Source organism: Lissotriton vulgaris, chromosome 11 (genome assembly GCF_964263255.1).
Source record: "Lissotriton vulgaris chromosome 11, aLisVul1.2, whole genome shotgun sequence".
Taxonomy (NCBI): Eukaryota; Metazoa; Chordata; class Amphibia; order Caudata; family Salamandridae; genus Lissotriton; species Lissotriton vulgaris.
This window is the reverse complement of record NC_141699.1, coordinates 998,554,420-998,698,598: the sequence shown is the minus strand read 5'-3', so window position 1 is coordinate 998,698,598 and position 144,179 is coordinate 998,554,420.

Here is a 144,179-nt window from a genome sequence, read left to right as displayed (position 1 = left end):
TCTGAGAGACACCACCACCATATTAGAGCTTTTCTGCCGTGGTTGTAAGCCAACCGCGGCCGAAAAGGAGCGGACTGAAACCAGGACCCACCAGCCATCCTAATGTGGCGGTGGGTCTTTGGTGGGTCCGCAGCGGATTTTCCGCATCCTCCGGGCCGGCGGTGGCTTCCGCTGGCCCAGAGGATGCGGAAAATCCGCAATCCTAATGAGCCCCTATGTCTTTTAAATGTTCTTTCATTAACGCAAGATCAATGGTTAAAAATAGGCATGAAATGGCGCCGCATATTTATGCATGCACTATTCATATAGTTTTTAATACCGAAATATGGGCACATGAAGTCTCCGGCCCAGACCTTCTGGAAGCCATACCCTCCGGATACAAAATGGTGAATGAGGATAGGAAATCTAAGAGAGGAGGTGGTTTAGCTATAATCACCAGAGACAGCATTAATATAAAGTTTACTGCAGGAGTGAATATTGCTAGCTATGAAAGTATCCTCTTTCAATTACAGGTGACAAAAAATTATTCACTAAATGGGATGCTTCTATATTGCCCTCCCGGTCATAAAGAATCATTTCTCACTAATCTGAATAGCTTAATTGAGGACTCTGTCACAAGATAAGATTACCTAGTTTTAGGGGATTTCAACTTTCACCTAGAAAACGAAAATGACCTGATATGGTCCATCTAGCAGAACGTATGAAGACCATAGCCCTTGATCCAAAAATTGAAGCCACTATTCATTCAGCAGGCCACACATTGGATGGGATTTTTTCAGAAATTCCCTTCCAACTTATCACTGATATTCTTCCCCCAACATGGTCTGATCACAAGGCTATATTCTTTTCTATCAGCCCACCCCAATCACATATTGTGGCTACAGTGTCACCAGCAGAGATCCCTAATTCCAGAACTTGGAGTAAGATAAATTCACAGGACCTGTTTTCTATTCTGTTAGACAATCGTCCCTTAACGAATACTGGGGATAACGATGTTGACATTGCCGCTCATAAATGCAATATCTGGATAAAGGAGGCCATGGACCTCCTAGCCCCTGAGAAAAAGCAGTAATTCTGGCGTAGTACCCTGTCTGAACCCTGGTCCTCGAAGACATTAAGGTCTCAGAAACAAACCTTTAGGAGACTAGAACGTAAGTGGAGAACTAATTACAACTGGAGTGACAGAGAGACCCACACAAAAGCCATTATGGAGTACAAATCTCTGAGACACAGGTAGAAAACTAAATACTTTACTGAAAAGATCATGCTGGCTGAAAATTCGGCCAAAGAACTTTTTAAAACAATAACAATATTATCAAAAATGGCAACAAAAAAAGTCAGCACGTCGAATCACACTCTCTGTGACATCCTCGCTAGTTTTTTCCAAGATAAATTCGCAGAGGTTTTTGAAGTATCCACCGTCTCAGTGAACAACTCTCCAATAATTCTGGATAGGCTCTCCCCCCTTGACAGAGAGCAAGTTATGAAACTTATCATAGCTTGCAAAGCAGGATCCCCATTAAACCCCTGTCCCCCTAAAATTATTCATCTAGCCCCCAAGATGTTCATGGAACAACTCACACTAATTTTAAATAAAGTGCTCAACACATTACACATTCATACTGATTGGAAAATGACGTCTATTCTCCCCATATTGAAAAAAAGTAACTTGGATCCACTGGAACCCAGTAGTTACAGACCCATCTCGAGGCTCCCTTTTCCCACCAAAATGCTTGAAAAGGCACTAAATGCGGAATTAATGACCTGTATTGATAATATTAATCTCCTGGATTCTTCACATTGCGGTTTTATAAAGGCGCATAGCACAGAAACGGCCTGCTTGCCGCCTCCGAAGAGAACAGCTGGACATTGGATAAAGGTGATCAAGCCGTCCTGGTATTACTCGATCTCTCTGCGGCATTTGATACGGTTAACCATGCTATATTGACTAACCGTCAAAGGACCATGGGAATTAGAGGAGTTGCCTTGACCTTACTACAAGATTTCTTAACAAACAGAAGAAACCATGTTGCACTGGGCAATTGCACATCTGAGCAATTTAGTTTGCCATGTGAGGTGCCACAGGGCTTTTCATTGAGCCCCACCCTTTTTAATTAGTATTTTGCTGCCCTGGTGAAACAGATAAAGTCCCTGGGGTTCTCGGTAGTATCTTACGCCGACGACATACAAATTATGGTGTCCATACCTAAAGACTCTACAGAGGCGGGCCTCAGGTTCAGCTCATGTATGATGCAAGTTGATCATTGGATGAAAGCTAACTGCCTAAAGCTAAATTCGGGCAAAACGGAAGTGTTAGTTTTCGGTAACAATAGATCTGTCTGGTCTCCTAGCTGGTGGCCCCCAGAATATGGGACCCTCATCTATTCCAGCTCAGAAAGGAAGAAATTTGGGAGTAAGTTTTGATGATAATCTCCTTTTTGATCACCAAGTAAAAGCCTTATCTTCCTCAGTATTCTACACGCTAAAACTGATAAGGAAAATCTGACCGCTCACCCCAAATGAACTTCAAATACTGGTCGTCACCTCTCTTGTCCTGACCAAGCTGGATTATGGAAATTTGCTATTTATTGGTATCCGCAAGAAGTCTCTACAGAAACTACAAATATTATAAAATGCGGCAGCGAGACTTATCGCTGAAATTCCTAAACATAAGTCAGCGGCCCAAACCTTGAGCAACTTACACTGGCTACCTATGGCAAACGCCTAGAGTTTAAAACACTATGCATAACCTTCAAGGCACTGCATAACTGGACCTACTTATTTTTGTAGTAAATTAACCTGGTACTCGTCGAGCAGAAATCTCAGATCCTCGGAAGCAGGGCTACTATCTATCCCTAGATTAAAACTCATGGCCTGGGTGGCCGGAGCTTCCTTTTGAAGGCAATCTTTCTTTGGAACACTCTACCCTTAGCCATCAAATACTGTTCTGATTTCCTGACTTTTCGGATGCAAGTCAAAACCTGGCTGTTCTCTCAGTGATAATTAAGAATCACTCCGTCCAGGCCTCACACCGCCCCCTGTCTGCTTCAGCGCCAAGACGCCCCTGAGCATTCAAGCGCTATATAAACCTAAAATCAAATCAAAATCTTTATAGCACCAGGTACATTAAGTAGCCTGGACTATCACATGGTTGTAGTCACTGATTTCACAGGCAGATATTTGAATGATAAATGTGTACATTGTTCAGACCTGGCAAGCTGATGTTTGGCATTCAGCATGTTTATACTTCCAAAAAGGCATTGAAATCTGAAATTGTAATGAATAATTCATGCTGAATTTGGGGCATCATTTGCTGCTTTTGGGTCCTTGATGCCAGAGAGGTCACTTGCTGCTTTGACTGTTATTCAATGACATTTGACTTCTGTAGTGTTATCACAACTGCTGTCTAAGGCCTGAGTTTGTGAAATCGGTATATGTCCCTTTATAACCTTATATGGTCTCTGTATCCCAAGTGCTAGCTCTGCTGAAGGAGCCTATAGGATCTGTACATTTCTTCTGTCTGAGGCCTGCAATGGTGAGGTCTGTGGACCTTTCAATTTTTTTAGCTTGTGTCTTCCACGTAGATTCTTAGTCATTTGCTATGACTAACAATCTATTTTGAAAGAGGAGAAAGGCAAAACACAAGGAAGTGAAGAAAGATATAATGTACTTTTTTTTTTAACTCATGGCCTGATTAAGATGTTTCATGGGTTACCCTCCAGAACCTGAGGCTTTTTAGTAAATATATGGGAAATGTGTTATTCTAATGTGCTATTTTTCCCCAATTTCACTTGTTTCTTCAATTGAGAATCCCCTACAAAACCCTAGGAGGATATCAGGCTTTGGCTGTTTTGCTCGCTGACTTGGTGATATTCCAGTCTGGCATTTACACCATACCAGCTTTTAAGTTCACCAGCAGCTACCGAGAAGGTTGCAAATTTTGGGCTTCTATTTTAAAAAACTACATCACATTTTAGTGATTGTTTCTGTGCATTTTCTATGAATGTGTCTCTTTACACCACAGCGTTAAATGCGCCCCAGTTAAATTCAGGTTCTGAAGACAAACATTATACTTCAGTCCTAGACTACAAGACACGCAAGGCCCGTTTGACAATAGTTTTTCGAATGTAAATTAAGGGGCAGATTTACAAGCCCCTTGCGCCACCCCTACGTCACTTTTAAATAAGCCCCTAAGTGTGCAAAGTACATATCGGACCTGAAACGCCACATTTGTTGCAGTGGAATTCTACTAGTTGGGCAACTTGCACTAAGAAGAGGAGAACATCCACTATCTAACATAAAATTTGGAGCTGAGAAATGGGCATTACAGTAGAAATGGTAATACAAAATGCAGTCAATCTGGAATTAATGGTTTTATATCACAATATATAGGACAGAAATATAGTCTGGCAAAAATATTGTCCACTACTGTAACATCAAGGAAAACATGTAAATATAGGTGTAGATTTATTATGTTTAAATTCTGATCTGCAAAATTACCGCTTTAGGCAGAAAGGAACCCTTATTTCAAATATTGAGTAAGTCACCCCTAAGTAAGTCTTGTAGTCTACAAGGTCTGATGTTCAGTTTCTAAAAGTAAAACATGCTATAATTTAAGGTTGTCATGTTCCTACAGTGACTAGCCTCTAAAATCGATTTTCACTGTTCCATTGAGAAAAACTAAAGTATAATAAAAATGTTTTTTATAACTTTCGTTTAGAATACACTACAGACTCCATTCAACATTCTTTTAAAATTATTTCTGAAAAGCTAATAAAAGTGAACCTGGAAGCGATTTTTATAAAGCTCCAGTTGGCTAGTTATCGCCAATCTGCATGCAGCTGCACACTCATAATTGAAAAAGTAAATTGAGACCTGGAGAAGAGAGGCCTTTTGTTCTCAGGATACATTGAGGCTATCATGGCTTCATCTGAGTGGGAGGGGAAGCTCATCCCACAACCACTTAGGTGGGGTTGAGATGGAGGAGATTTCTCATTTGTCTAGACACAGCCGTAGGTGGGGCACTTGCCTCCACCAGGGGTAGAAAGGTTCTGTTATGTTATGTTACTTGGAGTGGTGCACTGTGGGATACTTTTCAGTAAGGCAAAGAGGGTACAATATGGCCTTGAGAAATTTTGCCCACTGGTTTGAGAGTTTCCGGAAATCACCACACCCAGTAGCTAGTGAAATGTACAAAAGTAGCAGCTCACCTTTAACTCCTCCGAACACATCTGGGCCTGTGGAATATGAGAAGAAGATGAGGCCTGCTTTCTGTGAGCTGTGTGGAGACCTGCAGGGCTGCACCTGTTCCCACTTGTACCCGTGACTTAGAAGTGGGCTCCAAGGATGAGTTGGATGACCTCCTATGTGACTACAGGGACATCAACAACTGCAAGATGCCTTTTTCCTGGAGTGACCAGTTGCCAAGCGGCAAGAGTACTAGGACTGGGATATGCTAGTTGCCTCAACTGCAGTGCATTGTGACTTAGAGTCTCTGGTGAGGTCCTTGGAGCCTTAAGGGTGACTCGGAGGAGCTACTCAAGAAAGCTGGAAACAGCTGGGCCATCTTATATTATATCTTTATCCATTATTACAATATTTTCATCCTTGATGGTTGGTTTAATTTCGTTTGATGTATGTCCTGTTAAGCCATTATATAAGCTGATGCATCTCAGCACTCTCCTGGTCTATTGTGTTGAATCCTCATGAGTCACAGATCTGTTTTAGTCACAACACAAAAGTCTGTGTTGTGACAAAAAGTCATATCCTTTATTATTTGCGAGCATTCGTTCATAAAAACTGTGTGATGCTTAGTAGCCAATGTGTTTTGCTCCGATGACCTTCTTCAGGGGAAGAACCAAACATGTGATAGAATTGGAGTCAGGATTTGTCGACTGTCACACAAATTCAGGGGCCACTGAGCAATTAGTGCTCTACAAAAAGGAGTTGCAGTGGAATGTAGAGTTTCTTCAGTTCTTCAGGTTAACAAACAGTTAAGATTTTGCTCAATGGAGGTGGTTAGGTGCTGGTCAATAGTCAGAAAGATAAAACAATAGTGGGTGCCGGGATAAAGGGAACACTTAGAATACATGAGCAACTTCTCCCAGCATGAGGGCAGTCTCTTTCACACAGCACTCGTGACTGCGAGGAATTTCATACTTTGTCATTGGCGCTCACCCCTTCCACCCACACACGAGGAATGACTGGCGGCCATGTACCTGACAGCCTTGTTTGAGCAGGTCATCTATAATCTGCAGGATAAGGCAAACCTCTTTCTCCACATCTGTGTGCCCTTCATCAGGGTCAATGAGAGCCCATGCAGACTTCTTGCCAACCGGCAGACTGGCCCTGGCTGCACTGCGCTACAGCGATCCAACCCCCAGCCTGGTGTCTCTTCCTGCACAAAAACAGTTCTGCTTACAACGCAGGCACCCTTGCATAGTGCAAGGATGCCTGAATTGGCACTAGGCAGTACATTGTACATCAGCGCAGCAAATAGACAGTAATGCACCATATAATGTTAACCCCTTTGGCGCTGCGCACATTTCGCCCTGTGCAGAGGATTTAAATAGTGGGCGGGATTCGGACGGCCCCCAGCCGTCCTCCGCACATGCCCACCTTGATGCATGACTTTCCCTATCACACAGTGCAGAGCAGTAAGGTGGCTTGCTGCTCCTTTTCTTTTTTTTATAATATACCCCTAAAGGGACCTCATGATTATATATTTATTGTAGCTATTTTTGGATGGTCTAATAAACCACGAATTCGAAGGAATTTACTACTGTCAAATCACCCAGAAGTTTTGTTTATTGCCATCTCTTTTCTTATTTGTGGATGAAGGGTTTGTTGTCAGAGACATTTAGATACATCATAAAGTGGAGGGTTGTCTCTCTGTGGGAGGGTTCAAAGTCAAAATGACCATTGACTTTCATGTTGTCCTTGTAGAAGTCTAGAAATTCATTTATGTTTCATGAAGAGTTGAGTGGTGCTAGAAAAGGTGAGTATATTTTGCTTGAGCATGTCAGTGGGTGAGTCCTTGAAGGAGAGGTAGTGTTTCTTAACTTGCCTTGGTTGGAAGGGGAGGCTTATAGGTGTGTTGTGGATGGATAAAAGGATAGCAAAGTGGCCTCTACTATCCAGCTATGCTGATGGATGGAGGTTGTCTACCTGTTCAGCAGTTTTCAATTTGTTGAGCGATGAATCTCCTGAGAAGTTCAAGTCCCTGATGCAAATCCTTTTGAAGAACTTGCTGAATGATTATCTGCTGATCAGATAAGATTAAAGATAGTTGTTGGGAAGATATGCAAGTGACAGGTGAGGAGTTCTGTGCAGGTGAGGGTTGAGCCGGGGGAGTTAAGGATGACTGTGAGTGTTTGTCTGCGTTAGTACTTTCAATCAATGTGTTGAATGTTGTAGCCTTTGGGCAAACAGACATCCATGATATATTTGGATGTGGGATTAAATCATGTTTCAGTGATGAAATGTGCATCAAGTGTGTAGATTGTATCAGCTATGGTAAGTGTATGACAGACTACGAAATAAATGTTGATGAGCATGAGGTGTAGTAGCTGTTCTGCTGACAGTTTGTGTGTTGCCTTGAATGGGCTCTGGTCACTGGCTTTAGCACGGAATGCAACATAGAGTTTATTCAAGTAGAGTGAGAGTTAAGATTGTGTTGAAATTATGGGGATGAGCGACATGGTGGTGACCTACCTGGAGTGAGAGCAGTAAGAGTTATGGAACTTTCCATAGCATGATAGAACTATATCAGAGTGGCTCTTGTCCTCATCCACCCCTTACTCAAATCATCTAAGCAAGGACACCCAGTGGGTAATTTCCATGGGAAGGGCATTAAGACAGGCCAGAGCTTCAGGGCTCCAATTGGCTGGCTGTTGTGGTGTCAGTGGTCAAGTGACCAGCCACTCAGTGGATGGCTGTAAAAATTCTGACCTGTATCGTGAGGATTCAGAAAAAGGACAACGGTGGAGGATTCCCAACAGAACAGCACCTGGTCAAATATTCTCACAGTATTAGTTTAGACACACACTATAATATATGGGACAATATGTGTGCACACTTCAAAGACACCCACCGTTACAATGTTGGTTCAAGACATGAACTATGGTATACTTTAAACAAGGTCAAGGTGCACCACTTTAGAAATTGTAGAAACTGATAACTTTGATGAGGTTAACAGCAATAATCACATTAGTTTGTTACTTGTGTTCTTTAAGAGTTCTTTATTGAGTTCAGTTGAGAGTAAAAAAACACACACAGGAGCTACAGCCGACGCGTTTCGTCCTCTTGGGACTTCTTCAGGGCACAATAAAGGATGAGATAATGTCCTTGTATCCTCTCCCGCAGTTATTGGGATTCGTGGAATTGTCTGTGACGTTTAACTGTGCTCAAATAGGCATCCTGTTCAATAAAATAGTTTTCTGTGGAGGAATCTGATCTGTCCGCGCCGTTCTTGATCTTAGGCGAAATGTATCTGTTTGTAGTCTCGTTCTGCAAAAGCTCTTTTATAGGGGTATTTCAATATTGTACATATAATTCTCATCAAAATATGGATGATAGTCGAAATAGAGCTGGAACCAGGGTAAAAGGCATGGGATGTAGGTTCTGTCTGACTATCTATAATTGTTAACTTGTTGTAGAGGGATTGTTTATTGGTCCTCCTGCTTGGACACTCTTGATAAAGTGAGCTAAAACATCCCCTGGTTCCTAGAGCAGCATGCAATATAACGTCCTCCTCCGTGACGGAGGAGGACGTTATATTGCATCGTTACATCGTCATGGCCCTGCTCACTGAGGCTCTCACCCGCTGCAAATTCCTGCATGCAAACTGCGGTCTTGTGCTGTGACATGGAAGCGTAACGGCTCAACGCGTTTGAACCATGCGCTTCCCATTGCTAACTTCACCTTTAAAGTAAGAAATACATTTCTTTACTGTATCAGACCAATTCAAATAGTTGGTATCACTAAAAAAACAAAAGTACCTTACTCCTTTCACTGAATTTGTACGCAAAATTATACCAAAATGTAACTAAAATATATGTTATTTTACACACAATTTTTTTTTATATATTAGATTCAGCAAACAAACACACAAATACCCATAAATTGGGTAATATCCCTCAGATTCAAACAAACCTTGGCACACCATTTATCCAAAAAACGTATATGTATTCTATATACTTATCTGCTCAGAAGCAGCAACCAAAAGAGCAAGAAGATGGAGGACACACAGTTTATATGGGACGGAATGTTCTATTTTCTCATTGTGGTGTTTTAAGTTCTATTCTTGGTCACTTTTAATGGTTTGTTGCTCAGAAGGATTGAATATAAGTGTATTCATAATACCAGCCTCTTGTTTTGACATAACATTTGTATCGGCTGTGGAGAATTAATCAAATAGATGTTTGGCAAGAATTGTGTGCAGTGAGGGACAAAACAATTTGTTCTTGTTGAGACAATACCTGGAGTTTTTATTCATGGATATGTAATGGTATTTCAAAATGGCTTTAACAATTACACCTCAACCTACATGTATAAATCCATGCATATTCATTAGAGCACCAAACACAATGAATGTACTAAGTGACTATTCTCTTGTTCCATAATTTAAGTGTACTTTTATTTGTGCTCTAAATTAAAATGCAGAACCACTTTTTGTTTGGAAGCTGATAAACATTGTACTTTCTTTCAGCTCCTAAACATTACTCATGGTGTATATAGTCTATGCTGCAACTGTATTTTGACAGTCAACATCTCTGCGTGATAGAGAACAAAATAGCTGCCATGTTTTGGAAAGGGAAGCTCACAATTTAATTTATTCTGATGGAAAAATGGTTCAGTTAGATGGCTAGTTCTAGTAGATCAAGATGGGAGAGGAAATAGGGTGCATTGGTAATGGTCAGATAGTGGTGTCTCAGAAACAATTATCTGACAAAACAGCACAATGATGCATGGATACCTTAAACAATGTGTACATGAGGTTGCAAAACAATAGTACATACCATATTGATTTGGAATTTGGAAGGGATACCCAAAAGACTCCCCTTCCAACTACCGAATCGTGAATGCAAATTGCGATTCAGTAATTTGAATGTCGTTTATCATTTTGTACATCAGAAAAAGCATTTTTCCAGTTGCGACAGGAAAATGCTTTGTGTATCATTTTAAGACCCTGTTGTAAGTTTCCCGATTCATGCCCTTATATAGGTATAAATCACCATATCCTTATTTAGGCATAGAAATCATAACCATATTAGGCTTAGCTCATGCAGTCCAAATACGGCAGGGCTACTTCCACTAGTTCAGAAAATCCACAAATATTTCTAAGAAAAACCTGCCTTCAGCAGTCAGGGACTTCCCCTTGCTTGATTATTGATTTATCCAAGAACTCATGGAGTTTTCAAAGAACTGAGACTCTTTGATGACGTTATTATGTCCAACTGTACGTCAAACTTGGCACCTTCAAGGTATAAATATGCCCACACTCGCCAAAGCAGACACACAGTGGTTTGAAGCAGTTCGACGATCTACTTGCCCGACGCGCCCTGCTACAGCAAGTGCCGAAGGAAGCCGACCCTCCAGCAGATGCACTAAGAGAGACGCTGTCTTTTCTCCTGCCGAGAATTCCAGCTCCAGTGTTTCCAAGCTACCCTTGCAGGTTGTTGGGAAATTGAGTCCCGTGACCGGCCTTCTCCATTCTAAACTAAGGTACGGAGCTGATTAGACCCTCCGAGAACTCTTGGGCAGATTCTTGGCATAAGAATACTAACTTTATGCTACAACTAACTTACTTCCTCCCTCGTACTAAGCTTAGACTAGGTACACCCGGGTAGGTGTATTTTAGAAGCACCAGTTGAGTACTTTTTAGCCTCTGTTATTTATGTATGTATTTTTTATATGGTTAGGAACCATACAATGCTCTTACAGTATTATTTTATTCTACTATTTATACTGTATGCATTATATTTTACAACCATGGTTACGATTGTACCAGTGCATTTCTTATGCTTGAGAAAGAAGACTGTTCAATAAATCCTTTTATTGAAAAGGCCCGTCTATCTATTTCTCTGCACCTCTGGTGAAACGAAGCATGCACGATTGACTGAGTGAAATATCTATCTATTGTTTCCACAACTCTGAAGATATGTTTTAACTTGGGAAAACAAAGTTATCATGTTTATGCGGTTGTCCGAGACTAATCCCTTCTTGTGAATTCGAGAAAGTTTCTAGTGCCCTTTGAGCTACCTGGCACACACAATTAAGTCTTGCAATTTGCTCCCCTTTATGCTGCTGTAATATTTTTAGCCTAGATTCTACTGCATATTCCTGCCCTCACTGCAATTTTTTTCTTCCTGTGGTATCTAAAGCACCGCCACTATCCTCATTTGTCAATGATCAGCTACCTACCATCTTAAAGGCCGCATTAGTCAACTGCAGATCTCTTCCAGCCCACGCCCATGATATCTGGTTATCGCTTGACACCCACAATTGGGATTTATTATTTCTTACCGAAACTTGGATAAAAGACTCTTCCAAACCGGACATCACTTTAGCGACTCCCCCTGGTTATCATTTTACTGGCATCAATCGAGACAACTCCAAGACCGGAGGGGGTCTTGCTATAATTGCTAAATCCCATCTCAAATTAAACCTCACGAAAATTCCCAATCTGGGCCTCATTGAGGCTGCTTACTTTACAATTATGGACTCCGCTAGTGCCATCTGTGCAGGCATACTGATCTATAACCCCCCTGCCGTTACCTCTTCCTCCCTCACTACTTTGATGCATTCTATCGCTGATTTTTCTCTCAAACACCCCCATTTTACTGTGTTAGGAGATTTTAATATTCACATTGATAACCCTTCCTGTTCTCTAGCCTCCGCTCTGTTAGAAACTTTACAAGGTCTCACCCTGTCCCAATTAGTGACAGGCCCTACTCATATAGCAGGCCATACACTTGACCTTATTTTTTCTAATCATTCTACCCTCTTCGCCCTCCCCCCCACTCCTTTGACGTGGACCGATCACTTTCTCATTCCTTTTTCTTTCTCGGCCCCTACCCCTCCTCCCCCTATCCCCCTTAATCGAGTTAGTGGGCGTAAATGGTCCAAAGTTACTTGTGATTCCTTGGAAGCTCATCTTCATTTTTATCTTAACCAGCAAAAAGATCTCAATTCAGAAACTTTGAGATTTAATTCATCTCTCTCCGATGCGCTTGACTCTGTTTCCCCACTTGCTCCTCTTACTTCCTTCAGATCTCGCCCCTCTGCCCCTTGGTTTTCACCTCTGCTGCGTGAGGAAAAGAGCAAGTGTAAGCAGCTGGAACGCAAATGGAGATTGAACTATGAGCCTTCAGCCAAATCGGCTTACAAATCTGCCCTGAATAAATTTCACAAACTTAAACGCTCTTCAATGAGAGCTTACTTTTCCAATCTTATTTTACAGGCGCAGAATTCCTCTAAAACTCTTTTCTCCATTGTGAAAGACTTTGCTAACCCCCCTGCATCGATATCCCTTTGTTCCCCCACTCAAGACCTCTGCAATGGATTGTCTGACTACTTTCAAGAGAAGATAGTTAAACTCTCCTCCTCCTTTGCTGCGACGACTCCTGATCACCCTGAAGATTGCCCCTGCCCCCTTTCCTGCTCTTTCAATTCCTTTAGCGAGCTAACTCCAGACCTTGCGTTAGTTTTGCTACGCAAAGTTAAGTCTGGTTCCCCCCTGGATCCAGTCCCGGCCAAAGTCATGGGCACTCTTGCCCCCATTCTAGTGAACCCGTTTCTTTCCATCTGGAATGCCTCTTTGTCGCGTGGCCAATTCCCCTCAGTGTGGAAACAGGCCAGGCTTGTCCCCATACTGAAAAAACCCGGTGCCGACCCTTTACTATTCAGCAACTATCGACCTATTTCGCTCCTGCCTAAACCTGCCAAGATTCTGGAGAAGGTGGTTCAGAAAGAGTTGGCACTGTACCTAGAGTCAAACCAGCTGCTACACGACTCCCAGTCCGGCTTTAGAACCGGCTATAGCACTGAGACAGCGCTGCTTGAAGTCTCAGAAATCATCAGGGAATCAGTGGATAGGGGCGAGGAGGCCATGCTGGTCCTCCTCGACCTATCCGCTGCTTTTGATACTGTTTCCCATAAAATACTTACCACCCGCTTACAACAGCTAGGGGTCGGTGGGACAGTGCTGGCCTGGATCACCTCTTTCCTGTTTAGTCGTTTTCAAAGGGTTACGATGCACCCTTTCGAATCCGAGGACAAACCCCTCCTCTGCGGAGTGCCCCAGGGCTCTGCTCTGAGCCCTTTATTGTTTAATGCTTATGTGGCTCCTCTGGCCAAGGTAGTTGAGTCCTGGGGTGTCAGGGTGGTCTCCTATGCTGACGATACTCAGCTTATCTTTTCCTTTCGAGACCACTCTGACTCCCTCTTTTCCAACTTTAGAAACTGCCTTGGCAACATCTGTACCTGGATGTCAGCCAATCATCTTGCCCTTAACACCGACAAAACGGAGGTTCTTTTTTTCAGTAAGAAATCCCCTCCCCCTGCAATCCTTTGGTGGCCTACCATCCTGAATCCTCCACCCATTCCCGTTCAGGCAGCCCGCAACCTTGGCTTCACTTTTGACAATTCTTTATCTGGAAGTGTTCAAGTCAATAAAGTGGTAGGGGCCTGTTTCTCCAAATTACGTATGATTAGGAAAATCTTCCCTTTTCTCCCTCAATCTTCACGTAAAACAGTGGTCCAAGCGCTCATCACCACCCATCTAGACTATGCTAACAGTCTATATGCAGGTGCCCCCCTTTACCTTATCGACCGTCTGCAAATAGTTCTAAACGCGGCAGCCCGGCTTATTGGTAATATCCCTGCCCGTTCTTCAGTCAAAGCCTACCGAAAAGAGCTTCACTGGCTTCCTATTTTACGACGTATCGATTTCAAAATTCTGATCCTGACATTTCGGGCTATTCATGGAATTGGCCCGCTTTACCTGAGAAAGCGTCTCAAAATCTCTGTTTCAGTTAGACATTTGAGATCCAACAGCCTTCGTCTTCTGATGGTACCAAGATTCAAGCTTTCTCGGAGTGGCGGCAGATCTTTCGCCGTCACTGCCGCCAAGCTCTGGAACAGCCTCCCCCTTGATCTCAGGTTTTGCGAATCTGAGCCAGCCTTTCGACGCAAACTCAAGACTTGGTTGTTCACTAAGTGCTAGGGCTTGGCTTTGTCAGATCTTCGCATCCTCCTAGTCCCTCTGTGGGATTTGATTCTGGCCACTCTTTATGGGGACAATTATGTAATCCTAGCGCCGGGACACCTCCGCTGGAGGTAGCTGTGCGCTCTATAAGCTTCATAAATAAAAAATAATAATATATTCGATAGAGACCTAGTCGACCTCAGTCCTACGTCTAATCTATAGGATATACTATTCCAATGCGCAGAGCCGATTGGGAATATAGGAACTACACTACAGTACATCTGGCCCTAAGTTCCTCATTCTACTTCTTTACTTTTTCTTCTTTTTCCCCACCCCTTTCTCCATTTATCTTCTTCTGTACTTTCACTTTCCATTAACTGTTTGTCCCCTTTTCTCTTTCGTCTTCCTCTCCTTCCTTTACCTTTCTTCACCTTTCCATACTCTCCATGACCCACTCCTCTTTTTCTTTCCCTTTTTCCACTCTCCCCCACTTTCTTCATCTCTATTATCAGTATCCTGCCTGTTTCCCTTTAATTTTGCTGTCTTCTGTAGCCTCTTCCTCCCCTTCACTTCTCTGAGACTTACTCTCTTCCGCTAAATATTGTCTTATCTTATCTTCTCTCCTCTTACCTTCTTGCAGCCTTTCCTTCACTTCCACCCTATCCCCCTTCTCTTTTCTGCTCCTCCTTTTGTCTGTCCACTGCTACCTTCCTCATATTGACCCCGAATCACAGAACTAACTTAAGACAAAATCATAAACTTACTACCATTTTGGTATTTTTTTTTACAAGGAGGGGAACCTTAGGTGGACAATTTTTAACGGGGTCCAGTGTGCGTGTCCGAATCACTAGCAACAAAAGAGAATCACAAAGTTCCCCGGGAGGACTGGGTGGAAAGGATGTGTGTTTGGTGTAGAATGATTTAACCAAGGAAGGAGGAAGGGGGAATTCCCTCTTGGGAACTAGAACCCTCACACACCCAGCAAGCTAGGTGTCATGCTTCATCATATGGGTCCTGCTCCTCGTCAGACTGGCGCTGCAATGTCTGACGGGCACCCGCGAAGGGGCTCTTTAGCGGAGATCTTTTGTTCCAGCCATATGGTACATGTGTGTGAGAGGGCAGGTGAATGTGTAGTCATGGATAAGTGGTGGTGAATTAAAAAAGGTGGGTTAGTCCACAAGGAACTTTAATGGTGTGGCTAACTCCCTTGGTTAAAATAGTGGGAGGGGAGATAGACGCCACGAATATATGCGGCGAAAATATCTGCAACCCTCTGTTTAGGTCGACATGTTTCTTGCTAATCTAGCAATTCCTCAGGACCTCAGTGCGCAGTACTACACAGTGAATTAAAAACTTAGTTATACAACCTTGAATTTTAAGGTCTGTGACGGGACAGGCCAACTGGTCCTGCCTTGAGTAATGCAACCTAGGAAGAAGGAGAACACATAAGGAGGATTGTCAGTATAGCCCTCCTTTTGAATCTAGGTGCATATTTCTACACATAACAAAAGACACACATTAAGAGAAATTATTAAAAAAGGCTCAAGGGAGCCAACTCGAGAGAAGATGGACAAGGAACGCTTACCCTAAGCGAATACCTAAGGTGCCTCGCATTCTGCTCTGTGGGACCTGAACAAAAGAGTCAGGGACCTAAGATAAGAAGGGAGAAGGGGAAAGGACAATTTGTATCCTCAAACGTGAGCCGGTAACACGTCGTGGTCAAGACCACTAGCAACCGGTCTAGAACAACCCATATCACTGCTGGTGTCCATTGCTCTCACTATAGAACGCAAACAGTGGCAAAGTTAGGCAGCCCGAGTAGATTTAAGAAGGGCAGCCATTACTGTATTGGTGGTGAATGACAGGGTAAAGCATCGGGCCTCATCAAGCCCCTCGAGTCTAAAGCGTCAGCAGGAGCTGAGGACACGAGAACTCGAGGGGAGACTGTTTCCATGCTTGTCTGTCAGCGTATCATACACCAACAAGCAATGTAACTGGGACCCCCGTGTCCCGTTTATGCCATTATGCCCCTAGTAAGTCGGTCATAGCATATGCAAGAGATCCCAGCGTACCAAGGCATAACTAGCCTCGACTGTTATCATGGTTCAGAACCCGTGATGAGCCGACGCAAATCTGGCGACACTTACCCAGGCGGTGTGCGGTCTCTGCCTGCAAACCTACCCCCACGCGTTATCCGTACGGGATCTGGAGCGACTGGCGAAAAAGTCGCGGAAGGCGAAAAGCTCTTGTACCCTGTGCTGCCATAATCCCACGAGTGCAGCGGGGGGCGTGGTCACGCGGTCAGTATCCGCGCATGCACAAAGGTAGGCAAATGGAGATGGTGCCGGTCTGATTGAGCGGACGGCAAAAGGAGGTTTCCGCCGTCGGCCATGTTGGAGGTGGAAGATATATGGAAATAGAAAGCGGATTGTTAGGTAAATATACATATCCACGAAGCTTAAAATTATTAGTTCCAAACCGGTCAGTATGTTCAGAATTAAGCAAATCGTGTAGTCTAGTCACAATCCTTAAATTAGTGGGGCTTAACGTGAAGAATGGGGAGTTTGATCAAGATGGGAGCACCAAGTCTCAGTTGGTCGTATCATACGACAGGAGGGAGTCTTGGTAAAGACAGGGGAGAGATGGTTCATGGACAATAAATGTCAGTCACTATAATGGTCTAGTACTGAAAGGAGGACTAAGGTATGGCATCGTTGAGGCCCACTATGTCCAGTCTCAAACGATGAACCCATCTCTGTTCAATCCTGACCAGACCCTGATTGGTGATTCCAGGGTGGCATTCAAAAACCAACCAGCGGATGCTGTCAGCTGTGTGTCCCTTTTGGTTGTAGTGTTGGTACAGTTTAGTGTGTGTCTTAAGGCATCTTATATTGCTTTTGTGCTCTTGGATGCGCAATTTTACTTGTCTCATCGTCATCCCTATGTAATGTTGATCACAGGGGCAGGTGAGGAGGTAGATACATTTGGCGCTGTTGCAATTAGTATGTCTTCGCAGCCGCTAGACAAAGGTATTGGTTAGTTGGATCTCTTTGGTTACACTAGTTTGTGGGCACACTGCACAACCCCCACAGGGAAAGTGACCCTGTACTGGTGGGAGGTCCCATAATGTACTCTGGTTACTTGTGTTCAGTTTTTTGGGTCTTGTATGGACCAGTGCGTCCTTTAGATTGGGAGTGCGTTTAAACGCAAAATATTTGGGCGTGGAAAGTTCAGACCCGCAGAATTGATAATGCCCCAATGTCTATTGATAGTTTTCTTTATGAAAGGTGAGTTCTTTGTAAATGTAGTCACGCAAGTGATCACATCGTCAGGCTCTTTCACTCTGGCCTCCAATAAGGCTTCCCTGGGATTATTAGCCGCCCTTTTGTAGGAGTTTCTAATCAATCTGGTAGGGTAACCCCTGTCTTGCAATTTATGCTGTAGGGCAGTGGCTTCCTGTTTAAAGTGAGCATTAGTCGTACAATTCCTGCGGACTCTGAGGAATTGTCCTTAAGGGAGGTTATCCCTTAGGGCTTTTGGATGGTGACTTTCATATGAAATTTCTGTAAAGTAACGCACCCAGGCAGACAAACAAAGTATTGGCACACATTAAATGGCAAAAACAAACCAGAAATAATAAAAAATTAACAACTGTTTTAGCACATAAAGTACATTTTAATTTGATAAGAACAAAGTACATGATAAAATCATTAAATCAGTGATATAACTTTGTAAAAACCATTCTGCATTATTTCATATATATTCATTGATAAAAGAAATGCGAGAATATTCTATAAATCATGGATGGTTTCCTGTCAACGCGTTTCGACACGAGGACCGTGTCTTCATCAGGACTTTACCATCATGCTGTAAAATAATATAGACAAGTTTTACTAAATAGTCTGTCTAAGCTAAAACAGTTGAGAATGATAAGTACAAATTGCCAAAAATTCTGTGGCCAAACATTGATACATAGAACACATGATATACCGCTTAGATATCAGTTCAACCTGACAATAATATCATCAAGACATTTCAGTTTTAATATTACATCTCCTGTATACACATTCCTTTAGTTGAACAACATAACTCTGGTTAAACATTAAAATAACATCCAATACCGTGGGTAACTAACATGTCATTTTTTCTACAGTTTTTGTGCCATAAAACATTTAGGGTATTTTGATAAGTGTTTCTCTGAAAGGAAAAGGTAATAAAAGGTTTGAAAAAAACAGTCATGGATGACAGAAATACAAAAAAAGGAGAGAGGGGAAACAATGGATTTGTCTATTTACTATTTGTTCTAATGCTATATTTTAAAGATTGGGAAAAAGAGAGGGGGAGAGGTTTTGGAAGAGACAGGGATGGGGGCAGGGGTGGGTTTATTTCGGCAAAACATTATATTTTCATGTCTGTCACCCTCGCTTAACTGACTAAGAAGATTCAGATATGTATTCTGTTTATATTTCTTAGAAAAATTCTGAATATTCTTTTATATATAATTGCGTGAAGTCTGTGCGCGATCTCTGCTATATTCGATCAAGATGAATGACCGTCTGCATAGTACATAGGTAAATATGGTAAATATGGATACTAGCCTTATTCTATGGACGCATCGTAAAGTCAGAAATCTCGATGAATCTTACCTATTCTATTTCACTTGGTGTAATGATGAGTGGATTCTGAATATTCCTACTAAGATTACCGGCTCTCTAAAACATAAAGGCAACCTTCGATTAATGCCAATGTAGAAAGATGTTAATAAAACTAATCCAACCATAGTGGCTGTTGCTACATCGCTCACCTGTTCAGAACATTTAAGGAAAGCTTCAAAATGGCACGGGTATCCAAGGCTTGGACAGTGCTGACTTTTTTTCTAGTATACCGACTTCCTGTAATATAATAGTAATTTTCTGTAATTTTACCCGCATTTTTAGAAGAAGTTATATTTTGGGTTACTTTAGTCAAACTAGACATGCACTAATTCAAAGATTGGCGCGGACAACAGATGCCCTGAACCGTGTCGATTAAAACCTTCAGAGAAAAACAGCAACGTAGTGGGTTGTTTACGTTTGGGCCGTTTTTCAGCGAATACCTACAAATCATGCATTAATTTAAAGTTTGTCGAGGAAGATGGACCCCTTGAACCGTGTCGACTAAAGCCGTCAGAAAGAAAAACAACGTGATGGGTTGTTTAGGTTTAGGCCGTTTTTCAGTAAATGATTACATGCACAGGTGCTCCTGATTATTACTTGGAGTGTTCCCTCGTGCACATTCTACACCGTGATGTCTTGGTCATTATTAAGTAGTATATCCTTTTCGAATAAGCGAGTTGCCTACAAATAAACAATAAAGTCTAAGTTCTGTCATGTTGTTATCGTGGTAGCAATTATTCCACTAAATAAGATTTAATCATAACTCACCGCTTGTTAAGTGTGGATATGATGCATAAAGAAGACGCTTTCTCACGTTCGGATATTCCGCTAGTAAAGTTTCAATTTACCTACGATAATATAGAGACCACGCATTATTTACTAGTCTCCGTTAAAACATGAACTTGTGCTACTCTAACACCGCCCACGGTTTCACTTACCGATAAAAAAAGTTCGAACGGCGTGCCGGATAAACAGCTTCTGGCGTCTCGGTCTGCAGCAAAAAGCATTGCTAGATCGTTTACGATTGGTATATATAACCCTGCTAATCATTGGATGAATTGGGAATTTTGCCCCTTAAAGGTATATGCCGTTAGACATGACAAATCTTTTTTTTAAAGAAATATACTGCAATGTTAATACTGAACGAGCACATTGGGTACTTTCTAAACGGACGACCAGCATTTATTTTCACTTAAAGGTGTATATCAACAGAACGATAACCCGATACTAGTACACGATAGAGTCTACACTAATTAATAGGATGGTTATTCATTCCGGTGGGCAGCCAGAACTAACATTATGTTTTAAAAATGAAATTATAACGTTTATTCCTCCATTGTTCTATCTAAATTACACCAAATTTAGTCTTTTCGGGCATGAGCTACATTGGTGAATATACTTAGTGTATCTAGTTCAGTTTATTATAAACGTCAAACATTGAAATAGGCCTGTCTGTATCAGGAGTAAACTAAATATTATGTATTTATCTCAATGTAGTTTTACAACAATTTAAACCTGTCAATATCAAGATCAAAGCAAGCTTCAAGATCAAAGCAAGCTTTCTATTGTTTTTTTTTTAAATTCTATTATGAATTGCCATTATATTTTTATACACCTATGTAGTCAAGCCCGGTCCATAAATATATTCTGCATGTTTTAGGCTTCTCTACAGTATTGCATTTTCCCAGGCAGTTCGTTATTCAACCCGTGAGAGAAAGTCCCTAAAGAAAAGATCCAGAACACTTCTTTCTTTTTTCTTATTTTGTGACCCCCGTTGTTATTGGGTGTGTGGATCTTCTCCAAAATTCGCCATCTAATATCAGAGGGTGAATGTTGAAATTCAGAGAAATGGCTTACAAGAGGAGCTGATGTTTTGCCCGTTCTAATGGCAGATCTGTGCTCTGTAAGGCGAGTTTTTATGGATCGAGAAGTTTCACCTACATAGCCCATATTTCACGGGCATAAGATAAGATATACTATGTTACATGTATTGCATGTCCATAGTTCCTGTGCTTGTATTTTAAACTGATTGAAGGTGAATGTTTCTCCTGGTATAATACCTTCACAGGATTGACAAGAGCCACATCTAGATGTCCCTTTCACTGCAGTAGCTCCATCTATCGATTTTTGTACAAAGGGCTTATTTACAGTCGTTCCAATAAAGCGTGACCTTACAACTAAGTCTTTTATATTTTTGTTCCGACTTTCATATGGAAGCAAGCTGTTTCTGTCTGTGTTTTTACGATAGAGTGTTGTGCTCAGACCCTCAGCCTCCAGATTGATCCTCAGATCTAGGAAGGGGATGGATGTCTCGGAGATAGTTCCTGTGAATTTAAGATAAGGATTGTGTCCATTAATCCAGGTACAGAAAGTTTCGCATGACAAACGATCTCCCTTCCAGAAAATGAGGATGTCGTCAATAAAGCGACGCCAGAGTGTTATATTGTTCTGGAAAGGGTTCTGTGGAGTTCTGATGGCTCTCTCCTCAAACGTAACCATGTAAATGCAGGCCAGGCTGGGAGCAAATGTTGAACCTATAGAAGTTCCCTGGATTTGATGGTATAATTGTGTGCCATATTGAAAAAAGTTCTCAGTGAGGGCTATGGTGGCACATGCCATGATGAAAGAGATTGGCGTCGGGGAGGACCACTCTTCTTGCTCAAGAGCGGCCTCTACAGCTTCAAGTGTAGCCTGTTGTGGAATATTTGTATAAAGTGCTTCCATGTCCAGTGTCAGGAGCAGGTCAACACCCTCTCTCCCTTCAATGTTGTCTATAAGACGGAGCACATCCCTGGTATCTTGGAGAAATGAAGGGATTTTCTTGACAAATGGTTGTAGGAAGGAATCACAAAATTTGAAAAGGGGTTCAAGTAGTGAATCTATTTCCGAGACAATGGGTCTCCCCGGGACCGGTGTCGTACCCTTGTGTATTTTGGGGAGGGTATAGAAGTAGGGTGTTACAGGTTCGGTAGTAAGTAGAAAGGCTGCCTCATTCTTTGTGATCCATTCATTGGTTTCGCCCTCCAGGATTAGACTGGTGATGGTTGTTGTTAGTCTTTTAGTAGGGTCTACAGTGAGAGGGTGGTAGTGAGAGTTTTTTGCCAATTGGCCTTTGCACTCTGCATCGTAGTCTTTGCTATTCTGAATAACAGTGGCACCCCCCTTGTCTGCCTGTTTAATGACCGATCGAGGTGTCATTTGCTAGTGATTGAACAGCTTGTCTTTCCATTGTGGTCAGGTTGTTGAAGCAACGTGTCTCGGGTCTATTTTCAAGGCTCTTAAGGACAGCCCTCTCGAATGCCAACACTACCGGTGAGACCATGCTGTCTGTGGGCGTAAAAGTGGAGGGGTTTCGTAAGCCGGTGTCTGTTCTTTCAATGTCTGGTCTGTCTTGGAAGAAGGAATGAAGTCGGACCTTCCTGAACAGTTTGTCTGACCTCAACCATTTCTTTGAAGGTGTCAGGTATAGGGGTAGGGACATAACCGAGACCTTTCTCTAGAATGCTAGTCTCAGTGGGAGTGAGTGTCCTCTCGCAGAGATTTACAATCAAACTCTCCTTCCCCGGGTCGTGCTCCTGGTTTCCACCGACGATGATGTGGCTGTTTGGTCTTGCCATTGTACACCCTTTTGTGGCCCTCGCTTGCGCCCTCTTCCTCTGCCCCAACCTCTGTCGTGAAAAGGGGGGTTCAAGGGGTAGAATTGGGGAAGTCCCTGTTGGTAGAAAGGGTAATGCCAGGGTTCTTGAATGCCACCCTGGAATCACCAATCAGGGTCTGTTCAGGATTGAACAGAGATGGGTTCATCGTTTGAGACTGGACATAGTGGGCCTCAACGATGCCGTACCTTGGTCCTCCTTTCAGTACTAGACCATTAGAGTGACCGACATTTATTGTCCATGAACCATCTCTCCCCTGTCATTACCAAGACTCCCTCCTGTCGTATGATACGACCAACTGAGACACGGATGCTCCCATTTTGATCAAACTCCCCATTCTTCACGTTAAGCCCCACTAACTTAAGGATTGTGACTAGACTACACGATTTGCTTAATTCTGGCAATACTGACCGGTTTGGAACTAATCATGTTAAGCTTCATGGATATGTATATTTACCTAACAGTCCACTTTCTATTTCCATATATCTTCCACCTCTAACATGGCCGACGGCCGAAACCTCCTTTTGCCGTCCGCTCAATCAGACCGGCACCATCTCCATTTGCCTACCTTTGCGCATGCGCCGATACTGACCGCGTGACCACGCCCCCCGCTGCTCTCGTGGGATTATGGCAGCACAGGGTACAAGAGCTCTTCTCCTTCCGCAACTTTTTCACCAGTCGCTCCAGATCCTGTACGGATAACGCATGGGGGTAAGTTTGCAGGCAGAGACCGCACACCGCCTGGGTAAGTGTCGCCAGATTTGCGTCGGCTCATTACGGGTTCTGAACCATGATAACAGTCGAGGCTAGTTATGCCTTGGCACGCTGGGATCTCTTGCATATGCTATGACCGACTTACTAGGGGCATAATGGCATAAACGGGACACAGGGGTCCCAGTTACATTGCTTGTTGGTGTATGGTACGCTGACAGACAAGCATGGGAACAGTCTCCCCTTAAGTTCTCGCGTCCTCAGCTCCTGCTGACGCTGTAGACTCGAGGGGCTTGATGAGGCCCGATGCTTTACCCTGTCAGCCACCACCAATACAGTAATGGCTGCCCTTCTTGAATCTACTTGGGCTGCCTAACTTTGCCACTGTTTGCGTTCTATTTATTTATTTATGTTTTACATTTCTAGAGCGCTCTGTTACCCGGAGGTGTCCTGGCGCTAACAGAATAAACTGGTGTGTGTGGGTAGGTGCTTTAATGGGTGAAGAGCCAAGTCTTCAGCGCTCTTCTGAAGGATAAGAGATCAGGCAATTGTCTTAATGTGGAGAGGAAGCTTGTTCCAGGCTACTGCAGCTCCTAAGGAAAAGCTCCTGCCTCCCCATCTTGCTTTCTTGACTCTGGGGACTGATACTAATGCCTGCTGACCATTTCTGAGAGATCTTGCCGGCTTGTACCAGAAGAATAGTTCTTTCATGCATCTAGGGCCCAGGTCGTGCAGTGCTTTGAAGACCACACAGAGTGCCTTGAAAGTGATTCGCTTCCGCACTGGCAACCAGTGAAGTTTTGCCAGGTCCTGAGCCACCGATGCGAACTTAGGTGTATCTGTTATCAGGTGTGCGGCAGCATTCTGTAAGGTCTGAAGTTTATTTAGTATGCCAACTTGAGCGTTTAGCATAAGACTGTTACAGTAGTCTATCCAGGATAGGATTAGACTGGTGACCACTGTTTTTCTATGCTCTTGCTCCAAAAATGGTAGCACTTTCCTAATTGTTTTGAGGACAAAATGGGTGGTGAGACCAGGGCGTTGATCTGAGGTTTAAAAGATAGTGAGTCATCCACCAGAATGCCGAGATTTTTCACCTTCGTCACTGGGGCGGGTAGAGTTCCCATTTCTTCAGGCCACCATCTCGGGGACCAGAAGTTGTCTTTGGAGCCAAAGAGTAGCACTTCAGTCTTCGAGGAATTTAACTTAAGACAGTTTTGAGCCATCCAAACCCCTACTTCTCGCATGCAGCCTTTGAACCTATCCGCAGTGCTGTCTATGTCCCCCGGCCTCAGAGACACCACTATCTGCGTGTCATCCGCATAAGCTGTAAGGTAGAAACCGAAGGTTTGAATTATCGGAGCTAGAGAGGAAATATAGACAATAAAAAGGGTCGGGCTCAGGGAGGAGCCCTGGGGCACTCCGCAAGGAAGCGAAAAAGGGCAAGATTCAAAATCCCCCAGAGCCACCGTCTGAGTCCTGCTGGAGAGGAAGGCCTGCAAGATCTTCAGCGCCTTACCTTGAACTCCGCAGGCCCTCAACCGGTCCACCAACAACTTGTGATGGACCGTGTCGAAGGCCGCGTAAAGGTCCAGCAGGATCAGGGCTGCTCTACCTCCTCCATCCAACACTCTACTGATGTCTTCCACTGATTTGATGAAGGCGGATTCTGTGCTATGTTCTGCACGGAAACCATGTTGGCAAGGGTCTAGATGTTCTCCTGTTCTCAAGAAGGTGCTTAACTGCGTGTTTAGAAAGCCTTCTACAATTTTAGCTGGAAGGGGCAATCTTGCAATAGGCCGGTAATTATTTAGGTCGGCTATGTCCAAATTGGCTTTTTTTAGGAGAAGCTTGTTTCCATTTTGCAGGGAATTCCCCCCTATCCAGCATAAGATTGAGGAGGGGGGTGAGTCCAGCGGCAATAATGACTGGCGCCAATTTAGCGATGGCGCCGGGCAGGGATCATGAGGGGAGCCTGATTTTATCTTCTGAAGTCGGCTCATTACATCTTCCTCACTGATTTGGGAGAAAACTAGAGGTTTTTCTCGGCCGTTGTCTGATTCTGCATTATTAGTGGGAAGTTGCGTCAGCACTTTTATTTGACTGTCTAAGGGAGAGAAGATTTTTTCAACTTTTTCGCGAAAAAAGGTAGCCAGCTTCTCACAAAGAAGCAGGCTAGGGGGCACCTCTATAGTCTTGGGGACTGCCAGCGCAGACAGCGTTCGAAAAAGCTCCTTCGGGGCATTGCTAGCTTCTTTGACCTTCTTCGTAAAGAAAGCTTGCTTAGCTTGCTGGATCTTCTCTTTATATGCTCTTTGCTCAGTGTTCAGAATTTTTTTATCTGACTCGCTAAAGGTTGTCCGCCAGATTTTTTCATTTTTTTGCACTCAATTTTATGGTCCCTGATCTCTTCGGAAAACCAGGGGGCGGAAGGAGTGGACCGTGTGGGGAGAAAGGTTTTAGGGGGAGCCAGTTGTAAACATGCATCCTCAAGCCATCTCGTGTAGGCCTGGGTTGCTTGTTCCGAATTTCCTGAGAACGGCTCCAAGGTTGACTTCAATACATATTCTAGCTCATCTTGTTTTATATCATTCCATTTCCTGATCTGACGTGGGGCGAGTCTGGTTCTAGATAATCTCCCCGGGGGGGGCTAAGACAAAAGTAAAATAGACTGCTGAGTGGTCTGACCAGGATATGGGCTGGATTGATAGTACATTAAGGCTCGGGTGATTTGAGAAGATACCATCCAGGGTGTGCCCTGCCTTGTGGGTGGGACCGCTGACCAGTTGCCTCAGATCCAAACCCTGTAAAAGGTCAGTAAGATCGCATGTGTCCGGATCTGAGCCACACTCTAGGTGAAAGTTAAAATCACCTAGTAATGTGAACGTTCTATAGTGAGAGCAATGGACACCAGCAGTGATATGGGTTGTTCTAGCCCGGTTGCTAGTGGTCTTGACCAGGACCTGTTACCGGCTCACGTTTGAGGATACAAATTGTCCTTTCCCCTTCTCCCTTCTTATCTTAGGTCCCTGACTCTTTTGTGCAGGTCCCACAGAGCAGACTGCGAGGCACCTTAGGTATTCGCTTAGGGTAAGCGTTCCTGGTCCATCTTCTCTCGAGTTGGCTCCCTTGAGCCTATTTTAATAATTTCTCTTAATGTGTGTCTTTTGTTATGTGTAGAAATATGCACCTAGATTCAAAAGGAGGGCTATACTGACAATCCTCCTTATGTGTTCTCCTTCTTCCTAGGTTGCATTACTCAAGGCAGGACCAGTTGGCCTGTCCCGTCACAGACCATAAGATTCAAGGTTGTATAACTAAGGTTTTAATTCACTGTGTAGTACTGAGCACTGAGGTCCTGAGGAATTGCTAGATTAGCAAGAAACATGTTGACCTAAACAGAGGGTTGCAGATATTTTCGCCGCATATATTTGTGGCGTCTATTTCCCCTCCCACTATTTTAACCAAGGGAGTTAGCCATTCCATTAAAGTTCCTTGTGGACTAACCCACCTTTTTTAATTCACCACCACTTATCCACGACTACACATTCACCTGCCCTCTCACACACATGCACCATATTGCTGGAACAAAAGATCTCCGCTAAAGAGCCCCTTCGTGGGTGCCCGTCAGACATTGCAGCGCCAGTCTGACGAGGAGCAGGACCCATATGATGAAGCATGACACCTAGCTTGCTGGGTGTGTGAGGGTTCTAGTTCCCAAGAGGGAATTCCCCCTTCCTCCTTCCCTCTTGGTTAAATCATTCTACACCACACACACACATCCTTTCCACCCAGTCCTCCCGGGGAACTTTTTGATTCTCTTTTGTTGCTACCATTTTGGTATTCACAGAAGGCACTTACTCATTGACGAGTAAGTGCCTTCTGTGAATACCAAAATTAGGAAGTGCCTTCTGTGAATACCAAAATGGGTAAATGGTAGAAAGTTTAGGATTTTGTCTTAAGTTAGTTCTGTGAATCGGGCCAATTGAGGATTATCTGTACAGCTTATCATGGATGAGTTTACCAGTGCCTGCCTGAGGTCGGTCTCGCTTTGTGGCGCTTACTCTTCCCCCAGCTCACTGAGCAAGAGTTAACACATGCAGGCTCCAGGAAGAACTCACTAGAAACTATTCAGAGTTGGCAAGCTTGTAAGTAAGCTGCAGCTGGTGTAGAGAAATCTGAGGACTCTTCACAGCTCTAACCACGGTGCGACTGGACTGGCTACACCACCAAGAGATGCACCCCTGGAAATGGTTCAATCCCCCTACATGTATTTCTTAATGATGGTAACAAATCTTCCAAAATTGAATAATAATTTGCAGATAATAAAAATCAACAATTTATATGGATTTTTGTAAAATGTCAAATCTTTTATAATTGAAATAACAATGTAAAGATAATTAAAATCAATAAGTCAGAAAGAAAGCAGACCGACAGATTACATCAAAATCAGCATTCGGCAAAGAGGAAATCTATCAAGAGATCATTTTGAACAAAACATACTTTCATCTCTGTGGAGTGGTCTGACAGCTGCCAATGTAGAGCAGGCCTTTTTTCCATCAGGATTTGGCTTTCATTATTCTTTGTTCCATTTTTAGAAAGACCATAGTGCAAGGTTCTGTAAGCTGTCATATTTATAACACATTATTAGCTTTCTTCCCCAAGGGAGGCATAAACAATTGATCTTCTGAGCTAGAAAAAATGTTTTCAGGGCAGATTGCAAGTTCAATACCAGGAAACAAATCCCTAATTGGCCAAAACTCTCTCATTTGACTCACTGAGGGAGATAATGAGTTCAGTGTGCAAAGTTATCTTACATTTTGAAGGTATTGTTAAGTGTTAGAAGTGGTATACAGAAGTCAAACACAAAAAAATTATGATTATTTTAGACACATGATTCTATTCCACCTAAGTGTCTGCAATAAGATCATATTATTCAACAGCTAATTCATAGCACTGGGAAACCCTAAAACATGAGACACCTGTCTAGAAAATACCATGCACCGTATTTATGAAAAGTCTTGCATCGTTGCGGTAAAACAGCGATGCAACACTTTTCAGTGCGCCCTCCTTGCAAAACCATGGATGCACTGTATTTACTATACGGTGCTCCATGTTGCTAGGAATTACAGATATGTCAGGAATCCTGACGTATTTATCGGTGCAAAACCCGCACAATGCTGGAGTTGTGTCTTAAGCATGACGCAATTCCAGAAATGAATGGGGAGGCCTATATCTATTGCCCTGTGTCACCCTAACACATGCTGTGAGGCAGGCTTAAGATTTTCATAGAGTGGTGTCCTAGAATTGGCACAGTGAAATCTGATAGATTTTGCCGAGCCACTTCTATGAGGCTTTCTTGAGGGGGAACTCTCACCATGCATACATTATACCTGACGCAGGTATAATGTAGCACAGGGCTTTACAAATTGACACATCTGCCTAGATGCGTCACTTTATAAGTATTGCAAACAAAACAGGTGATGGACCGAATGTGGATCAATGTCACACATTCACCCCAGTCAAAAGATCTGGGCCCAAATCCATCGTTTTTTTTGCACTCCACACCACCCTGGGTTAGACAATGGCGATATGCAAATCAGCTCTGACCCTGTGCCCCATGGGAACAGTCCAGTCCGAACTACAAAAGCCATGTCCTTCCCAGAACGGAATCAAGCATCCGAGGACCGGACCGGTTTCGAGGTAACACCTCTCATCAGCCCGGCTAGCTTGACTCCAGTGGTGTGGAGTGCCTGGGACCCACGTCTGAGCATCCCCAGCGCACTTATGGCGGTATTGCAAACAAAACAGGTGATGGACCGAATGTGGATCAATGTCACACATTCACCCCAGTCAAAAGATCTGGGCCCAAATCCATCGTTTTTTTGCACTCCACACCACCCTGGGTTAGACAATAGCGATATGCAAATCAGCTCTGACCCTGTGCCCCATGGGAACAGTCCAGTCCGAACTACAAAAGCAATGTCCTTCCCAGAACGGAATCAAGCATCCGAGGACCGGACTGGTTTCGAGGTAACACCTCTCATCAGCCCGGCTAGCTTGACTCCAGTGGTGTGGAGTGCCTGGGACCCACGTCTGAGCATCCCCAGCGCACTTATGGCGGTATTGCAAACAAAACAGGTGATGGACCGAATGTGGATCAATGTCACACATTCACCCCAGTCAAAAGATCTGGGCCCAAATCCATCGTTTTTTTGCACTCCACACCACCCTGGGTTAGACAATGGCGATATGCAAATCAGCTCTGACCCTGTGCCCCATGGGAACAGTCCAGTCCGAACTACAAAAGCCATGTCCTTCCCAGAACGGAATCAAGCATCCGAGGACCGGACCGGTTTCGAGGTAACACCTCTCATCAGCCCGGCTAGCTTGACTCCAGTGGTGTGGAGTGCAAAAAAACGATGGATTTGGGCCCAGATCTTTGGACTGGGGTGAGTGTGTGACATTGATCCACATTCTGTCCATCACCTGTTTTGTTTGCAAATTCCGCCCTAAGTGCGCTGGGGATGCCCAGACGTGGGTCCCAGGCACTCCACACCACTGGAGTCAAGCTAGCCGGGCTGATGAGAGGTGTTACCTCGAAACCGGTCCGGTCCTCGGATGCTTGATTCCGTTCTGGGAAGGACATGGCTTTTGTAGTTCGGACTGGACTGTTCCCATGGGGCACAGGGTCAGAGCTGATTTGCATATCGCCATTGTCTAACCCAGGGTGGTGTGGAGTGCAAAAAAACGATGGATTTGGGCCCAGATCTTTGGACTGGGGTGAGTGTGTGACATTGATCCACATTCTGTCCATCACCTGTTTTGTTTGCACTTTATAAGTATGGCACAATGTGACCCATTATTTAGGCTGCCAGTGCATCAACAATGTGACAGGTTAGGGGCATAAAGGTGCTGCAAGGGGCTCATAGATATGCCCCCAAACAGGAGCGCAACAAAGGAAGTCATGCAGCTGAATTGCGCAGCAGGTGCAGTGGCACTGACCTTCAGGGACTTAAAAGGGCAGCTGCAGCCAACTGCAGCAGTTTTGCACTTCCTAACCATTTGATCGGGTGGAGGGACCCGTTTTACTTCCTTGCTGGAGGCCTATGGCCCCCTTGCTATGCCACTTAGAGAAACTGCACCACCTTCAGGAGTGGAATCCTCGAATAATTAGAATAAACGTAATATTAGTTGATAAAAATATGACAGTGAACCATATCTACCATTTTCCAAGATATTTTGTTTTTTTAAACTACCTATATCATACATATATACTGAAGCTTTGAACATGCAGCCAGTCATCAAAGCATATCTACTTAAATAACATCTTTTTCTCTGGGACATTTGGAGACCAGAATCTCACACTGCTGGTACGGAAAAGGATGCCATGTGATTTTTGTACAGCTGATAAGTGTTTTTTTCTGATATCGACCTAACCAGGTATGAATTTGTTTCAAAATGCACATGTCATTCTTAGTCACTTGACCCAGAAATGCAGTCTGGCTTCATCCTTACTCTGTTTTTCTCACAGAGTTAACTTTGAGTCTCAGAAACTGGATGAATGCAGCTGCTGCTCAGCTTTCTAGGCTATAGAAGCCACCTTCGGGGTGGCAGTGGACACCAACATCAGATTTAATGGCAGTGCTTTCAAAACTTTAATATGAAATATTAAGCAGGGGTTCCCCAGGTCTCATTTCTACCATGTCTTAACCTGTCATAAAATTAATTGTAATCATGAAACATTAAATTGAGACCTTTTTGTGAGCTAATCAGTTGTATTCTTATACGCCTGTGGGTAATGCCAGTGGCGGCTGCCTGCGAGGGAGAGTGGTGAGCAACAGTAAACTAGATTAACTTCATGCTGACATGCATTACATTATCATTTGAAGTTAAAATGATTAACTTTAAAACAGTGTTGTGATGCATGTCGGTGATTTAGGGATATATGAAGACATAAAATATATATATTTTTTAATTGGGAATAAAACTTATTTAGCTCAGTCCTCACTCCAGTCCTGGTGTTCTTTCCTTAAGCAAGCCCGAGCCAAGCCCACTAACCAATCCTAGTGCTCCACTCATGCCTGAGAACATAGCCAGGATTGGATGGAGCAAGCTTTCTCTGAGCTCCAAAGAACACTGGAGGCCTTTGGCATTCTCAACCCAGCTGTCCAAGACAGCTGGGTTGAGAGGTTTAAAGTGTGCGTGTCTGACTGGCCATTGCGAGACGGACAGCCAAAGAGACATGCACACTTTAAAGTGCCCAGTCCTTCGATCCTCTCTGCTGCTTCCAGTCAGCAGAGGCCCCGCCCCAGTCCTTTACTCCTCTCTACTGCTTCCAGTCAGCAGCAGCCCCGCCCAAGTCCTGATACTCGGCTTGGAATGGGGGTTTGCAGAGTCAGTGAAAAATAAAATGGTGACAATGTTTATTACCGTTGTAATTTTCACTGGGCACATTTTAACTAGTGGGGCGACGCTCTTCTGCCTTAGCGGAGGAACCGCCCCTGGGTAATGCAAGAATCAGACAGCGCAGTGCCTATAAGTGAAAGTGCTGTGACTTGTACAATATGATAAACATATCCATTCAGGGGTGTCATACACTTGGCTGTGGATCAAAAACAATTCTACTTCTTGGTACCTATTCTGATAACCAGCGCCTTTGAAACTGTCAACATTTTAAATCATCCAATAAATTCCAAGAGTTGCAGGACAAGTACCATTGGTCACTTTGCATCTTCTATGTATTCAATTCTGACCCATGCCGGGACGGCGTACCTATAATTTGAGGCTCTGTATGTCCAACCTACCTTGCAAATATTCACTTGCATACCCTGACCGAAACAAATCAAATTGACAGATTCAGAAATGAGTTTGTGGATGAACTGTAACAATGTATCTACTGCTGGTGCTCATGTCATGATGTTCAACAAATACTGACAATATGAGAAATAATTCTTATTCTGGAGTTGTACCTTTTTATGGGTATTACTCGTTTGGAAGCAATATTGGGTGATCCATTCTGAGGGGATGGAAGCGGCCTTATTAAAAGAAAAGAATGAAGGTCATCTACCCTTAATTTCTGAACCATCAAATCACATTCACATATATTCAATCTTACTCTGTGCTGGATTTAGAAGGGTCCTGGCCATCCCTGTAAAACATATCATACATCTGTGGTATACTTCTCGTTTCACAGCTGTACAACTCAAGTGCTAAATCTTTGCCACATATTTAGTCTATATACTTTGAGATAGTTTAGGTATGTCTGTAAATTCAAATGTATTTATTAATTTATTGCAATTTCATTTAATTAAAGTTTCCAGTCAGTTTCATATGTGTTACCCATCAATTCCAAATTCAAAATCCCATCACGTAACACCCCTTCTCAAATCCTTACACTGGCTCCCTGTCCGTGAACGCGTCCAGTTTAAGCTTGCTTCTATCATCTTTCAAGCACGACTGGGCGCGGCTCCGGCCTTTATTTCATCTGAGATCGTTCCCTACGTTCCAACTCGGGAACTACGCTCATCCACGCAATCCCTGCTGTCAGTCTCCCGTTTCCGGAGGAAGAAGTGGGGAGGATCGAAGTTTGCGACCCTTGCCCCAGTCCTGTGGAATTCCCTGCCTTTAGAGCTTAGATCTCTAACTCTCTACCCTCAATTCCGGAAAAAGCTCAAAGCCCATCTATTTGCTAAATCTTTTAACTAGATCACTTGCTGTTTTTGTCTTCCTTTTATTATCTTCTGTTACTCTTACTCTGGGGATTTGTCTGTTGCAGCGCCATGAAACCGCTGGTGAAAGTGCGCTATATAAATATTTTTAAACTCAAACTCAAACTCAATCTTTTCCCCTCTACAAGATATTTTAGTCTACAAAAGCATCCTCAGGGCCAAAGTCTAAAAGAAAAATAGGTAAAACAATTCTATAACAAAACTGTATGAAAATGTCTTAATAATAATTGAGTGATAATTTGTCAAATCAGAGCTCATTACTCTCTGCTTCAAAACATGCAATTCTGTTATTTACGTTCCGGTATTTATGTTTGCTACTTTTCCTGGTGGGTTCACTCTCATTGTATTCAAAACTAATGTCAAGCGCATTTTCAATTTATGGACTTGAGTGGAATCTGGTAAAAAGAAATCACTGTAATTTAGCCACTTGTTAAGGTATCATATCTCGGATGCAGAAAAACATTCATAGGTTATCCCAGATGTGATGTATCATCTCCTCTCCATTCTAAATAAAAAATCTGCTTTTATAATGTACAAGACCATCATTACAATATAAACATACCCAGCTCAATTCATCCCCCAGTGAGATGCAAACCAAAAAACCTCACTAAAAATTATTATACATAACTTTAATTATATCCACATTCCTTAAATAAAACACAAATAATTGAGTGCCTCATTTAACCCCAGTGGGTTTTCTGCATCCAATTGTTCTCTTCTATTAAGTGGCATTCTGTACTCAGAATAATATGTCTTAAATTGCCAGCTACACATGGAGATTGCATTGACTGGACTATAAAGAATAGTCTTGGTTGGCATTACCTGAGAAAAGGATACTTACTGACAAACAAATAACTGAGATCAAAATTCCCAGGTATAATTCAGATATATATGTATATTATCTGTGTTTTCAATGCAGGAGAGACTTTCTCTCCACCTTCAAGTCACACAAAGCAGTTTGAAGCAGGGCTCCATTCTATGCTGAGAAGCAACATTTCTGTAGAATTTGGAGGAATTTCAAATATTTATTTGTAGTGATCATCTTTTTTTTACATAGGATTTTATGGCTCTAAGGCAGTAGGGCTCATCATGAAAATTACTTATTTAGGGTAAAGAAATATCAAAGGTTTAGATTACTGATCCATCCCACAAATTCACAAGTCAATAATTCAATGTATATCAGTTCAGAAACTGAAGGCTTTTTTAATGCCCTTGCAATCAGCAATGCTTTCATAAAGTACTAAGGGAGGCTTTATACTTTGGCAGTCTGCAAACCAGCTCAGTCGATCCGTTGATGGAAAAGATGCACTGAAAGCAGAGAAGTATGCCCAGCAGGGCCCATGTTTTTGCCCCACTCTGAAAACATTTTTGTTTCATTCTAATCTATTTTCAAAGTGAAAATCTGTTTAACAAAAACAAAAAATCAATGACCTGGTGTCCTGCGCATCAAGGCCATTTAATGATTTCCCTAATCGATTGTACCATGGTGATAACGTAGAAATCTCATGTAATATCTCCTTGGAAATTTAGAAAATGTGGCACCATTACCTTTAATTACCATTACCCTTGTTTCCGCTCAAGATGATGAATCTTTGCCACTGTATTAAGAGCAAAAGAACTCCTTCACAAACATGGGCAAATAATCAAATACTAATAAACATTTTAGTCAATAATGAGAAATGTGAGTAGTTTAAAGGGATTTATTTTCTAATTAAACTTTAAGATTTCCTGACTCTTCATTCATTAGTCAGATATCAATCTAGTTACAGAATTGATATTAGAAAAATGAAGTTAGTACAGACCATAGCATAAATTGCATACAGCGCGTTCCATTATAGAAAAAATCCCTATTTTAAGAAAAAGAGGCACAAATGATGTCAGTCAAAACTCATGAAGAGTTCAAGAGTAGAAGCAAGAGTGAGATTAGCATGGGGAGAACATGGTGGCCGGATAGGAGCTACGCCGTTGTGAGGCGTACAGACTCGTAAAGTGCAAAGCGGCTCTTATGAATGGAACATTTAAGTGATTGCGGGAGTCTTTACAGGCTCGGAGAGGGTTTGACCCTCGGCCTCTTGTCAGCGTGAGGAAGACTCTTGGAACGGATCAGACGGACAAGAGGCCGGGCTCCGTGCTCGCTGTGTTCGGCTCAGCCGACGCAGACGCGGTCGGGTATTGAGGACGCTGACAGAGGCGGGGGTTGAACGAGCCCGAGGCGCCTCGAAGGGGAGCACAGTAGCGGTAGTTTCAACTAGAGCTGCAACAACTGCTAAAAATGAGCAAAAAAAGAAGGGACCAAACTTAAAAATTACCCCATCTCTTCGCTCCTTCTTCAAATTCAAGATAAGAAACCCCTGCTAAATGATGCATTAAAACCAAAGGGGCCCATTGAGAAACCTCCTGCTGAGATTAAAGGTATACCCCCCTTGACTGTACCCCAAATGGAATCACCTAATAGATATAGCGTCCTTATGTCCAAAGATCTTGGGGACGAGGTGGACAAAGCCATGGAGGAGATACAGGCAATCGAGGAAAATGAGGGAGTCCAACACCAGGTTAATGGTAACACGGAGCAACCTCAGCAACCTGAGTCAGGCGACTTGATGGGGGCACTCCTCAGGGAAATGAAACACAGCTTTGCTAAGTCTGAGACGAACCAAGAAAAAAATCAGGTGACTTGTGAAGCCCTAGAGATCAAGTATAATGCCTTAGCTGATAGAGTAGTATCTATTGTGAATACCTTGGTGCAAACTAGAGAAGAGGTGAAATCATGTCAAAGCGAAATTGAGAAAATAAGATCTACTGAAAAAGAATTGAGAGACAAAATCGAGGCCATGGAAAACAACTCTAGAAGGAACTATCTTAGGCTGTTGAACATTACGGAAGGCACAGAGGGACAAGACATCAGGAGTTTTATAGTACAACTATTAAAAGAAGCTGTCCCGGAATTGGATGAACAAAGCCTAAATGAGGACATACAGAGAGTACATTGGGATCCTTTTAGACAGAACAAAAGGAGGAAAAATCCAAGTAGAATTCTTGTCAACTTTAAAACACATACACTGAAGAAAAGGTTCTGAGCATGGCCCTGAAAGTAGGTATTCTCTCAAAAGATGGATACAGTTATAAAATTCGCTCTGATATCTCAAAGGCTACAGCAGATAGGCAATGGGCCTTGGGAAAGTATATTCCAGACTTGAGAAGTGAAGGTGCAACAGTACAAATGAAATTCAAGGCTCTTCTGCGAATAATGTGGGGCAATCACACTTATAATATACGGGAACCGAAAGATATAGAATCACTTTTAGAACGAAGGAAAACTAAAAAGAACCCATGATGGGAAGTTGTAAGAGCCAGCTTCTTTCTTTTTCTTTTTTACACTTAATACCTCACAACGGCAGAACCTCATATAGGGTAATTAATTTGCCCTATGAATGTAGGGAGGGTTCTCCAGGGTGGGGACAGGATTAAGGGGTCATTGCTTTTTGTGCACACTCTTAATACGTTTATTTTCGGTGGGGAGCATTGGGGGAAAAAAAATTAAAAATTGTCCAGTTCATAGGAATTTAGCAAGTCGGATCAAGGTAAAATGTAGAATTGTAACCTAATATACTAGGCGATTTAAAAATCATGTCATGGAACTTTAATGGGCTGAGAACAAGGAAAAGGCGGCAACATTTTTTTGAATATCTCAAGCTTGTAAGGAGTGATATAATTATATTACAAGAAACCACCTTCTTAAGATGGAGTGGCAGGAAAGTATAAAACACGAAAAGTGGATTGGAAACAGTGTCTGCACAAATCAGTCGTGCAACATTAAAGGAGTTGCAATTATTATTAAAAACAACTCGAACATAACTTTAACAGATAGTTGTGAGACACAAAAGGCAGGAGGGCCGTAGCTAAAGTCAGGATAGGTAATACCTCCTTAGCGGTGGTAGGGTACTATGGCCCTAACACGGATGACCCCACACCCTTACAATCCCTATATGCACAATTAATAATAATAACCACTCCGATTATAATAGGTGGGGACTTTAATATAATATTAAATCCCACAAAGGATAGACACCCACCAAATAGAGCTTCAAATCTACCTAAAATGAGAGAGGGGGTAAATAGATTAAGAGAAGGGCTGGTTGATATTTGGGAAACTAAAGGAGACTTAAATAACAGATCTACCTACAGGAACCACAAATATGGTCACGCTTCAAGAATTGATTTCTTTTTAGTTGATAAACGTTTTAGTAAATTAGTTAAAAAGATCGTACACCTCCCCGCTCATCTGTCAGATTATTCGCTAGTTCAATTGGAGGCTCAACTTAATCAAACACAGGGTGAGAAAAGATGGACACTAGATCGTACCCTCCTACTAGACCGGGAAATAGTAGGAAAAATTAAAGCCTCAACCTTGAATTATTTTAAGGAGAACAAAAAGGGGGAAACTCCACCTACCCTAACCTGGGACGCATATAAAGCGGTACTCAGAGGGGTCTTAATCAGCTGAGCAGTAAGTAGCAATAGAGGAAGAACACAGAGAATCTCCCAGTTAGAATCTGAAATATTAAAGCGACAGGGGAAGTTAGACTTAAACATTTTGGAGGCAGAAAAAAGGAAGATTAAGGTGGAATTATTAGAAAAGAAGAATGATCTAGCACTTTTCTTGGAGGAAAGAGTAAGGAAAAAGTGGCAAACTGGTTGCTTTTCACATTATGATTATGGAGAAAACAGTGGAAAACTCCTAGCTTGGAAGCTTAGGACCGACTCCAATAGGGATAAAATTACGGCTATAAAAAAAGGCGTCACGGGAAGTAGAGTAGAGGACGTATCAGATATAGAGGATGCGTTTGTACGTTTTTTCCAGGAACTATATGATGAAGACCTAGTGCCTTCACCTTCAGCTAAAAGGTCTTACCTGAATGATTTACACCTCCCTAAACTAGATAATGACTTATGCAAATCACTAAACGCAGTTATTACAACAGTGGAGGTAGCGGAGGTGATAAAGAAATAAAAAGAGGAAATGCCGCTGGGCCAGACGCCATTCCAAATTAATTCTATTTAGCCTTAAAAGACTCTTTGGCTCCTGAATTGGCTGATCTGTTTAACACTATTTACTTGGAGGGTGCACTACCCCCACCAACATGAAATGAGGCGACTATTGGTTTAATTTTAAAGCCAGGTAAAGATCCTCTTAATTGCGAATCATACAGGCCGATTTCACTCCTTAATACTGACTACAAAATATTCACTCAAATCTTGGCAAGAAGACTTGGCTCATTATCAAATAATCTTATCCATGACAACCAGAAGGGCTTTATGAGGGGAAGACAGTTGCACAACCTCACTCACTAACTAATCAGAGCAATTGACATCACCGTACATGAGAAACTATCTTTGGCGGCCCTTACCTTTGACGCGGCCAAAGCTTTTGACCATGTGAATTGGTCTTTCTTAAAAGAAGATATCCTTTATTATGGTTTAGAGCATAACTTTTTAAGAGCCATTACGAACATCTATTCACGTCCCATGGCAAAAATACTTATTAATGGGAGGTTGTCAAAAAGTTTTTTGATCAAAAGAGGCCCCAGGCAGGGATGCCCACTATCTCCCGCCTTTTTAACTTATATATAGAACCCTTGGCAGAGAAGATAAGGAAGTCCCATGATATCACTCCATTTAATTTTAATGGCTGGAACTTGAAAGTTGCGCTATACGCAGACGATTTAATAATATATACAAGCAACCTTAACGATTCTATTAATAGTATAATAGACATATTATCGGACTTCGGGAGTATATCTGGGTATCAAATTAATCACCAGAAGACCGAGGTGTTACATTGGAACATCATGATACCTGTATTAAAAGCAAATAGCAAAATCAAATACCTGGGTAGAGAAATTTTAGAAAACATTGATTAAATAGCCCAAGCAAATCTGGTGATAAAAGTTAAGGAAATGAGGAAGTTACTAAAGGCATGGAACTGTTTATCCCTCACGTTTATAGGGAGAGCAAACGTTATTAAAATGGCCATTCTGCCAAGATGTACATTTCTTTTTAATGCTATCCCCTTGGAGTTTAAATTACAGACATTAGGAAAGATTCAGAGCGAAATAAACACCTTCATCTGGGCCTCCAAAGGAGTCAGGATAGCATGGAACAAGTTATGTCAAAAGAAAAACCGAGGGGGATAGCTAGTCTGGACCTTATGACATATTGTAAAGCCTTTAACTTTAAAAATATTAGGATACTTTTTAAATCGCAAACCGCCTATACTGCCTATTGGAAAGCTGTAACCAACACTGATTTTTGTCTTTATAAGTTTGGCCATCCCAAGTACTTTAAAAAAATCAAATTAAAGGTCCTAAAGTCAGCATACAAAGTATGGTATGGAATAAGGAAATCATGGCAACTTCCGTACTACAGCAAGCAGGCTCAAATCTGGAACTCCCCGGGCACTCCAGAATGCATGAAAGACTCCCTCACAGATTCCTTAAAAAAACTGGGATACTGAGATGTGGGGAGCTAATAGAACATGGTAACCTAATAAGCTGGGCATCATTACTGGAGAGGACCAACACAACTATTTCAAGGTTTAAATACTATCAGCTGGCAAGTTGGTGTAAGGAACAAGAGAAAATCTCAGTCAATATGGAAGGAATAGAGGAGGAAATACTAAAAGACCCAGCTCCAAAAGAAGTTTCCAAATGGTATTGGTACTTGACCGAAAGGAATGAAGCAGACTTTAACAAATCGGACGATAATTGGATTAAGATCTTCCCGGCTCAAGACTTGCAACAGCAATGGCAAGTATCTTGCACTTTTTTATGGTTTATTACTGTTTCTGCACCACTCAGGAGAAATCTTCTGACTGGAGTCAAGCTATCCAGGCTGAAGAAGGCTGATAGCCAGAAACCGGTCCTTGGATGCTTGATTCCGGTCTAGGAAAGACATGGCTCGGTAGTTCTGGCTGGACTGTCCCCATGAGGCACAGGGTCAAGGCTGATTTGCATATAGCCATTGTCTGACCTAGGGTGGTGTGGAGTGCAAAACAACGATGGATTTAGGCCCAGATCTTTGTACTGGGGTGAATGTAAGACATTGTTCTGCATTATGTCCATCAACTGTGTTTTTTGCAATTTTCACCCCGAGTGGGCTGGGTATGCTCAGACGTGAGTCCCAGGCTCTCCACATCACTGGAGTCAAGCTATCCAGGCTGAAGAAGGCTGATAGCCAGAAACCGGTCCTTGGATGCTTGATTCCGGTCTAGGAAAGACATGGCTCGGTAGTTCTGGCTGGACTGTCCCCATGAGGCACAGGGTCAAGGCTGATTTGCATATAGCCATTGTCTGACCTAGGGTGGTGTGGAGTGCAAAACAACGATGGATTTAGGCCCAGATCTTTGTACTGGGGTGAATGTAAGACATTGTTCTGCATTATGTCCATCAACTGTGTTTTTTGCAATTTTCACCCCGAGTGGGCTGGGTATGCTCAGACGTGAGTGCCAGGCTCTCCACATCACTGGAGTCAAGCTATCCAGGCTGAAGAAGGCTGATAGCCAGAAACCGGTCCTTGGATGCTTGATTCCGGTCTAGGAAAGACATGGCTCGGTAGTTCTGGCTGGACTGTTCCCATGAGGCACAGGGTCAAGGCTGATTTGCATATAGCCATTGTCTGACCTAGGGTGGTGTGGAGTGCAAAACAACGATGGATTTAGGCCCAGATCTTTGTACTGGGGTGAATGTAAGACATTGTTCTGCATTATGTCCATCAACTGTGTTCTTTGCAATTTTCACCCCGAGTGGGCTGGGTATGCTCAGACGTGAGTCCCAGGCTCTCCACATCAGTGGAGTCAAGCTATCCAGGCTGAAGAAGGCTGATAGCCAGAAACCGGTCCTTGGATGCTTGATTCCGGTCTAGGAAAGACATGGCTTGGTAGTTCTGGCTGGACTGTTCCCATGAGGCACAAGGTCAAGGCTGATTTGCATATAGCCAATGTCTGACCTAGGGTGGTGTGGAGTGCAAAACAACGATGGATTTAGGCCCAGATCTTTGTACTGGGGTGAATGTAAGACATTGTTCTGCATTCTGTCCATCAACTGTGTTTTTTTAAATCTTCTCTTTACCCTACACAGATCTTATTGGACGCCAGAGAGGCTATCCAAAATAAATAACAGGTGACGAGAAAATGCCCCAAGTGTGGTGAAATAAAGGCAAATGATATCCACATGTTTCATCAATGTGCACACCTTGACATCTATTGGAAGGAGATTGGTAAGATAACTAATAAAGCACTAAACACTAACATATATAAGCTCTTTTAATGTTATCTTTGGTATCTTAGAGGGTAATGATCATGATGTTGTTCTAAATAAGAATCACAAATACCTTGTATTCACCCTGATGTTATTAGCTAGAGGCAAAATATGTAGAAATTGGATTCTCCCATCTCCTTCCAAGATAGATGACTGGCTTTTTCAGGTCAATAAGTTCAGGAGCTTAGATACACTCAGAGGGCTAAGCAAACATACAAGATATTGAGACTTGTGGGACAAAAATATGGCAAAGGATAGGAAGGACTGTCCAATGATTTTACCAATATGCGATTATGTGACTCCAAAAGGATCCATCAAGTGGCCTCGAGATGTTGGATTCTAAAGAATTCTAAAGAATGCGCTGGCTGTTTTAGACATGGTCTTGCCTCTTCTACCTTGGGTGGTTCACTTTGTCAAGAGGAGACCTGGCTTGCTAAAAACTACAAAGATCGCACAAATGAGGACCAAAAAAAAAAGAGTGAGATTAGCATGGAGCTAAATCAATTATTAATAATTGCAATATCTACCAGACCGAGAAATAAAGTATATAGCAGATAAGCCTTGGCAAACCAGTTAGTCAAAGCATAAAGCTTGGGGATATTAATAAAAGTCAGAATAGAAAAAAACCTGCTTCTAGCCTGCCTTCACCTGCATCTGTGCTGCTCTTCATCAAAGTCTGCCCTCCTTCCCTGCATCTGCAAATCACATCTGCTCTGCTCCCTTCAGTTCTGCACCAAAGTCTGAAACTCCTCTGCAGCCTCCGGTCTCTAAATCGGTCTGGGTCTGTTTCTCTCACAGGTCCCTGCAAGTGTTCTGAAACTATTAAACTAGGAATGTGTTTATATCAAAAGTAATATTACAAAGCAGGTGGCATGTTTTCGTTCAGCATCCAATTGTAATCCAGCATTCTCTTCTCCATCTCTTGGCAGTCTGCATATGTCAGCCATCATACAGGCGAAAATCCTTCTCACGAAATATTCTGCATCTTATTTATAATATAACTTCATTTCCTAACCTTCCTTTAAAGAAACATTTTATTTTTAACTAAACACATACCATTAGCTGCAAAAGAACTATGGGGGTCATTATTATGGCGGAAGGACCGTCCTTCCGTCATCAATGAGCATTTTACCCACTGCCCAATTAGGATGGCGGTGGGCACTGCGGCGGAAGCAATGTCCGTCCGCCCCTTCATCGCCGAAGGCAATCGTCCCCATTGCCTGGCGGAGGGTGCAGGGCACCCAAAATGTTGGCGCTGCCTAGCAGGCACCGTCCACCAAATTAGGATGTGGGTTATGGTAGGCCGCCATGGAAAGGCTGGTGGGGATTGACTTTTGGGGCCTGTTGCGGTCATCCTTGTGGGGTTGTCGTTGCACTGGGGGGTACCCATGGAACCCCCATGCATTTCCATGCACCAAGTGGCAGCCACCAAGTGGTGCCTGCCATGTAGTGCAGGGAAATGCTCAGCACAGCATTTTAGCATTGTGGACGGTGCTGCAGCCAGCAGCCTCATGTTTTCATTTTGCAGCACCAAATGTTTGTGTGTTACTTTTTAAATGCAGTTTTATGCCTGAAGCCCATGGCAGGTTTGCCATTAGTAATGCTCAATTCAGTAGGAAATGTTTACGCTCTTTCAATGGCATGCATGGCACATCTGGACAAAGACAATCAGAGACTGTGGCCAGCTCTAAATAAGGCAGGGTGATGGTCAATGTGAGCTTTAAGTCAAAAGGCAGATAAACCCCAGGCCAAGATTTCTGGTAGTAAAGCTGACCGGGAGCTCAACACGCAGAAACCAGCAGTTTCCCTGTGCTTAAATGGGCCTGGGAACAGTGAGGTTTGGGAAAGGGGAATCAATAATCTTTGGGCTGATTTGCCCCATTCATCAACTTCTAAATGACAGCTTTAGTACTTTTTCTAAATTTAACACTGAAAGAAAATTTCAATTAAAGCCATTTCATACATTCCTTTATTTTACATTGCGGACTATGGGCCTGATATACAAGAGGTTTTACAGTCACAAAGCCTGCAATTTGCAAAATCACTGAGTTTGTGACTGCAAAATCTCTTTCTTTCATCTCCAATATCCATATTTGGAATCAGAAAACTTTTTCTGACCCATAACATGGGTTATGCGACCCATGCTATATCACAATTTGGAAGTCGTATGAAAGGGGCATTTCTTCCAAATTGCGATTCGGTGAGGTATTTTTCAATGGCTTGTGACTGCAGTTCCACTGGTAAACCTTTGAACCATTGAAAAGGTTCCACCTTCTCAGAGGGGGTAACAGAGGTTCGCAAATTGCTACTTGCACTATCAGCGCAACCCCTGCTAATAGTAATTTTGTGGCATGACCAAACAGTGCAAAATGTGGTTTGCTAATTCTGAATCCATTCGCACAAGTCAGGGGGTAACTAGTGACCACTTTCTTAGAATGGAATGTTTATGCATCCACCCCTATTACAACTATCAAACCAATAGTATTCTACTTGCTTGAGGAGGCAGTTAACACTCAATTAAATGACTCAGCTAAACTTGATGATTGCTCCTTGTTAGATGCAGATGTTGGCCCACATGAAGAGATCAAACCTGTTATATAACATAAACCCTGAATATATGAACAGTGGATTATATGTGACTGCAAGCATAACCAAAAACTCTGTCCTTTTCTAGTGATTGTATAATATACAAACACTCTTTTGACTTAGCCTCACTACAGTGTTCTGCCTCAATTTGAAAGACAACCTGGTTTTCCAGCATCCACCATCAACACCCTCTGCATATATACCCACCCTTCTCCTGTCCAAAAAATGAAAAATATTTTAAAGGTGTAAGTAGATCTTGCTTCTAAAAACTGAAAGTGCCACCCGTGATCATCTGGTCGTACCTGACAAGGGGAAATCAGGCCAATCGCCATGGAGAGAGGGCTGAATTCAGGAAACATGTTAACCCTGCTGAAAAAGTTACCTTCTCAGAGTCCAGTGCAAAAAATTCTGTTTGTGGTGGAGAAGGCCACCAGGAACATGTAAAGTGTTGCGGATAGTAGATGATGTAGCACGTAGAATGGTCATTGCTTTAGGGTGAAGATCCTGTCCGGCATCGCAGATGGTCATTGCCTGTCATGGCTGGCGCCCGCTGTAGCACAGAAAGTCAAGTTCACCAGAGCACTCTGGTTAGCTTGAGATGAAGGGACTAGGTCCAGTCATCCATCAAAGACAGCAAGGCAGTCCTCAAGAAGTAGGGCAGTCCTTTGGTAACTGCAGTACAAACCTCTGAGAGACAAGGCAGTCCTTCATCTGTAATGTCCACAGGTCCAGGTGTGTACTGATGAGTGGCTCTGGAGATCCAGTATATATATATATATATATATATATATATATATATATATATATATATATATATATATATATATATATATATATATATATATATATATATATATATATATATATATATATATATATATATATATATATATATATATATATATATATATATATATATATATATATATATATATATATATATATATATATATATATATATATATATATATATATATATATATATTACCTACTGGCGGTTGCCGGTAGGTAGTTATAGTTAGGATTTTTTTCAATGTTAATTCTCAAAATTCTATTTGGAATAACTTTGGCTTCGGTTGACGAATCTGCCTCAAAATTTCCTCAAAATGGCCTCGTGGCGCCCCGGTCCTTCCCTGAAAGTTTGGGGGGGATTTGTCAAGCGGGGGCCGAGATAAAAGGGGGGTCCCAAAACGCGTTTTCCCCATGTTAATTTCCATAGGGCGGTCGATTTCACTTTTAGCTCGAACGGCTGAATGGATTTACACCAAACTTGGCAAAATTGTAGGGACTGGTAGCCTGATGTGCCTTTGCTATGTCTCAAGATATGTGCTCCAGCGGATTTTGAGTAATTTAGGTGCAAAAAAATATATATATCTATAGGCGCTCTCCGGAGCGCTCCAGGCGCGACACGCGACTTGCGCGCAGAAAGCTGATTGGCTCTTGGGTGTCTGTAAACATTCTAAACAGTCTGGAGCGGCCGCCATCTTGTGTCTCGGTAAAATCGAGACACAAGGGGTTTGCAAAAAAAAAGGGGCAAATGACCATAAGGGGGCAGAGTAGACCCCCTCTGACCCCCTAGGTTTGATGTGGGGGCTAAAATAGGGTCCTGCGGGGCATTACATTTTTTTTTTTTTCGATTTGCGCGGGGGAAGCGCCCGGTACGCGCTCCGGGAAGCGCACAGGGGAGCGAAGCACGGGGAAAATCCAGGACCATATTTATGAAGGCCTTGCGCTGCCAGTTTTGCGCCGCCTGTGCGTCACTTTTTGTGACGCACCAGCGGTGTAAAAAAATGCGCCTTGTTACGCTATATTTAAAAAGTGACGCATCTATCTAGATGCGTCACTTTTTAAATATAGCGCAACGAGGCGCATTTTTTTACACTGCTGGTGCGATGCGTCACTTTTCTGTGCGCACTCCTTATGACATTCCAGATGTGTCATATTTAATGTATGACGAATCATGTTGCAAGGAGTTACAGATACGTCAGTATTTCTGACATATCTGTAAACATAAAAGTGACGCGAGGCAGGCGCAAGATTTTGACGCAACAGCATCCTAAAAGTGACGCAGTGAAATCTCATAGATTTCAGTACGTAGTTATTACCAAGCTTTTTGCGGGGGAATGCCCCCTCTGCATACATTATACCTGACGCAGATATAATGTGGCGCAGAGTTTTAAAAAGTGACCCATGTACCTAGATGCGTCACTTTTTAAAAATAGCGCAACGAGGTGCATTTTTTTACACCGCTGGTGCGATGCGTCACTTTTCTGTGCGCACTCCTTACGACATTCCAGATGTGACATATTTAATGTATGACGAATCATGTCGCAAGGAGTTACAGATACGTCAGTATTTCTGACATAAAAGTAAACATAAAAGTGACGCATTGCTGGAGTGCGTCACAAAAGTGACGCAACTCCAGTAATGCGTCCTTTCACAAGGGGAAAGCACCATCGCACCAGCGGTGTAAAAAAATGCGCCTCGTTGCGCTATATTTAAAAAGTGACGCATCTAGGTAGATAGGTCACTTTTTAAAACCCTGCGCCACATTATATCTGCGTCAGGTATAATGTATGCAGAGGGGGCGTTCCCCCGCAAAAAGCTTCGTAATAGCGACGCAGTGAAATCTATGAGATTTCACTGCGTCACTTTTAGGATGCTGTTGCGTCAAAATTTTGCGCCTGCCTCACAGCTGGTGAAAGACTGACGCAAGACCTTTCACATGGTGCTTTCCCCATGTGAAAGGACGCATTACTGGAGTTGCGTCACTTTTGTGACACACTCCAGCAATGCGTCACTTTTGTGTTTACAGATACGTCAGAAATACTGACGTATCTGTAACTCGTTGCGACATGATTCCTCATACATTAAATATGACACATCTGGAATGTCGTAAGGAGTGCGCACAGAAAAGTGACGCATCGCACCAGCGGTGTAAAAAAATGCGCCTCGTTGCGCTATATTAAAAAAGTGACGCATCTAGGTAGATGGGTCACTTTTTAAAATCCTGCGCCACATTATATCTGCGTCAGGTATAATGTATGCAGAGGGGGTGTTCCCCCGCAAAAAGCTTTATAATAGCGACGCAGTGAAATCTATGAGATTTCACTGCGTCACTTTTAGGATGCTGTTGCGTCAAAATCTTGCGCCTGCTTCACAGCAGGTGTAAGACTGACGCAAGACCTTTCACATGGTGCTTTTTCCATGTGAAAGGACACATTACTGGAGTTGCGTCACTTTTGTGACGCACTCCAGCAATGCGTTACTTTTGTGTTTACAGATACGTCAGAAATACTGACATATCTGTAACTCCTTGCGACATGATTCCTCATACATTAAATATGACATATCTGGAATGTCATAAGGAGTGCGCACAGAAAAGTGACGCATCGCACCAGCGGTGTAAAAAAATGCGCCTCGTTGCGCTATATTTAAAAAGTGACGCATCTAGGTAGATGGGTCTCTTTTTAAAATCCTGCGCCACATTATATCTGCGTCAGGTATAATGTATGCAGAGGGGGTGTTCCCCCGCAAAAAGCTTTGTAATAGCGACACAGTGAAATCTATGAGATTTCACTGCGTCACTTTTAGGATGCTGTTGCGTCAAAATCTTGCGCCTGCTTCACAGCAGGTGTAAGACTGACGCAACACCTTTCACATGGTGCTTTTTCCATGTGAAAGGACGCATTACTGGAGTTGCGTCACTTTTGGGACGCACTCCAGCAATGCGTTACTTTTGTGTTTACAGATACGTCAGAAATACTGACATATCTGTAACTCCTTGCGAATTGATTAGTCATAAATTAAATATGACATATCTGGAATGTCATAAGGAGTGTGCCCAGAAAAGTGACGCATCGCTGTTTTCACGTAGCGATGCGTCACTTTTCAGAAATGAGGCCTCCAGTTTATTCACTGTGTCACCTCTACGACCCTTTCTTGCGTCAATACGTCCCTTTTGCATACATTACACCTGACGTAGGAATAATGTGGCACAGGGGTTTACAAAGTGATGTATTTACCAAGAAACGCCACTTTGTAAATATGAATAAATAAGGTGCATTTTTTATTGGAATGTTGTGTCACAAAAAGTGATGCTTTGGTGGCGTTAAAGTGACGCATGGCTTCATAAATGAGGCCTTCTACCTTCAACTCCAGCAATGCATCTTTTCTTACCCTTCCACACCCCTGTTCCTTTTCAACATTTTCTCTGAATATCAACATTCCCCATATTCACTCTTCTTCTCATAACTTTCTTTTCTAACACTCACCTTCTTTCAGTCCTCCTACTTCACTTGTTTTTTCCTCTCATACCTTTCTGTTCTTTCTTACTCATTCTCCTTTCAATTATCAATGCACTCTATTTCACTTACTCTTCATTTTTTTAAGAATATAGCTCTTTGATGAGAATTGGAGGTAGTTCTGAAAAGAACTTTTGGTTTTCTTCTTTTTTTAAAACAGGAACAAAAACAGGGAATGGAAACTGCTCAACAGGAGCAAAATAAAACAAAAAAAATTAGGGGTGGTAAGGGCAGCGATGGTTCTCCAATGCTCGAACCATGAGCTGGACACTTTGCTCCCCATAGGTGAGGAGTTGATTGCAGTATCTGCATCTGAGGACACCATGGTTAAATGCAGGTTGAATGTTTGGCACCTGCTCCTGCGATTGCCCCCTCCCAGAAGAAGTTGCTCCTCCGGTGGATGTAGAGGCCCCATCACTGGGAACCTCTTGTGCCAGAGCCCTGACACTTTCCCGGGCATAATTCTGGGGGTGCCTCCTCTCCACATGCCGGATCATCGTGAAGTTCCCAAATGAGTATTTTTTGGGGGGGTCACCCCGTGACAGGACCTGTTTGCAGATCCTGCACTCCACTTTTGGAGCATTCACCTTCTTCTGGTCAGCAGGAATCTTAAAAAATTTCCAAATAAAATGTTCCTTCACCTTTGGGGTAGGAGGCTCTTCATTGATGAAATCAGGTTCATCCTCACTGCTGGATTCTCTGGCAGCCATGGTAAATCAAGAAAGATCCAGGAGCAAAAAACAGGTCTTTCAGTCACAAAAGTGAAAGAAGAATTGAAGGAAATGGGTGGGGATTTCATTCTTTGTAAAAAAAACTGTTAGCAACCAATGAAAAGTGTTATTTTAGGGTCACATGACCCGACGCGTTTACGCTGCGCGCTGCGGAGCACTTCCGGGTGCGTTTACGCAGCGCGATCGTAGGCGCTTCCGGGGCGCAAACGTGGCGCGAACGTAGGCGCTTCTGGGTGCGTTTACGCGGCGCGAACGTAGGCGCTTCCGAGGGCACTTACGTTGCGCGCCGAAGTGACGTCATCAAACTTTTTCAGAAATGCATAATCATTTTCCTTATAAAAAAAAACTGATTTTATTTGTATGTTACGAAATGTTTTGCATTATTATTAACTTTTCATTCATATTTTTTTTCACGAACGAAAGTAGCGCTCTGGGTGCGCTTTCAGGTGAGCTCACCGGTTATCTTACCGAAAAGCTTACCGGAGAGCTTAGCGGAAAGCTTCCCGGAGCGCGCACCCAGAGCGCAAAAGAAAACAATTATATAAAAAAAAGAATACTTACAAAAAAACAGCAAATTGTAAAAAAAAAAAAAAAGGTTAGAAACTCGATATAGAAAGGAATTAGCATTTAAAAAACCTATGAAATTCACTGAAAAAACCATAGGTTTCACACCAGTTATAGTTAGGAATTAGCATTTAAAAAACCTATCAAATTCACTGAAAAAACCATAGGTTTCACACCAGTTATAGTTACCTGGAAATTTTACTGACATAAAAACAATTGAAATTCCCACGTTATAGTTAGTTGGACTCACTATAACTTGCGCGTGTAATGCACTGCTGATGACATCACATATTACATCACTCATGACATGGTCAGTGACATCACTCATGACATCACTGATGACACCATCCTTGTGACAGAGAGATTGACCTACTTTCACTGTAAAGTAACTCTTAAAACACATTTTGAAAAATAAAAAATAACATTTAAAAAAAAGTGGACATACCTATACCAGATACAACAACCAATTCAGTAATTCCACCATTTATATACACATCCACTCGCTCACCAACACTTCTATATAGTCACTCATACATATACTCACTCATCATATGTAGTGAGACACCTATACATCCGTTAACACACTGACAGTCTTCAAAAAGTTGCTCACACACATACTCAAACATGCAAATAAACTATTGAACATCCATTTATTTGCATATACAGCTATATATACACTACCACCTTACTTCTAAGGAAACTTACACATACTTACTATCTTAAACAATCACTTATAGAAACACATACTTATTAAAACAAGAACTCTTTCAATCTCTCACTCTCACATATACTCAATTATATACACCAATACTCACATATACTACATTAAAACATATGTAGTTACTGATAAAGACACTAGTGAAACAGTCATTCACTTACTAACACATACATATACACACTCATTCACCCTTACAATCCTACACATATGCTGTCTTCAAAACACATACAAACAGTGAGTCAGTCATTGATGCATCTTTGTGCTAAGTAACACCCCCACCAAATCAAACAGACAATTATAAAGATACTAAAAAAAACATCTAATAACCCATATACACACACATGTAGCTACTCACCAACCCTTGCAGCCACTTATACACAAAGTGAAACACTGATACATATATTTAAATATTTACACATTACTCGCTAATATATGTATTCACTAAGATACACTTAATAAGGCAGTTATCCAATCATTTTTTTTTTTAAAACATCCATTAAGACAATAATTTAAACAAATATTCTTCCATCGACCTTAACATACATATATAAAATATATTTATTTATCTGAAAGACACACATTCACTGGATGGTGTCATCAGTGATGTCATGAGTGATGTCACTGACCATGTCATGAGTGATGTAATATGTGATGTCATCAGCAGTGCATTACACGTGCAAGTTATAGTGAGTCCAACTAACTATAACGTGGGAATTTCAATTGTTTTTATGTCAGTAAAATTTCCAGGTAACTATAACTGGTGTGAAACCTATGGTTTTTTCAGTGAATATATATATATATGCATATTTTGTCCACAAAGTCGCTCCTTCTGATTGCCCGGGCCCCACGGGAGTTGGCGCACACGCCGGCGGAGCACGCCAGAAATCCAATCCAGTTTTCAAAAAGTTTCCAATGTCGTGCGCTCTCAAGAATGATAAATCACGCCACAAATCAATTTCAAGGGTGTTTATTCGTTTGTCAAAGGAATAAACACCCTTGAAATTGATTTGTGGCGCCCGACATTGGAAACTTTTTGAAAACCAGATATATATATATATATATATATATATATCCAACACACCGTCACCTTCCTCGCGCTCTGGACCAACTCCAGCCATGGAAAAAGCCAACGGACACGGACCAGTTGAAGTGCTCCAATTTCTATTTAAGGTGCAGTAGAAGCCTCATGACGTTTCGACTCGCAAGAGCCTTGTTCACATGACAATGTTCATTTAGATAAAACACCATTTTATAATGCCAGTGATTGGGTAAAATTTGTCACATGGGAGGGTAGTGTTGTGTTATAGTGAACATAGAAGAAATACTGGCAGGTCTCCAAAGTGTAAATTTTGGAAAACAGATATAAACCAAAGTTTTGAAATAAAGAATTACTGTAAAATACCCGACTTTTACACAAAAAGAATATAAATCACTTTAAATTTAAACAGAGGTCACCTAAGCAAAATACATACATTTCATCATTTCTTTTACTAGCTTAATGGGACTGAGAATATCAATTATTGGTGAAATACCTAAATACCAAATACAGTATTGACTACACGCTCTAATATAATAAAGTGCAAATGCATATTGTTTTTATATGTGCAAAATTCGCAATAGTGCAATTTCTAATGTGCAAAAACTAGCAATGGTGCAAAGACTTGCAATGTGCAATATATTGCATAATAGTGCAAATATTATCAGTTGTCACATGATAGGTAACCTACCCAAATCTAGGATCCTATCATTAAAATACTGTATTCTGTATATCAAATTTATACATATCAATAACCACACATATGGTTAAAATATTTACAAAAATACTTAAATCAACAGTCCTATGTAGATGCTATTGATAGAAAAGTCAAAACAACATACTATGTGTTCTTAGGAGACCTCCGCTTCTACACTATCTCTATTCTATGTCACTATGTTAAGAAATAATAATAATCACCGTGAATAAAGTGCATAAAAGGGCTGAGTATGAATGACTATCAGGGACCAAGGACCCAATTAGTCTGCCATACTCAGCCATACCCATCATGAATGAAATCAGACTTTTAATCAATTGGCAGTAAATACAGGTTAATGTCAGATTCAAAATCAAGAGCTTGAATATTTTGAATATTTTATGCTACACTGTATAATTCCCAGCCGGGCTAAAATTACAACAGTATTTTGGATGACAGTCAATACTGTGTTAGTACAGAATTGGCTACGGTAAACACGTATACAGGTCCTCCGTTACATTAAGCCCCCCCGGGCTCTTGGTGTTAAGTAGAATGATATATTTAGTCTCAAGCCTCCTCAGTTTATTCTCTCTGTCTCCACCCCTTCTACTGGCTAGTATGGAATCAATTACCCAGTATTTGAGCAAACTGTTATTGCTCTGGTGGATTTCCCTGAAATGTCGGGCCACTGGGTAAGTATTGTCACCATTGGCAATAGCACATAGATGTTGCAAAATGCGCTTATGTACAGCATGCTTCGTGCTACCCACATATCTTAGTGGGCAAGGGCATTGGAGAACATAAACCGCAAATTCGGTTTTACAGGTTAAAACCTGTGTTATAGGGTGAGGATGGTCAGTGAAACCGTCCATGTATGTTCTAGTGTTTTCTCCATGGACACACGCCTTGCAAGTTTTACAGCAGTAGAATCCTTTGTTCTGTTGCCACCAAGATGTTTTATTGAACGGCTCTGGACTAGTGTCAACAATGTTATCCCTAAGGGAAGGTGCTTTACTGAAAGTAAGTGAGATCTTGTTGGGAAGAGTGGCTCCAATGATGGAATCTCGGGTAACAAGAGGCCAATGTTTGTCTATGATTTTATATAATTCTTTATGTTGTCTGCTGTACCCTGTTATCATGCGGAACTTATTGTCCTCTGAACACACTCTGTTATCAGATTCCCCAGTCTCAAGTAGTGATTGCTTCATAGTTCTAGTCAGGAGTTCCTCCCTAGTTGACAACATGGATTTTTCTATGGCTTTGTGAATTACATGTTTAGAATATCCACGTTCCAAAAACCGTTTTTTACTGTCTTCCTGAGCTACCTTCAGGTCTGTGGGGTTGCTACATACTCGGCGTAAACAAAGCATTTCCCCGTAGGGGATGCTTGAGATTAAATGCGCCGGGTGAGCACTAGCGGCATGAAGTATACTATTTCCAGCAGTTATTTTTCGGAAAATTTTACTCTCAAGATGTCCATCATAAATATATAGTTCAGTGTCCAAGAAAGTGATAGACTCTTGACTAAGGGTGGCAGTGAACTTGAGGTTGAGGTTATTGTTGTTTAAACTCTCAATAAAACTCAAAGCTTCCTCCTTACTACCTCTCCATATAATCATCAAATCGTCTATGAAACAATACATCTAATCAGGTTATTGTTAACAATGTTGTGGTAGTTAGGCCTGAGGACCAACTCCTCCCAAGCTCCCATATATATATATATATATATATATATATATATATATATATATATATATACACACACTTGGTGCCATCCTCCGAAGTGGGAGATTTCCTATACTACCCCCACATTAAGTTCTGGAAAGTTCTTCTCTTCTCCTGTCTAGGCTCCTAGAATTCTGAGGGTGACAGAAGTCTAGTGTCAGGATAATTTGTGTATGCTAGAGGCAAGGCCTTTGAAGTGTAAGTCCTACTTTTTACATACAATTCTCCATGCCCTATGAGCCTTTAGGACCTATCTTAGAGGTTTGTTATTTGTATTAAAAAGGAAGATTTAGGCCTGGCGGAAGGTTTCTTTTGCCAGGCTGAAATGGCAGTTTAAAACAGCACTACAGGCCTCAATGGCAAGCCTGAGACATATCTTAAGTGGGTATAACAAGAAATGCTGCAGACCCACTTGTTGCATTTCTTTCACAGGCCATCGGTACATGTAGTAGTGGAGTCTTACAAGTAAATTAAATGAAATTGATTTGTGGCGCCCGACATTGGAAACTTTTTGAAAACCAGATATATATATATATATATATATATATATCCAACACACCGTCACCTTCCTCGCGCTCTGGACCAACTCCAGCCATGGAAAAAGCCAACGGACACGGACCAGTTGAAGTGCTCCAATTTCTATTTAAGGTGCAGTAGAAGCCTCATGACGTTTCGACTCGCAAGAGCCTTGTTCACATGACAATGTTCATTTAGATAAAACACCATTTTATAATGCCAGTGATTGGGTAAAATTTGTCACATGGGAGGGTAGTGTTGTGTTATAGTGAACATAGAAGAAATACTGGCAGGTCTCCAAAGTGTAAATTTTGGAAAACAGATATAAACCAAAGTTTTGAAATAAAGAATTACTGTAAAATACCCGACTTTTACACAAAAAGAATATAAATCACTTTAAATTTAAACAGAGGTCACCTAAGCAAAATACATACATTTCATCATTTCTTTTACTAGCTTAATGGGACTGAGAATATCAATTATTGGTGAAATACCTAAATACCAAATACAGTATTGACTACACGCTCTAATATAATAAAGTGCAAATGCATATTGTTTTTATATGTGCAAAATTCGCAATAGTGCAATTTCTAATGTGCAAAAACTAGCAATGGTGCAAAGACTTGCAATGTGCAATATATTGCATAATAGTGCAAATATTATCAGTTGTCACATGATAGGTAACCTACCCAAATCTAGGATCCTATCATTAAAATACTGTATTCTGTATATCAAATTTATACATATCAATAACCACACATATGGTTAAAATATTTACAAAAATACTTAAATCAACAGTCCTATGTAGATGCTATTGATAGAAAAGTCAAAACAACATACTATGTGTTCTTAGGAGACCTCCGCTTCTACACTATCTCTATTCTATGTCACTATGTTAAGAAATAATAATAATCACCGTGAATAAAGTGCATAAAAGGGCTGAGTATGAATGACTATCAGGGACCAAGGACCCAATTAGTCTGCCATACTCAGCCATACCCATCATGAATGAAATCAGACTTTTAATCAATTGGCAGTAAATACAGGTTAATGTCAGATTCAAAATCAAGAGCTTGAATATTTTGAATATTTTATGCTACACTGTATAATTCCCAGCCGGGCTAAAATTACAACAGTATTTTGGATGACAGTCAATACTGTGTTAGTACAGAATTGGCTACGGTAAACACGTATACAGGTCCTCCGTTACATTAAGCCCCCCCGGGCTCTTGGTGTTAAGTAGAATGATATATTTAGTCTCAAGCCTCCTCAGTTTATTCTCTCTGTCTCCACCCCTTCTACTGGCTAGTATGGAATCAATTACCCAGTATTTGAGCAAACTGTTATTGCTCTGGTGGATTTCCCTGAAATGTCGGGCCACTGGGTAAGTATTGTCACCATTGGCAATAGCACATAGATGTTGCAAAATGCGCTTATGTACAGCATGCTTCGTGCTACCCACATATCTTAGTGGGCAAGGGCATTGGAGAACATAAACCGCAAATTCGGTTTTACAGGTTAAAACCTGTGTTATAGGGTGAGGATGGTCAGTGAAACCGTCCATGTATGTTCTAGTGTTTTCTCCATGGACACACGCCTTGCAAGTTTTACAGCAGTAGAATCCTTTGTTCTGTTGCCACCAAGATGTTTTATTGAACGGCTCTGGACTAGTGTCAACAATGTTATCCCTAAGGGAAGGTGCTTTACTGAAAGTAAGTGAGATCTTGTTGGGAAGAGTGGCTCCAATGATGGAATCTCGGGTAACAAGAGGCCAATGTTTGTCTATGATTTTATATAATTCTTTATGTTGTCTGCTGTACCCTGTTATCATGCGGAACTTATTGTCCTCTGAACACACTCTGTTATCAGATTCCCCAGTCTCAAGTAGTGATTGCTTCATAGTTCTAGTCAGGAGTTCCTCCCTAGTTGACAACATGGATTTTTCTATGGCTTTGTGAATTACATGTTTAGAATATCCACGTTCCAAAAACCGTTTTTTACTGTCTTCCTGAGCTACCTTCAGGTCTGTGGGGTTGCTACATACTCGGCGTAAACAAAGCATTTCCCCGTAGGGGATGCTTGAGATTAAATGCGCCGGGTGAGCACTAGCGGCATGAAGTATACTATTTCCAGCAGTTATTTTTCGGAAAATTTTACTCTCAAGATGTCCATCATAAATATATAGTTCAGTGTCCAAGAAAGTGATAGACTCTTGACTAAGGGTGGCAGTGAACTTGAGGTTGAGGTTATTGTTGTTTAAACTCTCAATAAAACTCAAAGCTTCCTCCTTACTACCTCTCCATATAATCATCAAATCGTCTATGAAACAATACATCTAATCAGGTTATTGTTAACAATGTTGTGGTAGTTAGGCCTGAGGACCAACTCCTCCCAAGCTCCCATATATATATATATATATATATATATATATATATATATACACACACTTGGTGCCATCCTCCGAAGTGGGAGATTTCCTATACTACCCCCACATTAAGTTCTGGAAAGTTCTTCTCTTCTCCTGTCTAGGCTCCTAGAATTCTGAGGGTGACAGAAGTCTAGTGTCAGGATAATTTGTGTATGCTAGAGGCAAGGCCTTTGAAGTGTAAGTCCTACTTTTTACATACAATTCTCCATGCCCTATGAGCCTTTAGGACCTATCTTAGAGGTTTGTTATTTGTATTAAAAAGGAAGATTTAGGCCTGGCGGAAGGTTTCTTTTGCCAGGCTGAAATGGCAGTTTAAAACAGCACTACAGGCCTCAATGGCAAGCCTGAGACATATCTTAAGTGGGTATAACAAGAAATGCTGCAGACCCACTTGTTGCATTTCTTTCACAGGCCATCGGTACATGTAGTAGTGGAGTCTTACAAGTAAATTAAATGTGCCACTCAGAGGTAAGCCATCAGTAAAATGACAAGCAATAAGGCCCCAGGCCCTGATGGCGTACCAGCCGATCTTTTTAAATCCAATATAGCAATATGGTCCAAAGTCTTATCTAATGTATTTAATAGAATTTGCAAATTTGGCATCCCAACGACCTGGTCGCAATCGGTCATTGTACCTATTTTTAAAAAGGTAACAGAGGTGACCCGGGTAATTACCACCCAATTTCCCTTATAGATTCTGCAGTGAAGGTCCTAGGCAGAGTGGTTCTGTGTAAATTAATTGATTGGCTTGAGGAAACGAACTCTCTGTCAGCATTACAGTATGGGTTCAGAAAGGGGCGCAGCACGATAGATCAAAGCCTCAACCTCCAATTGCTGATTGGGAAGTATACCATAGCGAAGCAAGGCTGCTTGTATATAGCATTTATGGACCTGTCCTCAGCCTTTGACCGAGTGAACAGGTCCAAGCTATGGGGTTTGCTCCTAAAGATGGGTATCGATGAAAACATAGTATATTTTTGAGCCGTTCTCCATATGGACCTCACAGCCACAGTGAGATACGATCGTAAGGGGAATTGTACGGGCAAGATAGGTATAACCAACGGGGTCAGGCAAGGTTGTATTTTAGCCCCCCTATTATTTACCCTATACATCAACGAGTTGGCCAGTGTGTTAGGAGCAGCTTGCAAGGATATCCCGAGGGCAGGCAAGTTCCCCATTCCCGCATTATTATATGCGGATGATGCTGCTCTTTTAGCGCGCACGTCAGTAGGGCTACAAAGTCTTTTAAATTAATTTTATGAGTTTATGTCTTCCTTGGATCTTAGCGTTAATTATACCAAATCTCATGTCATGGCTGTGGGTACTAAGGGCAGGCATAGGAAGCTGATGACACTCCACTGAACTGGGAATAAGTTATCGAGGTAACTAGATTCCCATATCTGGGGGTGATTTTTGATGAAAGTTCCACCTGGCTTCCCCAATTGTCTGAGAAAAGAAATGCTTTTGTCCGGTCCATTTTTGGGTTTTTCCCGTAAATTGGGGGTAAAACCGTTACAGGCAGTGTTAAAGGTTTATGCCGCCAAATGTGTTTCCATAGCCATGTATGGCGCAGATCTATGGGGTTTTAAGAACGCTAAGTTGTTACAGGTGGCAGAGGACAAGTTTTTGAAGTCCATTTTATCAGTACCACAATCGACCTCAGGTTTCATAGTGCATCAAGAATATGGGGTGGAATATCTAGAAGACCGGATTGCCATCGCAACCCTATTAAAGTGGATTGCGGTTTGGATGAACCCGGAATTGGAGGTGAACCATGAGATCCTGAGGGACTGTCTTACTTTAGAACATTGGGAATCCATTTGATGGCTAAAATATGTTAAAAAACTTGCAGCCTCATTAGGTCGCCCAGAATTATTTGAAGAGCCGTCCAAACTGGTCAAGGGAGACATGAAATGGGTCAAGACCGCATTCAGGCTGCACAAAGGGATGGATAGAGAAGGCTATGAGTTGACCAAGTCAACGGTGAGAGCCCATCAGTTAGTTGTAACAACAGACCATGACCTAGAACCATATCTGAAGGTTGTTAATAATGCTAATCACAGATATTTACTAACCAAGTTTAGGCTGAATAAACTCCATCTCCTTCTCTCTGGGCGCCCATGTTGGACCAAGGTATCAGAATTAGAATTGTGTACTTGTGATGGATTTTCGATAATGGACACTGCTCACTTCATGTTCTTTTGTGGTTATTTTACGGACATCCGGAAAAAATTCATTGTACCCCTACTAAAGGATAAAGGGTTTAGACAAGTGAAACCGGCCCTATTGTATCTTCAGCTACTGTCCAATACGTGGGAAATTGTTAATGTTGCTACATTTTTAACCATAGCCATGAGACTAAGGAAAAAATTAGTTAGTCTTAGATAAAAGTCTTGCATGGTCTATTTTTAGAGTTTGTAAATAATGAATTTTAAGTAAATTGGATGATCTGTGTATGCTGTTTAAATTTGCACATGAATTTGGTATATATTCTGTATAGTTTTTATCTTTTTTATATATTTTTTGCTGTCTGTTAACCATATCGTAATTTGGTACCTCGGCCCTTCTTTTTTTGGGACTTTGTATACTTTTGTGGTTTTTGTTATGAACCGAATAAAGTATTTCTGACTGACTGAAAGCACTCCTTTTTATTACAGTGATGGATAAGATTGAAAATAAATTTGAAGCTCTAAGGCTAAAATCGAGTTTTACAATTGTGCTACAATTTAACAAGCATGAGCTCTATTTATGAAGCGAAAAACATGTAAACCTTGTTCAAGTACACTCACTCTAGATATTATTGGATTATTCAACCATCCTATCTCTCATTTGAAAATCTGCACCTTTGTAATTCTTTTTTTAGGGGCATACTATAACTGGGCACATCTGATCAGGAGCAACAGAGACTCTGTGGGTAACATCCCGCACTCAGTCCCATGTCCATGAACATTCTTAAACCATAATCATGGTACTTACACAGATTACATATGTATCTGTTGAAAGAAGTGAGTACTGAATACAGGAAGTCTTTCCTATTATTCTAAGGTATCTTCTTCCTCCACAGGAATTCCACACATCATAAGTAGTTGGTACAGATTTTCTGGTCTCTTCTTTTTAATAACAGGTTTATAGTCTGACGGTTCTGTCCTGATGAGACCTCGTGCTTCATTCTACAGGGTTAAAACATCAATACAACTACGGGGTTGTCATCTATAAAACTTTTTGGGGGAACAAAGATGCAAAAACCCTGGATGGAGCTTTGTTGATATAACATTGAAGCAACATTTCTATGATTGTTTGGTGTATATGTGTGTTATTTAATCACACATGTGTTACTTTATTGTACAGCCTTATCAGCGCTAGGGTACAACATTCATTTTATTATGATGATTATAATAGTACATTGCTGATGGTACAAAGTGTGGCCCATATGTGCATTTAGGGTGCAGAACAAATTATTTACTAAAAGTATATTGACAGAGTAGATACATTCAATATACCTGTGGTATATTTATTCTACAATGTTTTATCCAGATTCCGGGTAGTCCTGGTATCAGCCACGGCCGGCAGTGGGAGTACCTGCAGGGCGGTGATGTGGGGAGGGGGAGGGGCAGGTTGGGGGCTAGTAATGTATGGATTACGGAGGTTTACAGGTAAATAAGCATTTAAATGAATAAAACTAATTTCGTTGCACGCACTGCATCGCATTTGGGGATGCAGTGCACTCACCGAAATTCGTTTTATTTATTTAAATGTTTACTTACCTGGGAAGCTCCGTAATCCAAACATTACTACCCCCACCCTGCCCCTCCCCCTCCCCACGTCACCACCCTGCAGGTACTCCCACTGCCGGCCGCGGCTGCCTGGTAATCTTGTATTCTTATGACACAGATTTCCAGCTATACACTGGGAAGGTTTGTAAATTGGAAAAAGTATAATTGTCCATTCAGTCAGTGTTAATTTCTGAAAGTTTTTGTACACTTTCTTTGTGAATTAGGCCCAATCTCTGTTCAATGTTTCCCTCCCAGATGAGATCAATCAGTCTTCTATTTTTACTCTGTAATGTGAATCCTATTGCTCTAAGATGATCTGTTGATGTAATTGTTGTCCTACTAATTATTTTTTAATATTTAGAGCTCAGATCACTTAGCACATGGGAGCCAGCTCTTAACGAACTGCCGGTTGGGTTTGGAAGTGAAACGGGTTGGAGTGGAAGGAGTCGAAAAGTGAATCTAGAGACCCAGTTTGAGCCTGTGTACACTCCTAACTCAGCCGATACAGTCCTTTCAGCCTGTCTAATCCTCCTCCACCCGAACCTCCCACAACCCTTCACCCCGAGCGGATTGACCCAGATGGATCCCCCATTTCCCACCCTGCTATGTGAGAATGCTCTGAGCTGTTTCTTCCAATTGACTATGGTTGATATACCTTTTTAGAGGCCTGAGAGGAAAAGGGGTTAACAGCAATTCAAATCCTAAGGTACAGTGTGGCTATTGGGGCCACACAATAACAGTCTGACTCAGTAACTTGAAGTCAAAAGGTTTACTACAAACTCAAAGCCAGACTTATATAAATCAATCTCAAGAACACACTTTAAAAATATAAGATTATCAAAGGAAGATCAATACAACAGATATTATTAGTCCTTAACAGCAAAGAACATATAAGAATCCAGTAGCAGGAATACAGAAAATAAGGAGAAGGATTTGACAACTAGACGAATGGTTTCGATCCTTCTCTCTATACAGGGAAAAGATTTGTAGCAACTACTAACCCCTACACTAACCTAAGGATAGGGGAAACCCTATTATATCAAGGAAGCAAGAAAGTTGTCAGCATCTGAACCTCTGTAGAAGTTCTAAAAGTAAGGAGTCATGTATAGCATAAAGCCACACAATAAAAGATGACAAGAGAGGTTTGTATCTCTCCAAGTCTAAAGGGAATCTGACTAAACTCAAGGTGGGTTAACTACTTAAAATGTACATTCGAGAAATATGACCTCATACACTTCGTAGTACTTTTCCAGTTCCCAAGAAAGAACTTGGTGCCTTGAACGCTACTCCCTTATTCCAGTCTCCGCTTCCTAGTCATCCTTGGATTACTCCCTTCGTCTGATAGTGCCAAGAAGTAACACTCCCTTTGTTTCTCATTAAAATAATCTGACCTTGCCAGCTCTTCCTCGCATCACCTCTCTATCTATGAAATACAATGTGCGTTTTACTAGCTAAGGAATATCTTTGGTCTGCAGAGGAGAAAAACATGCAGAAAAACAAATTTTAAATTAGTATTAGATATCTCAAATGAAAGCTTAAGTCCAACAAAGACACTAACTGAACAATTTACCATGCATGCATCTTAATTCTACAATCTACATGTAATCCAATAAATGACACTGTACTCTTATATGTGGTACAATAAGCTAATCCATGTATTATTAACCAAAAACGACAACTGGTCACATTTATAAATAAGCATTGAACATGCATACAATTTACTCTGGCTAATCCCTGGCGAATGCAGTGCAGTAAATGCATTTTAGTGCACCACCTTAAATTTAAACCTATAGAAGTTTAATCTCAGCTATCCAGATGTCTCGGAAAAGGAAAAACATTAATATGCACACACATATGTGCCATAACACACAAAGATTCACTTTCTATACCTTCAGTGCACTATATCTCACTAGTCCTGTTGCGTCACACGAGCAAACAAGACCTAAGGTAAATATATATATGTCCTAACCAACTATAAACGTATGGAGCCAAAATTATTCTACTCCATATGTCTGTCATCTCTGGAAAGGAAGGCACACCCTTCTGGTCTTAAGAGACACTGCAAACGCGGCTACTTTCCGGACAAGGCTGATTTGGTCAGTGCTTCAAGCCCAAGGACATGGTAATGATGGAGGTCCTGGCCTGAAAGATCATGCTCACAAGCTTGCTGCTGAAGCCACACCGGAAGGAGATGATAAGCATTGAGATATCAATCCACTGCATCCTGGGCTACTGGCATGTGGTTGGTTTCTGCAGGTTCTTCCAAGTCCAGAACTTTGTTTACGAGATGGTGGAGCTTCAGCGGCAAGGGTCCTTCAGGTGGTTGCCCACTTAACATATTAGGAAAGAGCTACAAGAGAGAACAGTTCAAGCAGACTAATTAGCGCAAAACTGGCGAAATACAAATTTGCACCGAAGGAACAGAACAAAACCATAATTTGAACCACATGACAAAAATGTAATTTTGTTTCATGTTGCTAGGGTGAAATTCATGTGTCATTAGGCAGTCAGTCTGTGTACATTTTAATTTTTCACTGGTCATTTTTTTGCACTGTAAAGACTTGCCTATTAAGGCTGTGCTAATCAGTGCTCAAGCATAAGAGTCTGGTTTGCAAAATGGTTCCCACAAGTTGGTGTGGCTTACTCTTGAAATGCCATTGGCTTATTCCCAGTTACTCCAAGGAATTCAAGATTTAGACAGTAGTACGACAAGAGTAAGTGACAGAAAAGCCCTATAATTCGGCCCTAAGTTTGAAAAAGCCAGAATCAAACGTCTGTTGTTTCAACATAAAGATGTTCCTCTTGGGTGAAAATCAGCATCCATCCAAAAATAGCACATCCCTCTGTGGCAGCATCTGTGTGCCTCCCTGTCTTATCGCTCTCACCATAGCTGCCTCATGACTTTCAAACAATGCTGGCTGAATGCAGGCCAGGAAGCAGTGTTATGTGCAGAAGAGAGCACTGGCACAAGGAGGCTTTAAATCATCAGGTCTGGCAACAACCAATAAGATCACAATATCCCTGAACATGTCCCTAATTAACCAACAGCTGAGACAATGGTGTTGTCTAAAGCGAGGACGTGGGGTCAATGACAATGCAAAGGCACTTCAGACAAAGGTTAGTGCCTCTTTCAAAGATCAACATCACAAAATATTTCATTTTTATAAGTGCTCATGTTACAGACAGGTTTAAAGAGAGAAAGGTAAAGATGCCTTCAAGGGACTTTGTTCAATCTAAGTTTTGTTATTTAAAATTAATATGAGAAGAACCAATTTATCGTCCTTACAATGAGTGAATCAAAACTGATCAAATCGTGTTGTCAACATGAAACATATAAACAAAGACACAGGGTGTATACGAAAAAAGTGTTTTTATCAAATAGTTCATTAAGAAAAATCAGCTTCATATACAGACAAATAAGCGAATAAGATTTTAGGACTGTGGGTACACATAAAAATAAATTGCTAAGTGACTCAACAGAACCTAAAAGACACCTATCCCAAAACACATTGAGTAAAGCAAAGCAAGGGATGAAGTGCAAAGTCGACGTTTCGGTTTCTTAGCAGTTATTTGATGAAACCATCCTCAGGACTGTAATCAGTTCAGATCTGTATAGAAATATTGTAGTCTGTTTGCGGATTATCGTCATCCGCAAGAAGATCTTGGAAGGATCACAGTATCCTAGGGACCTGACTATCGAATGCGGAGACCGCTCATCCAGGTTGGATGTAGCGTCTGAACTTCACTCACATAGGGTTCACGTATTCATATACAGTAGAATTCATCCAGTGTATGATAATAATTCGCCTAACATACACTGGATGAATTCTACTGTATATGAATACGTGAACCCTATGTGAGTGAAGTTCAGACGCTACATCCAACCTGGATGAGCGGTCTCCGCATTCGATAGTCAGGTCCCTAGGATACTGTGATCCTTCCAAGATCTTCTTGCGGATGACGATAATCCGCAAACAGACTACAATATTTCTATACAGATCTGAACTGATTACAGTCCTGAGGATGGTTTCATCAAATAACTGCTAAGAAACCGAAACGTCGACTTTGCACTTCATCCCTTGCTTTGCTTTACTCAATGTGTTTTGGGATAGGTGTCTTTTAGGTTCTGTTGAGTCACTTAGCAATTTATTTTTATGTGTACCCACAGTCCTAAAATCTTATTCGCTTATTTGTCTGTATATGAAGCTGATTTTTCTTAATGAAATATTTGATAAAAACACTTTTTTCGTATACACCCTGTGTCTTTGTTTATATGTTTCATGTTGACAACACGATTTGATCAGTTTTGATTCACTCATTGTAAGGACGATAAATTGGTTCTTCTCATATTAATTTTAAATAACAAAACTTAGATTGAACAAAGTCCCTTGAAGGCATCTTTACCTTTCTATATTTACTTACCCAAGCCCTCAAGGGTATTCCGGGTTGCTCACTTCCTTAATAATTAGGTTTAAAGAGAGCCATTAAAATTGCGTTCTACTTGATTCTCAGGTTTTTTTCTATAAGTGTACTGCCTCCCCAGTTCCACAGGTCGAATTGGATAATACCAAACAATTTTCCGCTTTTCCAGCAGCCGAACTCGGGGGTATATTATCAACGGTTATCGCTGGCCGTGCTATAGCCATACATTTTCTGATCGAAGGCTATCTCTGGTATTTATCGCCCTGGTAGCACGTTATTAACAACGCGTTTCTCCAGGGCGATAAAAATTCCAGAGATAGCGAGGTTATCGACGTTTTGCAGGGAACATCGCTGGTTTTCCAGAGGTGTTCCCTGCAAAACTGCTATAACCTTGCTGATACGACCCTGTGGTCTTATCAGCATAATCCACCCCCTATGTCAAACACAGGTAAGTCAGAATTTTAGCAGACGTTAGATTTTGGCGAAAACTGTGTTTTCGCCAAAATCTAACGTCTGCTACAATCCTGTGGGCTGCCTTGTAAATATTGCGATGTGAACATCAGAAATATTTGCAAGGTAGTCCATCCGGGGTATGCATCTCATTAGAGATGCAAAGGGAGGCGCTGGGAAAAAGGGTGCTAACATGTGATTATGCATGTTTGCACCCTCTTGTAAATAGGGTGTTAGTTTTATCTCCAAAAAAGATGAAGCCCTTGTAAACATGTCCCTCAGAATCTTGCATTTTCCCTGCAACGTTCATTTCAATAGGCACTACTTATTAAAATCCGTATGGTGGAAAAACGTCAGGTCACTGCAAAATGTGTGCACTAATTGGGCCTAAATAAATTGAGATTTTTATTTCTTTGCAATAGGCCTCTTCGAAAGTTTTGGGAATTTTTGAAAAGTTCGCCAAATTGCAGGATCTGTTTGGCGAAAGGAGCAAAAAAATTTGACCACACTCCAAAAGTCCTGGAAACAGGTATTCCTTTCCAGACTAATGCTCCACACACCTGCAATATTTAAACCAAAGAGTGATTATGTTTACTCATCCCATTGCAAATATTCTAGATTTGACCTCATATCTGAATATTGTGAAGCCTTTTTTATCATTCTATCTGGAGAGGTGGTTTCGAGTCCTGAAAGCGTCAGGTGCATTATACAAACCTCTTCATTAAATTAAAGCTTTAATACATGTGCATATGATTTTCAAGGGCCCTAAGTTGAAACTTGAGAAATATATGCAGGTCTTCTGTTTTGCCGCAATTTCTTCTTGATTTGACTCTCAAAAACTGGTCGCAAATTGCACACCAAAATTTAGAAAATGTATTCTGATTTAGCAAACCAACCTATGCACAGACTAGATTCGTGGAAGACTAGGTTTAAAACAAACAAAAACACAAAACCAGATACTCCCTATTGAGCTCTCAGGGAAGGGCAACAAGACTGTACACCATGCAGGGGACATTCCCATCCCAACAGACTTTCCCTCTGAGTATCAATTAACATCCTATGGTGTTGGTATGATCTATGGTTGCAACCACACTGCAGTTGTAAACCATTGATAGATACGATTGCAATTCAAAAATGTGAAGGGGTTGCTCATTTCACACCCACTCACTCCTCTTTGCAATTCCTAGTGGGTCGCACGAGCCCTTTTGAAAACTAGAAAGACTTTTCTGACCTACTAAATGGCTTTTGCAATTACAAAGCCTGTGATTTTGGTATCACAAGCTTTATGGCTGAAACATACCTTGGCACACAGGGTCTTTCAAACCGTAAAACTAACCATTTTCTGTAGCATCGGCCAACTTAAGCTTTTAGATAAGCAGGCAAATTGTTCACACAGTTTAAGGTAATAGATAAGTGCCTTATTTTGAGTTAAATATAGAAGTTAATCTGTATTATCAAGGTTGCTTGTATACACAAAGGGTGGACAGGGAGCTGACAAAGGTCCAGTACCCATGTTCCTAAAACGTAATCAGTAAATTAAGAAGGTACTGTTGCTATAGAAGAAGGAAGAAAGCTAGGTTGGAAGAGGATAATCCCAGGGAATCCATGTAATCATTCCTTGGTACCCTCAAACTTTGAAATGGATGTCATGCTGTCAACAGGGATGTGTCGTGCCAGGAACTCTCCTAATAGGAAAATATCTCAGTATAGGATTGTCCAATCGAGCTAGAAAAAGTAGAAAAACATTATAGATACAGACTTTATAGCATTTGTGAGTGGATGCTGCTTAGTGTAGCACACTGACTGCTTAAGTCTCCTCGTGGTAGACATACACAAGGTTTAAAGGCAGTAGAATGTATAGAATGTCGCTGTAAAGTGTAAGTGCTCATACATACAGAAGGCCAGGCAAGTGACCACACATGTAAAAAATATGTATTAAAGACCTACAACATATGGCATAGACAAGCATTGGCTAGTGATGTCCACATAGGTGAGAGTAGGGATCTTACTCTGTTGAATCAATTTGTCAGGCCCCTTAGGTCAGAAGCAGAGGATAGCGCGCTGCTGCTGCTGAGAGATGAATATACAGTGAAGAAGTATCAGCAAGGAAGCATGAGAACAGCCACGGGCGATGCTGGTAAGAGCCGTGGGACAGGGTGGGCAGTCGATAGACGACGAGGGAGATGCGGCAAGCGCAGGTAAGTGTTTTTCTTTTTTTTAATTGTATTTTCCCTCCTCGTCGTCTATCTGCTCCCCCCATGCCACCGCTCTTACCTGCACTGCCTGCCGCTGCATGAGAAGCCCTCCAGTAATATGGAGAAGTGTTACCTGCAGAAAGTCCAAAATAGAATTCTACTGATGTGGTCCTGCGCGGAGAGCCCCATCTCTGCTCGCCTGGAACAGGAATGAAAGGGGCAAACATGAGATATTGAAGGTTGAGCTTTCCCTCGTAATTGTAGCCAGTCTCTGGCGCTCTCCGCGCAGGACCACATCAATCGACTTTCCCTCTGAACTTTCAGCTGGTTACGCTTACCAGGGGCTTCTCATCCTTCCTTGCTGGAACTTCTTCACTGTATCCTACACTCTTTCAGCAGCAGCACTCTATCCTTTGCTTCTGACCTAAGGGGCTTGACAGACTCAACATAGTAAGATCCCTACTCTCATGTATGGGGACATCACTACCCTATATTTGTCTATGCCATATATTGTATATCATTAATGCATGTTTTTTTACATATGTATTCACTTGCCTGGCTTGCTGCATTTATAAAAACGTACCATTTTACTGCAAATGTTTTGCACTTTTTAAGGGTGAGTATGTCTGCCATGAGGAGACGTGAGCAATCAGTGTTCTGCATTAAGCAGCATCCACTTGCAAATATTACAAAGCCTGCATTTATAATGTCTTTCAAATTTTTATATCTAGGTTGGAAAATTGTATACTGAAGCCTTTTCCTATTAGGGGAGTAGCTGGGACTGAACAACATTCTTTTTTCTAGGTGTAGGATGCTTGGTTCCGGTCCAGGGAGGACCTGGCTTGGCAGTTCGGTCTGGACTGTTCCCATGAGGCACAGGGTCAAGACTGATTTGCATATGGCTGGGTCCAAACTGGGATGACGTAGTGGGCAAAATAACAATGGATTTAACCCGATATCTTGACTGGTGGAGAATGTTTGAATCATTCAGCATTCCGTCCATCATTTGTTGCAGTTAGACTTTTCGCCCTAAGTGGGACAGGTATGCCCAGACGTGGGTTCCTTGCTCACTGTGCCACTGGATTCAAGCTAGCCTGGCTGATGAAGGGTGACATACCCTGAAATACAGTTAGCATGTATTAATGTTGTGAAGTTGAATCTCTCCCTTGGAATGCAACTTCCTTAAACATAATAATACTGCAAAAAGTGCCCGTAGACAACAAAGAATGATTGTGTCAAGTTTAAAGAATGCCCAGGTGCATGGGATGTGGGAGTTAATTTTTTCATAGTATTCTGATGTGGCCATTTGAAGTGTAATCTGGCTAAACCAATGGCTAGCAAAACAACTAGGCTGGAATGGTATAGAGGATTGCATGTTGGCAAGAAAATGCGCCAAGGCTTACCTAAAATGGCCTTTCTGGAATTGTATATGCAACAGCACTGCCAAGCTTGCATGTTCAGAATGTTTTGGAGCAATGTACAGAATTAACGTTGGGGTGGCGATAGGGGCTTGTAAATATGCCCTCCAGTATTTCTACCTTTAGCTTTGGCAGATTTGATTACCGTGAGTAGATCCTGATGTTTCAAAAAGAAGATGATGACTCCACGAGGTCTGTGCAATGGTGAAGGAAAATTAGGGAGATTATCCAGTCTACAGGGTCTCTGTACTTTCAAATTGGCTGATTTAGGTATTATATAGAACTTTTGGAATAAATGACTAAAAGAATGAAATCGGTGGGACCCACTCACTTCCCAAAACCATACATGCAAAGGTTGTTGTGCTGATTGTGGTTTTCCAAATCTTCTGTTAGCATTTTAAGGTGTGCAACTTTGGTCTGAAGGAGTTTAACCTCCTGAGTCATTGTTCCATTTCTACAAGTGGAGAAGTGTGGCTCAATGGGTAGAGCGGCAGACCTTGATGCAGAACGCTGGCCAGGGACCAGGGTTCGATTCCCGCCTCAGCAGAATCAGGCTTAAATTCCTCTGACCGGATATTCTCGCCTCAGTGCCGAATCTAAGCATGGGCCCCACGCTGCAACTCTGGGCAATAGCTTGCTTAGTCTCCACAACGGCCCCCGATGCACAAGGGATGCCTGGTTTCACCATGGGATGGCCAGGAGTGGACACCTCACAAGGAAAAGCCAGGAGGGGTTCCCTTGTGGTAGGAGTACAAGCGCCGGGATGCTTACGGGTTACTGTTCGCGCTATACAACACAGTTACATTTACATTTACAACTCTATTCTCCATTAAAGAACATTTGTTATCTAAGTTTTGTAATTTCTTATTTGTGTCTTCATGTATGGTTTTAAAGTGCAAATATCTTCCAGATGGTGTTTTCAACAGGCGAGGGAGGGTCTTTTTCGGTCTTTTATTAGTTGAAAGAGGAGTTGTTGTAGGCAATTTAGAATTGTTTTGGAGAGGAAAGAGGAGTGTAGGATGAACATGGTGGAATAGTTTCATGGGGATTACCAAGAGCTTCCATTGCAGGGTCAAGAACATCAAAGGAGTTTTTTATGTCAATTGGATATTGCGCCGCCAATGGCTTAACAGATGCACTAAGCTTGCGATTTCTGGTTTTGCCAATAGGTTTGTGTATATTGACTCAGGAAAAACAGCTAGCAATACTTGATATAGTTATAACAGCAGCATAATTTGAAGAAAATCTCTGGAAGACTTCTACATAAAAGTAGCTTGTAGGCATACCAAATGAGCAGGAAAAGAAGCAAATCAATTCTTGTTAGAAAACGAAAACATTTACATGACAAGAACACGAAGCTGAGTGCTCCAACATTTACCTCAGCAGTGAAATTCATAATGGAGGGAACAACTGCAAAAACTGCGTGTCATCCCACTGTGTCAGCAAAAGTCAGCAAACTTAAGCGGTGAAGCTCCAAATGGGGATGCAAGTGAGCAGGAGGGTTTCTGCAGTGCTCTGACATTTACCTCAGCGGTGAAATTCATAATGGAGGGAACAACTGCAAAAACTGCGTGTCACCCCACTATGTCAGCAAAAGTCAGCAAACTTAAGTGGTGAAGCTCCAAATGGGGATGCAAGTGAGCAGGAGAGTTTCTGCAGTGCTCATGTTGTTCTGGACATGTTCCTCAGCCGAAAAGCTAGTGTCGAGCCAGGTAAATGCCCTCTGTCTCCTCTGAGCTGCTCGTCACATGGCTATCTTCGTTGGGCGTCAAACCACGCCCTCATTTCCTTCATACATGACAAGGGGCAACCTGATATCTCTGCTGCCACTAAACTGTCACTACATCTTTAGGGTTGTCACTATTCCCCAAAGCTGCACACTTTAATTTCACTCAAAGGCTTTACGCATGTGCGTTTGGTCATTGTCTGCCTTTACACTGAGATGGTCACATTTGTAGTGTTGATAATGTTGTAATGTGCATGCCCAAAACCTTAGATTCTGAAAACAAAATCTTCTCAGGTGAGTGTTAAATTATAGAGAACAATGTGCAGCAGATTAAAATTGTTCAAATTAAATTAGCAATACTTCACACCAACTACACAGAATTATTGTATACTCCTACGGCGCCACATTTAATCATGTCCGTTATCTACTTTATATGCAAAACATGTGCTTAGTTTATCATTATTATTGTCCTTATGTTCCAGTGAAAATACACAACCAAAAGAATGTACTATTTCTCAGGTTTCATGTTTGATAAGTAATGTTGGAACCTCTGTATTTGTAAAATCATAGGGTCACTTATAAGGCCCAAAAAAGTATTTCTGATGGGGAGAGAGTACAAAAGTGGGACAACACATGCATCAGAAAGGCACAGACAGGCACGCCCTTTACATAGATGGGCCACTGAAGTTATTTGGCTGCCAGAAGATAAAAACACTGGCAAAGCCAAGTGAAGTTGCTTACCTCGTTGATTGGCATGTGTGTGCATGTGTGTGTGTGGGGGGGGGGGTGTGCGTGTGTGTGTGTATATGAGCGAGATAGTGTGTGTGGATGAATGAGTGTGTGAAGGAATGTAGAAATTATTAAATGGCTGAGTGAGTGTATCGCCTGGTGAGCACACGATTGAATGGCTGTATTATTAATGGGTAAAGGAGTACATGGGTGATTGGCTGAATGAATGAGCAATTGCATGGATGGATGCTGAGCGCTAACACCATTCTTACAAGTTTGGACCTTGGCAGAAGTTACATTTTTATTAAAATGATAAGAAGTACGAATGTTATGTAAGTTCAAAAACTGCACCAGGCCTAGCCAATATGCCAGCAATGTCCACAATTTATAAAGGATGACCACTATTATGCCAGTGCATTCATTGTGCAGCAGTGGGCAACATCATTCTATGGGTGCCAGAATATGGCAATAATTACCACCATTTTGCCATGCCACTATTGTGGTTGTGGTGTGCATAAACATGCCATGATTGACAGCTAATACCCCAATTACCTGTCACATTTAACAGCACATGCATGCACAAAATGATGTGTAGATAATCAAAAACAAGGACCAAACTCCAACCAATATAACATGAACTGTCAATAACATAATAAAATGACCATGTTGACAATATTGCTCCTTCCAAAATTGCCAACAGTTACAATATCGTGACACTTCCTTTCAACACAGAGATCCTAAAGTATTGTGACTTTTAAAATGCTCAAGGAGGTCCAACTGAAGTCACAGCACAACACAATAATACACTAACAAAATACAACAACACATCAGCATAATAAAAGATCAAAATATCAACAAACAACATATAACAAAAACAAAACCACAAAACAATACCAATACAAAACAGCAACCCACAAAACCCCAACCTAACACGGTGCAAACACAATATAAGTGTTGTTTTGTTGTTTGTTATTCTTATGCTGTCTTGTATTGTACTGTATGTTGAACTTGTTACTGTTGTGGGGTTGTGTAGCTCTGTGATCAGTTATTATTTTGCTTATAAAATCTTTGCAGTTTTTTTGTGTTGTTGCCTTCTTGTGTAATTGTTGCTGCGTTTTACTTTTGGGTGTAGTTCTGTTGTGTTTGTGTAGTTTGTAGGTATTTGTGCTAAATTATCTTGTATCTATTAAGTGTCATGTTTTGCTATTAATGTGGTTGTGCATGTGTGCTCATGTTGCCTTGTGCCATTATTTTGTTGTGCTGTTATTTCTAATTGTTCTGTGTATATATGTGTGTCATTGGGTTGTGTGTTGCTGCGTTGTCTGTTAGTCTGTGTGTAGTGTTGCTGTGCTAGTTTTGTGTGTTTAGAGCTGTGTATTTTCCTTGTTTTGTGTTATCGGTGATGTGTTTCTATTGTGTTATCTTCTATTTTTGTGTTCATTATTTTGTAGTGTTGCTTGATTTGCCTAATGGTCTGCTGCACAATTTTGGGGTAGTTTTATGGTTAGTGTTGTGTAGTTGTTTTATTTTGGTGCTGTGCTATTCTACTATTCTGTTGCTGAGATATTCACTGATAACAATAACATTTGTACTTATGAATCCCACAACATGGCACATTCTTTATTAGCAAACAGCTCACCTATGCCAGAAGATCATAAACAAACAAGGTCGATTTCCATATTAATAATTAGTGATGCTACAGAACGCGACAATAAAACACACTGATGCAGAGCTCAGCACACCGGCTGTGCGTTGCTTGTTTCACTTTCAAATGCGAGCAGCAGGTCTCGGCTCTCCCAGGGTACAATCTGTTACTATAATTACAACATCCGCTGCCACATCCTCTAGAAGTAATGACAGCTTTCCAAAGCACAGTGTTAATTAAAGTGCCAGGGCAGTGCTTGTTTTTATACCTTTCACCGGTTTAACTAAAATAGATGCAGACAGATTTAAAGCAACATTCTGTTCCTTTATCGTGCTGCAATGAAGTGGGCTCCCAGTGGCAGCAGAAAGGTTGGAATATTTTACAGTTAACATCAGGAGTTAGCCCTGTGACCTCTTTCACACGATGGTTGTTTTATTCTCAAGCATTCGGAAAGTTAATCAGTAGCACTTTATATATTAATTCAGTCTCAAAGTTTCCACATCTGCAACAGGATGTATATATAGCTCTACAGCATTCCACTTGCTTCTGAAATGTAGTGGCTTTTTCTGTTTGTTGTACTTAAGGACTGATGCAGGTGTAATGCACTCTCCCACTAAGCTGACTGCAAAGTTGTCTGTCAGAAAACAAAACTGGAAATTTCAAAATGTGTCCATTACCAAGAGAAATTGAGGGCCTTCGATGTTAGACGATATGATCAATAATATCGTGCAATCATGCCTGTATTTGAGTGAGTGGAGGGCGGTGGCTCCTTAATGTTTTGAAAAATTATGTGCAATAAAAATTGTTTTAAAAAAAAAGAAATTGAGGGCCTTATTTATGGGAAAGGAACGCAAAGCGTTGCCGCAAGCCATTTAGTTGTGCCGTGGTGAGTTACTTTCAGAACATAGGAATGCATCATATTTACAACAATATGACAGGTCCCTGTGCTCTCCCTTGCGCTAGCACACAATTGGCTGCCATGCGCCAACACAGGCACCCTGCAAGAGGTGCTTTCCTCTTTCTATGCCTGCTGCATAGAAAGAGGAAAAAACGAAGACAAATACAAGTATTTCTCCTTGTTGCACCTCCTTATGCCTCCACCGTGGAGGTATAGGATTCTGACACATTCACAGGTTTTCGAAACCTTGTAAATCCGGGAATGCAGCAGAATCTATGGGTGTTTGTGGTAACACCCACAGCAACATCTATGGAATGCCCCTTTAACGCAAAGTGCTGCGTGAAAATGGGATGTATTTACAAGGACATGAAAATCCACACAGGGTGGCTTTACGTGTCCTTGTAAATATGGAGTACCAAATTGCACCGCCAACGCGTCACAAAAAGTGAAGCACCAGCGGCGCAAGGGGCTTTTAAATATGCCCCTCTGTTTTTAAACGTGCTCAGGTGTCACTCTTTCTAAAATAGACTGTAGCTAGAGTAGAACAGATTAACACAAGCATAACATACACTCTGGGGACGTAAGGATTGTCTTCTAACAGGTGATGAGCGGGTTTATATTTACAATATGCAAATTATAGAGCTAGACATGATAATTGCTGGTGGCAAAAAACTGGTCGCAATCTGTGACCAGTATTTTTGTGGCCAGTAAAGAATTTTATGAAAAGACCTATTTAGTCATTGGTCGGTTAGTAAAATTCAGATTCAGAAAAATTTTGCTTTATTTAAAAGCAAACACAAACATGGTGGTATGCGTTCCCAGCAGGCCACCATCCCTGTGGATTTTTGTTATTCGAAAATAAGTTGGAAATTGCGACTACCTCGTGAATATTAATGAGGAAGTTCAATTACGACCACTGGGACCTCGTAAACAGCATTAAACATCCTGCAGTACATAGCTATTTGCGTTTTCCTAATAGTAAATAGCAAAAATTCATTATTAGGACAACGCAAATTGAAATTTTGGTAGCTGTGGCCCTAAGTGCCTACTGTAAGCATTTGCAATACACCTATCTTACCAAACAGGAAGTCTAGTAAATAAACCTATCATTTTGTGTATGATTTGCATGCTATACACTGCTGTTGCCTAGTTGCACTTAACCCTGCTACTATTATGTCATGTATACTAGTGACTACTGCATAATTCACTGGTGTAGATGTATGTTCTGCCATCTTTACATCCATACATTCCATTGGCTTATTTTCTTCGCTGTCTCGTTTTTCAGGGTCCATCCCACCTTGATTGACTCAAAGGTAAACAGAGCCACCTTCTGACATCTCCCAGGCCCTTAAGAAAAATCAGGCTACCTTGATCTTCCTGGAAGGATCTACCCCACTTCTTGTAGCTAATTGAACCAATGCAAGGTTGATTCTCTACATCTGCTGATTCAGCGCTCAGACGAGGACTGGGAGGCAGTGCATTACAGCCTGGTGGGGAACATGCAAAGTGCGCATGACTGTTTCCCCAGTCCACGACGGCTGGCCAAACAGTTATGTGCACTTAGAGAGTGCCACCACTCCCTCCCCCCTCCTCTGGTGATCCCGTCCACATGACACTGAGCTATTGACTGCAATAGGAAAAATAAAATCATAAAACTATAAGTTATTATCATTTTATTTCTCATTTTAAGCAGTGGGGGCGACCCTCCTGGTAAATGTGTTTTATGACTTGGAATCCTATATTTTGACAGTAAAATGAAAAAATGCATCCAACATGCAAAATACATAAGCCACACATGTACTTATACAAATGGTATTTAAATTGTTGCCTTCAAGAAAATGAAAAACTCCTACTCTTATGTAGTTTAGTGCATTTTCAAATGTTTTCTGTAAGTGTCCCTGATTTTTCATTGCTTGTGAAACTTTCAAGGGGTGGAGATGTTCTTCACTTAGCAGAATGTGTTCTGCTAGTTGATAAAAGCACAATTTATGAACCGGCAGACACTCCAAAAATTAAAATCACATGTGATTACACAAGTGTGACTGTCAACCCAGATTAAGATGAGCAAATTGATCTAGCCAAGGTTGTCTGAGAGCTCAGCCATGTGACCAAGTCCTGCATTCTGTCTGAGAATGACAAAAGTAAGCTAGAATGGCAAAGCAGTGATTACAGTTCATCAGGACTCCTGTAAAACACTTAATTGCAATATGGCTACCCTAGATTATTCAATCTTAGCCTCAACTAGTGCCGATAAAATGAATAGGACGAAAAACAAAAAATGTTAGAAGGGTAGACAACATGGCAGACTGGAATGACTGTGTAAAAGCTAAAAAACAATATTATTTTCAATAAACTGAAAAGTCAACATTTTATTAACCTTCTACTGCCAGTTTTGTAATAAATGTCTTGAATAACCATAGAAAAAAAAACAATCAAAATATGATTACCATGTTGAAAATGTCCTTTTCATTGTGAGGAGGGGGAAGAGGCTCATATCAAGCACAATGCATAAAGCATAGGCAAATACAGGAGAAAACAGCCCGCTCAGGCGTGCTACTGGTGGGAAAGGCAGATAATGAGACTCATTCATGAAGATGCCTGGCTAGTTGGATTTATTTACATTGGGAGCAACATACATTCGGCTTATTGCTAGGTTTCACTGCTAAACCACCATCTGTACAGTCAAGACACATACATTAACCTGCTTCTCCTCATGATGTTAATATTAAAAAAAAATTAAACTCTAAAGTTTTGTTACTGATGATTTGTTTTGTACTCAGATGTCTCAGACATATTTTGTTAATATTTCACAGAGACTGTTAAGACTTGTGAACTGTAATTGTAGTTGTGATAACAACTACGGTATGTTAAGTTTTTAGCAATGTGACATGACGAATGTTAATATCGCCCATGAGTAGGTGTGAGAACAGAGCTGTGTCTAGTGTTGCTATAAAAGGGGAAAAGGCTAAAAAAGGAAACTCATGCAAATCAGTATAGAGAACACTGAAAGTGTAATTGAAGCTTGTATGTATCTATGAGATATGTGTATTGTGAGAAAGTAGCAACAGGCAATGAGCATTATACATGGACAAAGGGAAAGATACATTGAACTACTACTGATTGAAGGCACAGTGGGATTCCGAGAAGCCATGTGGCCTCTTGCTACTTTGTGATGTATTGGTAATTACATAGGTGTATCTTTGTGAGGTTGCACTTACTTTATGCACAGGATCCAACAGAAGCGGTGTCTCCCCCTCTCCCCCCACTCTAATAGTGACCACATATATGGAAATACAATGGCCAATGGTAGAGGCAAAAAAAGGAAAAAAGGGATAAGGGAGAACACAGAATCAAAGGACTCCGGAACTGCTATCTCATTACTAGGCTGGTCAATGAGATCTGAACAATGTAGGGAAACCGATATATATATATATATATATATATATATATATATATATATATATATATATATATATATATATATATATATATATATATATATATATATATATATATATATATATATATATATATATATATATTACCTACTGGCGGTCGCCAGTAGGTATATATAGTTAGGATTTTTTCCCTATGGGATTTCTGAAAATTCTATGTCTAATAACTTTGGCGTTTGTGGACGGAATTGGCTGAAATTTTCAGGAAAATGGCACATTTTGTTTCTGAGCAGCCCCTGAAAATTTGGGGGGTGTTCGGCAAGGGGGGGCCGAGAAAAAAGGGGGGTCCCAAAACGCGTTTTTCCCATGTTAATTTCCATAGGGCGGTTGGCCTCACTTTTAGCCCGAACGGCTGAATGGATTTGCATGAAACTTGGCAAAATTGTAGGGACTGTTAGCCCGATGTGCCTTTGCTAGGTCTCAATATATGTGCTCCAGTGGATTTTGAGAAATTAACGTTCAAAATAAGATATATATCTGTAACAGCGCTCCGGGTAGCGCTCCGGTTCGTGTACTTTTCGCGTAACGGAACTTTGCGATGCGAAGCTGATTGGCTCTTCGGTGTCTGTCAACATTCTAAACAGTCGGGAGCGGCCGCCATCTTGTCTCTCGGTAGGATCGAGAGACAAGAGGAGGCCAAAACAAAGGGGGAAATTACCATAAGGGGGCATAGTAGATCCTCCTTGACCCCCTAGGTTTTATGTAGAGGTTTTAAAAGGGCCCAGCAGGGCAAAAAAAAAAGTTTTTTTTTTTTTTGCATGGTGAGCGCCTAGTACGCAAACCGGAAAGCGTTCTGGGCAGCGTACTATAAGGATAAAAGAATGATAGACTTTTCTAATACTGTATGTTAATTGTTTGTTGTTTTTGTTGATTTTTTTTTTTCTTTATTTTTAAAGTATTTTTTTTTATTTTGATTGTGTTTCATAATTCATTAAACTTTCTAACATTTCATTGTCAGAAATTTCAAAATTGTCATTGAATATATTTTGTATTCTATGAGGGTGTAACATGTCCTCATTTTTAAGCAGGTTATCCACTGCTTCAACACATTGTAGTAGTTCCTGGTCTCTACTTTGATCCATAAATTCATTTTGATTTTCATCAATGTTTCCTTGGCTGCTCTCTTGTAGTACAATTTTAAATTGAACTTGCTGCTCGCCTTCCATTTTGCCTGAAATTTGGATTAAAAAAATATATATTAGTAGAGATAGGGCACTGTTGGGATTAATTTTAGATAGGCAGTTTTTATCAGTGAATTTATCTTTTGGCAGTGTATAGTATCAGAGTGGAAATAGGACTATAAAAAAGTGTATGTGATTTAACCAAGAGAAGCCTAACTCCATTCATAACTATAACAGAGAAGTCTATCTAAATCCATAACTACTACAGAGGGATAGTATATATCTATCAGAAAAAGTCTACCATATTAAGTTATAGTGCACAATATACTTCAGTTTTAAAAATAACAACTTACCTTCACAAACAAGTTGAAGTGTTTAGTAGCTATTCAAATGTAATGTACAAAAAGAAGTAGCAGTCAAAATGGCTGTGTTTTCTTCTCTTCCTTTATATATATTCAGGTATATAACCAATCAAATGTCAGGTAATAAAAGTAGAAAATGAAAGTAACATTTTCATTGGTTGTCAATTCCAACACTTCAGATGTGTTTTGTGAAGTAATTTACCTCACGGTATTTAGAGAGGTCTACAGGCTTAATGGCTAAATGGAATTTCAATCAAATTTGTGAAAATGAAAGGGATTGTTATGTAGTATGAGCTAATCTATATTTGGTGAGAGTGTCTCCAGTCGTTTTTCTGTGAATTACTTTCCCACCTTTTTTTTTGGACCGCTTCCCGGGAAGCGGTCCGGTCCGCGAACCAGGAGCGTAACGGGAGTCCACCTTTTTGTGTTTCGGTCGAATTAAGATACAAGATGGAGGGCAAATAATGTTCAGAATGGGTGGAAGGGGGCATGGTACAAGTATCTTGACCCCCTAGGTTTTCTGAGGGTGGCTGAGGAGGACCATATGTGCGGGGAAAAAACATTTTTTTTAGAAATTTTGCGCGGTTAGCTTCCAGTTCGCGTACCGGGTAGCGCTCTTTGAGCGTAGTTTGTTGAAAATTAGAGAAAAAAGTTAGAGAAAAATATTAATTGTGAGTGATCAGATGTAGGGTAGCTCTGAGAAGAGCTTTTGGGTTTATGGTACATTTTGGTACTTATAAGTAGGTACCAATGCACAGTCTTAAATTCAAAATGAAAATTCTGTTGCCCTCATCTGAGAAGTGAACTCCATCTCCTCTGTAGATATCTTGCATGTAGTAACGCAAGTTATTGTTGTACAAGGAGCCCATTCCATGGTCTCTCATGTAAGCTGAAACAGATTTGTTTACATGCTTCCTCGCTTTCTCAATTTGTGGACAAAATTGGTTGGACCACCTCCATTTCTGTCTTTGGCATATATTGGAATATACCAAGGCAGTTTGAGGAAAAAGTGCCATTAATTGCTCAAAGGTGTCCTTTAAAAGCATTTCCAGACCTACCCCAGTCAAAGTGCCCAAATCATTACCTCCACAGTGCACTATTAACAGGTCAGGTTTTGGCAAATGCATAAAGGGTTTTCACCAATGGTATCAATTGGTGACATTTTAATCCTCTTTGGCCCAACCACTTAATTTCCACATCTTGTAAATTGAGGTTAGGTAAATTTCTGTTCTCAGCATACCTTTGAGCCCAGTAGATGTAACTATGTCCAACAATCCAGACATTAAACATGGTGAGAGAAGGTTGGGCTGCAGTCAGATGAAGTGTGGTAATGAAAGGGCAGTTGAAACAGTAGGAGTTTGTAAAGAAAAAAAACTGTGGATTTCCAGTGCTAATGATTCATTAGCAGTGATTGGTGTATTTCCATTTCTGAAAACAGAAAGTTAGGGTGCATGTATGTGTTCTTTGAAAGATGTAATTTGAATGGTCAAGGAAGAAACATTTAATGAAAGATTGCACTGGATACGCAGGTGCACTGAGAGTTCAGAGTTCAATTGAAACATTGTTGTGTGAACTTGCAAACATGAGAGGTCTTTCAGGAGGTGGTTGCTAAGCAAAAAAGGCAGAGAGGGCAGAGGGGGGAAGGGTTTTGATTTGAAAAAAGTGAGGGAAGAGTTATGATTGGCTAATATGAGAGATATGTGTAATGAATATCAGCATTTCTGTGCTTTCTATAGCTGCAGCCTCTGGAGTGCATCCTCTTTGTTCTGCTGAAGACAATTTGGAGTATTTCTGAGACTGTTTTGAAACTCAAAAAGTATTTGCTAAGGTGAGAAAAGATTTATTTAATTTAGATAGAGAATAGTATGATTTAAGGAGAAAATGATGAAGAAAGCTGTGTTTTTAAAATGTGGCTTTGTCTCAAGTGATATACAAATAGATTTTGTTTCTTTGAGAAATTGTAATTGCATATTCGGTGTAGCATTCTGGCATGCAGTAACACAAGTTATTGTTGTACATGGAGCCCATTCCATGGTCTCTCATGTAAGCTGAAACAGATATGTTGTGTTTAAAAACGATTTTTGAAAACAATTACATTTCTGGATATGTACTGCTAGAGCTTCATAGGTTGTTTGGGTCATATTTATAAGGCATTTGAGTGTCTATGATGTTATTTTTCCCTTTTTAAATGGAAAGCGTTCTTCATGGGGCAAGTTTCTTGTAAATACGCTCCCACCTGTGCTTGGCAAATTTAGATTTTGATTATGGGAGTTACATAGCCATGTTAATAATGTCCCAAAAATGGTGCAAGGGCATTCAAAAAAACGCTTTCATGTGTCTCAAGGACATTTTCAGTCATTTCCTCTTGAATGTAGGTATACAATTGATTTATATGCTGTGTTTAAAAACGATTTTTTTAAATCAATTACATTTCTGGATATGTACTGCTAGAGCTTCATAGGTTGTTTGGGTCATATTTATAAGGCATTTGAGTGTCTATGATGTTATTTTTCCCTTTTTAAATGGAAAGCGCTCTTCATGGGGCAAGTTTCTTGTAAATACGCTCCCACCTGTGCTTGGCAAATTTAGATTTTGATTATGGGAGTAACATAGCCATGTTCAAATTGACCCAAAATGGTGCAAGGGCAAGATTTATTTAATTTAGATAGAGAATAGTATGATTTAAGGAGAAAATGATGAAGAAAGCTGTGTTTTTAAAATGTGGCTTTGTCTCAAGTGATATACAAATAGATTTTGTTTCTTTGAGAAATTGTAATTGCATATTCGGTGTAGCATTCTGGCATGCAGTAACACAAGTTATTGTTGTACATGGAGCCCATTCCATGGTCTCTCATGTAAGCTGAAACAGATATGTTGTGTTTAAAAACGATTTTTGAAAACAATTACATTTCTGGATATGTACTGCTAGAGCTTCATAGGTTGTTTGGGTCATATTTATAAGGCATTTGAGTGTCTATGATGTTATTTTTCCCTTTTTAAATGGAAAGCGTTCTTCATGGGGCAAGTTTCTTGTAAATACGCTCCCACCTGTGCTTGGCAAATTTAGATTTTGATTATGGGAGTTACATAGCCATGTTAACAATGTCCCAAAAATGGTGCAAGGGCATTCAAAAAAACGCTTTCATGTGTCTCAAGGACATTTTCAGTCATTTCCTCTTGAATGTAGGTATACAATTGATTTATATGCTGTGTTTAAAAACGATTTTTTGAAATCAATTACATTTCTGGATATGTACTGCTAGAGCTTCATAGGTTGTTTGGGTCATATTTATAAGGCATTTGAGTGTCTATGATGTTATTTTTCCCTTTTTAAATGGAAAGCGCTCTTCATGGGGCAAGTTTCTTGTAAATACGCTCCCACCTGTGCTTGGCAAATTTAGATTTTGATTATGGGAGTTACATAGTCATGTTAAAAATGTCCCAAAAATGGTGCAAGGGCATTCAAAAAAACGCTTTCATATGTCTCAAGGACATTTTTAGTCATTTCCTCTTGAATGTAGGTATACAATTGATTTATATGCTGTGTTTAAAAACGATTTTTTGAAATCAATTACATTTCTGGATATGTACTGCTAGAGCTTCATAGGTTGTTTGGGTCATATTTATAAGGCATTTGAGTGTCTATGATGTTATTTTTCCCTTTTTAAATGGAAAGCGTTCCTCATGGGGCAAGTTTCTTGTAAATACGCTCCCACCTGTGCTTGGCAAATTTAGATTTTGATTATGGGAGTTAAATAGCCATGTTAATAATGTCCCAAAAATGGTGCAAGGGCATTCAAAAAAACGCTTTCATGTGTTTCAAGGACATTTTCAGTCATTTCCTCTTGAATGTAGGTATACAATTTATTTATATGCTGTGTTTAAAAACGATTTTTTGAAATCAATTACATTTCTGGATATGTACTGCTAGAGCTTCATAGGTTGTTTGGGTCATATTTATAAAGCATTTGAGTGTCTATGATGTTATTTTTCCCTTTTTAAATGGAAAGCGTTCTTCATGGGGCAAGTTTCTTGTAAATACGCTCCCACCTATGCTTGGCAAATTTAGATTTTGATTATGGGAGTTACATAGTCATGTTAAAAATGTCCCAAAAATGGTGCAAGGGCATTCAAAAAAACACTTTCATGTGTCTCAAGGACATTTACAGTCATTTCCAACTGAATGTAGGTATACAATTGATTTATATGTTGTGTTTAAAAACGATTTTTGAAATCAATTACATTTCTGGATATGTACTGCTAGAGCTTCATAGGTTGTTTGGGCCATATTTATAAGGCATTTGAGTGTCTATGATGTTATTTTTCCCTTTTTAAATGGAAAGCGTTCCTCATGGGGCAAGTTTCTTGTAAATACGCTCCCACCTGTGCTTGGCAAATTTAGATTTTGATTATGGGAGTAACATAGCCATGTTCAAATTGACCCAAAAATGGTGCAAGGGCAATCAAAAAAACGCTTTCATGTGCATTAAGGACATTTTAAGTCAATGAGGAAACACAGGTGATGTAATTCTGAAATGAGGAAAAGAAACTTCACATTTTTCAATTACATCACTAGTGTTTCCTAAGTTTATGAATGACATTGTGCAGATGAAGTTTAGGTGTGACCACAGATTCAAAAGAGGTCTGCCCTTTGTTCAAGAGTGAAGTGGACATGACTTACTTCATTGGTAGGCCTTCACATGTATTATCTCCTTTGTTTTCTTCAACAAGTGAAAATCTCATCTGCAACCATGTGTTGGCCTCACCTCAAACAAACAAAACAGGTGTTGGACCGAATGTGGATCAATGACACACATTCACCCCAGTCCAAAGATCTGGGCCCAAACAAACCTCTAGATAGGCCACACCTTATCGTCATCCTGAATCAATCATTTAAAATGTTAGGGAGAGATTTATGATAGGTGTATGCCTGTTTTGTACCACTGTGTGTCATTTTTGTGACGCAGTGGTGGTGCAAAAGATTTGCTATGTTAAATAATAAGTAGGGTGTTAAGTTTTTGATGACTGTTATTCATTTACTGTTTGGTAATAGTGGTTAATAACATTTTTTATTATATTTTTCCACAGATTCAACTGCAGATCATTACAAAATTTGAAAAATGCCAACTAAGAATCGAATTAGGAAGACTAGAAAACGTCAAAGACAGCAAGATCATCTGTTATTGCAGCAGTCCTCTCCCCAAAATACTCGTGAAATCACCAAGAAAGCTCAGGGTAAGAGAACGAAATCATTCTTAAGAAATATTTGTAGTAAAAAAAGTATTTCTCCAAAAAATGTTTCAGTCCAGAAAAAGAAAAGCAATTTAAATGGAAAGGAAAGACCAATCAAAAATGTTACTGGTAGAGCAAGAGATAACTCTGTGCATGATAGTAGAAGGAAACAACAGTTTAGGGACATTCGAAAACGAATGTTCCGCAACAGGATAATAGTTAATTTATTAAAAAATATTAAGAAAGGCCAACAGAAAGTGGCATTTTATAAGAAGAAGAAAAATGTAGAGAAAATTATTGATCATGCTTTTGAAATTAAGCGAAAGTTGTTTATTTTGGTAATCAATAGAATTAGGAAACTAAACAAGGTAATTTCTGATTTCAAATCAAATAGTAGATGGAAGAGAGTAGTAAATCGTAGTAACTTTTGTGAAGTTTTTTCCGGAGAATGGATGCATAGTTCAAGTTGTGAGGCATTTTTTAATGAGGAGAGTTATTTTCAGGATAATGATTTGGTGTTTGCAGTTGACACCAGTGGTCGAGCTTATGAAGTGAAGGATGGTTGTCCAGTTGAAAAAGAAAAACTTGTGACAACAGAGACAGACGAGGTGTTAGGTAATGAGGTTTTAGGAAGACGTCCTAAGGGTCCTGTGTACATTTGGAAGTGTAGTTCTATTTGCAGTGTGCGACAGGATTCCATCAATTTGCTTTGTGATTTTGTACGGACATTTAATAAGAAAAGTTTGAAGCAGAAAATGAAGTTGTTGCAAGAATTAGATCCTTGCAGAGTGAGACAAATGACAGGTTTGCGTGGTCATTCACTGGCTTGTCTTTCCAGGAGAGTATGCCAGAGTGTTTTTCATCATTTCAGGATGCTAGCAGTGCATCATAATAAAGTGAGAAAATTAGTGAGAATGTTGTATCATGCTAAGAGTCCAGCAATTATGCTTAAACAATTATGTGCTGCTCTTTTGCATGGTTCTGAAATAGATGTCAAGAATATTTGTGAAGAAATTGAGTTTTGTTACTTTGGAAGTAAAGATGAGAATGTTCAAATTGACCTAGAAGTAGAGGGTAATGTTGAAGATAATGTACAGGTTTCTAGTACAGATAAATTTCAGAAGGAAATTGCCACGTTTCAGATGAAATCAAGTGAGAGGCCTAATTTCACTTGTGTGTGTTGTCGACGCACTTATTATAAGAATCAGACTAAGTTAGTGGATTTATATGCAAAAAGTGAAAGGGAAAATAATAGTGAATGGAAGGATTTTGCCACATACTTGATGGTAGAAAATTATTTTGATTTGGGATCGGATCAACGTGTGTGTACTTATTGTTGTAACAAATTAAACCAAAACCAGATGCCTGCTAGGGCGGTTCATAATAATCTGGAATTAGTTGAGGTTCCTTCTGAATTGAAGGATATAAATACTTATGAATCTATTTTGATTCAAAGTATCCATCCCTTTCAGGCTATTGTAAGAATGGAGCCAAGGACAGGGAAGTTGCCTCCATCAGATTTACAGAGAGGATTAAAGGGAAGAGTTGTTTATTTGCCTCTAGATTTGAACAAAAACATTAACACAATTGGAGTAGAAAAAGTGGAAGAGGAACCTCTGGTTATCTTGGTTAATGGGGTTCCGACAAAGAATAAGAAAATATGGCAAGATTTAGTGGATGTTAGGAAAGTCAAAAAGGCAACATTGTATTTGAAGAAAAATATTAAGTACTATAAGAATGTATATGTTGCAGAAGAGGAAGTAAGTGATGAAGAGGATAGCGATTTGTGTGCTGGCCAAATTGAGAAAGTAGAGGCCTCTAAAAGTGAAGAAATATATGAACATTATAGTGTTCATCCTTTGCATTTCAAGGAAGTCATGGGGAATGCTATTGAGTTGTTTCAAATGAAACAAGCCAAAGGGAGTCCCATTAGTGTTTGGGAGGAAAGTTTGGAAGCTCAGTGTTTCCCACAGCTATTTCCAACAGGTCAAGGAGGAAGATATGATGAGCGACCTCATCAAATTCCTGCGTCTGAATACCAGACTTTACGATTGTATGCAGAAGATCCTAGGTTTCGTCAATGCATTCCCTATTTGTTTCATCTCCTGTTTGAAAGCGATCTGTCTGGACTGTCATATGCAGTGAACCACATCTTAAAAAGTGTTATACAGATGCGAAACATCTCGGCAAGTGACTTTATGCATAAAGTCAATGTCCAAGACAGTATTTTGGATTCTCACCTAATTAATCTCATGGCGTGTCAGCGTGGTACTAATGAGTACTGGTACCGTCGTCATGGTGATTTAAAATGTATGCTGAGGAACTTAGGAACTCCAACATGGTTCCTCACTCTGAGCTGTGCCGAGTATGGCTGGGAAGACTTACTTGAATTTCTACGAGAGGCAAATGGAAATATTGAAAACATTGAATTCAAGACACCTGGAGAACTGTGTTCTTTGGATCCAGTGAATGTATGCAGGTACTTCAATCATAGATTTGAAGCTATGATGTCTTTCATCACAAATAAGAAGAATCCACCTCTTGGAGAGGTGTTGGATTTCTTCTGGAGAAAGGAGTACCAAGCAAGAGGTGCTCCTCATATATATATGTTGTTGTGGATCAAGGATGCACCTAAATTTGGAACAGATCCGGATGACTTAGTGATGAATTTCATAGAACAGTATTCTACGTGTGCTGTTCCAAACGCAACGGAGAAGAAAAGCCTAAGAGAACAAGTTCTACGTTTCCAAAGCCATCGTTGTGGAAAGTACTGTCGTCGTAAATTCAGAAACAAGGACAAGTTCTACACCAAATGTCGTTTCAACTTTCCACGACCGGTGATTTCTAAAGGAAGAGTGAACAGTTTGATGTCTTCGCTGCGACATAATGTGACGAGGAAATCACCCAAAAATACATACAATTTGAAAAGGAACGAAGAGTCCAAGTACATCAACGACTACAACCCAGTGATTTTGTCCATGTGGAATGCTAACATGGATATACAGTTTGTGGCTGACAACTGTATGGCTGTGGCTCGGTATGTGACATCTTACATCACCAAAAAAGAAAAGACAGAATTGAAGGATATGTGGGAGGACATTTCCCATGAAAAGAGCCTCAGCAAGAAGTTGTACAGTTTCAGTCTGAAGATGTTGTCGCATCGAGAAATCGGAGCTTACGAATGTTCAGACCGGTTGTCTTCAGCAAGTCTCTATGCCAAATCCAGGAGTATCGTTTGGGCGAGTCTTGGTCTTGCTGCAACGCGAAATCGAGTTCTAAAACCTGTCCGGGAAATTGAGTATTTGGCAGAAAAGGAACCAAACAGTACCGACATTTTGAAGACCAACATGTTGGATACATATTATCCAAATCGAAGCAGTCACCTTGAGAATGTTTGTCTATTTGAGGTTCTACAAAATTATATATTCAAGAGGAACATCAAAGAAGATATTGAGAAAGGAGTGTATGCTGTAATTGGAAGTGAGGGATGTCTGGTCAAGCAAAGAAAATGCCAATTAGTAAACCATCGAAAATTGAGTGGCGAATCTCCAGAAAAAAAGGAGTTTTTCTATTTAGCACTTTTGCAACTTTTCAAGCCTTGGCGTGCAGAAGAGGAACTGCTTGGAGATTTCCTCTGTTACGAAGACTCTTTCACTGCTGCTAAGGAGACCATAGAATGTCCTGCTTTTCCCAAATATCAAGAAATGTTGACTTTGGAAATTGAGCAGGAAGCAACGATTGCAGCCGAGATTGCCAGAGACAGTTCTCAGGACAGTCAGAGTTCTGTTTCATTGAGTCAGGATCCACTAGGAGGACCTATTATCGAAAATGAAGCTGCCACTGCTATGAATGAAGTGGAAAGAGCCATGGCACATGCTCAGGAGGATGCGGTTAACTTAGAAGACTTGGAAAAACAACTCAACGTTGAGCAGAGGAAAATATATGATGAAGTTACCAAGCAAATTGAGCATGGATTAAGTCATGAGAAGAAAGAGTGCTTATGTACATCGTTGAAGCCTGTCCGACTGTACGTGAGTGGAGAAGCGGGAACTGGAAAAAGTTTCCTTATTAAAGCAATTTCTTGTTATTTGCAGGAAAGGACTGAGTCATCGTTGTCTTGTGTTGTTACCGCTCCTACTGGACTGGCAGCACATAACATTAAAGGTATTACTTTGCATCGTCTACTGATGCTGCCAGTGGAGCATGACAACAAATTACAATACCACAAGTTATCTGGGGATGCTTGTTGTGAAGTTTCAAGAGTCTTGAGGAAAATGAAACTTCTTATCATTAACGAAGTAAGCATGATTTCCAATGTCATGCTTGCCTTTGTGCATTTGAGAATGCAAGAAGTTCTTAAAACTGAGTATGATGTGTTATTTGGTGGCAAACACATCATTGTTTTCGGAGATCTTCTGCAGCTGACACCAGTAAAAGGACAACCTGTGTTCAAAATACTCACGCATGAAGATACCAGGAAGTGCCTAGGGAGCATTGGCAACGTCAATATATGGTTAAATTTCAATTATGCTGAACTGCATGAAAATATGCGTCAGGCAAAGGATGAAGATTACAAGAATATTCTACAAGATATTAGAATTGGAAAAGTGACCGAGCATGGGAAAGAAGCTTTAAATGCACGATTACTGTCAAATTTATATCCCGAACAAGACATTGTGCCTGAGAATATTTTTCAGAAAATTACTGAGAAGAAATCCGGAATATGTTTGATGCCAACTCTTGCAGAATGGGCCATCTTCAACAACAAAATGTTGAATTTAGAAAAGCAAGAGATTGTGAAACTTGAAGCTATTGACAGAATAGAGCATATGGGATCAACAATTATTTTGTCTGAGAATTTGAAATCAAAATTGGATTCATTAGAGAAAACTATATCTAAAACAGCGGGTTTTGAAAAGACTTTGAATGTGTGTTTAAATTGCCGAATCATTTTGAGAAGGAATTTACATGTTGAAAGAGGTCTGGTAAATGGATCAATGGGTAATGTTGTTGATTTTGAGAAATACAGAAATAGAGATGGAATTGAATTTTTAAAAATTAAATTTGATGGCATTGAGGAAGTACAGCTAATTGGTCGTTGTTCTGCTAGGTTTTTGCTTGTTAAAGACTTATATGTTCGCCGTAAACAGTTTCCTGTTTGCTTGGCATATGCGGTGACAATCCATAAATCGCAAGGTTTAAGTGTAGATAGTGCATTGGTGAATATTGGCAGTTCTGTGTTCAAGGAGGGTATGGCATATGTTGCATTGTCACGAGTTAGAACTTTATCGGGATTGTACTTGATTGACTGTGATGTCACAAACATTTGTGCGGATCTAGATTGTGTTAAGGAATACAATAGGTTAAGAAGAGAGTATGCGCCACATTTGCCTCAATATCCTTTGTTTGAGAAACGTGTGGTAGGCCGGAAACGAAGAAATATCAGTAATAGTAGGGAGGTTGTAGCAAAAAGCCCAAAAGTCGATGAACCGAAAATTGTAAGCAGAAAGAAAATGGATTCTGTTGAAGATGTTGTCGGTTTTCAATTTGAAAACAGTTCTGGTGTCAACTGCTATGCAAATGTAGTGGTTAATGTTCTCTTTTCACTAGAGACTTTAAAAGAACAGATTGTGTTCAATTCGGAACAAAGTTTATGCTGTTTGTTGAATTCTGTGTTAGAGAAATGTAGCACTGATCGAACAAAAGTAGAAAGTGTGTCTGAAGTTCGTTATCTGTTAGGTGAATGTTCAGGTCAAACAGACTTCTCTGAAAATAATCAGCAGGATTGTCAGGAGTTTTTAATGTATATGCTTGATGTATTGCAAGATGAGGGTGTAGATGTAGATCACCTGTTTGGGCTTTCTTATCAATGGCAGCATGACTGCGAGAACTGTATGGTATCAAGTACTACTAGTGTAGACTCAGAAAGATTTATATATTTAACTTTGCCAGACAGTAAATCAGTCTCCTTTAATAAGCTAGTAAATGCAGCTGATCACAACATGGAGTGTAGCCAATGTAAATCTGAAATGATGTCAACATTATTTATACGAAGATATGGCCAGTATGTCATTTTAATGATCCAACAATGTAGGCCTGATGGATCAAAATTGTCAACTTTAATAAAAAATGTTGTTGCTTCTCAGCTGTCAATATCAGGAAGGACTTTTGTAACTGTAGCAATTATCTATCACGATGGTCCTTCAACAACATCAGGACATTACACAGCTTATTTAAAGTCTAGAAACGGCTGGTCATTCTGCAACGATTCTGTTGTAACTTTCAAAAAAAAATTGCCGTTTGACCTTAAAAATTCTTACCTGGTGTTTTTAAAACCAAAATTTTAAGGAAAGAATCTCGGGATTTCCTCTGAGGAATTGCAAAAGGTTCATGAAGTAGAGGGAATGTAAGTTTGCAATGCTGTCTAGATTATTGGTCCAAAACTTTTAATTATAATGTCAATTTAAAAATCCAACTATATAAACCTGATGCAAGTAAGTCTGCTTCATAGTAAGCAGTATCAGTGTCATAGGAAAAGTAGAACATGAGTGAGAAAGAAGGGTAAGATATTAGTAGTCCAGGATTGTGAAAGTAATCTTAAATGTTTTCTTTTTGAAAGTTGCGAAAATAGAAAATGACGGGATTTCATTACAAGAATTACAAGAGTTGAAAAACGCTGCAACATGATTTGGCCAAGTGGAAACATGTGGTAGAATGTGAGAAGTCTTTTATTGTATGTAACATATTTTTCAAAACGATGGAGGTTTTCTTTGAGAAAGTGGCGGGCTGAAAATATTTATAGCACAACAGAGTGTACGCTGTTCATAGGACATCCTTCGATGTTATGGAAAGTAAGTTAATTTTAAGGAGTTTTGAATTCAGATTTCTTAGGTTGTATGGGTTTTTTAAACACAATCATTTTGATTGTGTTTTTTTTTCCCCGCTGTTACATGATGAATACCTTCAAGTCACTGATTTAAGTGAAATTTGATACATTCTGAGAACAGCAAAAATAAACCATTTAACATGTATAATTAATGTTCTACTTTTTGTACTTATGATATACATTTAGAAATGTGAGGTAGATATGGAGAAACTGAGGATTCTGTAAGTGTCAAAGTTAATGCTTACAGTGCTGCACTTTTGGGTACTGTTTTTTTTGAAAACTGAATAGGCCTCACCTTAAAGAAACCTCTTGAAAGGACACATCTTATTTGCATCCTGAAACAATCATTTAAAATGTTAGACACAATTTTATGATGGCTTTACATCTTTTTTGCGCTGCTATTGCATCACTATTGTGAGACATCAGCAGTGCAAAAGATGCACCATGTTCCAAAATAGGCCTCAGTTTTTCAGCATCAAGATACTGTTTGTTTAAAATATATATCTTTAGGATTGTGTAGGGGACGTAGAGCAGCAGAGGCTTCTGTAAATGTCAAAGTTGTTGAAAAACTGTTTGTTCTTCAACCTTTTCCCTTGTCTTTTCTAAATTTTAAATACATGTTTTAATATTTTTGAAATGTTTGTTCTCTCTTTTACAGATTGAAAGTATGAAAAAATATTTGAAAAAGTTAACAAGAATTATAAGGTAAATGTTTTCTACTCTTTTTACCCGCAATCCACTGCTGATGATGTCACTGACCATGTCATGAATGATGTAATAAGTGGACATGACTTACTTCATTGGTAGGCCTTCACATGTATTAATGCATACACTGCTGCACTTCTGCGTACTGTTTCATATGCTGGACTACATCTGCACTATGAGATACCTAAGCAAAGGCAACACAGGTGATGTGATTGTGAAATGAGCAAAAGAAACTCCACATTTTTCAATTACATTACTTGTGTTTTCTAAGTTTACGAATGACATTGTGCAGATGAAGTTTAGGTCTGTCTATGGACACAGAAGAGGTCTGGCCGTTGTTCAAGAGTGAAGTGGACATGTTTTACTTCAATGGTAGGCCTTCACATGTATTATCTCCTCTGTGTTCTTCAACAAGCATAAATTTGATATGCAACCGTGAGTAGGCCTCACCTTAAACAAACTTTTGGAGAGGCCACACCTTATCGTCATCCTGAATCAATCATTTAATCTATCACATTTAACATCTATTAGTTCTACTGCTTCATTTCTTTAATCCTTACTTTCCTGCGTTTGCTACTTCCCTCATTCCTTTCTCTATTACTTAATTATTCTACTCCTTCCAGTATTTTTCTCAGTCCCTCTCTTCTCATACTTCTTCATTCTTATTTACTCATTCTGTCTCTATTAATGTTACTGTTTCTGAATGATCTCAAAACATTTTTTAAAACAAGAACAGTAAGTATAAGGGTAGGAAACAGACAGTTATGTTACAAGAAAGACAGCTATAGTAAGTAAACAAAAGATACTGTTACTCGCAATCCACTGCTGATGATGTCACTGACCATGTCAAGAATGATGTAATATGTGACATGATCAGCAGTGGATTGCGGGTAACAGTATCTTTTGTTTACTCCCTATAGCTGTCTTTCTTGTAACATAACTGTCTGTTTCCTTCCCTTATACTTACTGTCGTTTTTTTAAAAAAAAAATTTTGGTTCGCTCCCGGTTCGCGTACCGGAGTGCGAACCAGGAGCGAACTAAAAGAAATAGAGGTTGGCAGAGTTTCAAAAATTCTACCAATTTTTTTTATAATGGGGAGGTAGTTCTGAAAAGAACTTTTTTTTTTGTTTTTGTTGTTTTAAATTTTTTTTATTATTTTTCTGAACATTTTTTTTATTTTTTTTGTATTTTCTGAACATTTTGATATTTTTTTGTTTTTTTGGGGGGAGGGGGGAAACAAAAATGATTCATTGAAAAGGGCTCAACAGGAGCAACGAAAAAAAGAAGAATTTATTTTTTGGGGCGTTTCGGGCAAACATGATTATTGATAGCTTTCACAATTAGAGTAATGCTACTTTCTCTGTAGCAAATTATTTGGTTACAGCGCACGCACACTTGCTTCACTTCCCCAAAGTTCATTTGAATGTTTGGGACCACCTCCCTCGCCTCTGTTCCCGACACTTCTTGGACAACAGATCTTCTTGCCATCGCAGGGGGATTTTGCTGTTCATCACGAAGCTGGGCAGCACTATAATTGTTTGGGTGCCACCTACTCATATGCCTGTGCATCGTGTAATTTCCGAAGCTGTATTTCTTGTCAGTCCCCCTTGACAGTCTATCGTCACAAATACGGCAAAACACATATCTTGCATTCACTTTTTTTTGCCCCTCAGGAAATTTAAAAAATTGCCAGATGTAGTTTTCTTTTCGATTGTACCTCCTGGGCTCCTCTGGCAAAAACTCAGGCTCTCCCTGCTCTTCCTCCTCTTCTTGATCTTCCTCTTCTTGTATGATTACTTGAGCAGGTGGTCCTCTCTTCCCATGAGGAGGTGGAGGTGGTGGTGGGGGTGCACTAGCTGAAGCAACTACTGAAGCCATTGCTCAACAATGAAAAAGGGTCTTTCTCTCACCAAGATGAAAGTCAGAGTGAGGAAAGAAGGAGGGGTTTTCATCATTTGGGAAAAGCAAAAGTTCTAAACCAATGAAAAGTGTTAATTTTAGATCACATGACCTAGTATTACATCATTAGGAAACCAAAAGTGAAATGAACCAATGAAAAGTGTTATTACCGAGTCACATGACCTGCTGTGTTTACGTTTTGCGCTTTGCTCCGCTTTCCGGTCCGCTTCCGGGTCCGCTAACTTGGCGCGTCCAATGACGTATTACGCGACAACGCAAAACGTCATGCTAACGTAACAGTTACGCTAAAGGAACGTTTACCGGTTCGCGGACCGAGCCGCGGCTTTAAATTGAGCTAACGGGAAGCTGACCGGTTCGCGGACTGGGAGCGAAACATAAATTTCTTTTTTTAAATTGTATAAAAAACATGTAAAATATATTTTAAGATTTAAATAAGAATACATTTTACAGCTACAGATATAAGCTTTTAAAAAACCATTGAAATTCACTGAAAAAACCATAGGTTATAGACCATATATAGTTAGGAATTTGCATTTACAAAACCTTGAAAATTCACTGAAAAAACCATAGGTTATAGACCATATATAGTTAGGAATTTGCATTTACAAAACCTTATTTTACTCACACAAAACCATTGAAATTCCATATATAGTTAGTTGCACTAACAATGGTTTTTCAAAAGTGCATGTGGAAACAGCTGTATGGGCGGTTGACTGTGTGCATGAGTGTATTGGTGAGTGAATGGATATCTCAGTGCTACATGTCAAAGTAAGTACATATGTAAAACACAGTACATGTGAGAGTTGACATATATAAATAACTGTGCATAAGAGCCAGTGAATGTGTGAGTGGCTGTATGGATCATTGTGAACTTGTATCAGGGATTGTATAAGAGAGTAAATATGTATTAGTATATGTTTGAATAAGTAAAGTTTGTATAACTGTATAGTTGAGGAAATGGAGGTGTGATTGATTCTTTGCATGACTGACTAGGTGTGTGAGTAACTCCATGGATGAGTGACAGTCTGAGTGTCTGTTTACACTGATTGTATCTAAGGTTATATTAGAGTCTGAAGAGGTTCATCGTATTATCACATGAATGATATCATCAGTGATGTGATCAGTAATGTCAAATGAGATGTCATCAGTGATGTCATCAGTGATGTCATTTGAGATGTCATCAGTGATGTCATAAGTGATGTCACTGACCATGTCATGAATGATGTAATATGTGACATCATCAGCAGTGGATTGCGGGTGCGCGATATATAGTTAGTGCAACTAACTATATATGGAATTTCAATGGTTTTGTGTGAGTAAAATAAGGTTTCGTAAATGCAAATTCCTAACTATATATGGTCTATAACCTATGGTTTTTTCAGTGAATATATATATATATATCACACAGTTGTAGGTATCCCAAGCGAAGTGACCACAGGAAGAAACTTGTTGCTTTAAGTATGTTTAATGCCATCTTGCAAGCAGGTTAGCAAACAGCATGACACCATCGGTAAAGTTCAAACGCCAGACGTGTTTCGGGAACAGACGTATCCCTTCCTCAGTGGCGTGTGGTTAGTAGAGGGCAGAGAGCACTTTTAAATGTTAAAGTCCAGCCCTTGTGGGCGTGACCGTGTACACGGTCTTATGGGTCTTGTAGTGCGTGGTGCATTCTCCCCAATGGGCGCGCTCCTCATGTCCTCGAAATTAAAACCTGTTTGCTCCCCAAGTGGGTAGAGGTGCACTCTGTCGATAGCCTGCCCCGCTTTGTAAATGACATCCCTGAGCGGTCGGGCCTCATCCTGCAGGACGCCCGATCCTTTTCCTTCCTCTCAACGCCTGCACCAATGTAACGCAGGCTCAGGATCCGCGAGCAGCGGAGGGTCAAACTTCACGGCCGGGAAACGACCGTAACAAATCACACAGTTGCAGGTATCCCAAGCGAAGTGACCACAGGAAAAAACGTGTTGCTTTAAGTATGTTTAATGCCATCTTGCAAGCAGGTTAGCGAACAGCATGACACCATCGGTAAAGTTCAAACGCCAGACGCGTTTCGGGAACAGAAGTATCCCTTCCTCAGTGGCGTGTGGTTAGTAGAGGGCAGAGAGCACTTTTAAATGTTAAAGTCCAGCCCTTGTGGGCGTGACCGTATACACGGTCTTATGGGTCTTGTAGTGCGTGGTGCATTCTCCCCAATGGGCGCGCTCCTCATGTCCTCGAAATTAAAACCTGTTTGCTCCCCAAGTGGGTAGAGGTGCACTCTGTCGATAGCCTGCCCCGCTTTGTAAATGACATCCCACTTGGGGAGCAAACAGGTATACGGTCACGCCCACAAGGGCTGGACTTTAACATTTAAAAGTGCTCCCTGCCCTCTACTAACCACACGCCACTGAGGAAGGGATACTTCTGTTCCCGAAATGCGTCTGGCGTTTGAACTTTACCGATGGTGTCATGCTGTTCGCTAACCTGCTTGAAAGATGGCATTAAACATACTTAAAGCAACAAGTTTCTTCCTGTGGTCACTTCGCTTGGGATACCTGCAACTGTGTGATTTGTTACGGTCGTTTCCCGGCCGTGAAGTTTGACCCTCCGCTGCTCGCGGATCCTGAGCCTGCGTCACATTGGTGCAGGCGTTGAGAGGAAGGAAAAGGATCGGGCGTCCTGCAGGATGAGGCCCGACCGCTCAGGGATGTCATTTACAAAGTGGGGCAGGCTATCGACAGAGTGCACCTCTACCCATTTGGGGAGCAAACAGGTTTTAATTTCGAGGACATGAGGAGCGCGCCCATTGGGGAGAATGCACCACGCACTACAAGACCCATAAGACCGTGTATACGGTCACGCCCACAAGGGCTGGACTTTAACATTTAAAAGTGCTCTCTGCCCTCTACTAACCACACGCCACTGAGGAAGGGATACTTCTGTTCCCGAAACGCGTCTGGCGTTTGAACTTTACCGATGGTGTCATGCTGTTCACTAACCTGCTTGCAAGATGGCATTAAACATACTTAAAGCAACAAGTTTCTCCCTGTCGTCACTTCGCTTGGGACACCTGCAACTGTGTGATATATATATATATATATATATATATATACACTTGAGGTATATATATATATATATATATATATATATTAAAATATATATATATATATATATATATATATACCTCAAGTGTCTTCACATTCTGATACTAGGCGTAACTGCGACTGTGAATGGATAAACATGTGCAGCCTCTCTCTTTGTAACCAACTCTTTGTAATTGCATATATGATGGGTAACTCCTGAAAACTAAACTTGTAAAAATATATCTTGGGTATCTATATGTATGGTTGTGTGGTAGTGGGTGTGTGAAAGGTTCTATGGGGTTGTGAGTGCGTGCTTTAGTGATTTTGTGGATTATGCCATCAGTGATGTCATCGTGATATAATTTGAGATGCCATGAGTGATGTCACTGACCATGTCATGAGTGATGTAATATGTGAGGTCATAAGCAGTGCATTGCGGGGGCACGAGTTATAGTTAGCTCAGCTAACTAGAACTGCTGAATATTACTGGTTTTGAATGAGTGAAACCTGAGCCTAACTATAACATCCCTGTAACCATGCAACAGTTGATGTTGTTGCACCAAGGATATTGTGCTGGATAACCAAACACTTATAAGGTCCCAAAGGCGAGACCTATTGGCTATACCAATGCTTGTTATACAGCCCATGGCTCTGGATGAGCCCACGGGCACACTACCACATTCAAACTAAACATATGAAATATTAATGCGCACATTCCATAAACTCATTATCATTCTCTAATGTAATCACATTCTACATATGTGAGGATGGTCTCTATTCAGCTATCTAAAAAGTAAACATATTCAGTGTATTAGGGCACACATTATAAAGGTCAAAATCCATCTTTAAATTGAGTATGTTTACCAAGTAAGGATGGTTTATTAACATGTAATATGGCTGAACACATAGGGACACATTAGGATAACGGGTGGATCGCCAAAAACTTCTGCCCGCTACTGATTTCCCCCCCGCCACATTACCATGGTGGGGGGGACCCCGGCGGATGGGAAGACCATCCGCCGGTTTTCTGCCAGTAGGCAATCTGCCCGATTGCTACCAGGTGGAAAAGCAGCTTATATGGTGGCGGTGTCTGGTAGACACCGCCATCCATATTACTATGCAGGTGGGGACATGCCACGTTGCAGCCACGGAAAGGCAGGCAGTGCTTGGAATTGGGGGCCCGTTGCGTGCCCCCAGGGACTCTGGGGGGTGTACATGGGGGGTACCTATAGTACCCCACAGCACTTCCATGCACAACATGGCAGGCACCGCGGTGCCTGCCTTGTTGTGCATGGAAGTGCACGACATGCCTTCCTGGCATTGTGGCGGGCGGTGCTGAGTGCACCTCCCGCCACAATGTCAGGAAGGCAGGATCCACCTGATACCACCAATGGGACCCCCGCACTGATTGCAGGCTGTCCCATTTTACACTGGTATGGCGGGCGGACAAAAGTACGCCCGCCATACTAATGTGCCCCATAGTTTGAGTAAATCCACTAGTCCTACAGTAAATACACCCTAATAATAATGTCAAGCACAACACTTAATTTCAATATTGTCAGACCATATATGAATCATGTGCTAAATGCACATTCACATCATGTATTTGTTATGGAGTTGTGACATATTTGTGACGTGTAAAAGATGGACAAAATGTGTGCTACACTAATAGAATATTAGTATATTTTAGGAAGCCCTCCACACAGTTCCCTGATGTCCTAATGTGTGTGAATTGAACCATCAATCAGCCTTTGAAGGTTGTCAAGTGGATCTATGGGTACGATTGTTTGTCTGCTCGGGGGGGGGGGGGGAACGCCCTGGCAGGGTGTAAAAGAGGAAAAAATGTGGAGGATGTCTGGAAGCTAAGGCATATTTTCCCAGGGGCATATTTTATGCATTAGCCATCAAACTGAATATAAATGAAGACACTGCATTTCCTTAAAGATCACTGTAGGAAAGTGTCCCTTTTTGACATGGTCACCCCCAATTTTTGCCTAATAATCAATGCATTTTTGACTGGAAGTGCACTAGGTTCCTGCTAACCAGGTCCCCAGGGCCAGATCTCTTTCTCAGAAATGTAGAATTGTTTCCCCAATTGGCAATACCTTAAGCACTCCCTGTAAATTCCTAGTAAACGGCACCCCTGGCGCCTAGGGCAAGGAGGCTGAAGAGGGTCTCCAAGGGCTGCAGCACAAATTGTGCCACCCTAAAGGACACCTCATCAAGGTCATACAAACTGCCACAGCATGCTGCATGTCTTGGTGCACACAAAAGTGAAAATACGACATGGCACAGAGCCTGTGTGCCATGCTAGCACACACTGCATGCAGTATAGGTAAGTCACCCCTACAACAGGCAGGGTGCACTATACTACAAGTGTGGACATATCTGTATGAGAAGATATGTCACTGTGCTGGTCGGTCCAATTACTGCCAGTGATCAGGGAAGCCATTTTAAAAGCATGTGCTGGACACTGGTCAAAAACGAGTTGCACAGCTTCATCATGGCTTCACTGAAACCTAAGGTGTTTGGTATCAAACACCTCATATTAAAAAGCCCACACTGATTCCAGTGCTGGATTTATTAATACATGCACCCAGAGGGCACCTTACAGGTGCCAAATACTGGTGTGCTGACTGACCGGTCCTAGCCACCCTCCCACCATAGATGAGTTTCTGACCCCCAGGGCTGAGGACCTTTGCTCTCCGGAGGACATAAACAATGGTTGATCGGGCAGAGGGTGTTTACACCCCCCTCCCACAGGATGACCTGGGATTAGCATTCAAAAAGCCCACCTCCTTTGGAATGCAAGTCTGGCTTCCCTCTCAGGCGAGTATGCTGACCTACCCCATCCAGGCACCAGCCCAAGTTCAAGTAAGCCAATGGTGCCAGCATGGTCCCCAGCCCTATAGAGAAGAAGCCTACCTTGGGTTCGCCAGGAGGGGTCTCCGCGATGCCGCCTGCAGCCTTTGTATGCAGCCCCTAAACAAGAGTGTCTCCGGTGAAGTAACCTGACGCCTCAAAGCACCTCTGCACCCTTCGCCCCTGGCCCATGGAGAAGAGGACCAAAGAAAGGTGTCCCCCCATCCTGAGCATTGCAAATTCTGAGCTAACCTGTTGGCTCAGCCTGACTCATCTCCCAGTCCAAACTTGCAGCATCTTTCCAACCAGACCGATCCCCATAAGATAACAATGGGCAACCCACGCTGAAAAGTACCTCTGCACCCAGAGTCCCAAAGCCGCTGAGGTGACCTGTTGGTGCTGACTTGGACCGTGCCCCATACTTACGTTACGTCCAGGAGACTGGTCCAGTATGTCGCTGTGAAGGGGTTGAAAGCAGTATACGGTTTTCAGCCTTAGGATAACATTAGGCACTAGACGCTGGAAAGCATCTCTGCACTCAGCCACCCCTGTGCCGCCCGAGGTGACTGGCTGGTGCTGCCTTGGACCTTGCCCCATACTTACCATAAGTCCAGGAGATTGGTCCCGTAAGTCGCTTTGAGGAGCCCAAATGCAGTACAAGTTTTCCCCCATAGGATCACGTTTGGACACAGTATGCTGAGAAGAACCTCTGCACCCAGCCGCCCCTGTGCAGCCCGAGATGACCTGTTGGTGCTACCCTGGACCTTGCCCAATACTTACCTTAAGTCCAGGAGATTGGTCCCTTAAGTCGCTGTGAAGTACCTGTATGCAGTGTATGTCTTTCCTCCATAAAATAACATAACCCCTTCAGAAATTGCACTGTGTCCATTTTTACAAACTGTAAAAATGAATACCTCGAAACGTACTTACCTGATTTTGATGATCTTGGTGCCTAAAGTTACAAAAACATATGTGCTATTTTTATAAATTGGTGAGGATCTCCTTTAGAGTTGTGTGCATCATTTATTGACTGTATGTCTATTGCAGATGTTTAACAAGCTTTATATTTTTTTGGTCTTCTACTACTTGACTGTGAGAAAATGCCACTTCGTGTGTGGTCGCACCCATTTTCTGCTTGATTTTATTGTTGGTTTTGTTTTTATACTCTGCACACATTAGGTGTGCTTTTGCCACTAAAACAGGTAAACATATGCTAAGCCCTATTGCCGTATTTAGCTTTCTCACAAGGCCATAATATATGGTGTACAAAATGGCAAATAAAGTTAAAATCTCACCTGAGTACTGCAGTACCATTCACTAGCCTGACAAAAGACAGAATAACCCTTTTAACAGGTAAACACACCTTCCTTTAAATTTTAGTTTGTCACTCCTATGCAAGCCTTGCAGCCTACAAGTTATGGTGCAAGGTATTTAAAAGCGGAACACATATAAAAATAATGTTACCATGTCCCTACAGTTAAAAGGCCCTAAAATCTATTTTCACTGTGACAGGCCTATCTGTCCGATGTAGAACATCAGAGTATGGATTAAAGTACTAATACTGTATATCGGAAATTGGATCACCTAGAAATATAATTGAACCACTATTTTTATTAGTTATTAAAATCAAATTTAATGGGGAAGTTGGATTTTTAATGTATAATAAAGAAAGCTAATTTTCAGAAAGTTACCTTGTCTCTGTCTGGAGTTCCTAGATGCAAATTTTCAATAGCGATCCAAATTCTCACAGCCTGTACTCTGCCTGGGAAGAGGTGTGAAATTCTTCCAAGGATCAGATAACTGGCTGACCTGAATGGGCAGAGATGACTCCTCTGAGACCAATATAATATGCAGTATCAAATCCTGTATGAAATCACTGTCTGAAGCACATATACCAGTGTTGTGCCCTTCAAAGAAGCAATCAGAATGCCAGGACAATTCTTGTGCACTCCCCCATCTGGTTGATGAAGAACCCTGGTTTTGTACTACCAGACTTCTCTCTATGGGATTGTTGTTGTTAGAGTGCCTGCTTCATACTGAATTTAAGTGGTAGATGTGAAAGGACACTAGGATTACCATAGTACACCCCCCTTTCACATCTCCAGCCTTCTGAGCCCAGGTTTAGTGTCACAGAACACAGTTGCCACCTTGGAATTGCCCTGGCACATTGCATTTTGGCCCTGTTTACAGTAAAGCAAACAGGAACTACTGAAAAGGTAGGTAGGCCAGGCTCAAATACTCCATTAATCAGAGAAAGACTATACTTTGTCTTAGAATGCACCCCACCCAAATGCTGGTGAACCCCACAAAGCTGGACCCAGACCCAGCCGTCCACAGGACTTACGAACTGAACCTGACTTAACCTGTGTAACTTTGCATCTGGGACCTGTGAGAAGAGCTTGAGGAGGTTGGAGCCTGTTCAACATGAAATCTAAGTATTCAAAGATTACCAGGGTACATAAGGCCAGTGGCAACTGGACCTGGACTGGTGTCTCTTAGTGATTGAAAATAACAGAAAAGTATACTGTTCTGTGATCTATTTTCCAGATGTCCAATTAGGAGTCCGGATTCTTCTTAGTCTCCTAAAGCATTTGCTTTATAAAAGCAAGAGCCCTCAACCACCCAAAGGTGGCATGCTTCATCATCGGGCCCGCTCCTCATTGGGCTGGCACTGCAATGCCTAGCAAACCCTTCAAAAGGGCTCTTTGCTGGAGATCTTCTAAGTGCCAGGATGATCCCGGAAATGTGTTGTACAATCCCAGAATGTCAATGTAGAACACTGGAAAATAGTGTAATCTAAAATTGACTAAAGATATTGCTGACACAATTTCAATAAGATTGCCAATGTCTATTTCAAGGTTAAAAGCATGGGGAAGATAACAAATATGTACCTAACTTCTCTTAAATGAAAACTGTGTGTTCTATTGAATCACTACAGGGGTAGGATCGACATGTTTCATGTCGGTTTCGTCAAAAAAGATTGAGCGCCATTTTATCAGAACCAAATAAATGTACATAATCTTCACTAGGGGAGAATAATGAAACTCTACCAAGAGATGGGTAGTGTCACTCACACTAACATGTATGTGCTCCTATAATAGGTGACCCCCGTACAATGAGGAAAAGGCCCCCGGTCATCATGATTGATGAGGCTTTAGCAATTTTGCTGTAGCAGAAGCGGCGGGCGATCCCTTCACCTACCCTTCGCCTATGATCTCAGAAGTGCACTGTAGTGATTTAATAGAACACACAGATTTCTTTTAGGAGAAGTTATCTCCAGTATCATCCTGCCACTTGGAGAAGATCTCTGGCAAACAGACCCTTTAAAGGGCCCATTGGACATTGCAGCGCAAACCCACCAAGGATCAGGCCCAATTATGAATCATGCCACCCTTGGGTGGGTGAGGGATCTTGCTTCTAAAAAGCAAATGCTTTTGGTGACTACAAAGAATCTGTACAGGTATAGTGGACCGCCCAATCCTCCTTTTCCTTCTATTGTTTGAGTCTTGTAGTGCTCCCCTTGAGGTCCTGAGGGCCTTGGAGGTGTATTCCCCTAGTTGTTTGGGTACCAAAAGAGGTTTGTGAGTATTTTCCAAACCTTTGCTCGAGAGGAGGATTAACCGCAAAAAGTATCCGTCCGATTAGCAGTTACACAGCATCTGATTACATTTCAGGTTTGTCCGGCATGGAGAAGAGTTTTCCTCAGAAAAATGACAACCTCCTTTTCAGATTGAAACTTACAACCTTTTTTTGAACTTCCCTACTTCCAGGCACTAGGGGGCCAATTTACTTGGTGTATCCAAAACGTGCTCCATCGTGGTTGGCCCCAAGACGTGTGTCCTGCTTATCATTTGCACAGGCTGAACTATCAGAGATAGACCTATGCCCCACCAAACCTGTTCGCAGAGACACAGTTTGTTGTGCTGGAGTGCAAACACAGCGCCAAAGAAAGGAACTGCACTTCCACCTCATTCTGGATTGTGCATTCATGCACACCCTCTACCCAATGAGTAACCCAAACAAGTGATACTTCATGCACTTATTCCACGCTCTGGAAAAAGATTCACACATTTAAATGTAGATACCCTTATTTCAGTCTGCAACAATATCTACCAAAACATCAGGCTGCACAACTGCATCCTAGTGTAAATTTTAGATACAGATGATTATTTATATATATCACACAGTAGCAGTCACCACTGTGTAGTTATAGATAGGACCCAGTTACCATAGGATGGCCATTTTTTGGTTTGCTAAACTTTGGCGCCATTTGACGAATCTTCACAAAACTTTCCAATAAAAAATGTATTCACCTCAGTTCCTTCCTTAAATGTTTTGTGGGGGTCCATTAAGCAAGGGCAGAGAAAAAAGGGGGGTCCCAAAACACAATTTCCTTTTGCAGTTTCCATAGGGATTTTATGAACAGGGCTACAACCAAAACAGCTAAATGGATTTACACCAAATTTGGCAGAAAGCTAGATATTTACCCAGAAAGCATACATCTTGTGATATGGTGTAAATCATTTCAGTAGTTTTTGAGAAACTAAGGTTCGAAATGTATGTAAATCTCGACAGTAGGATTCAAAGGATTCTCGCAGGAGACCCACAAACAAGCAACTTTAAATAATGGAGCAAACTGACTGGCAGAGAGGGCTTCTTTTACCATTGGCAGACTCACTCCAACAGGAGCAAGAAGCACTTAGGAGTCTTGTTTGTTTACAGATTTATATAGCGCAGCTTTTCACCTGTAAGGGTAACCAGGCGCTGTCCATGGGCACAGGATGATTCAATAATTTACCCAGAATCACAGGATGTTGCGCTGATGACGAGACTCGAAACCAGATACCCAGCTCCCGAGTCGGCAGTTCTGGCCACTCCGTCGCATGTTCTCCCCTCCTGCAGGAGCTAGCAATCTGATTGGCTGGCCTCAACATGAGGTGAAATGTTGTGACACCCATTTCAGGACATGGTACCCTGACATCTTTGACCTTGTCAATGGCAAGTAAAATAAAAAAAAGTTGAGTTGCCACTATCCCTCTGTACTCTTGCGGGACAACCATGCTTTGGCAAGAGTGCCACATGAGAACAGGGACTGTGCTGGCTCCTACAACAGTCCTGTAGGATCTGAAAATAAAAATTAAAGACTAAAACGGGAGGAGTGAGTCTCTCTGGTGTGTTGGCTGCGTACACAGCCAAAGGCCCTGTACAGTGGGGATGACCAACCACGGGATTTGGGTACTATCACTGAATACCTCTGAAATTAATTAATTGAACACAACACTGTGCATGGCGAGGGCACGAGTTTATAGTTACTTCAAAGTAATATACCTGGTGAATTTCATTTTATTAATTTAATTAGAAGACGGTAATAGGGTTGCTTGACCTATCTCAAGTTACATGTTATAGCCAGTATATTTCTTTTGATAAGTTACTCTGTGTGCCCTGTTGTTGTGACTGGAGATCGGGTGTGTAGGTTTCCTTAACAGCTAGATGCTAAATTATGCTGGGTCAGGGGGTAGGTTTCCTGACCAGAAACAAGCCATAACAAAGCATTATCACTCTGAAAACAAACAGCAGAAAATGCTCTGGAGGCAGGTTAGATGAAATGAGCACCGTAGCACGTGCTTTTAGCTAGGTGTTTGCTGCTTGTGTAAACAGGGAATGGAGCAAACAGATTTTCCTTCAAAGTCAGGGACAGGCAGGAAACCATGAACTGTTGAAACCAACCCCCACAGCAGAAGGCCTCGACTAGAAAGGGGCCATGCTTGGGTCATGGGACTTCATACAGCTTTGAAGCTGCCTACACAGGAAAATGCAATGTGGCATAATGGCCAGTCCGGGCTGTTCAAACTTAGGGGCTTATTTCTGAGAGGCTTGCACAGCTGGCGTGTCACTTTTTTTGTCTGCTGCTGTCCAATCCTCTAAATCATATTGTTTGTTCGTTCGTTCGATAACTTTATTTCGGCCACCAAGGGCCATATACGTTCATGGATATATACAGAATTTAAGACAATAAATAGAAATCTTAATTAAAATACAGTGTATATGCAGATAAAACAGATACAAACAATGTTGTATATGATAAAACAGAATTAAACAAATCTCATTATCGAACTCCATAATAATTGTAAGACAATCGAGCTCGTACTATATACTAAGTACAGAAATTAATTTCCTACGTTTATGCCACATCGCATTTAGGAAACGAGAAACAGCGAAGACTATTGGGGGATGGGTATCATACTTTAAGACCCTGAATGCATGCGCACACTGGCGAAAACCTAAGTTCCTACAGATTGCAATAAGCCAGTGCTTGCGTAGGCCCTGATACGCTGGGCAAAAGAAAAAAACGTGGATTTCACTCTCTTGTCCAAAACCACAGCCCGGACACTACTCACTCGAGGCTCTATCCCATTTACAGGTAAACACTCTGAGTGGAAGAGTGCCGAGTCTAAACTGCATATACAGTTTACGTGCCACCGCAGGGAATATTAGGTCTAAAAATTCCTCCCTTTGATAGTCTTCTTTTATCTGCAGGAACACATTTGTGAGTCTACCCCCCGTGGAGCTCTCATGCAGGGAGACTAGGTTACATTCCCTATAGCGGCGTTTCAGATCTACTTTGGATATCTCCGGGCAAGCAGCTTCCGGAGTTTCCCAGAGATCCAATAGACCTAGCTTACTAGTCGTTACCTTAATATGTGTAAGCCACCCAATACTCTTACTTTTTAATAAACCCCAGATTTCCTGAAATTCATTTTTGTAACAGGAGAGTTCCGGCACGGACCACAGTCTCTTCCAATATAAGAGGGGCCGCAATGGCAAGACTTCCTCTATGGGATAAAGACCTAAATCCATACGCAATGGAACCAAGGGAGTACTTACAGGGAGGCCCAGTATATTCCAAACAAACGCGTGCTCCACCCTGGCTAGATTTTGTGATTTCTCATGCCCCCAAAGCTCAGCCCCATATAGGGCTGCCGCTCTGGCCTGTACACTGTAGATCTGAATTGCCGGGCTGCTGGTTTAAATTCTGATACTCTGTGCACCCGCTGAATCCCCCCGACCACCTTGGTTAACCTAAGTGCAGCTTTGGCCAACTGGGGGCCCCATTCCAGATGTTCTCCCAGGGTATTACCAAGATATCCAAATGTCTTCACCCTTTCAAGAGGGATTCCAACTAAGAGGGGATTCGGTCTTGTCTGTCTCGGCGGATTAAAGATCATAAACTTGGTTTTATCCAAGTTGATCTCCAACCCCCTCAGCACACAGAAATCGGCAAATCCATCGAGGATACGTTGGATGCCCGTGGATGTCTTGGACAACAACAAAGTGTCGTCCACGAACATCAAAGCGGGCACCCTGCCGGTGACTAGTTTTGGGGCATCGATATTTCTTTCTCCAAGGAGATGATCAACAAGACCATTAATGTACAGACAGAAAAGGGTAGGAGCCAGTACACAGCCCTGGCGCACCCTTTGGTTCACCGGAAACCGGCCTGACAGGTCCCCCTGTTTCCTACATCTTACATAGGCATAATTGTCTATGTGCAGTTGAGTAAATACTGTGGTAGGCCCAGATCTTGTAATACCCTCCCCAGTTTACTTCTAGGTACTAGGTCAAATGCCGACCGCAGGTCTACAAAGATCATGTAGAGGCTGCCACCCTCTACAGTCACAGTCTTCCAATAGATGATCTGCAGTCTGAACAACTGATCCACCGTTGATGTACCTTGCCTGAAACCCGCTTGAAAGGGGGACAGGATCTCATTTTCTTCCATCCAGGTCTCTATTCTTGCTAGAATTGTTCGACCCATCAATTTCTGAGTCACGTCTATAAGGCTAATCGGCCTATAGTTTGACGGCTTAAGGGGGCATCCTTTCTTAAAAATGGGAACTAATTCAGCACCCCGCCAAGTGTCCGGTGGGTCCATACCATTAAGTATGCTATTAAATAGAACACATAGGTACGGATCCCATATTTTCGGTTCCAAACGATATAAATCTCCCTGTATCTTATCTAAGCCAGGGGCCTTATTAGGGGCAAGTTTCAAAATCGCTTGCTCTACCTCCTTAAGTGTAATCTCCCAGGCCCCCTCCAGTCGATACTCGTCGGGGAGGCAAGGGGGAGATATCTCTGGGCAAACCCCAGTCTGAGTGGAATACAGAGCCCCAAAGTGTGCTTCCCAGGCTGAGGCGGCTATATTGGGTTCATTGGCCACAGCACTAGCCCTGCTCCCACAGCTAACAATTGTCCAAAAGGTTTTAAAATCTTTGGAATTGAGTGCAGTTCTAAGGTCTTCCCAATATTCTACCTCCCAATCTTTTCTCGCCCTCTGGATGGCCTGCTTGTAGGTGCTCCGACACAGCTTTATCCTCGTTTTGTCCTTTGACTTGACCGCAAGGAGCAAGTCTTTTTTTGTTTCCCTGCAATGTGCATTATACCAATGGATTCACTGGGACTAAGTTGGTCTTTGGTTTACCCACCGGACAGAACACATAATAAAGGATCTGGGTGAGCCCTTGATGGATTGTCCGAGCCTCGTCCCCCCTCCCTGAGCTGTTATCTCTGTCTGGGACCTTACCCATATCAATTAGACTAGGCAAAATCCTTCGATAGACCTCTGAAAGTTTACCTGGGGAATCTGATATCTTTGGCCACTTAACTCTTCGCCTGTTATTAGCTAGGAAAAGCGGGAGACCAACAGGATTTTGATCAGGGGCTGGTTTTGGGATACCCATACGTTCCGATTTTTTAGCGTCATAACCAGAGGGTTATGATCACTATCTTTTGTTTCATCTATCTTAAAATCCAGGACCATTCCCCATGTTCTGTGTTCCACTAGTATGTAGTCCAAAATTGAATTACTACCTTCTCGATTGCATGTCATACGCCCTAGTCTATCCGATTTCGTCCTTCCATTACAAGCCCTAAGGGAGGACAAAAGTATAAATGAGTTGATTTGTAGTACTAAAGGGGTCCAGGCTCTTACTAGCTGGATCTGTGGTTCCGGTACATGCCAGATTTGGTCTTCATCATCTGTATCAACTTGCCTTGTAAGTGGCTCAAACTGACAATTAAAGTCACCACCCACAATTTGGATGATAGCCGAGTCAAGAGTTGAAATAAACTGCTGGAGCTGATCTATAGTGGCGGACTCCTTCCCACTCACGGTTGGATGGGAATATACATTTATAAAAGCAGTTTGTCTATTTTCTGGGAAAGTAAGCAAGACACACTGGACATCTAGAGACCCTGTAGGGACCTGGACAGCCTGGGCCCCTAGGTGGGTACCCACCCATATACTAAGACCCCATGAGGGTCTCCCCATTCCCTTCTTGATTGCTGGTACACTAAAGGTGGAATACCCCCGCCTTTGTATATCATCCAGCGCCCAGGTTTCCTGGAAGAGGCAAACATCACAAACCTACACAAATGCTCCCCACTCTGGGCATAACAATTTATTTTTAATTCCAGCCACATTCCATGACAACTTTTTCACTGTTTCCTTTAGCTCACCCTCCTTAGATTCAGTTACCACTGGCTCTGGACTTAGTCCTAAGATAAACACAGCATCCATACTATTAGCTATGAAGTTTTGGCTAGACCCACCTCCCTCCGACACAATCGTCCTTTCCACTGCCACCTGAAGCACTGCGGATCTAGGGACCACTTGACTCCCTATGCCGGGGAAGCCAATCTCTGCACAACCCCCCTCACTACAGTTCCTAGTTCCCTTGGCAGCACACTCTGGATCCCACCCCACAATCCCACCCTTATGTGGACTAAGCGCTTCAATATGGCACCCCTGCAACTCAGGGCGGCTATAGTCCATACACGGGGCATCCTCATTACCCTCAGGGCACTGGGGTGAAATCCGCCGTCAATCTATCTGGTCTAGGACACTGAATCTGTTACTCAGTGCAAACAGTCCCAGCTGGGGGTGTAGTTGTTCTGGCCCAACCCGGGGACCTGAATGCCCTGGGTTCTAGATCCAAAGGTAGCATAGTCATTCCTTTGTTTTTGCCCTCTTACCCCAATGGGAGTTGGATAGAAATAGGTCAGGGGTAATGTTTGAGTTTGCGTGCCCAAGTGGCTTGGACCCGGGTTGGAAATATAGTCAACCACCTTCCTATCTCTGAAATTGACAACTACACAATCTCCCCTGATATTTTTCACTCTTGGCCCCACCCATTCAACACGATGGGCAAACAGAATTTCGCTTGATACATGGGGAGGTAGTGGCCTATTATAGTTGAACCAATGCATACATTATTTTTAAGGTCCTTGTACTCCTCCCTTTTTCCCCGGTCCAAGACTGGAAATCCTGCCAGAACAATTACATACGGGGTGGAGTCGGGAGGGAGGTCCAAGCGTTTCAGTTCGGTACTAGAATGGACCGAGCCTTCACCATCAGTATGTGGAACTTGTAAATTAGAGGCCCCTCCACCCCTCCCGCACATAGAAGTTCTTCCCCCCCTTACATCATTCCCGCTGTTCTCCCTTTCCTGTGCCAGCTGTCCCGATGGGACAGTACCTTCAGTTCTCAGACCATCTAAATTATTTGGGATCAGAGCAGGGGGGTTACAGGTAGCATTAGCACAACCTGTGTCCATCTGTGCGGTGTGAACAATAACATCCGTACTTAAACCAGCCCCCCCGCCCCCTCCAGTTACTGGTTGGGTACATTCTAAGCATGACAACCTATTCTCAATATCATTAAGTCTTTCATATAGGGGGTGACATGTCTCCAGAAAAATACTTCCAATTTTTACCCAAAACTCCTCTCCATACTCATTTATCGAAGTAGGATTTGTATTTGGCGATGTCGCAGGCATTAGTCCCAGGCGCTGTCAGTATCTCTATCCATAACTGTGCCCTCTGTGGTAATAAGCGATTGTCCCTCAACAGTGTTGTTGCATTTCTGTATTTTGGCTTTCCTCTTATTTAGCAGAACGTCCCCTCGTTTCCTTTTCGCTACTGCCACCGCCGGTTTTAAGCCCTTCATGGAGCTGGTAGCAGAGCGCGTTTGTAATTTACCCACCGGGGATCCTGGAGGGTCTGGAAAGACAATCCTATCTGTTAGCCCTAGGTCAGGTGTAACTAGTATAGAGTCCAGTGGAGCAGGGGCTTCAACAACAGCCGACCCTACTGTGGTATCTGTAGGTCTAGATTCCGCTTGGGTCTGGTGTAGTCCCTCGGTGGCAGCCCCCCTACTGGTGATCTAATCGAAACTGAGTGATTAGGGGATGCTGCCTGTGCCAAGTGACCCAAAGATGACCTTTTGTCCCAATTAGGGTCGAGGGATAGCCTTTTTTCCACAATATCGATTTGATGGGTCAACATCGATGATGCCCTAATAAGGAATTGGTCCAGCGTCCCTATAAATGACCCACCAGGGATTGGCTTTCTTCCCTTTCCTACGTTTACTGTCGCCATTGAATACGCGGTGCAGTAGTTGGTCCAAGAGAATTCCAGTCAAAAGAGACCTTACGAGTGTTTTTGCACAGACCTTAGATGTAACTTTAGGATTAAGGAGAAAGAGGGAGGCCCCGTCCTGTCCTTGCACGTCCTTGAACGGCCTCAAACGGTCCCGCCCTTGGACCGGGCTTCGACCGGCACGCGTCCGTGCACGTCCGCGTTGCGGAATCAACTGATTTCCTAAGTACTTCTGGTGCAGAGGAGCGGGGCAGTCTGGTGGCGTCCCCCGCGGCTCTCTGGGCTTTGAAGTCCTTGCAGGGCCAGGTGCGGGCAAACAGTAGAAGCGCAGCGTCTCCCGTGGAGCGGGAGACACAAGGAGTTTAAATCCCCCCAATGCAGAGGGCGGGGCGGTCTGGTGGCATCCCCCGCGGCTCTCTGGGCTTTGAAGTCCTTGCTGGGCCCGGTGCAGGCAAACAGTAGAAGCGCAGCATCTCTCCGCGGAGCGGGAGACGCAAGGAGCTTAAATCCCTCCGATGCAGAGGGCGGGGCGGTCTGGTGGAGTCCCCGCGGATCTCTGGGCTTTGAAGTCCTTGCGGGCCAGGTGCGGGCAAACAGTAGAAGCACAGCGTCTCCCGCGGAGCGGAAGACGCAAGGAGCTTACATCCCCCCGATGCAGAGGGTGGGGCAGTCTGGTGGCGTCCCCCGCGGCTCTCTGGGCTTTGAAGTCCATGCGGGGCCCGGTGCGGGCAAACAGTAGAAGCGCAGCTTCTCCCGCAGAGCGGGAGATGCAAGGAGCTTAAATCCCTCTGATGCAGAGGGCGGGCGGTCTGGTGGCGTCCCCGCGGATCTCTGGGCTTTGAAGTCCTTGCGGGGCCAGGTGCGGGCAAACAGTAGAAGCACAGCGTCTCCCGCGGAGCGGGAGACGCAAGGATCTTAATCCCCCCGATTCAGAGGGCGGGGCGTTCTGGTGGCGTCCCCCACGGCTCTCTGGGCTTTGAAGTCCGGGGCCAAATCATATCTATTAAGCGACGCAAAGCCACTCTGCACAGCTTTGCATGGCCTCATAGATATGGAGTAAGACAAAGCAGCGCAAGTCGTTGCCTTGCCCTACTCTGCGTCAAGGAGGCGTTCCATGGGCATTGTGGTAGGTTTTCCCACGCAATACCCATGGATTTTGATTCTGCTCCAGATTTACTTAATCACATGAACATACATTCTGCAGCACACATAGAAAGAGGAAAACACCTCTCTGGGCTGTTTTTGTGCAAGAATATGCCCCCTCCTGCACAAAAACAATCCTACATGCAATGGAGGCACCCTTGCACCATGATGCAAGGGTTTGCACCATGGTGCAAGGGTTCCTACGCTCGTCCTAGGCATCAAATTGTGCACCAGCGCAGGGTGAAAGGACAAGAATTCTCCATATTTCACAAATATGGTGCATTTCTACCCATTCACATTAGCATGGAGCATTGCTGCAGGAAGACTTGCGGCACTGCCCTACACCAATTCCTCCTAAATCAGGCCCTCAGATCTATCTTTAAGGGAATGTAGAATGCCCTGTTTGATTCCCAATTGTTAAAACACAGCACAAATTCCCAAAAATCTCCCTGGTGTAAAAGTATTTTTAATATACAGAGTTCTCATATTTCCCAGGCCCAGGTATCTGCAGCTCATCCAGATCAGTTTTCTACCTTTTATTTACATTCTGGGACTTGAAGTCCTGTTTATCCTGTCAGGATTACAAATACACAAATGTAATAAGGACCCTGGACTGGATAGCGGCTCACACACACCTGGGAAACCTGAGAGAGAACTCTGAAAATGTACAGCAGCAAACATCCCCTTCCCTAATTCTAAGAGATAAAATGTACAAAGAGCCCATTTACATGAGCTCTTCTTTTTTTAGGAAGATGATGGTGTGTGTGCATGTATAACCCACACTGTAGGGACCGGCTCGGTCTTCGTAGCGTGGTTTAACCTTGTAAGAACCCGGCAAACACTATCTTTGTGAGGAACGGTGTGTCAGGCGGTCCAGTCCCCATAGTGTGCTTAGGTACTTTCGAGGCGAGTGTGTCACTAAAAGTGCAGTTATATTATCCTTGGTCCGCTTTATAACCCACCCTAATATCAAAAAGTGTGTGAAGTTAGAATAGTAAATGAACACATCATTACGGTCAATGGCCGGTCCTCATAATAATAGGTATGTTAGTGTATGTGTGTGTGTGTGTGCCCACACACACACTTATTGAGTGTTAGCCAGTAGATATAAAAGCACATATTTCACAAGAAAAAGGCAATCACTTTGAATTCTTTTCTGTAACTCATGCAAGCTGGTTTTATTTTCAGGAACTTTAACTTCCCTAAGAAAACGAAAAACAAGGTCCAAAGTATTATTAACAAAGCATTTCTTATTGTGTTCAGTGCTTGTTAAAAATAATTCACAGTGACAGTTCTGCTCTCAGACCATTGTTCAGCACACATGACAAGCTCACATTTGAAGGCCGATTCTTAATGCAAGCATTTACAATGAATCCTCCAGTGGGTGAAAATAAACATTGTAAACTCAGAACGCTGTCAACAAAAAGTTAAAAACACACTCCCACGTTGCACCTTATTTCCCCATTTCCAGTCTTGTTAAACCTAATCAATAGCTTCAATGTACTACAAAAGAAAAACACATTTAAGAATACACATTTCTCATGCTTTGCATTTAACTTTTGACTTATAATAATATACATTGTCCATGGAAACATATTTGAAAAATATCTAATTGCCTACAAAAAAATACACATTTCTTAATATATAATGGCAGTATAGGCACATGGACCATGAAATATGGAAAGTATTTGAAATTTCATCAACATAGTAACAGCTGTCCAACCACTCTGCAGAGCGTTTACCATTGTTTACCACTGTCAAGACTACTACGATTACGCACCATGGAGGACCAAATTATGCATCAAGGGTATATAAATGAAAGAGCAAAAATGCACATTTTTCAGCAAATTCTTGACAGTATTATTTTCATCCATTTGAACTCTGAGCCATGAGGCAGGCGTAAGGTACCCACGCAGTGACGTCCTACAATTTTTGCAGTTTAATATGATGGAATTCACTTAACTACTCCTATGTGGCTTTTCGTGTGGGAATGCCCACCCTGCATACATCATACCTGATGCAGGTATAATGTGGCAATGGGCTTCACAAGGTAACGCATATGCCTAGAGGCGTCACTTTGCAAATACAGCGCAACGTGGTGCAAGAATCATACTGCAAGCACAGCAAGGAAATGACGCACAAGCTGTCAGTCAGTCAGTCAAAACACTTTATTCGATTATTTAAAATCATAAAAGGCATGAATACAAACATTTCATATATGTACAGTAAATAATGACAATCAGTAAACAGTGTACAATGAATACCCATAAAAACATTTAAAAAAACAGATAAAATCAAACAGGATTATTATGGGTGGCTGATCTTTTAGATTTGTTCCGATCAGCAGCCACCAAAAAGCTAGCCACACAGAAGATGTCGCGAGTACTACTTAACATCTGTAAGTACGTGAGAGCGGGCCTAACTTGTAAAAAACCCGCCTCTCTTAAAATTGGTAATAAAAACTTTTTCCGAATGTCAGAGTAGAACTCACAAAACATAGTAAAGAGCAAAGTGTCCTGTGTAGAAAAATTGTCACACTGACATGGGTTAGAATTTTCAGGTTTGTCCCACGTAGGAAAATCGCCTACGGGTTAAATGAATTAAATTAAATTGGAATCTAATCAAAAGCTGGCGGTGAAAAGGTCTAGTTACTATTAAATACGGCTCAAGTGAGGGAGTAGTTAATAGCACATAATTGGCCTTTACACACAGTTTCTTTAGCTCCTGCTCCTCACGTTGCATTGTTAGCATATTTAAAAATCTAGTCCTTGTCCAGCTTACGTCCTCCCTTTTAATGCAATCCAGTGATGTGTAAATCTCGGGGCGCCCTAATCTTGTGAACATTGATCTTACATACACAAGCCAGGGAACCCTATTAGCTTTATCCATGGATGCCCAATCACCTAGGATCTGATGGTTCAATGTAATTTCTTGATTTAACCAAGTCTTAACCCAACAGATCAGAGGGGCAACTTTCAACTGGTCCGTAACATATCCTAACCCTAGTTCCGTATGTAATGAAAAAGTTGGGGTAGACTAAGGCACAGCTAGAAGAGCTCTTAAAAACATATTTTCCGCAACTTGAATCCTATTGTGCGATGTATAGCCCCATAAAGAGGAGCCATATGTAGCTATAGCCAGACTTTTAGATGTATAGATTTTCAAAAGGGCCTCCATTGGTCTTGCCCCCAGCCGCTTAGCAAAACTCATGAGTGCTGAGGTAGACCTGGCAACAGCATTACTTTTAAGCTTCTGTTGGGGACCCCAGGTCCCTCTATCATAGAAGAGGACCCCTAGATATGTAAAAATGGGCACCCTTGTTCTCTCAACACCATTACAAAAAAAGGATTTTAGCTTAAGCTTCCTACAATGTTTCCCTACCACCATGACATGTGACTTCTTAGTATTCACTTTCTTTTTTTTAATTTCAAAGTATTTTATTAGAAGGTTATTTTTTATATACAGTACAGTAGTGGTTAGTGGTGTATCGTTCTTTTCTAGTTGTGTGGTGGTAGAGATCCCCTTCCCATACCAGGTGATGTTGTCTAATGTCCTCCCCTTGTATTGTACCTTAGAGTTAAACCAGATGGATTCCCATCTCGTATTTTTGATGCCTTGCTCCATCTTTTTGTCGACTCTAATCAAGTCCAGAGACCCCATGAAATCCCCAAAGGAGTCCAACAACCTCTGGAGACCAAGGCCAGTACAGGACAGTAAAACAGCGTCATCCGCGTACAGGAGAACCGGAATTGCTGATTCACCTATACGCGGAACATCCAAAGAGGCCCCCCTAAGGACTTCTCCAGGGCGTTAATCTATAAAGTAAAAAGGAGGGGGGCCAGAATGCATCCTTGCCTGACACCCCTCTTAGAACTAAAGTGACTCGTGCATCTACCATCCCGTGTAACCTTGAATGACGCTAAAAGACCCCAATGTAAAACAGCTAAAAAATTGACCAAAGGTGGGTCAATTCCTATATCCAAAAAAATTGACCAAAGTTTAGCCCTATTAACCAGATAAAAGGCTGAGGAAAGGTCCATAAAACCCATGTAAAGGGACCCTTCCTTGGCTACTGTGTATTTACTAATCAGAAGCTGTAAGTTCAGGCACCGATCTAGGGTTCTTCTCTTCTCCCTAAATCCGTATTGAAGATTAGAGAGGACCCCCTGCTATCTAACCAATCCCTGAGTTTGTACAAGATGACTCTACCCAGAATTTTTACTGCTGAGTCTATCAAGGAGATTGGTCTATAGCACGAGGGGTCCCCTCTCTGCCCCTTTTTAAAAACCGGGATAATAACGGATGTAGCCCAGGATGCAGGAAACCCATTTAAACTTGAGGTATTATAAACATTAGTTAAAATATTAGCCCAGAATTTAGGAAAATTTCCGTAAAGGTCCGACGGGACCCCGTCCGGGCCTGGGGCTTTATTTTTTTACATTTTCAGAATTGCTCTTTCTACTTCAGCCACTGCAAAAGTTATAGGAGCGACTGGGTGAAACTGTCAGAAGGGGCTCATGAATAAGCCCCCCTGTATTTTTCCCCTAAATTGGCGCACATTGGCTGCCATGTGCCAACGCAGCCACCCTTGCGCCATGGTGCACAGCTGACTGTGTTGCGGGCTTGATTGATGTTGTGACTCCATCTCTTATGAAGAAGTCTGCAGGTGGGGCTGGACTAGTGGAGGGTGGGAGTGAACCAGTTGGTCTTCTTGGAGTGTTGTTTTCATGGTCTTTTCTTTAGGGGTGCCGGGGTGTTGGCGCAGTTGGAGAGCCATGGGTGGTGCGCGGTGCACTGCGGTGTTGGCGTCTGTAAGCGTTGGCGGAGTGGTGGTGCTGAGGGAGTTGACAGGAGGTTCTTTGGTGGCCTTGATCAAGCCGCAACGGGGGCAATGATGGCGATGATGTACGGTGGGCGTGGTGAAGGCATAATATATACAATGATGGTCGGTACAGAGGAGTCCTGTGGTGCGGCTGTAGTTGAAGTTCCCCCTGGTGGAGAAGATGGTCTTGAACGTGTGTCAGGCTATGTGGGTTGCTGCGATGACTAGCTGCTTGAGTCGGATGTTGGCGAGGTTCCTCTGGAGGGGGGGGGTGTTCTGGTCACTGGGGTTGCCCAGGTGAAACTTGAGGTCTCCGAGTAGGATGTAGTCGGTGGATGGGAGAGACTGGGGTGCAATGAGGTCTAAAATGGCATCAGCGAATGGTGCTTCATGGCCCTGGGGGCCAGTAGATGAGAGTGCCGCGGAGGGTGGTGTTGGGGTTGGTCCAGGTTTGGAAGTGGAGATGTTCCATGGTCACCGTCGGGTCATTATTGTGCATGGTCAGTCGGAATGTGCCTTTTCCAGACAAAGGCAATGCCTCCTACTGGCCGCTCTGGGTGGTCCGTGCGAGTGGATTTGTAGCCGTCGTGGATTGTGATAGCGATGTCCAGTCCGGAGCAGAAGTTGGTCCAGGTTTCCATGAAGAAGGTGATGTCTGAAGAGGTGGCATAGAGGAGGTCCCAGATTTCTGTTGCATGTTTATGGAGGGACCGCACGTTGAGGAGGATGTAGTTGAGCTGGTCGGCTGCGCTGCTGCTCGGCTGGGTGGCAGGAGGTGCTGGTCCACTGATATCGCAGAAGGTGCATTTGCAGTTCTGACAGGTGTAGGGTGCAAGAGAATTCTACAATGTTGCTAGATAGCAGGTGGTGTGTCGTCCAGGGTTGATGGCGAGGAGGGTGCTGGCGTCGTAGCGCTAGAGTGTCTGAGAGTAAGGGTCTTCGGAACTGGGCGCGGTCCAACGGCAGATGGACGCAGAAGGGCTTGCCTTTGGCACACCAGTAGTTGCCCGCTGTACATGGCCCCAAAGCGGCTACCATTATGTAGTGCTGCATGGGGGGACTGGACAGCTAGGAGGCAGGAAACTGGGGAATGGACCCTAGATGGAGTGGGACGCGGGGGAGTGGGGATTGTAAATATATATATATTTTCATTCTTACCTCGAGGCCGAGTTCCGCATCTTCTGTGCTCCTGCTCGCCTGAGTCTGCTTCCAGGAACAGGAAGCAGGCAGCCAGGCTCCCTCCCCTAAGCCAATCAAAACGCTGCAATGCGGCGTTGTGATTGTTCTTGAGTGCCATGCCGAGGTGTTCAGCTAGGGGCTAGAGGGGTGGACATGTTCTCCATGCAGGCTGTAATGCAGCCATCATTGCAAACAGGGATGTGCGCATAACTGCTTTGGGCGGCCTGAGAGGACCGACCAGTCATTGCGTACTTGAGTGGGCATACCACTCCTCCGCTGCCCTACTCCATGGGTAGTGCAGACCTGCAAAGGAAACATTGCATGAGTACATCAGTTAGTTATCATCATGTTATGTCTCCTCTTCTTGCACTGCTTGAAAGCACAGTGGACGAGCCGCCACAGTGGTTGCATCACCCACAGGTGCTAGACCTGGGCCAGACTCGACACCCGGGCCTCCTCCGCTACGCGTCCCACCTTCTCCTCACCTGGGCTTTGACACCACGGCACAATCTCCAAATCTGTGATTCAGCCAGCAGGAGCCTCAGCCAGGTGGGATTTCACAAGCCAGGGTACAACAGTCGACGCCAAGTCCATCGGGAAACCTCCGGATGCATGTGATGCAACAGAGCCCCCTTAGGCGTGAAGTTGTAGCGCTCCTGCCAAACAAGTTGGGCACAACTCAGGTGCCTCCCCCTCCACAGCGTCCGGCCAGCCCAACATCCTCCGGCCTGTGATGCAGAGAGGCGTGGCCCACCATTGGTTATCTCCTCCGTGCACCCCGCTATAGTGGTGGCACGTGATATGCGATGCAGACCTCCCAACATTGGGGTGCAGGAGCCCCTCTACTGTTCACAGCTCCAAGGGACACCAGGCAGTCTTCTCACACAGGTCAGCAACGTGTCGCCATGCGACATGGCAGTCTTCACCACCAGGTAAAGGTGATCGCCAACGCCTCAATGTCTACCACAATGTGCCAGTAAATCCACAGCACCCCCGCATTCCACTCCAGGGCCCATAAGCAGACCCAGCAAGGCCTTTGGGACCCAGGGACTGTCCACGCTTTCAAGGTTTTGGATTCCATGGTGTTGAAGGGAGTGCGCAATGATAAGTGATGCATCACTGGTTTTGCGAAGCGATGCACCTCTTTTCATGATTGTAGCCCTGGATTTCCTTCCCCTGGTACTCTGGCTGGTCATCCTGGCTGTTGGGGGGCTTGGGGGGCTGTTGATCTGTGCTGCACCTGGTCCTGGCTGCTCCAATCTGCCTTCTATTGGTTTTGTTTCCTATTTTTCATTGGGACGGACTTATATGCTATTATTGCCTCTAGAGGCAAAACAACTCAAGTTGGGCTGACTAACGTGAGTTTTTTGCCCGCAAATTGGCCTTTCTCCAGTTTTCGCCCGCTAACATCAGAATTTGTATCACCTTCACACTATTGTTAACCGCAGTTTTCACCGTAGCTACCTGGAACTGTTGCCATGTAGCGGTGTATTGTAAATACATCGCTAACAGGGCGATAGCTTTTGGTGATAGGCAGCGTTAAGAAAACTGCTGCTAACTAGCGTTAGTGGCAGTTCTTGGACATATCCCCCAAACTCTCTCACTCTGGTCCCTGTATCCAGCCATCTGCATATTTCAGCCCACAGTAAGCAGAATGTTACAGTTCAAAGATTCAGTCCAGGGACTATGCCCTACAGTGACACATACCAATACCTATAATAGCAATAGGGTTCCCTGAACTCATCTGGTCCTATTTTTATATTATCTGAGCTCTACTGAGTAAATAAATAGCACATTGCCTGCCATATTTTTATGCCAGTGACCCATTTAGCTAGCCAACCATGGCCCTGAGCAACCACCTCACTCCAGTCTGTCAAGTCTGTCAAGTGTGGGAAAATTATTATACGAAGAGTGGAGGAGTGGGATGAATCTGAATATTCGGGAGATAAGTCTTCCTGGAATCTCACGGTTGAATAAAACTGTGGAGGTCTTAGCAATGGCTACAGACAATCTTCACCAAAATATATAAAACCTCATTTGACCAGTGAAAGAAATTCACTCCTGTTCTGAAGGTCCCATAGTCCTTCTCAAATCCATTACCTGGGATCATCTTAATTTAGTCAGTGAGCTTGATGTTGTTTTCCTTCTGGAAACACTGACCATAAAAGATGAAGTGCCATAACTGAAGGAGTTGTACATTAGCATATCATATATCTGATATATAATATGTATTGGGTCCTAAGTATTACTTCCAAAAATAGTGTCCCATTGGGTGTAGATTTTCTATTATCAACTCGATTTGGGCAAATTATTGTAGATCATATTTAATGTCAGATGATATTCTGACAACAATATTTTAATTCCTCCCTCCTGCTCATGATACTGAGTTAGAACAATCGAAAACATGAGAATGAAGAAAACACAGCTCATTCTGAAATGACATCAAGTGCCATGAGCTATGAAATCTTATCTATGGACCTCATAGTTATTTACACCTTAGAAAGTAATAAAAAGGAGTTATGTGGGGCTTAAATCAATGCTCTGGTCTTTGACATCAATAAGCAATTATTCATGCGTTGCAGTCACTTGCCATTCTTAAAAGTTCCATTCTGGATTGAGCTAGCAAGAGGTCAGTTGAAGGAACGCCTAGTCAGCAGTGTCATAATACACATATGCGGACACAACCGTCATACACACTAACTGCAGTAGATAACAAGCATTTGCAATGCAATAGGTCTCGCATTAGGAAAGTTTGAGGTATTGGTATTGTAAATGACAAATTTTTTATTTATGTGTTGGTTTTGAAAATAGCGAAATTAATAGCTTTGTCATTTACAATGCCAATAGTTTTAACTTTCGCAAACGTGACACCTATAGCATTTGTAATGCATTATGTGTTGTATTTACATGACTTAGATGTATTAATATTACAAATAAGAATGGCTTTTATTTTTTTCATAATTAATACTTAAATAAAAGTTATTGTAATTCATACTGGCAATAGCTTAAACTTGTGTAAATAATTTGGGAAGATTATGTTCAGTGTATTTTATTGTGATGAAATTCCAAGAGCAGAAGTGAAATATTAACATCTTTTTGTGACATTTGTAATAAAGCTTGAAACATTGAGAGAACATATTAGAAACAGTTGTTGTTGAATGGTTGCACTGAGTGATGTTGTGGCGTTCAGTGGTGCTGAGTGATGCTGTGGCGTTCAGTGGTGCTGAGTGATGCTGTGGCCTCCAGGGGTGCTGAGTGATGCTGTGGCATTCAGTGGTGCTGAGTGATGCTGTGGGATTCAGTGGTGCTGAGTGATGCTGTGGCGTTGAGTGATGCTGTGGCGTTGAGTGATGCTGTGGCATTGAGTGATGCTGTGGCGTTATGGGATGCTGTGGCGTTGAGTGATGCTGTGGCGTTGAGTGATGCTGTGGCATTGAGGGATGCTGTGGCGTTGAGGGATGCTGTGCATGGAGTGGTGCTGTGGAGTGGTGCTGTGGCGTTGAGAGGTGCTGTGGCATGGAGTGGTGCTGTAGCGTTGTCGGGTGCTGTGGCATTCAGTGCTGCTGAGTGATTTTGTGGCGCTGAGTGATGCTGTGGCGCGGAGTGATGTTGTGGCGCGGAGTGATGTTGTGGTGACCTGCAAAAAACCTGCAAAGTGCGTGTTTATGCACCGCTTTGGGTTTTCAAAACACAAGGCGTCATTTACAATGTCAATAGCTTATCAACTCCAGCAAATGAGACCTATTGCATTGCAAACGCTTGTTTTTTTTTGAGAATCTGAAGGGAGGGTTTTTAAAGTCCAATGACCATTAGATATGGCCTGGGGTGGAGCGAACACAGAACTTTATGTACAGCAAGAGACGAGTGTAACCTTGAGCTTTCACTACAGGCTAAACTATCATGTGACTTTCACAACCACAGCATAGCTTTAAGCGTACTTAATAGAAGTGACAGGCTACTTCAACTGGAGTAATCAGTTCCGGTGTTAGATATAAAGTGGTTTTACAAGTCACAAATGATGGCCGCCGTAACCAGCCGGTGTTTGGTAACTTTAAGTCTGTGGTTCTTAGACTGTCGAACTGTAGGGCAGTGGAGTTTGCATTGTCATGGCATGCGGAGCAGCTGCAGTGTGCTGAAGAGGAGAGCAGACAGTAATGTTCTTAGGCACTTTGAGGAAGGGGCCGGGAGTAGGGAGAATTAAAATTTTTAAAACAAAAACAAAAAAAGTGTACCTTAAAGGAGCCTGCTGCCATTGCAGGCCACTGGCCACATGAACCAATCATCTGTGCATACTCTGTGGTAAGGACAAGAAAACTAAAGCCTTGGAGGAAGTCTGAAGCAAGGAAACAAGGGTGAAGTGTGAGCCAACTAACAGTAAGTAATGAGCAGGCTCCAAGCACTCACCCCCTACCTTCACAAAAGTTTAAGCATAGCGCAAGCAAAACCTTTCACAAAAACCATGTTAATTGTGTGGATATGTGGGTATAAGGTCAGTAGCATGCAAATATCCATAGGGCTCAACCCCTACTTTCCCTTTAATCAGTACCTCAACATGGCTGATGCAATAAGGCCAGCGGGTGGAGTCTTCACCAACGCTATGCATGGAGGGGCACAAAAAAAAAATGCATTAAAAATGCAATAGGTCTCGCCTTCATTAAGTTAAAGCCATTTAGCCATTAGCTAAGAAATGGCTTTAAATTAATCAAAGGGGACACCCATTGCATTTTCAATGCTAGTTTCATTTTCATCCTATAAGTTGTAGACCCGTTTAGGCCCTTCTAATATCAAGACTACAAGTCCCAGAATAAACTGCAAAAACGCCTGGATTGGATGAGCTACTCAGTCATGAATCGGGAAACTGAGAGCCGGAATAGATTGCTGTTTTGGAAACGTCAGTGTTTGACACACACAAGCTTGTCAACAGTACACACCTCCGTGAGGCACGCGCGAGTTGTCCAGAAATGTTTGACTCTTGAGCATCGAAGCATTCACGTGCTTGCCACTGCTTCAAGGAATGGTTCATTCACTGGCACGCCTAAGTGTTTGGGCCTGCACAAAAACAACCTGCTTGCTCTTCAGAGATACACACAGGTGCTTTCAGAGTGTGAACGCTGAAATGAGTGCGAAGCCCGGGAGTGGGAGCACGAGAAGGAGCGAGCTTTAGGTCGCATTGCGAGAAACCGGAACCACGGCAGCTCCCGTCCCTTCAGAGCAAGACTCCATAAAAAGCGCCCGTGAATCCCAAATTAGCAGCAGCTTGGGTGCCATGACATTAGAACCACGGCAAGCTGCATATGCGAAGCAGCAGCTTGGTTGCCATAACAATAGAAAACTATTGTCACAAGATGGCGTAAGACTGTCCACATGTACGCGTGAATGTTTAGCTTTGATGGGTTGCCATGACATTAGAACCACGGCAAGCTGCATAAGCGAAGCAGCAGCTTGGTTGCCATAACAATAGAAAGCTATTGTCACAAGATGGGGTAAGACTGTCCACATGTATGCGAGAATGTTTAGCTTTGGATGAATGGCGAGAGCAGCCATATTGGTCCATCCAAACACGCGCATGTAGAGCTTTGGAATAATCGATCGCAAAAGGCAGTCTCATGGCGAGAGCCGCACATGCCAACGCCAGGCGAGACCTAAAAACGCATACTGCTGTTAAATAACCACTCTGCTCTTACTGAATCAGGGCCTGCACATATGAGATAACTCTTTGGCTAGGCAGAAATGAAGCCCTTTACAAAACAATAAGAAAAGGGGTTAGGATTTAATGCAAAGAAAATGTGAGCTACTGAATGTAACTGACAGAAGACAGACGAACGGGCCGCAAAAATATTTTTAGAACATTACATTGTGACAGCTGGGGCTTCGCAGTTGTAACACTTAATACTCTACTTTGTCCACAACATATGTTTGATATTCACCCCCATGCCCCCTCAATTTTCTTCTTTGACTCCACAGCATGTTAAACACAAAATTAAAAACATAAAGTGAAAACGAAAAAGCGTATCCTTCTCATGCCATTAACATTTTACCCAACAGCTTTTTTTCTATGCCATTAAGGCACCTTTAATGGCCAACGTCCAAAATTCCATAATTCATCATATGAATACAACTTGTACGAGCTTACAAACCATGGAGCAGCCATAAAAAAGTTCAAGCTCTAATAGAAAATACATCTTCATTAAATATAATATACAGTATAAGCCTATGTTTCACATGGAGTCAATAAACAAAAAAAGGCCATTCAACAGTGACTTGCTTTAACCCCTTTGATGTGGATGACAAAGCCAGCTCGTCATGGGCGTTACCTGCGCTGCGCGCATGACGAGCTGGCTTTGTCACATTACCCGCGATTTTCTAATTTCAGCGCGCAGCGGGAAAACCCGCTAGCGCGCATGCGGTTAACATGACCAAAGCAGAAATGCAACCTACAAGCTTACAAAAGAAAGGTGTTCCTCACTAATTCCCTCACCCCACGACGTAGGTGGATTGGGGTTTCTGTTGCACACTGACCGAGAAACAGTTGTACGATGGAACAATGAAGAGGAATACATTGCATGCCTTAACCACGCATTGCTTAGAGAGACAATGTATTTGTGCGGGGACACTAACCCCCATATCGCCAAGTTACCTTAAATGCATGGTAATAACGTGTGCCAAAGTAACAACTTGATAAAAACCACGTTGTAAAGGCAGTTTTCCCTGAGAAACTCACGCCCAATTGCAACCTCGTATTATTTATTTCAAGTACCTACAACAGATTTATTACTGACACCTGTTCAAGTATGGTAAGAGGGGATGCAAAGTGCATCAGTGGCCTATTGGGGTTAGGTCAACTGCTAGAACCAACACACAGGTTTACAGAGGTGGCACCGCTTCTGGCTAAAAAGAAGCGTGGCAAGACATTGGGGAAAGAACTGCAGCCAATTAGAAGCACTGGCTGCTGGATATGGTGTACTATAAAGATAACTTGAACATATGAAGAGCTGCCGGCATCCTCACTTTCAAGAGACATATGAACGCCCATAACAGCTTACCTAGAATGATCGCTCTCCTGCGAGATGATGCAACTAGGAAGATGTGCACTTCGACTAGGTAATATAATCTAGGAAATGTGTGTCAATTCACTGTAATGTACAGAAACTGATGGCTGGTTATATTTGTTTTGATCTAAAAGATTTTTTTTTTAAGTGTCCCTAGATGCATGAACAGAAGAAATCTAACATCAGTCCATATGGAGAATATCATCCAAGAAAGAAAGCCAGAAATATGCTACGCTCTTAAGAGTTCAGTCCCAAAAATATCCTTAAGGATCTAACATCCTTAACAATGCTAATCTTTAAAAAAAAACGGTATTACAGTTTATAGAGCACTCAATAAAGAGACTTGAGAGGGTATACTGAGCTATGTGCCATTCATTCCATTCACACGCAACCTCAGCATACGGCGATCCTAAGGTTAGAATGTTTAAGTATTGCCAGGCTCTTAATTTAAAGGACTGTCTTACTGTGATTTGCCTTTAGTTGACCTTGCGCCTCCTGCGCTAAACTCTTACAAAATAAGGCCTTATTGTTTTCCGTCCTCCACTTTTCAGTTTGCTCCTCCTCAAAACACTCACTTTTGCCAGTCCAGTTAGAAATAAAAGGTGTTCTCTTCAACCACTACGAATGACTAGAACCTTTCATCACCAGAACATCAAAATATCAAATACTAAACAGACGTGGAATCAGTACTCATGATGCGTATTAATTACCGTGCGATTGACTAATCAAGCAGCAACTCTAGTATAAAAAAAAATATGTTGCCCAGGAACACTCAAAACAACCACAGCACTGACCAAAAATATCATGGAAACTCGTGTGTGAGAATGGACGAAGCTTATTCGCTTTCGGAATCTGTCACATTCTACATAGCAGAAAGCACAGACCAACCTAAGTGGATCGCAGAAGATTACCCATTAAAATTTAACAATTAATTTGGGCCACGAGTGCCAACGTCTGGATCTCATTACGCACACCCCCCGAGAAGCCAGCAATAACAAATAGCCTGGAATAGTTTGAAAACGTTCGTTTCTCAACAAGCACCACTGACAGCACCGAGATTCAGCAACTTTCCCAAATGACCAGCCTTCGACAATACAATTAAATTCATGTCAGTAGCGTCATATTATGACTTTAAATTAAGACGAACCTAAAAAAAGCAACATACTGGTACTAAAAACAGTCATAGAGTGAGGAGTTTGGATAGCATGTTCTGTTTCAGAGAGGGGCGCAAGTTTAAAACTGACAAGGAAGCGAACGAAGATCGGTGCGCCATCATCGCCTTCATTCAATAACGCAAATGCGATGTCCTAGGAAGGAGAACCAACAGGACAGATAGCGATAGCGATCATGACGGAGGACACCTCAGTTCTTCAATATTGTAAATAGTTGGGAGTTTGAAAAGAAGCCAAAACCGGTCAAAACAAAGTTGAGCCTTCAGCCTCAAACACGCAAGCTTACGCCCCAACACAAATGTTCAGACACAGATGAAGCTCTGAGTTAGGGTGAACAAAGGTCACGGATTTCGTGGGACATTCCTGTTTTTCTCCTTCATCATAGGTCTCAGCAGATTTCAGTTTAATCTGCGTGTCCCGTTTTTAGAGAGTCGACTGAACGCAGACACCAAGCGCCGCATACTTGGGGGTTTACTGTCACCATCCAGGCAACCTTACATGGGGAGACAGTTAAAAGAAAAGACGAGCGCGCGCGGCCGGCTACGATCCGATTTCTGAGCGTGCGCGTGCCAGTCTCCTGTCTCCTGGGAAGCAGCCGATTCCTGAGCGTGCGCGTGCCAGCTGCTGTCTCCTGGGAAGCAGACTCAGCAACTATAGTATCGCGCCTGCGCGATTGCATATGGCTTCGCCATATGCATCGCAGGCGCGAGACCTAAAAAACTAGGCAGCCATGAAGTGCCTGGATTTAGAAAAAAAGGATTCTCATAAATATACCCTGGGAATGTATACATTGGTTGCCAGTGGTAAAATTCTATGCTTCATGCACAAAGCCAACTGGAATAAAGGCTCTGCCAGGGATCTATGCTCTGCCATCCCACATTTGATCAAACAACAATCTTTAAAACACCTAGAGCCTGGTAATTGCACAATGAGCGTACATAATTCCAAACTCTCAAATGTCGTAGTCCAGTGATTAAGGAAAAATATATAATGATCTACACTTCAGTAAACCTCTCAATGAAGTGTTTAAACGCCCATTCATCAGTATGTCCCAGGGCGCTGACTAAAGAATTAGTTAAATGATTATCCTCTGCTCACGCTGACCTCTAAATACCGAGGGGAATATTATCAAGGACGGCGATAACATTATCAGGTTTGATGTCCTTCACACCAGAACATAGACTTCTATGGGAATTCTCAAGGGCATATTATCAAGCCCCTTACCTCCGCTTTAGCAGCAGTTTCCTGCCGCTAAAGCGGCGATAATGTTATTGCCGTTCTTGATAATACAGTCCCTAGAGTATTGAGCTGTATGTGCTTTTTCGGTGTAGTTGAACACTTCTCCTAGGCTCTATTCTCCTTGACTTTAATTTTGCATGTGGTTCTCAGTATGGTTGAACACTTCATCAGGGCTCTAAGTCCAACAGTCTTGATGTGTATGTGGTTTTCAGTGTGGTTAACACTGCCTGATCTCTGTTTACCTTCATTTTACTTCTGTATGTGGTTTTTAGTGTAGTTAACACCGCCCAATCTCTTTTTACCTTCATTCTTTTTCTGTAGGTGGTTTTCAGTGTGGTTAACACTGCCTGGTCTTGTTTTATCTTCATTTTACTTCTGTATGTGGTTTTCAGGTGGTTCAATACTCGACCTGGGCTTTATTCACCTTCACTCTAGTTTTGTGTGTGCTTTTCAATATGGTTGAACAGTTTGTCAGACATCTAATCGCCTTCAAGCTTGTTCAGCATGAGGGTTTCGGGATGGTTGTGCAATGATAACCATAAAGTTATAAACAAAACATCTAACTAGATAAACACTGCTGGTTATGCTAATAATGCCTACCTTGTCAATTTACGTCAGTAGCCCAAATCATATGGCAAGGGACTGCCGGAGGACCCCAACTCCTCCGTTAACCAACATTTAACAACAGGACATGAGAGGGATTTCTTTGGAAGGCTGGGGATCTTTCGACCCCCCGGCCGTATTTATTAATAGATACGAAATAAATCAAAAATTGAAATAAACAATATTTACACAATTACGCAGAAAGCGTTTACAATTGATATATACAGATATCAGATGGCTAACCTTAACATACTTCTAGAACAAGGTATTTCCTATCCAAGACTAACATTTCAATCACATACAATATTGATTTTCTGCGTACCTATTTGGGCCTACGGCAAGGTCAATAACTGGTGTCAGATCCTTACTAAATCACGCCCTCCTGAAGGAGTGCGCATGAGCAGAGGGCCCGTTTACCGGGAGGGTACTTCACCCTGCGGTTACCCCCGTACGCCCGACTAACCACGCCCTTCCGTCGAAGTGCACATGCGCAGGTGGCCCGTTTACCGGGAGGATACTCCTCCCCCCGGTTACCCCCTTACACCCGATTAATGACGCCCGTCTGTCGAAGTGCGCATGCGCAGAGGGCCCGCTGACCTTGAGGGTCCTTCCGTCCCTCGGTTATCCCTGTTCGCCCTATTAACTCCATTAAAAGGGGGCCCTTGCATCTCTGCGCCGTTTACTGGCGTCTTTGTGCACGTGCGGGGTGGCCAACTAGCCTAGAGAAAGCGTGACTATCTCCCCCGCACCCATGTACCTAACAGGCTGTACCTGCCCCTGGAGGTCTATGAGAGCCCACTTGTCTCTCGCTTTGGGCGCCCCCATATGAGAATGGCCCCGCCCCCTAAGGACCTTAAATTAACTGCTCACCAATCATGACCTTACCACCAAAGACCCACCTGTTTTGCTAAGTTGACCTGATAGCCTGTCTGTATGTTGTGCTCTCTCCTGTCTAGTCCAGCGCCGGGACGCCCCTTCGCTGGGGCAGCCGCCGCGCTATATAAGCAGATGTAACATAACATAACATAACATAACAGCCCAGCGTAGTTGACCGACTATCTGCCCCCCTACCCTCCTACACTGAAAGGTCATGCCCTAACCTTAAATTCTCACACCTAGCCATTATATGTTTAGTCCGACTATCGGGCCCTACCAACTCCTTGCAAGATCATACCTTGTCCCTATACTTCTTTTCATAGGCAAGAAAAATTCTCTGCAATAGTTTCAGCCCCAGATGTGTACAAACGGAAGCCGTCTTTCAAAAAGCACGACTCCCCCCAGATGCACCTCTGGGTTAAGGTCTGCAATTAGCAAGCCTCACTATTGTTGTTACTAGGTATTTGTTTCCATGGGCACAATGGCCTCACAGACTCGCTTCCCAACTTCGGGAGATCTGGAATGTCTGCGCCAGGGTGTACCTCAAGTAGGGACATGTCTACCACCCTTCTACCCAGGCGTTCTGGTGTACCTGTTCTTTCATGCCCCCCCCCCCCCCAAAATGCGTGCTAATTATGCTAGGGCTGTCTGATCCAGGGAAATTAGACCTGCCGCCATAAGGTCACCAGATGGGCTTAATTGATGGCATTACGCTGCGCCCGATAAGACACGGCACTCATGATGCTGACACCCACTGTTAGTGCAACTGAAAAGGCTACCCGGGAACCACAGGCCCCCAAAAGCTCCCACTGGCGTATTGTGAAGTCCGTGAACCACCCACACCTGACCACTATGCTCTTGGAAATGTTCAGTGTATGTCTACCTCCTTGCTATGGAAGTCCCCAAACGCGCTGTGTCTACTAAAATAGATTATGAAAAACAAGCACCTGGTCTCGATTTCGTCTTGCTACTCTTTATTTTAGTAGACTTGGTGCCTAAATTACTTAATTCATAGGCACGTGATTATTTTATACATTTATACCATTTTTCTTAATGAATTATGAATATTTCAGCATATCCAAGTTTGACACACTACATAGAAAGAATTTAGTCAACACATTAAAAAACAAGTAAACACACTCGACAGTGTCAGGGAAAATTCTAAACAAAAATACAAAATGATATATATAACATTTCGTGACAACAGTACATCAGTTCTTTTTCAACAAAAGCAGTCCTTTCAGAAAATGCAATTACTATGTTTTGGGACTGTGCTCACAAGGAATTTTTTCAGGAAATAGTCACTTTTCTTTGAGTGGGCACCAATCTGATGCGCACTGTTGATTCTATACCCCTTTGTGAGTGCTATGCCAAATAATATTAAATGGTGAAAGCCGACGCGTTTCTAAACTCAGTTGTGATTTGTCTGAGTTTTCATCAGGGCTGGACTGTGTAACTGTCAAGGAAAAGGAAATGAAATCATTGGGGGGGAACCTATATTTTTAAAAACAGTCTTACTAGGTATATTTCCTTTAGAGGTTACCTCTGTCTGAAAAAGACTCGGTTTTTTTCCTTCCCAAGTTGTGGTTGCGTTATCTCATAACGCCTTGGTGGTCTGAATATGGGAGAAAAAGAGACATGAATTGTCTTAAGGTGAATATTAAAACTGCAGTTATATGTCTCTTAGATACAAGTTTACTAAATGTGGCACTGGGCTACTTACTGCTTTATTGTGCTGTTGTGGTGTCAAACATCCTCTTTTTTCATGGTTACGAATCGTTGGAAACACGCTCTGGTGAGAAATGGCTTTACCAGTTATGTACAATGAATGTATTTAGGGAGGTCAAACATAAAATGGCAACTGGGAGCTCAGGCCCCGTAAAGGCAGAGTCCAGCTTCCTGACAAGGGGTGCTGAGGTGTTGCATAGGCCTATTACTCCTCGGTCCCTTTGGCTGTCCACCTGTTGCAGTTGTTGCGGTGTGGAGCACTTCCCAGGTATCCGCCATGGATCCGGCCATACATAGATGGAAAAGACAAACACAAACGATTAGTGCCTCTGGCTTCCTGACGAAAGATGCAGCACACGTGCCTGTATTACATTGCCGTCACATGATAAGACTTAGCTAAGATTAGCACCAGATGCAATGCATTCCCATAAAATTTGCAACTGCAAGTGGTTAGCATAGCATCAGTCTGTGTCACAGGCGGAGTATTTAAATTAGTGCTACAGGAAGGGTGCCCAGTAGTATGACCTTTATTAAAGAAAGTACACAGTGTGAAGTGCAGTGACACAGCGCATTCATGGTTACTAAGAAATTATGCCGCAGCCAAGCACAAGCTTTGACGTCATCAGTGTTGAGAGACTACCTGGGTGACCCTCAACAAGGCCATTGCTAAGTAGGATTTTGTGAGGTCACCTATGTAAAGGCAGCATTTAGCTTACATGGCCCAGACAAACATACGTGTGGTACCAAGAGATTTACCCCTAAATCAGCTAGGTCAACCATAAGATACACGCCCCCCGCCCCCGTTCCACAGTGGGCATAAGTATTGAGGAGAGCTTTAACATAGCGCCATTTACCTTATCGTGTGCCGTTCAGTCCAGTAAAAAAAATGTTGGAACGTCTTTGTCCAGTAAGAACATAGCTGGGTGACTGCATGGTGCTGATAATTAATTAGCAATCCACTGGTACACCCATGTCCCTATTTCTCTTCCCCACATCGTCCCTGAGATTATAAATCAGAGTACCACAGTGAGGGATCGAATACTATCATTGCGCTGCAATTGCACGGGATAGAGATAAGGGTTTCTCAGTGGTTAAACTAAAGGTAGGAAGTGTGCCCTGTCGGCTAAATGTGCTATTAGAACCAGGTGGCATAGCCCTGTCCTCTGTTAGAAGCTGAATACTTGGTGCCTACACCATAAGTACTAACGTCATCACCCTTTTGAGCATGACAACGTTTGCAAATGGCCATCACCTAGCTGTTTGAACTTAGGCCCTCAATGAGGGGTCCTGGCCTAAACCCAGTTGTATACCTGGGCACCTTTTCCAAAATTACAACCAGAGATTAGCACCAGTTGCATACCCCTCAGACTTTCCACTGTGAGTGCTTAGCATAGCACCGGTTGTGTTACAAGAGGAGCCTCGATATCAGACTTACATTGAGGGTGTGTAGCATAAGTACCAGTTGCCAACATGGAGACCTCTGCATATTTTCAAGAGTTCAGTAGCAGGTGTATATTTAACAATGTCCCATGTACCCGGCCCCTCTGCAAGTGTACTCCCCGTGTGCGAGTGCCCCACTAATTAAAGAATGTCAGAGTTTACTCTGAAGCAATGGATAAAGACAATTCGTGGCTAAGATCATGAAGTGTACAGAATAGCTGGAGAAACCTTAATATTTGGACACCTACTAGGAGTAACACAGTGCGAAACACATGTACTACAATGCCCCTCGCAAGCTAAATAAAAATGTTATAGCAATGCAGCCTTTACTCTCCTGGAGGAGTGGGCGGTGCTGTAAGTGGTGTTCCGCCGCCCATGCATTCAAGCAGATATTTGTGTCCGGGGGAACACCAGTCACGAACTGGCACAGTTTGAGCCTTCCTATGGAGGCCTCAAGATGGCTTATGCCGCTGGAAGGCACCCAGCTTATGTTTTAAACTTTTGTAACTGCTGATGCAGCCACTTCACCCTTTCGTACCTCCTACCCCCAACAGGGGTATCAGACATTATAGTCCCCATCAGCTATAAATGCGTGTTCACTTACGTTGTAACAGCTGAGCAACCCAGGAAGCACATCACAGCAGATCCCTCTCCGTTGTCGATACTGATCCCGCACCGGCCCATCCCCTCAGCCTCTTCCATCCTCCGGTGGTCAAGAACCAGCGACGTGGGGCTTTTCATGAAATGGCTTCGCACACCGGGTTGAACCCAGATTCCTTGAAACCTAGAAGACAGCAAAACAAAAGGTGGGGTGATGCCTCCGTAGAGGCTGAGGAGCAGTCATGCCTCCCATGATTTATGAAAGATTGGCTAGCTAAGGGTAGACGCCCAAGCTCCACCCTTGATGCATGGTGCTCCTGTGAGATTATGTGCTCCACGGCCTTAGTAGACATGTGCCTACTATCTGGGTAATTGGACCCTGCAGAAGTACTCACATCCATTAGAGCTGCCTCAGACGCGGCATACCCCGCTATGAGATTACATTAAAAGCCTTTCAGATGGTTCCAAATACCTAACCATATTTCTGTTTAAAATATCACGTCGATATGAATCAAAACCATGAACCAGGGTTTAGAGCACCCGCCCATTACCTAGTTGAGCTAACAACTGAAGTTCATTGACAACAGCGCAAAGTCGAGCCGAAGGTCATTGGAGCGCTTTACCTGAGCACCAATTACGTTACACAAGCACCATATTACATGTTCTAAAATCCACCAAGGCTAAAAGCCACCAGGGGATCCAATAATGCCCTGCTCCAGGTGCGCAATGACATACATAGCACGGTACGTGGAAAGATTACCAATTACGTTACACAAGCACCATATTCCACGGTACGTGGAAATATTACAGTGTCACTGGGCAGGCTGCAAGACATAGTAGCAATATTTAACAATGTACATGGCGCGTAGCATTGCAGTGTGTAAACATCCACAATATTGGCGTAGGCACAACATGGCAGCGGCATCCACATGCCCCATCTGCAGGACCACTGGGGGGGTGTGGGTGGGGGGGGGGTTACAGGACTTGCCATGTACACGGGCCTCTGCTGCTTAAGCTAAATTCAATCAGGCCCCACGGGGAGCAGAGCAACAAGCGGTACTCTCAGAAGGTATCGGCTTATTTTAAATAGGAATTAGACCTAAGGGTATCACAGCAACTTACATGTTCACAAGTTGCGATATAGAGGGGAATATTCACCTCTAAGAATAGGGAGTTTAGGCGCTGTGCGCTGCTGACTCGCCAGGCCGCATGAGCTGCCGCAAATTGTCGCTGCGCCCAAAAAAAACAATCGCCTCCCTCCCCCTACTCTGAATGAGAGCAAGATGAGGCGTGCAACTGTAGCAGGAATACCCTTTCCCGCCTGTTCCTTATGCATAGAGTGATCTAGCCCCGAAGCAGCGCCTTTCATGCGCACCCGTTAAATTACACATTCATTTCTATGCCAGGTTTATCTCAAGTGATCTAGCCCGAAATTAGGGTTTTCTATGAGCACCCATTGTATTACACATTCTCTTCAAAAACGGAAAACCCCATACATCAGGGGCAGGGCACCGAGGGCATTGGCCTACGGCGGAGACAACACCATTCTACCAACAAGGGGGATTATGCGCTTTGCCCAGGATCACACGCCGGCCGTCAGGGCGCACTGTGAATCTAAATGCTATTTTTTAAACAAATTTCAGTCTTCAGAAGGAAGAAAGGCAGAGTAGCCCTGCCAAGATTCAAACCTGCGAACTTCAGGCTATCGTTCCATGCAGTTGTGCGGCAGATGCCTTAACTCGCTGTGCCATCTCATCAGCTCTGAATCACATTATTCAACTCTTTGTCTACCACGTTAAAAAGCTTATTGCTGCTGCTTTATGTCCCAACAGTCCCCCAGACAGCATGCCCCCCTCATTGATTGGCACACAATTAACAACAAACACCGAGTGCTCCCGGCCCCAACGAAGAAGCCTGCACCACAGCAAATCTCGCTCCCCTCCTGCTCAAACAACCGGCTGCTCCGACCGGATCTTATTAGGGGCTCACACCCAACACGCGGCAAGGCGACAATTGGCTCGATCTGGCCGCGCTCCGTTACACAACCCCCCACCGTTACCTGTAGCGCCTGGGAGCGCACACACCGCAATGCTCAGCAAACCTCGCCAGCTCCAAAGACGTTCGCCGGGCACTCCTGATCCCCGCTCCGCTGCAACAATTCCCCGCAAACCGCGCCGGCTCTTCACCAGCGCGCTGGCCACAAAACGTTTGCCGGGTACTCCTGATCCCCCGCTCCACTGCCGCCGACACTCCACCGCGCCCTTCGAGCAACAACGAGGCGCGAAGCTGTCCATGCTCCCCCCGAGCACCATCGCGTCCTGCCGTCCAAGCTCCCTCGTCGTTCATGCCGCTAGCACACTCCGATAGTTCTCCCCAATGGATGTACAACCTGTAATTGGTGAAAAAAGGGAAAACCAAGTTACGGGCCCTCAACGGCCAGTACCTCTATGCAGGGAAGCAGGAAAAAGGAAGGAGGAAAATTAATTACAGCCTCCTAGAGGCTGGAAGGGTCAGGCCGTGGCGCACAGGAATCAAAGAGGCTGACTCCCGCCCTGCACAGCCTTTTAACCCTTCATAGGCCTGGCCGGATCTAACCGGCCTGGCCTTTCTGTCCTTCGTGACCCGGAAGTGACTCAATCACTTCCGGGTCACCAGGGGGACGGGGGCCTGTGGGGGCCGGTGCGCCCTCCATAACTGCGGCAGGACCGATGTCGGCCCAGCCTTTCCTTTTGTTGCAGTAGTAGTTGGATGTAAAAATGAAGATTGCTAACACAACTGTAGCATCAATGTTTCTCTAGACTTTATGATTATGGATTCAACACACTTTCCACATAATGCACAATCAGCAGCAAATTTGCATATTTCAACAACATAGTTTCTAGCTCAAACAGATAAAAAGGTATTGAAAAGACAACACAAGTGGTGCTGCGCAGTGCCAGGTCACTTACAAATGTCCCTAGCTCCCCGTTCAGCTGCTGATTATTCACGTGGTAAACTGATACTAACCTGTAACGTTTGTCTAGACAGTATTCATTTATATTAAAACGTCAAAATAGTAAAATAAGACTGTAACAGAATGCTCTGCATTATGCAGCATAATGTATCTTGTGTTGCTACCTTATTTTGTCAACCCTGCAAAAGAAATTAGTGCTTCACTGATGATTCAAATGGCCCTGCTTGTAAGATTGCAGGGATGGCATTTCAAAAGACTTCTTAAAAGTCTGATTTGAAGGACAAAGGTTTTCCAAAAAAGTTTTGCATTCTTGGCCGCACTTACTGTTCTATGTACGTTTAATTTAAAAAGACCAAACCAGATGCTAATCTCGCTCCATTATGGGGGTCAGCTACAATGTTTACAAGCTCGTCACCCCGGAAGACCTTTCTGGCCGCGCTGACAAAGCACCAAGGCTAACTTCAATAACAACGTGACACAATCAGCTACGTCAGCGCGCCGGAGCCTCAACAGGAAGCCGCCGAGGTCAGCTCGCTGGATGCCGGGCGCGTTTCTTACTGTGTCTGTTTATTTGTTTCCTCTGTTTTTCCAGTCTCCTATGTGACCACATGTTTCCATTGTCTCGTTTTCTTGTGATTTAAAAAAAAACATTTCGGCATTTCCCTGCTTTGTCTTCAGGAGAGTATCATGGGGTTTATAGATAATGTATCTTTTATGTGCTAAGCATTCCAGGATAATAAACTCTCGACACACTTTTCCATGGAAGTAGTTTCTTTCACAGAGAATGTAAACATTTCACCAGCAGATACCGCCTTGTGAACAGCAGTGTGGACAGCAGAAACCACAACCAAACCTTGGTGGGAGAGTTCTGGCCACAACCTGCCAAAGACAATATGGTTTCTTCAAAGGGTCATTGGCAGTGGCTTCCCTACTAGTTTCATCACATTTGGCTAATAGCCAATTTCCTTTCTCCAGTAAAAGTGAAATAATTCTGGTACCAAATTAATTAAGAAAAACCGGGCATAATCAGTTGTTTTGTTCTTTTCCCCTTTAACCTCTTAAGTGCTGCGTCGGGGCGTTGGCCGACGGCAGCACTACCTCCCCAGTGCTGCGCACGTCCATTGGACGTCCATTCAGCACTAGTTCCAATGGACAGCGCAGCACTGGGGAGGGATATTTGCACGCATCAATCAATCAATCATAGGCATTTATACCGCGCACTACTCACCCGGAGGGTCTCAAGGCGCTTGGGGGGGGGGGGGGGGGGGGTCCGCACTGCTTGAACAGCCAGGTCTTGAGCTTCTTCCTGAAGGAGAGGTGGTCTTGGGTCAGGCGTAGGTCGGGAGGGAGGGAGTTCCAAGTCTTGGCGGCCAGGTGGGAGAAGGACCTTCCTCCTGTTGTCGCTCTGCGGATGCGGGGGACGGCGGCGAGGGCGTGACTGGTCGAGCATCTAAGGTGTTAACCCCTCCCATGCTCACGTCATGAGCCACGGTGGCCGTGTGCTCATGACGAGCTGAGCTCGTCATAACGGCCGCAACGCTCTCACGCGGGGTTAATTCCCCTGCTGTGCTGAGCGTTCTAAAGAAACGGGTGTGGCTGTGACGAGCTGAGCTCGCCATGAGCACCTGGGCGCTGTGCGCGCCCCCCGCCCCACAGCACAGCGGGGGAATTAGCCCCGCAGGCAAGGGGTTAAAGTAATTAACTTTGATAAAGATCACTGGTCCAGAGGACCGGAGCCCAGTCTCACAGAAGGTTCCCAAAACTGAAAACTTTGGGACCTATTTAGAAAGAATTGGCTTAGGGCAGCTCCACAAGTCATTTTGCTGCGCTGCCTTATGCCAATTCGAAACATGGGAAATGCACTGTATTTACAGGATAAGGGGTACTCCTGTCCTTTCATCCAGCGCGCAATCTGCAACCACGGCATGCACCCATACACCCTTACACCATGGTACAAGGGTGTCTGCGTTGTTGGCATGATTGATTTTGTGCAGGAAGGGACACCTCCAGGCATCAAAACAATCATGAGAGTTTTTTTCCTCGTTCTATGTGTGATGCAGAATGCAGCACACATGAAAAGAGGAAAAAACAAGGAGAAATGCAAATCTGCTCTAGAGAGCCACAAAGTTGTGGCGCTGCCCTAGGTTTACCTGATATTGTAAATCTGGGGCAGTGTCAAAGTCCATGGGTGCTATGGGGAAACACCCAGGGGTGGCCTTAGGCATGTGCAAGCTGTGCACCTGCACAGGGCCACCAAACCCCAGGGGCCACCACACCAATATATATCCTTAATATAATAATCCTCTGAGGATGGATATATATTTGCATGGCGGCCCCTGGCAGAGATTTGGCGGCCTCCGGCTCTGTTCCACTTTCTTTGACACAGCAAGTCAAGGCAGTGACTTGCGCTGCTTTGAGTAACTCCATATCTACGAGGCCATGAAAAGCCACACAAAGTGGCTTTTTTTTGCTTCAGAGATCTGGGTCTTCACACTCCGCCTCATCACAAAAAAGATGCTCCGGCCGCGCAAATGTGAAAATCTTCAATATAGCCAGCTGGCCAGCCAGAGACAAGGGCAACCTCAGCCATCTGTCGACCTGCTCCTCTAGCTTTTGAAAAGTCTGTCCATAATTTAAGCATATGATTTGAGTTGTGTCCAGGTGAATATGTATACCAAGATATTTCACAGAATCTTGGCACCACTCAAGTGGGAATTCGCAGTCCCACTTGACTGTGCTCGCTGTTAGCGGGAATATGATGGATTTATGCCAGTTTATACCCAGACCTGCATTTCTACCAAAATGATAATTTCCCAGATAAGAGGCGACAGATTGAGGCGTGGCTCCCGGACGTAAGGATAGTGTCGTCCGCGTATAGGGAAGCTAGGAGTGGGCCCGTGTTAAACTGCAGTCCTCTGTGTAGGTGGCGCTCTTGGAAATGTCTGATTAGTGTGTCTATAGCCAGGATGAATAAGAGCGGGGATAAGGGGCAGCATTGTCTAGTCCCCTGATAGAGCCGAAGTGGTTTGGACAGGGTACCATTCAAGCGGAGTCATGCCAAGGGGTTACTATATAGCAGGGAGACTGTGGCAATTAAGCCATAAGGCAGTCCCATGCGCTGCATCACTTCTAAAAGGAAAGACCACTCCAAGGAATCAAATGCTTTCTCAGCGTCTAGTAATACTGCCGCTGCCGGAACTTCTGGGTTGTATTCTGTGTAACACAGCAAACATCGTACGGAGATTCAGGGATGTCGAGCGTTTGGGTACGAAGCCAGATTGCACTGGGGAAATGATGTACTCCATCAGCTGTGATAGCTTGTGTGCGAGCACTTTTGCCAAGATTTTATAGTCTAGATTCAATAAGGACAACGGCCGATATGAGCCGCATTGCTTGTGATCTTTGCCTGGTTTCGGAAGAAGTATTATCACGGCTTCCCGCAATGTAGAGGGGAAGACTTTGTTTCTCTAATGCTTCTGCATGAACTTCAATTAGCTGGGGGGCCAGAATGTCCTTAAATTCTTTATAAAAGTCCCCTGTAAAGCCATCTGACCCCAGGGCAGTAGGTCCCCGCAAGGTATCTATTGCTAATGTGACATTGGCGACAGATATTGGTTCCGCCACAAAGTCTAGCATGTATTTTTCCAAATACACCAATGCGACTTCATCTAGGTATGCAGTCTGGGCCGTGCCGTCGGGTTCTGCCCTGGATGTGTACAATGTGGCGTAATAGTCCAGGAACTCATCCCTAATAGCCGCTGTTGAGAGTGGTACCGGTTGCTGAGTGCAGTTGAGTAATGTAAGTTGTTTTTTTTTTTAATTTATTTTTATTGAATTGAAAATCAGGGCAGACAGTACACTTAAACGATAGTCATGATTGGCTGCAATCAGAGCTGGAAAACAAGGCAACGCTATTCTTACCCACATCCCTCATACGTAGTAAACAGTACATTTGACTCGCTAGTAATGTAAGTTTTACTGTAAGGTGGTCTCAGCATTTGCGCCAGCACCCTGCCATGCCGCTCGACTTCACTGCATCGATGCGCCGTGTGGTATTCTCCCAGGTACAGTATCTCCCGATCGGCCGTGTCCATATATTCAGACAACAGGGCGAGTCTCTCCGCCTGAACCGCTAGGTCGGGGAGGGTCGCGAGTTGGGAGCCCAATGTGCTTACTTCTCGTTCGATACGGGCCATCGTTTGACGGAGATCCCGCCTGTTTGGAGATGCATACCCCTCGGAAACAGCCTTGGAGCCCTCCCACAGTACCGCCATGGTTCCTACCGAGCCTGTATTGAGTTCGAAATAGTCTTCTATTACTTCCCGCACTTCTGCCTTGAACAAGTTGTCTTGGAGGGCTTTACTTGGGAAAAGCCATTGTCTCTCATACCCTTCCGGTCGTGGGCGCATCAAATGTAAAGCTAGGGAGCGTAGTCTGGGAGTCAAACCAATCTGTAACTATGGGAGAGATCAGGACCAAGTGCCGTGTGGGCCGGAGTGATGGGTGTATTTGATGAGGGTGAGTGTGGGATTATGCTGTTGCCAGATGTCGATCAGTATATGATGATCACCGAGGTCCCTCAGGGCTCACCTCGCCCGCGGTTTAGCATCAGGTGCGTTAGATGTGCTGTCCAGTGTGGGGTTTATCAATAAATTGAGTTCTCCCCCTAAAAACAGCGCAGTAGGATCATGTTTTGTAATCTGGGCATTCAGGTCGTGGAAAAACTCAGAGGCGTCTACATTTGGAGCATACACGTTAACCAAGGTGACTTTATACCCATACAGATTGCCCGTGACTATTACAAACCTGCCCACCGGGTCTCGGTCATGTCTATGAGTGTGAGGGGGATTCTCATGTGAATCAATATTGCTGTGCCTCTAGCGTAGTTGCGATAATTAGCGAAGAATCTATGTGTGCCCCAGCTGGCGCCAAAATGGGCCGAGTCTGTGGGGGGGAGGTGTGTCTCTTGTAAATGTGCTATGTCTACTTTGTGTCAAAGAAGATAATGAATCACCTGTCTCCTCTTACGAGTGTTATTGAGCCCTCTGACATTCCAGGACCTCAAGGTTATGGCTGAAGGCCCCTGTACGTTACCTAACCATGACATCTAAACATTGTATATACATTTTCCTGTCAGGACAGTGATGCAATGGACACTTGTCAAGCAATGCTAAACTACGGTGTGAACAACTACAAGTGCAATGTGTAGCCCTACCCCCTCCCCCCTCCCCCACCCAGCCACCTTCCAACCACAAGGTGGCCATCCCCCAGTACGATTGAGGTCCAATAAGTGGGCCCCAAGATGAAAATGAACCAACTCAGTGGATACACCAAAGGGGGGTGGCAGCCAGAAATCAAGCCAGCCAGGTGGTATATCTATGAAAAATACAAAATAATACAATTTCCCCATTGTGAACTGTTGATAATGTGAACTCAATCAAAAGCGTCACCCAGTGCCCGTGTTCAAAAATAGTTCTGCACTTGCATCAGAGCCACTATGAGGTGGGGAAGCAAACTCAGCCTCAGTCGAGTTTTGTGTGCTCTGCAGCTGGGGCGTACAGCAAAATTCCTGGGCCTCCGCCAGAGTGTCAAATATTCGGGCTCTTCCGCCAAAGTCCACTTTGAGTCTCGCTGAGAATAACATGCCATATTTGAGCCCAAGATTGCGCAGTGTGGCCTTCACCCCCTGGAACTTGCGGTACGCCTCCTGGACCATCGGAGTAAAGTCTGTATCGAATGACAGTCTTGACCCCTGCCTTTCAACTACATTGTGCTCTCTTGCCAGACGCTGCTCAATCGCTCATTCCCTGAAATTCAGGAGTCTCGCTATGATGGGGCACGGGGGAGGCCTGGGTTAGGCCTGGGGCCAAGTAATCTATGGGCTCTCTCCACCACAAAGTCAGGCGTAAAAACATTGCTGCCAAACAGCTCTGTGAGTAGCTTCTCTACAAAGAGGTCCATCCGGCCTATAGATGTTGTATCCGGAACCCCTATGATGCGGACATTGTTGTGGCAGCCGCGTGCTTCCAAGTCCTCGTTTTTGATGGCTACTTCTTTGAGCAGGCATTCGTTCCAGCCTCTTCAAGGGCTAGGCTGTCTCGTCTTCTAAGTCCGAGACACGAGTTTCCGCCACGTCAAGGCGCTGATCATGGACCTGTATTTTAGCCCCCAAAGACGTGATGGTCTGATCTAGAGTGTCGAAGCGGGAGTCCAGCACCCTAAATCCGGCCTTCATTTCAAGCAGCAGGGATGCAACCGAGGCCCCCGAGGGTTCAGGTGATTCCATAGCAGGCTCCTTGTTGGCCATTTCAGAGATGTGTGACGTTGCTCCCTAGGCCAATTTCTCAAAAGGGAGGGTTCTTTGCCTGAGATCCTTGCGTCCCATTCTGCAGAGATGGACCACTTATGAGGAGGATCCGGCTTGGACAATGCTCTGTAAGCTCCACGTGGATAAAAAAAAAACAGTCTTCCAAGCCCCCAAACACTGTGGACACTCAGGAATGCAAGCCTGCAGCGGCCTGTGGCCTAGGTTAGATTCGTGGCTAGGCAGCAAGGAAAAGTAAATGGCGTTCTCCCAGGGTTATGAGCGTGTTATTGAACAAGCATTCATCATCTGAGCATGTGGGTCTTGTATGCTCATTTTACAGGCATCGGGTGGCCGAGTAACGCTGTGTTTCCACAGTTAAAGCTGCCGTGTGGGGAGTGAAGGGATCCCCCGGTGCAGCAGGCAGAATGGCTCTGAATGAGCACGCAAGGTCTTGGGCGGTTCAAACGTCCTGGAAAAGCCTTGCGGGTGATCTTAACTATCTGCAGTGCTGAGTGGCAGGCGAGCGCGCCTCCCCCCACACCATAGCCACCACAGCGCCAGGCCAGTGCCCAAGCCTCCAAAGGCAATATCGTGTGGACCCTGACCCCATGTATGCCTGACTACAGAGCACTGGGGTCGTGGGGCAGAGCAGGCGGCCTGACAGCGTTGTCTCGTGTTGGCCCGCCGGGGCACCTGATGTGGTAGCGCCGGCAGGCCCCCTGCCTCCTTCGGCACGGCGGTTCTGCAATATGGACGGGACCTGGCGCCCTACAACTTTATCTTCGCCCTCAGCGCCGCATCCATTGGTGTGCATTTTGCAGGGGAAATCGGCGATGGGCCCAGCTGATTTCAGGAGCTTCTCTAGCTGGCGGCCATCTTCGCCGCTGGCTTGGCCACGCCCCAGGAGCTCGGCTACTTAAAGAAGAAATAAAAGCCTTCTGCTTTGTGATCACTCAATGATCATGCGCGCTGAAATGTCTTTGTCGTGTCTGCTTTGAAACACACTGTCTCCAAAGTGCAATTACTCCCAATAATCATAGTTTATTCAATTTGAAATTCCTCCATAGGGTGCAACCTCATGTTGAACGGAGATTGCGAAGCAAACACGACAAAGACATTTCAGCGCGCACGATCATTGAGTGATTATCTTGGAATCACGGACAGTTAACCTTTTCACGTTTGTTGTCACTAATTAAATCATGTAGTATTTGTTTACGAAAATGCAATGTTTTTTAGCTTTACTCGCTTTTTACTCATGATCACCGTTTGGTAATATAGGAATGTTGCATTTTGGTTGTGGAGATTAGATCAGAAGTGAAGGGGTTGGGTAAATAGGAGATAGCAAGATTAGAGCAATGTTGGGTGCAGTACATTGTGGGACATGGAGTAGCATTTCACGTTTTTTGAATAATCTAGCACATCTGTGGGCTATGATTACAGGGTTAGAAACAAGACGTTTAACTGGAGGGGAGCCGTGTAAAAGTTACGGTCATTAAGGCAACTAGAAAGAATGATTCTTCATTACAAAGGTGGAAAAGTACGAGGTAAATGTAAATGTAAATGTGGGTATACTTGTAAAGCGCACTGCTACTCCATGGAGTATCCTGGCTCTGAAGACCGCTGGGGAACCCGTCCTGTGGTATCAAGGATGTGGGTTAAGATTTTTGATAAGGTATGGCATCATCTTGATTTTGGGAAGAGATAAGCGAAGTGGGCTTAAATGCATGGATATATCAAAGTTCTGTGGGAGAATTGTTTTAATGCTATGGGTTTCTAATTTAATAACGGGTGTTTAGCACGAGGGCACAGCCAAGTTATGATGAGTATGATTTAGCTATGTTTTGTGAAGGGATCAGGGGGTGAATAATAGGGAGCGGATTTGATTGAAACTCGTGGGTTGGGGAAGGAGGGGAGGCCACAGGTATAAATTTTGCGCGTATAAATTTTGCACGTGAAAATTTAGTATGTACATGTTTTATATATGTTGAAGGTTAACGGTGAATAGCTAGCTGAATGTTTTTATTTATTGTAGTGACCCCTGAAGAAGAACCAGTTTGGTTTGAAATGCATTGGGTAATATAGACGTATCAACTTGAATGTTTGTTTCACTTCTGGATTTCACAAGTCACTGTTCAAAGCCTGGATAGGCAAACAGAAGTTACTTGTAAAGGTGAAAAAGAAAGCCGGAA